The 137,410-nt window shown below is 46.1% G+C and overlaps 15 protein-coding genes and 1 long non-coding RNA gene across 29 annotated transcripts; 9 read left to right on the forward strand and 7 right to left on the reverse strand.

The window, feature by feature from the left end:
- Positions 1-9,489: 9,489 nt before the first annotated feature.
- On the reverse strand, positions 9,490-12,644 carry LOC120667569 (protein FAM71B-like). The gene is made up of 2 exons (XM_039947619.1): positions 12,234-12,644; positions 9,490-9,522 (listed from the first exon to the last, which is right to left on the reverse strand). The coding sequence occupies exons 1-2, from the start codon at positions 12,642-12,644 to the stop codon at positions 9,490-9,492; spliced, it is 444 nt and encodes a 147-aa protein (XP_039803553.1).
- A 1,123-nt stretch (positions 12,645-13,767) lies between these two features.
- Positions 13,768-15,369, forward strand: LOC120664421 (transcriptional-regulating factor 1-like). Its single transcript, XM_039943653.1, has 2 exons — positions 13,768-13,996; positions 14,855-15,369. The coding sequence occupies exons 1-2, from the start codon at positions 13,867-13,869 to the stop codon at positions 15,136-15,138; spliced, it is 414 nt and encodes a 137-aa protein (XP_039799587.1). The 5' UTR covers positions 13,768-13,866; the 3' UTR covers positions 15,139-15,369.
- A 193-nt stretch (positions 15,370-15,562) lies between these two features.
- Positions 15,563-19,184, forward strand: LOC120664419. Of its 3 annotated transcripts, none has more exons than XM_039943650.1 (10): positions 15,563-15,743; positions 15,880-15,918; positions 16,010-16,064; positions 16,262-16,335; positions 16,410-16,540; positions 16,656-16,722; positions 17,210-17,481; positions 17,677-18,168; positions 18,259-18,339; positions 18,425-19,184. In XM_039943650.1, the coding sequence occupies exons 1-10, from the start codon at positions 15,719-15,721 to the stop codon at positions 18,482-18,484; spliced, it is 1,296 nt and encodes a 431-aa protein (XP_039799584.1). In that variant the 5' UTR covers positions 15,563-15,718; the 3' UTR covers positions 18,485-19,184. The 3 variants fall into 3 exon arrangements, with proteins under 3 accessions (XP_039799584.1, XP_039799583.1, XP_039799585.1); XM_039943649.1 differs by having other exon boundaries at positions 15,569-15,743; positions 17,210-17,511; positions 18,425-18,940; XM_039943651.1 differs by lacking the exons at positions 15,563-15,743; positions 16,262-16,335 and having other exon boundaries at positions 15,874-15,918; positions 17,210-17,511.
- Positions 19,185-19,883: 699 nt separating this feature from the next.
- LOC120664420 (protein ANTAGONIST OF LIKE HETEROCHROMATIN PROTEIN 1-like) lies at positions 19,884-22,908 on the forward strand. Its single transcript, XM_039943652.1, has one exon. The coding sequence runs from the start codon at positions 20,320-20,322 to the stop codon at positions 21,658-21,660; it is 1,341 nt and encodes a 446-aa protein (XP_039799586.1). The 5' UTR covers positions 19,884-20,319; the 3' UTR covers positions 21,661-22,908.
- Positions 22,909-25,587: 2,679 nt separating this feature from the next.
- Positions 25,588-34,379, forward strand: LOC120664423 (protein phosphatase 2C 53-like). Of its 2 annotated transcripts, none has more exons than XM_039943656.1 (4): positions 25,588-26,521; positions 26,652-26,978; positions 27,104-27,209; positions 32,716-33,109. In XM_039943656.1, exons 1-4 carry the CDS (start codon positions 25,961-25,963, stop codon positions 32,772-32,774), a joined length of 1,053 nt encoding a protein of 350 aa, XP_039799590.1. In that variant the 5' UTR covers positions 25,588-25,960; the 3' UTR covers positions 32,775-33,109. The 2 variants fall into 2 exon arrangements, with proteins under 2 accessions (XP_039799590.1, XP_039799589.1); XM_039943655.1 differs by lacking the exon at positions 32,716-33,109 and adding an exon at positions 33,596-34,379 and having other exon boundaries at positions 25,592-26,521.
- Positions 34,380-35,720: 1,341 nt separating this feature from the next.
- On the forward strand, positions 35,721-42,014 carry LOC120664422 (eukaryotic translation initiation factor 5B-like). The gene is made up of 11 exons (XM_039943654.1): positions 35,721-38,366; positions 38,467-38,574; positions 38,669-38,769; positions 38,873-38,963; positions 39,092-39,202; positions 39,287-39,352; positions 40,085-40,144; positions 40,211-40,768; positions 41,174-41,293; positions 41,375-41,494; positions 41,590-42,014. The coding sequence occupies exons 1-11, from the start codon at positions 35,904-35,906 to the stop codon at positions 41,653-41,655; spliced, it is 3,864 nt and encodes a 1,287-aa protein (XP_039799588.1). The 5' UTR covers positions 35,721-35,903; the 3' UTR covers positions 41,656-42,014.
- An 894-nt stretch (positions 42,015-42,908) lies between these two features.
- Positions 42,909-44,140, reverse strand: LOC120664424. The gene is made up of 2 exons (XR_005670874.1): positions 43,904-44,140; positions 42,909-43,559 (listed from the first exon to the last, which is right to left on the reverse strand). It is a non-coding gene; the product is annotated as an uncharacterized LOC120664424 (long non-coding RNA).
- An 8,144-nt stretch (positions 44,141-52,284) lies between these two features.
- LOC120664425 (serine/threonine-protein phosphatase 6 regulatory subunit 3-like) lies at positions 52,285-59,741 on the reverse strand. 3 transcript variants are annotated; one of them, XM_039943657.1, is made up of 19 exons: positions 59,413-59,741; positions 58,227-58,330; positions 57,407-57,493; positions 57,237-57,312; positions 57,058-57,132; positions 56,901-56,954; positions 56,334-56,393; positions 56,135-56,251; positions 55,889-55,983; positions 55,563-55,765; positions 55,273-55,370; positions 54,936-55,039; positions 54,688-54,853; positions 54,470-54,592; positions 54,293-54,375; positions 54,027-54,168; positions 53,742-53,771; positions 53,537-53,607; positions 52,285-53,465 (listed from the first exon to the last, which is right to left on the reverse strand). In XM_039943657.1, the coding sequence occupies exons 1-19, from the start codon at positions 59,449-59,451 to the stop codon at positions 52,895-52,897; spliced, it is 2,298 nt and encodes a 765-aa protein (XP_039799591.1). In that variant the 5' UTR covers positions 59,452-59,741; the 3' UTR covers positions 52,285-52,894. The 3 variants fall into 3 exon arrangements, with proteins under 3 accessions (XP_039799591.1, XP_039799593.1, XP_039799592.1); XM_039943659.1 differs by having other exon boundaries at positions 52,298-53,465; positions 57,407-58,096; positions 59,413-59,712; XM_039943658.1 differs by having other exon boundaries at positions 52,298-53,462; positions 59,413-59,684.
- Positions 59,742-61,474: 1,733 nt separating this feature from the next.
- LOC120664426 (DNA damage-binding protein 1-like) lies at positions 61,475-69,505 on the reverse strand. Its single transcript, XM_039943660.1, has 19 exons — positions 69,280-69,505; positions 68,654-68,702; positions 68,498-68,557; positions 68,317-68,408; positions 68,094-68,145; positions 67,843-67,905; positions 67,675-67,724; positions 67,010-67,085; positions 66,670-66,882; positions 66,453-66,559; positions 66,265-66,373; positions 65,962-66,162; positions 65,665-65,880; positions 65,316-65,426; positions 64,056-64,331; positions 63,697-63,971; positions 62,818-63,169; positions 62,381-62,665; positions 61,475-62,290 (listed from the first exon to the last, which is right to left on the reverse strand). Exons 1-19 carry the CDS (start codon positions 69,381-69,383, stop codon positions 61,709-61,711), a joined length of 3,273 nt encoding a protein of 1,090 aa, XP_039799594.1. The 5' UTR covers positions 69,384-69,505; the 3' UTR covers positions 61,475-61,708.
- A 1,537-nt stretch (positions 69,506-71,042) lies between these two features.
- Positions 71,043-74,068, reverse strand: LOC120664427 (plant cysteine oxidase 2-like). The gene is made up of 5 exons (XM_039943661.1): positions 73,543-74,068; positions 72,395-72,513; positions 72,106-72,268; positions 71,774-71,974; positions 71,043-71,657 (listed from the first exon to the last, which is right to left on the reverse strand). The coding sequence occupies exons 1-5, from the start codon at positions 73,790-73,792 to the stop codon at positions 71,563-71,565; spliced, it is 828 nt and encodes a 275-aa protein (XP_039799595.1). The 5' UTR covers positions 73,793-74,068; the 3' UTR covers positions 71,043-71,562.
- A 7,485-nt stretch (positions 74,069-81,553) lies between these two features.
- On the forward strand, positions 81,554-87,429 carry LOC120664428. The gene is made up of 7 exons (XM_039943662.1): positions 81,554-81,783; positions 82,425-84,356; positions 84,435-84,492; positions 84,865-85,013; positions 85,343-85,429; positions 86,348-86,476; positions 87,039-87,429. Exons 1-7 carry the CDS (start codon positions 81,706-81,708, stop codon positions 87,120-87,122), a joined length of 2,517 nt encoding a protein of 838 aa, XP_039799596.1. The 5' UTR covers positions 81,554-81,705; the 3' UTR covers positions 87,123-87,429.
- Positions 87,430-90,691: 3,262 nt separating this feature from the next.
- On the forward strand, positions 90,692-94,635 carry LOC120664429 (ATP-dependent Clp protease proteolytic subunit-related protein 1, chloroplastic-like). The gene is made up of 9 exons (XM_039943663.1): positions 90,692-91,023; positions 91,983-92,098; positions 92,197-92,415; positions 92,498-92,602; positions 92,712-92,774; positions 93,631-93,742; positions 93,836-93,897; positions 94,002-94,184; positions 94,259-94,635. The coding sequence occupies exons 1-9, from the start codon at positions 90,819-90,821 to the stop codon at positions 94,358-94,360; spliced, it is 1,167 nt and encodes a 388-aa protein (XP_039799597.1). The 5' UTR covers positions 90,692-90,818; the 3' UTR covers positions 94,361-94,635.
- Positions 94,636-94,811: 176 nt separating this feature from the next.
- On the reverse strand, positions 94,812-96,286 carry LOC120664431 (inactive protein RESTRICTED TEV MOVEMENT 2-like). Its single transcript, XM_039943664.1, has 2 exons — positions 95,969-96,286; positions 94,812-95,851 (listed from the first exon to the last, which is right to left on the reverse strand). Exons 1-2 carry the CDS (start codon positions 96,087-96,089, stop codon positions 95,007-95,009), a joined length of 966 nt encoding a protein of 321 aa, XP_039799598.1. The 5' UTR covers positions 96,090-96,286; the 3' UTR covers positions 94,812-95,006.
- Positions 96,287-102,266: 5,980 nt separating this feature from the next.
- On the forward strand, positions 102,267-104,994 carry LOC120667570 (translation initiation factor IF-2-like). The gene is made up of 3 exons (XM_039947620.1): positions 102,267-102,677; positions 103,774-103,938; positions 104,933-104,994. Exons 1-3 carry the CDS (start codon positions 102,296-102,298, stop codon positions 104,992-104,994), a joined length of 609 nt encoding a protein of 202 aa, XP_039803554.1. The 5' UTR covers positions 102,267-102,295.
- Positions 104,995-107,552: 2,558 nt separating this feature from the next.
- On the forward strand, positions 107,553-112,218 carry LOC120664433 (hypersensitive-induced response protein-like protein 1). 9 transcript variants are annotated; one of them, XM_039943673.1, is made up of 6 exons: positions 107,606-107,708; positions 109,844-109,934; positions 110,245-110,458; positions 110,953-111,073; positions 111,234-111,422; positions 111,565-112,218. In XM_039943673.1, the coding sequence occupies exons 3-6, from the start codon at positions 110,270-110,272 to the stop codon at positions 111,927-111,929; spliced, it is 864 nt and encodes a 287-aa protein (XP_039799607.1). In that variant the 5' UTR covers positions 107,606-107,708; positions 109,844-109,934; positions 110,245-110,269; the 3' UTR covers positions 111,930-112,218. The 9 variants fall into 9 exon arrangements, with proteins under 9 accessions (XP_039799601.1, XP_039799603.1, XP_039799607.1 ...); XM_039943670.1 differs by having other exon boundaries at positions 107,611-107,708; positions 109,797-109,972; XM_039943672.1 differs by lacking the exon at positions 107,606-107,708 and adding an exon at positions 108,706-108,836.
- A 380-nt stretch (positions 112,219-112,598) lies between these two features.
- On the reverse strand, positions 112,599-117,657 carry LOC120664432 (probable serine/threonine-protein kinase PIX7). The gene is made up of 6 exons (XM_039943665.1): positions 117,165-117,657; positions 115,575-115,912; positions 115,353-115,488; positions 114,352-114,488; positions 114,149-114,272; positions 112,599-113,493 (listed from the first exon to the last, which is right to left on the reverse strand). The coding sequence occupies exons 1-6, from the start codon at positions 117,337-117,339 to the stop codon at positions 112,958-112,960; spliced, it is 1,446 nt and encodes a 481-aa protein (XP_039799599.1). The 5' UTR covers positions 117,340-117,657; the 3' UTR covers positions 112,599-112,957.
- Positions 117,658-137,410: the final 19,753 nt, after the last annotated feature.

The following is a 137,410-nucleotide window of genomic DNA, read 5'->3' on the forward strand; positions in this document are numbered from 1 at the left end:
AGATCACATCATATTCCGGATGGACTGATGGAGAGAAAGTTGAATGAATTCTTGGCTCTAGATCAGGGAACCCGCACTGTTCTTCAATATGCACAGACCTTCAATCATCTGTGCCAATATGCGGGCCATCATGCTGATACTGATGCCAAGAAACGTGATCGTTTCCGTCGTGGCCTCAATACTAAGCTCAAGGAACGTTTAAACTTGGTTCAGCCCCATACCTATAATGAGCTGGTGAATATGGCCATTACACAGGAAGATTGTATTGCTGCACATCGTGCTGAGAAAAAGCGGAAGGCACCAACGGGACCCTCGAGTGCTCAGCCACCGAGGTATCGCCTGGTGCAAAATACTCCACCTAGGCCTCCACAAAGAAATGCCCCAGTGGGTAGGTTTGTCTTTAGGCCGCCTCAGCAACAGGGAGGATTCAGACCTCCAGTGCCTCAGCAACAGCAACAACAGCAGTTTAGCCCAAGGCCGAATGCCCCACAGTTCAATAGTGGGAATAGTAATAATCGATGTTTCAACTGTGGCAGTGCTTCTCATTTTGCCAAGAATTGTCCACAACCCAGAAGAAACAATCCAGGGCAAAACTCTAATCAGAACAACAACAACAACAACAACAACAACAAGGGCAAGGGCAAGAGGCAAATAGTGCAAGTCCGGCAAGGGCGAGTTAATTTCACTACTCTTGCAGACCTTCCAGTAGGAGCACCAGTAATGACGGGTACTTTCTCTATCCACAATAAACCCGCAGTCATATTATTTGATTCTGGTGCAACGCATAGTTTTATAAGTGCCAAATTTGGAGCAAGATTAGGATTGGATTTTTGTCATACTAAGGGATCGTTTATGATAACAACCCCTGGTGGGAAGATAGCTTCCAATCAAATCACTAGATGTGTGCCAATTAAGCTGGGTAGCAAATTGATAAAGACAGACTTGATTTTGCTAAATTTAGAAGGCATGGATGTTATTCTAGGCGTGAATTGGATGACTACACATAAAGTGCTATTAGATATCTCTTCCCGGGCTGTCGAGATAGATTCACCACATCAAGGAGCCACCATACTCTATCTACCCCAACGAGAGTATATTAACTCTTGTGCTTATGCCGCAAAAGGAATTAAACTTGAAGATATCCCTATTGTGTGGGAGTATGCGGATGTATTTCCAGATGATTTACCTGGAATGCCTCCTGATAGAGACATCGAGTTTGTTATCGAACTTCAACCCGGTACCGCCCCTATTTCTAAGAGGTCGTACCGAATGCCTCCAAATGAATTAGCAGAATTGAAAGTCCAACTCCAAGACCTTCTTGACAAAGGTTTTATACGTCCCAGTTCTTCACCCTGGGGATGTCCAGCCCTGTTTGTGAAGAAGAAAGACAATAGTTTGAGGCTATGTGTTGATTATCGACCACTCAATGCGGTCACTATTAAAAACAAGTATCCTCTTCCCCGCATTGATATTCTGTTTGATCAGTTAGCTGGAGCTAAGGTTTTCTCTAAGATTGATCTTCGTTCTGGCTACCATCAAATAAAGATCAAGCCTTGTGATATTCCAAAGACTGCTTTCTCTACCAGATATGGACTATATGAATATTTGGTTATGTCTTTTGGTCTTACCAACGCCCCAGCATATTTTATGTACTTGATGAATTCAGTCTTCATGCCGGAGCTGGATAAATTCGTCGTGGTTTTCATTGACGATATCTTGATCTACTCCAAGAATGAAGAAGATCATGCTGAACATTTGCGTATCGTTCTCCAACGATTACGAGATCATCATCTTTATGCCAAATTCTCCAAGTGTGAATTTTGGTTGGACAGTGTGAAATTTTTAGGTCACACTATCTCCAGTGATGGTATATCTGTTGATCCAACTAAAGTACAAGAAGTGATGGATTGGGAATCTCCTATTTCAGTTCATCAAATTCGCAGTTTTCTTGGTTTAGCTGGATATTATCGTTGGTTTATTACTGATTTCTCCAGAATAGCCAAGCCTATGACGGAGTTATTAAAGAAGGGAGTGAAGTTCGTTTGGAATGATAAGTGTGAAGAAGCTTTCCAAACTCTTAAAGCAAGATTGACTACCGCTCCAGTATTGTCTACACCGGACAGTACTAAACCTTTTGATGTCTATTGTGATGCGTCGGGTACGGGACTTGGTTGTGTGCTTATGCAGGACAACCGGGTTATTTCTTATGCATCAAGAGCTCTCCGGGATCATGAGAAGAATTATCCGACCCATGATCTGGAATTAGCAGCGGTTATTCACGCTCTTAAGATGTGGAGACATCATCTTATGGGAACTCACTGTAATATTTACACTGACCATAAGAGTCTCAAATATATCTTCACTCAAGCGGATCTCAACATGAGACAGAGACGCTGGCTGGAGTTGATAAAGGATTATGATCTAGAAGTGCATTATCATCCAGGAAAGGCTAATGTGGTTGCGGATGCACTCAGCCGCAAGTCACAATGCCATTGTCTATCTGTAGAACCATTCAATGAAACTCTATGCCAGGAAATGATGAAGTTAAACCTAGAAATGGTACCTCAAGGAAGTTTGAACCATATATCCCTTGAGCCTACACTTCATGATAGCATCATCATGGGACAATTACATGATGAGGGTATCAAGGTTATCAAGGAAAAGTTATCACAGGGAGAAGCAAAGTATAAATGTTTCAGAGTGGATCATAGGGGAGTTCTATGGTTCGAATCCCGACTGGTGGTACCTAAGGATCATCAGCTTAGAAAGCAAATCCTTGATGAAGCACATCTATCGAAGTTTTCGATTCATCCCGGTGGTACCAAGATGTACCATGATCTCAAACAAAATTTCTGGTGGACTCGAATGAAAAGAGAGATCGCCAGATATGTTTCTGAGTGTGATGTCTGTCAAAGAGTTAAAGCTAGTCATTTGAAAGTAGCTGGTACTCTCCAACCTTTATCTATTCCATCCTGGAAATGGGAGGACATCAGTATGGATTTTATCGTCGGTTTACCCATTACTCCTCATAGGCATGATTCTGTTTGGGTAATCGTTGATAGACTCACCAAGACCGCTCATTTTATTCCAGTACACACCACTTATTCTGCCAAGAAGTACGCAGAGATTTATCTCGATCAGATTGTTCGTTTACATGGCATTCCAAAGACGATTATTTCTGATCGTGGGCCTCAGTTTATAGCACGTTTCTGGGAGCAAATGCAGGAATCCCTTGGAACAAAATTGATTCGTAGTTCGGCTTATCATCCACAAACAGATGGGCAAACTGAACGAATCAATCAAATCCTTGAAGACATGTTGAGGGCATGTGTTATTCAATATGGCAAGAATTGGGTTAAGTGCTTAGCACTGGCAGAGTTTTCATACAATAACAGTTATCAATCTAGCTTGCAAATGGCCCCATTTGAAGCATTATACGGTCGAAGGTGTCGAACTCCTTTGAATTGGTCACAAGCTGGGGAACGCAAAATTTTTGGGCCAGATTTAGTTTCGGAGGCAGAGGAGCAAGTCAGAATTATCCAGGTTAATCTTAAAGCAGCTCAATCAAGACAGAAAAGTTATGCAGACAAAAGGAGAGATCCTTTACAATTCGAGGTAGGAGACTTTGTATATTTGCGAGTATCTCCTACTAAAGGTGTTCAACGCTTTGGCTTAAAAGGAAAATTAGCACCCCGATACATTGGACCATTTGAAATTATCGAAACTTGTGGACCCGTTGCCTACCGACTTCGTCTTTCATCTCAGTTGGCCGCCGTTCATGATGTCTTCCATGTCTCACAACTTCGGAAGTGCACCAAGGTACCTACTGAAATCCTTGAACCACAAGATATCGAAATTGAATCCGATCTATCTTATACGGAGTATCCGATCAAGATTCTTGACACCAAAGAAAGAAGTACTAGAAGGGAGAAAGTTAAAATGTACAAGATCCAGTGGAATCAGCATACTGTAGAAGAAGCTACTTGGGAGACTGAAAATTTTCTTCAAAGAAACTTTCCCGACTTTCTTAGAACCAATCCAGGTACCAATTCTTTGCACCCTTTTCTTCCTGTAATCTCGGGACGAGATTCCTTTTTAGGGGGGAAGGCTGTAACACCCCGGGTGTTTACACAGTAATTAATTAAGTGTCTGCACAGTAATTGGGTAGGTTTGCTATGCATCATGTGCTAGAATTACTTAAAAAGGATCTTTTTGTAATTATGAAAGGGTATATGTGTAATTATGATTTTATGCAAGGTCCTTTATATAGTTATTTCTGAATATAGCTTTTGTGGAGGGTGTTTGTGCAAAATTTCAGTGCATTTATTGCATGGCATCAATTTTTGCTTGAAGGTCTACATTTGAAATGAAATTGCTTTAAAAAAGACAAATTTCCTGGAATTCAAAATCCCTTCAACAGTTTTAATTTTAGCTCTTGAAGCTTTGGCCAAATAAATTTTTGCACAACATCAAAGTTGTAGATCTTGAAATTTTGAACAACTTTCATGTTGGGCACTTTTCCATTTGAGCTTTGATTTAAAAGTTATTGCTTGTTTACAGAAAGGTCCCTGGAACTTTTGGAAATTGCAAAATCGCCCTTATGACCATCTCCCCCTCTCTGCTCTGCTTCTCGCCGCCGGCCACCGACAGCGCCGCCCGCCGACGATTTCCCGGCCTTCCCGGCCATCAATTCGCCGTGCGCTGGCGCCCACGCGTCGCGGACGAGCTCCTCCCCCGCCTGTTGCCTCGCGCTGGCGCCTCCACCCCTCGCCACGCCGCCCCGCCGCGCCCAGAACCTCCCCGGCGGCCGCCACCGCGACGCCGCCGTGGAGAGCCCAAACCCGAGGCCCAGCTCTCGATCTTTCGCGCGCCTGAGCACTACAAGAAGCCCCGCGCTCTATTCCCCTCCTCTTTTCGCCAGTTCCCTAACCCCACGCCCCAGAACGCCGCCGCCGCTCACCCCGAACGCCGGCGAGCTTCACCCCGCCGCGGAGCCGCCACCCCAGACCCGCTCCACCCCTACAGCCCCCACCTTTAGCACCGCCTCGACCTCGCGCAGCTCCCAGGCCACTTCCCCTCGCCTGAACCTCACCGGAGCACCCTCGCCGTCGCTTGCCTCCGCCGCCGACCCGCCCTGCTCCGCCGAGCCGCCGATTCCGAGCCCCTCCGCGCAACCCTAGGCCACCCAGAGGTGCGCCTTGCACCCGTGAAGCTCACGCACCCCTCCCCTCTCGCCGCCGGTGAGCCCCTCGCCGGGAAACGGCCGGTCAACCGCCGCCTCCCCTCTCTGACCCGGCCCAGGGACCTCGGGTTGAAAGGAAAGAAAACCCAGGGGGTTATTTGCATAGGCCTAGACTCAGATGAATAGTGCCAGTAGGGGCTGCTTTGTAATATTTTCAGTGAACTTTGAAATTCTAGATCAATTCGTAGAAAATTCGTAAATTAGAAAATCTTGGTGTTTTGGAATCCTCTTGAAGAGCTCTATGCAGTAGAACCATAATATGTTAGGCTTTAGTTGCAAGTTTTTGCCGTATAAATGGTTTTGTGTCACTAGGTAAATAAATACTAGATGTTTAGTCTTTTTCTTATCTAATGCTTGAAAGCTGGTCTTGCTCTGAAATTTTTTGTGGTAGTTTACTCATGTTACACTAGCTTTGCTATAAAAATTTCATGATCAGTTCTCTTGTGTAGCTATTTATTTGATTTAATCCTTGCTTAGTATACTTTATTTATGATAAATAGTTTCTGTTCTTGTTAAATCCTGAAAATATTCATGAGTGTTCTTCTGGAGTATATTAGCTTGTCCAGGAAGTTTGAGTCTTAGTTCATGGCTAGATTAGGGGCTAAAAATAAATCTTGCTAATCTGTTGTTTGTTTTAGTTATTTTCTCAGAGTTAATTCTGTGTAGATAAAATCATGAAAAATTCACTGTAGCTAGATCTTACCTTTGTAAATCTCCTGTTAAATTTTGAGCTTCTACTTTGCAATATTTTAGTCTGTATAATTCAAGCTTGTACTAGGTGTTGCCTGCATAAATGTTTTATTGTGATTAAATGATTACATGTCTTGATATGATTTTTGAAGGGTAGATTACTTTGTTCATGTTCTGTTTAGTGTAATTTTGGTATATTTTATTACTTTTTGTACTCTGATTTGATGATTTATTTACAAACCATGACTTAGTGGTATGATAAATCACCACCACTCATTTTATGAAGTTAGTTAACTTCTTTTGTGCTGTTAATCATGATGCCTTGTGTAGTTAAATTTGTCATTTAACTACTCTATAAACGATTGCCCATGTTTGTTTATAATGTTGTTCTTGCATTACATATAGATACGACTACTTTGTCAGACGGGACGTACGAGTTGATTCCGGAGTCTGACGGAGGTGATCTCGAAGCTCAAGTGAACACTGCGGAACTAACTGAAGCCCCGAACCAAAGTTCGGAAGAGCCTAGCGCTGAAATAGTTAGCAATTACCGAGAAGGCAAGCCCCGGACATAACCTATACTTCAAAATTAATTTCATTTACTGTATTATTTTACTTGTGCATTTACAGTTCATAGGAGTTGAATTGAAACTCTAGATGCATGATCCTAGGAACCTATGTACTGAACACTAGACTTGAGTTCGAATAATTGCTAAGCTTATAGGACCGGTAAAAGTCGAGTGATTGCCTGTCACTCGCGAGCTTTATAGGAATTGCTTGTTTACTTTCTGTTATCAATATAAGGACGACGGACGGGGTTGTGTTCGATATTATGTCCTATGTGAGACCCCGTCTGTGTTGATGAACTTGCTAAGGTCGCGGTGTGTGGTAGTGCTGGTTAAGTTTTTGAAAGTACTAGTCACATGCCGTAAATATGGTACGCGGCAAGCCTAGTAGCCGATTGGACCGGGGAGTGGATATACCTCCCACTCTCTCAGTAGGGATAGGTTTTATTTTATGTTGCGCAACACTACGACTTCTAGGGACAAGGTTCGGCCTTGGAGCCCTGTAGTCGGGGAGAGTGGCACTATCCACAAGCCGGAAAGAAAGGTTAACGGTTGTTTGGGAATGACCCGACGGTATTCCAGACGTGTGTGCTAGGTTACCCTTGCAAGGTTGAATTTCGATTCAGAATCGTCCGCCTCTCACGATGAAATGAGACTGCTTGATCTCTTTGCCACACAGAGTAATAAGAGCAACAATATTCTTATTAATCTGGATGTTTGCTTAGAAGTTTCACCATGAATGGTTAGTAGATGCTTACATAGAATGGTTAATCAACTAGAATCTTGAAGCTAAAACTTGAAAGTAAGGACCTACTCTTTATTGCTTTTCAGCAAAGGAAAACCAGAGCCTTACAAATGCCTTGCATAGTCTAGCTAAGGTGGGCTACTTATACCCGTTGTCGGTTAAGTCTTGCTGAGTATTAGAATACTCAGCCTTGCTGTTGAAATCCTTTTTCAGGTATGAGTTTTGAGGATCAGATCGCTAGCTTGACCTATCCTTGCGCTTTGCCTCCTGGCTGGTCCGTAGAATGGGATACGTCTTCGGCCGGCAATGACTATGACGAGTGATACCCGGCTTGGGCTAGCTTGGTATACTTTTGGCGATGTGTTGTAGAAATCGTGTTTCATCTTCCGCTGTTTAGACTCTGAACTTATAATTATGTTTTGTAGAACTGTTTTACTTAAGTTGGTTTTGTAATAATGGTTTGAACTATTTTGTAATCACTACTGAACTTGCCTGTGTTGTAAAATTTGTGGTTGTAATATCTCTGGACTCGCCTTCGTGCGAGGTATGCTTGTTCGATCCGAGAATCGGTGGTTGTATCGGGACGTTACCCGACAGACCAAAAATTGTTCCGTTTGAAGTGCGTTTAAGCTAATGTTGCCTTTATGGTGATGGTTTACACACTTGAGCCGGGATAATTTAGGCGGTTCTGCCACAACGGCGTAGCCGGAAGTGGAGCGACGAGTGTCCGGGCAGCCAGCCCAGTCAGCGTCAGTGTAGACCACCAGCTCAGCAGAGGACGAGCGGTGAAGCACCAGGCCGAGGTCCACAGTGCCACGGACGTACCGGAGGAGACGCTTCAGCGCAGTAAGGTGTGACTCCCGGGGATCATGCATATGGAGATAGACCTGCTGAACAGCGTAGGTGAGATCCGGCCTAGTGAAGGTGAGGTACTGCAAAGCGCCGGCCAGACTCCGGTAGGCAGTAGGATCAGCCACCGGATCACCCAGATCAGCAGACAGCTTTGCCTGAGTGTCAACAGGAGTGTAGCAGGGCTTGCAATCAGTCATCCCAGCCCGCTCCAGGATATCGAGGGCGTACTGCCGCTGGTGAAGGAGAAGACCAGACGGGCGAGGCTCAACAGTGACGCCCAAGAAGTGGTGGAGCTGACCAAGATACTTTATAGCAAATTCCTGCTGTAGAGAGGAGATGGCACTCAGAAGTAACTGCTGACTGGAGGCTGTGAGCACAATGTCGTCGACGTATAGCAGCAGATAGACAGTCTCATCCCCACGGCGGTAGACGGAGAGAGACGTGTCAGACTTGGCCTCGGTGAACCCCAATGTCAGCAAGAACGTGGCGAACCGAGAATACCAAGCCCGAGAAGCCTGCTTCAGTCCATAGAGTGACTTGTTGAGCCAGCTGAGAGCAGTAGACAGTCTCTGACAAGGTTCCGTGAAGAAACACATTCTTCACGTCCAGCTGGTGCACAGGCCAAGAGCGCGAGAGCGCAAGCGAGAGGACCGTGCGCACCGTAGCGGGCTTCACGACCGGGCTGAAGGTCTCATCATAGTCCACACCAGGCCGCTGAGTGAACCCCCAGAGAACCCAGCGAGCCTTGTAGCGCTCCAGTGTGCCATCAGCCCGACGCTTATACGTTCAGATCCACTTGCCAGTCACCACATTGCAACCAGACGGACGTAGCACGAGGTCCCATGTCTGGTTGGCAAGAAGAGCCGCGTACTCCTCTTCCATCGCGCGACGCCAGTGAGGATCCGCCAAGGCATCGCGGACAGAGGAGGGTACCAGAGAGACCCGCAGCTCTCCCTCGGTGGTGGAGAGAGTGGCGGCCTGAGACGCCATCCGCCGAGTCACCGTGGGATGGATATGTCGAGGATCCCGATGGATGACAGGCGGGTGGTACACCTCCGGCTCGGCTCGAGAGGGAGCCGGAGGAGGCGGCGGTGGCGACGACTCCTGCGTCGGCGTCGCTGGAGCCTCCGGAGCAGGAGGCGGCGCCAGTGTCGGCGCCGAACGACGCCGGTACACCTGCACCGGCTCAGCGTATCGCTGCGGTGTCGGGGTCGGCGCCAAGCGACGCCGGTACACCTGCACCGGCTGAGCATACCGCGCAGGTGCAGGTGAAGGAACCAGGGCCGCGCGTGGCGCAGCGGGAGACACCGGGTCCGCGCGCGGCACGACCGGAGTTCCGGGGACCGCGTGTGGCGCGACCGCGGGCACCGGGGCCGCGCTCGACGCAGCAGGGATCACCGGAAATGGTGACGGCGTGCCGGGACAACCTGCAGGAAAAGGACAGACAGGTAACGGTGGCTGAACCACTGGGGAAGTCAGAAACAGAGACTCCAGCTCGGGGTCAGGAGAAGGTGTGGAGGAGGTGGAGTAGGGGAAATCCGACTCGTCAAAGACGACGTGTTGGGAGATCAGGACGCGGCGAGAAGTGAGGTCAAAGCATCGGTACCCCTTGTGGTCAAGGGAGTAACCAAGGAACACACACCGAGTCGAGCGGGGCGCCAGCTTGTGAGGAGCAGTGGCGGAGGTGTTAGGGTAACACGCACACCCGAAGACCCGAAGGTGGTCGTAGCGAGGAGGGGTACCGAAAAGAGCGTGGTGTGGAGTGGGAGCAGGAGAAGCAGTGGATGGAAGACGGTTGAGCAAGTAGGTGGCGGTGTGGAGGCTCTCCGCCCAGAAGCGCGGGGGAAGAGAGACCTGGATCAGAAGGGTGCGCACGACGTCGTTCGTCGTGCGAATCATCCGCTCAGCCTTGCCGTTCTGGGGAGAGGTATACAGACAAGACATACGCAGCTGAACACCCCAAGAGAGGAAGAAGAACCGAGAGGTGGAGTTATCGAACTCCCGCCCGTTGTCACACTGGACGGCCTTAACTGTGAGGCCGAACTGAGTAGACACCCAGGCAAAGAAGTGGAGGAGGGTGGGGAAGGTCTCAGACTTGGCGCGCAAAAGGAAAAGTCCAAGAGTAATGAGAAAAATCATCAACAATGACCAGATAATATTTATAACCAGACATACTGAGTACAGGAGATGTCCACAGGTCACAGTGAATCAGATCAAAAGCATGCGCAGCATGCGAAGAAGAAGAAGAAAATGGAAGTCTAACATGACGACCTAACTAGCACGCATGACAGAGGTGCTCAGCAGGAGCCGTAGTACATGGAGCAACGGTACTACGGCTGAGCTGAGCCAAAACGTCGCGGCCTGGGTGACCAAGCCGGCGGTGCCAGGTGGTGGAAGAATGCGTCACAGCAAAAGTAGCAGACGAAGAGGCCGAAGGCGAGACAGCGGAAGCAGGAAGCCGAAGAGTGTAAAGGGGCCCGGGCTGTCACATCGGAGGAGCGGACGCCGGGAAGCCGAATCCTTCACAGTAAGACCAGAGGAGTCAAATTCGATAGAATATGAGTTGTCAGCAGTAAACTGGCGAATAGAAAGAAGGTTGTGAACCATTTGAGGAGCAACAAGAATATTAGGAAGACACGGAGCAGAACCCACGGCGGTGACAGGAAGGCAAGACCCATCACCAACCATGATAGAAGAAGGACAAGAGGGGTGTGGGGGTCGGACAGAAGAGAGGATACCAGCATCTGGAGTGGTGTGGAACGAGGCACCCGAGTCGGCGATCCACTCGGTGCTGGCCGGCGGCGTCAGGCCCATGGTGCTGAAGGACTGCGCCATTGCGGCCTGGTCCCACCCCCCAGGCCAGGTCGGCTGCTGGCTGTGCTGAGCGGGCGGAGTCCAGGACGGCGCGAAGAGAGGAGCAGCGCCAGTGAACATGGCCGCCGGCTGGAGCTGAGGACGCGGCCTCCCTCCCGGACCCTGGAAGGGCCACATCGAGATGCGCCCTGACCATGGGTTGCTGAAGGATGGCCAGGGCGTACCTCCAGGGGCAGGGGCAGGAGCAGCGGGAGCCGGAGCTGGCGTCGGCGCGCCCGACGGCCCCCACCGGTACCGGTACCCCCAGAAGCAGGGCCACCAGTGCCACCACGTCCCCCCCCCCCCCCCCCCGCCGTCGACGTCCACGCCCCCCCCTCCTCCGGTCTGCCCGGCGGGAGCAGCACCGACCAGGGAGGTGGCAGGAGCAGCAGAGGAGGTCGGTAGAGTAGCAATGAGTGCGGCAGGGGTGGGCGAGGACGATCCGGGCGCGAGACCCCGGGTGATCTCCTTGAGGGCGAGGTCGTCCCGGACCTGCAGGAAGGTGGGGAAGGGCCTCTGACGGGCGATCCAGCCCTTCAGGTGGTCGTAGGTGCTGCTCAGGCCCCGCAGGACATTGACCACCAAGACCCGATCGGACACCGGATCCCTGAGGTCGTGAAGAGCATTTGCCATGCTCTTCATCTGCCGGCAGTACTCACCGACGGAGAGGTCCCCCTGCACGAAGGTGCGGAAGGTGGCGTCGAGCTGGAGGGCGCGGTACTCGGCGTTGCCGAGGAACTGCCCCTCGAGCGCCACCCAGGCCTGCCGCGCGGTGCCGCCGTGGGTCCGGACGAGGTCCTGAAGATCTAGGGAGATGGTCCCGAAGATCCAGGACAGGGCGACGCTGTCGAGGCGCAGCCACGCCACATCCCGCGCCTCGATCGGTGAGTCGACGAGGACGTGGTAGTCGAGGGCGTAGCGGCGAAGGGTGAGGAGGACCTGGTCCCGCTAGCGGCCGTAGGAGGAGGACGCGGGGTCGAGGAGGACGGAGACCAGGGCCCTGATGTTCTGGACGCCGGCGGCCTGGAGGTGAAGCTGGGCGACCATTTGGTCGGCGGGATCCAGCTGGCGGGGCCTGGTGGGAGGAAGAGGCGCCGTGCTCGGGGTCGACGGGCAGCTGGCTGGAGACACGGAGGAAGTGCTCCGTCTCGGCGACCCGGAGAGCGAGGGCGTCGGCCGTGGTGCGCTCGCGCTCCCAAGCGATGGCAGCCACGCGGACCCGCTCTTGGGCCGTAGAAGCCTCCGACTTGGCGGCGAGGAGGGCCGCGGCGAGAGCGGCGTCGGCCTGCTGCCCACGGAAGGCGACTGCGGAGAGCGGCACATCCATGGGAGGCATCCCAAGCTCGGGCCACGTGGGATCGGCGGCGGCGGGCTGCTTCCCGGCGGCGCGGTGGGCGTCCTGCGCGGCGACCGGAGGCCCTGCAGCCCCCGTACCCGCGCCAGCAGAGGCGGCGTCGGGCAGGGGGCCCTGCTGGGCCGCGGCCTGCTGGGCGGCGGCGGCCCCTGCTGCGGCGTCAGCAGCAGCGGGCACAAGGGCCGCCAGGGCAGCAGCAGCCGTGGCAGAGGTTCCGGCCGCGGCGGATCCGCGCCCCACGGCCGGAGCAGAGGCCCCGGCGGCGGCGGATCCGGGCCCCACGACCGGAGCAGGGGTCCCGGCGGCGGCGGATCGAGGCCAGGCGGCGGATCCGGGCCGCATGGCCAGAACAGAGGGCCAGGCGGCGGGCCAGGCGGCTGCGGGCCACACGGCCGGTGCAGGGGAGGAGGAGGGGAGGGGAGGGAAGGAAGGAAGAGAGAGGAGGGGAGGGGAGAGGAGGGGCCGGCGGCGGCGGGCTGGCTAGGAGAGGGAATAGGAAAAGAGGAGACCTAACCCTAGGCTATTTATACCATAATGAAGAGAATAATTTCTGTATTCCTCCAACCCTAGAAGGTTGGGTATATATAATACCTACACATGGGTTTCTAGATGGGCCTCTATACACATGGGCTCAATATACTCCAACAAATATAATTCTTGTGTTTTCTTCATACACCATCCGGAATAGATATGGTCCGATGCGCAAAGCGCAAGAATTATTAGCAGCATCTAGATACATTATTTATTTTATATTAGAATAATATATATTTAAATGCATAGCAAATACTATATGCTTATAAAAACCAAATGACCTATAATTCGAAACGGATGAATTTACTATCAGCCAAGTCATAGCCACGAAGTCTATTACGCAGTCCCGGAGGGGATATCTAAAAGTTTTGTCCCGTCACATCGGGAGGGGATATCTAATTACAAAACTAATTGCATATATGAATTCTAATTTGCAAGATGAATCCATCAAATCTAATTAGATCATGATTTAGGGTGTGTTTAGTTGGTGAAAAAGTTTGGATTTTGGCACTGTAGCATATTTCGTTATTACTTAACAAATAATGTCCAATTATGGACTAATTAGACTTAAAAAATTCATTTCATGCTAATCAGTTAGACTGTGTAATTAGTTATTTTTCAACTGTATTTAATACTTAATGCATGTGTCCGAAGATTCCATGTGACGGGTACTGTGCAAACTTTTTTGGAAACTAAACAGGGCCTTAGCAATTTGTGCTACAATAAATATATGTTAATTATAAATTAACTATGTTTAATAAATTTGTATCAACATTTATCCGTGACTTATATCGTTAGTATGGCAATTAGTTCTTATCTAATCGGTGTTAAAAGAGAGTTCACGGCGTTTGCAATAGTATTTAATAATATTTTGTAAGAGACAATAAGCTGCAATAATAAGTCAAATTAAACCGTAAAACATACAAGCCGAATAGAGAGGGCCAAGGAGAGAGGACCCTGGACACGCCCATCCTCACTTCATTCATCGTCATCGACTCATCGGTCGCCTGCAAATCCACCCAGGAGAATCTCGATGGCCGCCCACGGCAAGCCCAAGCCCGCCGGTCCGCCGCCGCCGCCTCTTCCACCGCCGCCCGAGGCGAGAAAGAGCTTCATGCGCCGCATGTTCCCCTTCCTCCTGGCCGCCAACCTCTTTGTCGGAGGTCAGGTCTCCTCGACTTCCCCATCCTCCCTCCCTCCCTCGCTCAGTGCGCTTGGGAGACAGCAGATTCGTGCTAGAGCTTGCGTCCTACGATTTAGTTGATTATCAATGTTGGAGGTAGCAATCAGATGCCGTGTTGGGAACAATGGGAGCATGGGGCACTGTTCTGTCATCCAGACTCCGCTGGGTTTAACTGGTGCTTCCGCTGCCTGTTGTACTCAGAGAAGACTTCACCGTCTAGAAACTAAACGCTCCGCTTGGAAGATCTTATTGGTTCCGATTTAAGTGACAAAAGCGGCATGGCATGGAAATGATCCTTATGCTGATTCAGATTCCTGTATGATGTGCTGCTATTTTAGTACTTGCCAGTTCTAGTGTCTGATTCTACGTTTTGAGCCAGCAACTCCTGTTAGCGAATTTGATTGTTGCACGGGGTGACTACTCTGCATATTTACTCTCATACAGCAATCACTTTTCTAGTTAGTTGACTTCAGAATCAGGGAACATACTTAGGATCTGAGTTTTGATGTATGGTTTAGGCTGTGTATTCTTGCTGCCTATAGTATAGATAACAATAAGGAAGCTGCAAAATTGGGTCTTTACTCTTTTTCAAAAAATTGTGTCATAACCAAAATTTTAGGTACCATCTTTAGTGTAGCAATGTAGATAAATAGATGCATTTGTTCATGATTGTCTCAGCATGTTTCTTGTAAGAGATAAATGTGCACGGGATTTCAAGTGCTGAGCTGCTGATGTTTCCTGAAGGCTGTTGTAACTCCAGCACATCTATATACCTTTTCTGCTTGCTCAAGATATCTTTAAAAGGGTTAGTTTAATTAATTCTTCCTATAACATGCAGTTTATGTACTTGTGCGAACCTACCAAAAAGACTCCGCAAAGGACTCTGCAACAGATCCTTCTACCGCATCAACCTCATCTCCTGGGAAACCTGCCGAACCAGTCGTTGTGCCCAGAAAGGAGCTCCCACCAATCCCTGAAGATGAGCAGCGCCAGCTCTACAAATGGATGCTGGAAGAGAAGCGGAAGATCAAGCCACGCAACGTTGCAGAGAAGAAGAAACTTGATGAGGAGAAGGCCCTTCTCAAGGAGTTCATCCGAGCAGGATCCCTCCCGAGCTTATGAGCTCATCAGTTGTCATTTTGGATATCTTGTGTCTGTTGTGTCACCAAGAATATGGTTGGGCCTGATTGGATTGTGTACAAGCACAGTACTGTACTATCTTGTAAGCTGATGTCTCAACAATTTGACCTCCTTAAGTCAAAAGGATGTGTGCATGCAAACTTGCTTTGGCTACATTTAAAACTTTTGTGTGGGAACTTATGCCCATCTGCTATTTGCTCTGTTGACAAATTATGTTATGTGGTGTTCCTGTGATGGGTGAGCTCGTTGATTGCTATGTGACCATATTGTTGAGACTGCAACTGGGCCCCAGCCATATTCAGGATATTCTTAACCACTTAGTGCAGGCCTTCTGGTGATATCTTCAGAATTTGTGGGTGTAGATCTTTGATAGCAACAGAATAAGCCAAACTTCAACCCTTTCTGTGGTCCCATGAGACCAGTGCGTACAGATAGCCAGCCACAAGTCCAGCTCGCCCAAACAACATCCACTGGCTGTACCTGGTGTATCATCTTCAGCTCTTGCTCAAGAAGATTAGAATAGGAGGGCTTCTATGCAGCACCAAGCAGAGACTCAAGAAAAATGCCTGGCAACATCCACATCTCAGGAAATTTTCTGTCTTTATGATTCATAACTATGTCCTAATTGAATATCTGAAGAAAAATGCCTGTATTATTCTGTTGGACGCAAGAACTGATTGTGCTTGTTTTCTTTTCCTTTTTTTTCCCCTTTTCACGATGCAGCCACTCAACCACCAGCCATCACCCCACTGTTCTTGGAAGGTTTGGATCCCCTCATACTACTGACTTACCTCTTTTCTGTTTTCCATTTGCTAATTTTCTGTATTATATGTAAATCTCATTTTGGATGCAGTTGGTATGGGCACAAGAGAATACAGTGGAAACATAGAACAAGATGGTTTATCTATGTAAGCTCATTTCATATTGCCTTAATTGATATTCAGCTAGTACAGTTTTCGTCATATGTGGGTCCAAGGTCCAACCCTGGGTATAAAAACACTTGTTTACTGTTACTCTTTTCACTTCAGCATAGTTGTGTTTAAATTGACTAATTGCATGCAAAGGAAAAATACTAAGTTATCTCACACCAAATATATGCTTGCAGCCCTGTTACATCGCTTAGGGAGAGTATGGTAATAATGCTGTACAATGCAGACAGAGAATTGATATCAAAATCAGGTTTTTAGCTGGTTCACTGTTTTTTTTATACTTATCAGCATCTATTAAGTGATATGTGTTGGAAATCTCCACAGAGCTGAAGACAAAAGCGATCGTGGAGTCAGGAACTATGGATGTAGTGTTTACTCTTGATAGTGGACGAAAAATAATTCTTCAGGTGCAGTTTGTACTCAACGATGATGACCGCAAGAGGATCCAAGAAATGGTAAGATGGCTCCTTTAGGATGCCTTTGTTAAAACTCCAGGGGCAAATTTCTCAATAGTTTCAATAATACTATTAGAGTATGCATATAAATTGTGTACTATTTCTTTCTATTTAGAGAAACTCTGCAATGAAAAGGAAACAGCAGGAACTACTTGGAAGTGGCTGTGAACTCAATTTTCCAGGTGCACTAGTTACATACTATACTTGTTCAGGTTTTATCTCATGTATTTTCTTAATTGCAAGCAAGCAGTTGATCTGATGCACAAATCATATGCTTTGTTGTGATACTGGCTAATCATACTACTTCTAGTGTCATGATGTTCCTCTGCCTCCAAATAGGCTAATAATATGATATACATGTGTTAGTATTCCTTTAAATTCCCTTTGATGTCATACAGAGCTTCAAGCAGTAGCCGTCTGCATATCAGTGGTGTCCGTGTGGATTCAATTAGAAACTTACCGGTTTAGGTATTTAGTTGTTTGCATATGATCCATCATATCTTAGCACACGTCTTTTTTTTTCTGGAACACTCAGGAACTTAGCACATGGCTTAGCCTTCACATTACTGGAATGTAAAACGTAATTGCTAATGAAGTCTGTAGTTGATATGAAGAGTATTTAGGAATTGTGTTTCCTAATTCATATAGATTACTTTGAATTTTTATCAGACAGCCCATTGTCTAAACGGCTCATAGAGAAGATCTCCAACATGCAAAGTAAAGGAGATGGACAACCTAAGCTTCGGAAGAGTGTTTCGCTGGATGATTTGCAAGAGAGGGCCGCGTTCTCTGGAATAAATGTGTATCCGAGGATGAAGGCCTCAAGAAACTTGTTGCTGCAAAGGGGTGTTAGAAATGCTTCAAGGTTTGAAGATCCCTGTGGCTCCAAGATAGGAAACGGCAAACCAGAGAGCAAATCAAGCAGTTCAGTGAAGAAGATGGTAAGTGCCTTCGAAGGCACCTCTCCACAGGTACCCCCCCCCCCCCCCCCCACCCCCAACCCCCAATCCAAATATTGCAAAAGAAATAACTTCCATTTATCAGGAGCATGTCATCAGTTGTTTGGATTAGTGTTGGCCAAACAGATTGGTTAATGTGAAATACCTGCATGGTAACTGTCTTCCCTGTGCCTGCAGAGTTTGGTTTCAGATATTGATGCATCACTGACCGATTCAGGAATTAGTAGTACGCAGACAGGCAAAGCAATAGTCCCTTTTGGTGATAACAAAGGTTCAAAATACAGGTCAGGAAAGACAGTTTTGTTCCACCATAAAAAATCCAGTGCACCTGGACAAACTGGGATGCCAAATCCAACTGAAAGGAGGAGCCGTAGGTCCAGTAGCGGTGACAGAGCAAGCAAGCAGAAGCTGAGCGAAAATGAGCTGAACAGAACTAAGAGGAGATCCCAGGCAAAGTATCGGCGCTCCATTGGCCCGTCCTATTCGCTAGAGCTGATGCATTCAAGAGACTATGTTGAGCACTCGTTGAACTATTTGGGTGCGACATCAAGCACCAGGATACACCCACATATTTGTGTGACTACTGCGAGCAAACAGCTGAAAGACCTCCTTGAGCTTGAATACTGGAAGTCACATGCGCACATGAAACACACTGATAAAACCCAAGAGGTAGTGTAAGTAATGGTTTTGCTTATATGTGCTGGTGCTTAAACTGCTTGGAGCTTTGCCGCTAATTTTTGTGCCAAATTTGTGAAGCAGATTACAGGTGATGATGAATCTTCCTCTGCTCAAACTCGAAGTGGCGGTTTCCCTAAGCTGAATGGGTGGTTGATAAATCAGGCAAGTCTTGCTGGGAAGTCTGTCAGAGTTCGCTGTTTAGTTTGACAATGTTATAGAACTCATTTCTACTATCTGGTGTGCGCAGGGAGTGCGTGCTGCCATTGTGGTAATAGCTTGTGGGGCTATGTTCCTCAACAGCAGATGAAATATTGCGTGAAGCTTCAATACTGGCATGGTCCTATCCTTTCTCTGTATGTTGCAAGTACTCCCTCCGTATTGGTAAAGAAGTTGTTTTGGACAAAGTTTGGATCAAACATTGGGAATATAAATCATCAATAACTTTTAAGTTGTTGAGTTTACAAATATAAAAAATTATATGAATAGATTTGTCTTGAAAAATATTTTCATAAAAGTTTATGTATATCACTTTTTTATAAATATTTTTTAAAAAATAAGAGGTCAAAGTTGTGTTTTTGAGACCGTGTCGCTGTCCTAAACGACTTTCTTTACCAATACCAATACGAAAGGAGTATCTATACTCGGAAGTCAGGAGGACCGAGGGCAAAGATTTGCGTTCAGGGCTCAGCTTTGGTTGGACGACGCTCTTCCTGGCTGAATAAGGTGGCCGTGGACTCTCTGGAGTAAAATGCATGGCACATCATTAAACTTGGGGGTTTTTTAGTTCCTTGGCTCTAAAAAAAGTGGAGGTTAGTTCCTTGGCCCTCAAAAAGGACTTGCGAATACCCCCGACGGTACCCTGAGCGCGAGCGAGCTCCTGGCGGAACTAAGCTCAACTTTTTTTAAGGCCAAGGAACCAATTTACTTTTATACTTGCTGCACATTATTTAACTGGATCACTCAACTTGAAAACAGTACAAATTGCTTCTTTTCCAAAAACAAAAAAACAGTACACATTGCATCATTAAACTTGTAACAAGGTTCAGCGGAGGTCGTTTTTTCAACATGTGATGAGTTGTTATTCCACGTAAGTAGCTCAATCCATCGTGGCAAACTGGCAATGACCATTGATTTGATTTCTATGAGGGTGACGCTTGATCTGGGTTATGGATTGACCATTTTGTGACCCGATTTATGAGCGAATGACTGTATCACCGTAGTGATCGCGGTTTACAATTTTCTAGTTGCGATGATCAAATCGAACACACACTAACAAAAGTAGTAGAGTAGCATTTTGGAGAGTGACCGCTAGCTACCGGCCCTTGGAATGACAGCTACCAAGGATCAAATTCCGCCTTGCCGCGTGGAGCCTTTGCTTGTCTTGTTCCATACTCATATAGTAGTATAGGCAAGATGTTTTCCGATACCCGGCGCGCGAAATTGTGGCAAATTATGCCCAAAGATTGCATATTTTGATTGCAAGGGCAAAGGCGATGGGCATTGATGAAAGCAAATAAATTAATTGGTTGGTGCAAGACGTGCGCGCTGAATTTAATCCGGTCATAAACCGTGGAGACTGGCTGCAATTGGCTCGGGAGATTCGGCGACGGAATTCGGCGAGCATTTGATGTTGGTTTTGATTGCACGATTCCATTCCGAGAGCAGCTAGCTAGCCAGTAGTGTCGCGGCAGCCGACTCCATGCCATTGCCATCCGCCAGCCGTCGTGTCTCGGCGCCGCCGCGGCGGGCGGGCGGGCGGGCGTTTACTCCCACACCCCGACTCTCTCGACCGCCGCCGTTGTCGCCGTCGCACGCTCCAAAACCAGAAACCATCCTCTTCCTCCTGCTCCCTTCCACACTAGTCTCGTTCCGACCGACAGCGATGTCCCCGTGCTCCTGCTGCTCCTCTTCCCCCTCCTGCTCCTGCTCCTGCTCCTGCTCCTGCTGGGGCGCGCTCACACCCACCTAACCCAACCCGCTCCGGCGCTCCGACCCCAGGCAGGGTCCGGTCCTCTTCTCTCCAACTCCCCGCCTGCTACTGACCACACCATACCTGACTACCTGTTACCTGCCGAGCCCGACGACCGCTTCCGCTTCCGCTTCCTAACCCGATCCACCAATCCAATCCAGCGGCGGGAGGCGATGCCCAAGACGGCGAATCGTCGCCGGAAGCGCGGGGCCGACGAGGAGGACGCCGCCGATGGCAGCGCCAGCAAGAGGCCCGCCACCAGCGTCCTCACCTCGCTGGACGTCAACGACGCCCCGCGCCCCGAGCTCCCCCTCTTCCAGTTCCAGCTCAACGGGCGCCACTCCGACCGGCACGGGCAGGGGGACGAGGAGGAGGAGGAAGAGGAGGTCACCGGAGGAGGAGGAGGGTCGTCCGCGCCTGCCGCGGCGGCCAGCGGCCAGAGCCCGCACCAGCAGCGCCGGCTGTGGGTCAAGGACCGGTCGCGCGCCTGGTGGGAGCAGTGCAGCAGCGCCGACTACCCGGAGGCCGACTTCCGCGCCGCCTTCCGCATGGGCCGCGCCACCTTCGCCATGCTCTGCGACGCGCTGGGCGCCGCCGTCGCCAAGGAGGACACCGCGCTCCGCGCCGCCATCCCCGTCCGCCAGCGGGTCGCCGTCTGCGTCTGGCGCCTCGCCACGGGGGAGCCGCTCCGCCTCGTCTCCAAGCGCTTCGGCCTCGGCATCTCCACCTGCCACAAGCTCGTCCTCGAGGTCTGCGCCGCCATCCGCAACCTCCTCATGCCGCGCTTCCTCCGCTGGCCCGACGCCGCCGCCGCCGACGGCTTCAAGGCCCGCTTCCAGGCCGACTCGGGGATCCCCGGCGTCGTCGGCGCCATCTACACCACCCACATCCCCATCATCGCGCCCAAGGTCTCGGTCGCCGCCTACTTCAACCGCCGCCACACGGAGCGCAACCACAAGACCTCCTACTCCATCACCCTGCAGGGGGTCGTCGGCCCCGACGGCGCCTTCACCGACGTCTGCATCGGCTGGCCGGGCTCCATGCCCGACGACCAGGTCCTGGACCGGTCCGCGCTGCAGCAGCGCGCCGCCGCCGGCGTGATGGCGGGGTCCTGGGTCGTCGGCGGCGCCAGCTACCCGCTCACGGACTGGGTGCTCGCCCCCTACGCGCAGCCGAACCTGACGTGGGCGCAGCACGCCTTCAACGAGAAGGTCGCGGAGCTCCGGCGCGTGGCCGTCGACGCCTTCGCGCGGCTCAAGGGGCGGTGGGCGTGCCTGCAGAAGCGCACCGAGGTGAAGCTGCAGGACCTCCCCGTGGTGCTGGGCGCCTGCTGCGTGCTGCACAACATCTGCGAGTCCCGCGGGGAGGACATGGACCCGGCCCTCCGCTGCGAGCTCGCCGACGACGAGACGGTGCCGGAGAACCCCGTGCGCTCGGACAGCGCCAGCAAGGCCAGGGACGACATCGCGCACAACCTCCTGCACAGTGGCCTCGCCGGCACCAAATTCTTCTGAATCCGGCCGGATTCATCGATTGATCGATGCGGCGTCACTGCAAGCATTCGTCCCTGCATCGTCGGTCGCCGACGGTTCGATCGATCCTCACTTGGGCTCCTTATCTATTGTTGTTCATGGACATTTTCATTGGAATCATCGATGGAATTGATTCTTTTTAATTTAGGGAGATCATCCTCATAGAGCACACACAGAGATTAAACCATGGTTGGTTTTTTGACAGGATTAGTTTAGTACGTAGTACATATCTATCCAAGAACAAGAAGAAGAAACACATGTGTTTTTCTTTTGCTTATGATATCGCAATATGTGGAAAGACCGAGCTCCTCAGCTCAAAGGGAAAAAGGAAATTGAAAATGTCACTGCGTCACGTCATGTGAAAGATTCAGCTTTTGAAGAAAAAAAAAATCTGTGTCAGTATTAGTAATAGGATACACATGATGGGCTTTGGCTGAAGAATGGGCGTGCTTTGTTCGGTTGTTTGACTTGAAATCTCACGCGTCTTCGAGCGCAGGAGAGGCCAGGCTTGAATTTCTTAGCTGCGTGCGGATGTAAAAGGGTTTCATGGCATGACTTGGGGTCCAGGGAGTTGGAGCATTGCATCCCATTTTCCGCGCACGACTGGGTGTGAATTGTTTGACATTCCCTAAATCTGATCTGTACTATACTGATTTTTTTTTCTCGAGCCGATGGTGTTGAAAAATCCTTGGCTGCTTTCGGTTTGTTTATCCAGGGAGGCTAGCTAGTGTTCAGGTTTTGTGTCGTTCAAGTTGAGCCCATGAGAAATTTGATAGATAATTTCAGCGCAAATTCTGCAAGGATGTTGTCCACGAAAGCATTTGTTTTAAAAAAAAGAGGCATGATATAATCGTGGAACTAAGAAGCGCCTTCAGCGCAAGGTAACATCAAGCCCTTCCTTTTCTTTTCTTTTAGGGTCGGTGACTCGGTGTCATTTTCTGGCTGGGGAAAAGATGCATGGAAATCACGGGACAAGAAAAGAAGCGATCCTCAAATCTTGGCAGCCACCGACTTTAATCTAATGATGTGCGTCATCCCAAGTTGAAGGCCAAAATTTAGCATCTAGTATTACCATTTATTGTTGTGGCTGGTGCCTGGTGCCTGGTGCCAAAATTTAGAATCTGACGGCTCTGTTCGGTTGAATATGTTTAGTGGCTGGTGCTAATTTGTTGTGAGAGAAAATTATTGATGGTTGGTTGATAAATAATGCTGATTTGATGAGAGAGAAAAGCACTGGTAACTTGTTGGCTGACAAACCTCGTTAAAATTTAAAATTTTAGCTAAAGTTTAATCCACCTCACTAGCTGCTACTCCCGTTTAGATGGTTCAATACTAAATTTTAGTATATTTGGATATGAGCACTTGAATCAAAATACTGAAATGCAGACGCCCCCTGAATCGCTTGTACAATTGGAGACGTTGGATGTCGCGGATGTCGCGGTGAGACTGCAGCAAGAAACTGCAGATGGTGACCTGCCCAGCCCAGTAGTAACATCTAAGATCTCTGGGGCCCGGACAGGAGAGGCGAAAATCTAGCCGGTCGGGTCGATGACTCACGATGATTGGATGCGAAAACGCACGCGGCGCGATGGAGAGGGAATGGAACCGAATTTTCTATCCATGGCGTTTTTTGGGCGGCGATCCGTCCGTCAAGGGGCACAACATGTGACGGAGAGATACGGGTGTCAATTAGTGATTTTTAGATGCATTTTTAATTTTTTTTAGTTTAAAATTTTATACTACTTCTTTAAAATTATATCTTATTTTAAAAAATAGTACAAAATTTTGAACTAAAAAAATTGAAGGTGCACCTAAGAGTAACAAATTTGCACCCCTGCGAAAAGACGACAGGATAGCGAGGGAATTTTTTTTTTAGGAATGGGACTTTCAATAAGAGGAGAATAAGTAGACAACAAAACGGACATGAACCATGGTTTATGATGACTATGCGAGTGTTACTAGTAGACGATTAAGTCAGTTTCGGTGTATATTTTTATGGTACAGTAATTTAGATTGAGAACTATGTGATTGTACCAGATGAGTTTTATGATGATGAAATACTCTTCACATCTCATAAAATTTTATCTTTCTCTCTTTTTAGAGCAAGATTAATAATTTAGCCTGTTGCTGACTGTAAAAATTCTTGTAGCGTACCTCTTAGATTATTCGTACAGTGGTTTAGTCCTTCATCATTAATACATGGCCTATCTATCTCTCTCATAAAGTTTTTTTGGTTCTTGTGTCGAAGTCGCCTGTAAGCTTAGAGCATCTCCAGCAGTCTCTCAATTCCCAATCCAACTACCGTATTAGGAGAGTAGATAAGAAACTAGTACTCTATCAGTCTCCTAAAATCTTCCCCTTTTCCCAATAGTTATTGGGACATTTCAATAATTCACCTCATCTCTCCCTAAATAAAGAGGAAGTTGTGACTCTCCCAATAAGATAGTTGGATTGGGAGAAGGTTATTGGGAGACTGCAAAAGGAACTTCCCCAATAATTCTAAAATTGCTATTCACCGTGTTCGGCAGGCTGGAGCTGGAGGCTGGAGCTGGAGTGATGTGAGAGAAAAATACTGTTACCTGGCTAGTGGCTGGAGGCTGGAGCTGGAGTGATGTGAGAGAGAAACACTGTAGGGGCTGGAGGCTGGAGACCAGCCGAACGGAGTGATTGAGACATCTCCCACTTGCCCCCTCTCTCCTCCACCTCATCATTCAGTCTGCTTACAGCTGCTATAATACTTGCTCTTACCATGTCAGCAAAAATAGTGATATTTAATGTCATAAAATCCTCTATAAAATTTCTATTGAAACTGTCCTTACAAAGTACGATTTATAGGGTGAGCTGGTAGCAGCATCTTAAAAACCACCTGTAGTGAAGAATAGCTTCCTAAAAAACTACGTTTACAATATCATCGACGGAGCCAGCGATTGACCGAGGGAACTGTTGCACGCAGCATGCTCTCCTTTCTTTCCTTCCCTATTTCCTCCTCCGGGGGAGCATCTGCGCGCATCTGGGTCGCCTTCCTCTTCTCTCCTCCATCTGACACCTTGGATTGGGTCGAGAACTTGAGGCTGTGTTTAATTCGCGAAAAAGATTGAATTTTAGTACTATAACATATTTTGTTGTTATTTGACAATTAATATTCGATTATAGACTAATTAAATTTAAAAAATTCATCTCGTATAAAGCAGTTAAACTATATAATTAAATATATTTTCAACCGTATTTAATATTTGATGTATGTGTCCGAAAATTCGATGGAACAGGTACCGTAGAAAATATTTTGGAAACTAAACATGGTCTGAGATGCATCTATGATTGTCAATTCTAACTTCGAAAAGAAAGAAAAAATCACGGACTGGGAATTCCAAATGCCGAAACATGAAATTCCCCTCGAAGAACAAGCCATGCGTAGTCCAGATGCGCGAAATTGGAACGGTCAGAGCGCATTGAAACTACTGACAGTAGAAAGTGCTTGTGCGAATCTGGCAGCCATCATCCCAGGTGGAGCAACAGTCAGGGTGGGGCGTGCCGCGTGCAGCCGAGCCACGTCGTGCTGTCCACGGGCTCTCCCAGTCCCCTCCCCTATCATTGGGCCATCCATCATGCATCGTCGGGGGGCCCAGATGCCGGCTCAACGGCCCAGACGTCACCACGTGATGACATCGATCAACAGCCGCCACAGCAACCAACCTTTTCGCCTCCCCTTCCTTTCTTTTCCTTTCCTTTCGCTTCTTTTCTTTTCCCGCAGGCCGCAGCAAGCACAGCTCCCCACGCGCCCGGAATCTCCCCGCTGCCAGGTGGGCCCTCGCCGTGCCGTCCCCGCACCCCAACCTGCCAACCCGATCCCTCCCCAAACAGATGGACACCTGTGATGTGAGCCTGCCTGCTGCCGCGCCCCGCCATCCCCCCCCCCCTCCTCCCTCCACCACCTCCTCTCCCCGTGCGCGCGGGCGGGCGGCGGGCGGCCTCGCACCACTCGAGCTCACTCGCGCCGGCAGCCGCCAAAGGCTTGCTCAAGATCCAGCAGCCCCTGCCCGCCTGCCGGCCTGCTGCCCCCAGGGCCAGGGCACCGCCCGTGACCCGCGATCTTGCCTCACCTACTCCTGGATTCGATCCCATCCGGCCCCGTCCCTCTCCCCTCCCTTTCCAGATCTCACCCCCGACCCATGACCACTAGGGCCCGACGCCCACGCGAGGGGAGCACCACCACCACCACCACCTCCTCCGCTGCCGCCCATGGCCCCGCCCCGCTGCGCTGAACGGCTTGCCCCGCGCGTCCATGGAGGATCTGGCCGCCGTTAGCTCCGCCGCCGCAGGGCTCACGCTCTTCGCCGCCGTCGCCGACGTCATGGAGGAGGCCGCCGCTTCCGCCGCCGCGTTCGGGATCGGCGCCGCGCTGCCGCCGCCCCCTCCCCCGGTGCAAGCGGACCGCGGGGGCGACGACGCCTCCGCCTGCGGGAGCCCGTGCTCCGTCACCAGCGACTGCAGCAGCGTCGCCACCGCCGACTTCGAGGGCTTTGCCGAGGTCGGCTCCGCACTCGTGCTCGACGACCTCGTCGCCGCCGCAGCTGCCGCGGTGCCTGAGGCCGCCTCCGGCCCCAGGATCGCGGGGGCCGGCGCCAGGAGCGTCTTCGCGGTTGACTACGTGCCGCGCTGGGGGCTCGAGTCCATATGCGGTCGCCGCCCCGAGATGGAGGACGCCGCCGTCGTGCTGCCGCGATTCTTCGACGTGCCGCTCTGGATGGTCGCGGGCGACGCGCCGGTGGACGGCCTCGACCGGGCGTCCTTCCGCCTTCCCGCGCATTTCTTCGGCGTCTACGACGGCCACGGTGGCGTTCAGGTAATTGCGAAGTTGTGGTGCCTCGTTTCGTGTCTAACTAACTCTCAACGCAACAACGAATTCAGCACCGCCCAAACGCGTGCCACCCGATTCCAACTCCCTGTGTCTTCTCTTTGCTGCCCCATCGCAGGTTGCCAATTACTGCCGAGAGAGAATCCACTCCGTACTGATAGAGGAGCTCAGTAAGGCAGAGGAATTAGTGTGTGGCGCTGACTTAAGTGGCCTGGAGTCTAAGAAGCAGTGGGAGAAGGCCTTTGTGGACTGTTTCAATCGGGTTGATGCAGAGGTGGGAGGAAATGCGGCAACTGCCGCCAAGCCTGTGGCTCCAGACACCGTGGGGTCAACAGCGGTAGTCGCAGTCGTATGCTCATCACACATAATTGTTGCGAATTGCGGCGACTCACGAGCAGTGCTCTGCCGGGGCAAGCAGCCCTTGGCGCTGTCGGTGGACCATAAAGTAAGCCATCAGCTCTTGCTGGGTCAATTATTGTACCTGATTCACCAAATTAGATATATATTTAGCATTCTGAGTTACTGGTTCAATTGATTGCAATTGCTAATCTACCGTTCTTGTTGTTTCAGCCAAATAGGGAAGATGAGTATGCGAGGATTGAGGCGCAGGGTGGCAAGGTCATCCAGTGGAATGGCTATCGGGTTCTCGGTGTTCTCGCCATGTCCCGATCCATTGGTACATATCCCTCCCTCTTGACGTCATGAGTGCAACATTGGTTTGCGATGCAATGCACATCTGTGTATTTCTTCAGCTTATGGAAAAACTCCAAACTAGTTTATCAATTGTTTACTAATATAAGGGTACAAAACGTAACTGTTGGAGTATATTGAGCCCATGAATAGAGGCCCATCTAGATGCCCATGTATAGGATCTATATATCCCACTATTCTAGGGTTTGGAGGAATACAAGCCATTATTCTCTCATACATGGTATCATTAGCCTAGCCCTCTCTCTCCCTCTCCCCGGCTGCCGCTGCCACCGCCGCCTCCTCCATGGCCAGCCGCCTTACCTCCCCTCTCCTCCTTCCCTCCACTCTTCCCTGCTCCTGGATCGGGTGCAGGCCCCTCGGATCAGGGCTCCCCCTACCGCCGCGGATCCCCTGCATCCCCTGCGGGCGCAGGATGCGGATGGCGCCGCTGCTGTCGCCGCCCAGGGTGCCTGGCGCGCGCCTGCCCCGGCGGCCGCCCCTGCCTTGCCCTGGCGCGCCTCTAGCGCTGCCGGGCCGGCCCCTGGCGCCACTGCCTCTGGATCTGCTGGGCCGTGGGTGCCGCCGGATCTGCGGGCCCCTGGCGCGCCCCAGCCGCTGCCGGCCCGTGGCGCGCCTTGGAGGCCGCGCTGCACGCCGGGGCCGCGGGTCTGGCCGCCGCCACCCAGGCTAGCCCCGCGGGATCCTCCCCCACCGCCCCTGCCGCGGGCTCCCCCGCCGGGGGCACGCCACTGCCGCCAGGGCCGTCTCCCCCTGGGCCGGCCGCGTACGCCCCTGATGCTCGACGGCCGGCCATGGACGCGGACGACACCGCTGCAGCCGCCACCTAGGGTGCCTGGCGTGCGCCTGCCTTGGCGGCCGCCGCCTCCCTGCCCTGGCGCGCCTCTGGACCTGCCGAGCTGGCCTCTGGCGCGCTTTCCAGCCGTCCTAGGCGGACCCACCCTCGCCGCCGCGGCGTGCCCCTGCCGCGCCGACCTCTAGCAGCAGGGCGCGCTGCCCGGAGCCCCTACAGCCGCGGGTCCTTCCCCCGCCGTTGCTCCTGCGGGCGTACTGGGCGTGTGGCCCCACCCCCCCCGGCCGCCCCCGTGGACCTGTTTGCTCCAGCCGCGGGCGTGTGGTCTTTCCCGGCCCGATCTGCCGCCGCTCCTCTGTCCCAAGCCGCCGCCTAGGCGCCTCCTCCGCTCCAGGGCGCGGGCCGCTCCGCCGCCGCTGCCGCCTCCCTCGCCGCCGCACACGCCGCGCAAGCCGTCGCGCCCAGGGACCCCTCGCGGGCTGCTGCCTCTGTCGCCGCTGCGCAGGCTATCGCGCCTGCCGCGCACGCCACGCAGGCCCAGGCCGTCGCGCCCGCCGCGCAGGGGGGGGGGCCTCGTCCTCAGCCCCGGCCGGCGGCCATGCTCGCCGCTGCTGCTCCCCTGTTCGCGCCGTTCTGGTCCCCGCCCGCTCCACCCAGCCAGCAGCCGACCTGGCCTGGGGGGTGGGACCAGGCCACACTGGCGCAGTCCTTCAGCGCCATGGGGCGGACGCTGCCGGTCAGCACCGAGTGGATCGCCGACTCGGGTGCCTCCTTCCACCCCACCCCACATGCCGGTATCCTTTCTTCTGTCCGACCCCCACACCCCTCTTGTCATTCTTCCATCATGGTTGGTGACGGGTCTTGCCTTCCTGTCACCGCCTTGGGTTCTGCTTCTGGCTCTTTTCGTCTTGCCAATGTCCTTGTTGCTCCTTAGATGGTTCATAACCTTCTTTTCATTCGTCAGTTTACAGCTGACAATTCTTATTCTATCGAGTTTGATTCTTCTGGCCTCACTGTAAAGGATTCGGCCTCCCGGCGTCCTCTACTCCGGTGTGACAGCACGGGCCCCCTTTACACCCTTTGCCTTCCTTCTTCCGCTGCACCACTCTCGCCTTCTTCTTCGCCCTGGCCGTCTTTGTCTGCCGCTTTTGCCGCGACAACGTCTTCCACCACCTGGCATCGCCGTCTTGGTCACTCTGGCCGCGACGTTCTGACTCAGCTCAGTCGTAGTACCGATATTCCTGGTACTAGGGCTCCTGCTGAGCCCCTCTGCCATGCGTGCCAGCTCGGTCGTCATGTTCGGCTCCCTTTTTCTTCTTCTTCTTCGTATGCGGCGCATGCATTTGACCTTGTTCACTTTGACCTGTGGACCTCTCCTGTACTTAGTCTTTCTGGTTACAAGTACTATCTGGTGGTGGTCGATGACTTCTCGCACTACTCTTGGACGTTTCCTTTGCGCGCCAAGTCTGAGACCTTCCCCACCCTCCACTTCTTTGCCTGGGTGTCCACTCAGTTCGGCCTCACAGTTAAGGCCGTCCAGTGTGACAACGGGCGTGAGTTCGATAACTCCACCTCCCGTTCCTTCTTCCTCTCTTGGGGTGTTCAGCTGCGTATGTCTTGTCCGTATACCTCTCCCCAGAACGGCAAGGCTGAGCGGGTGATTCGCACGACGAACGACGTCGTGCGCACCCTTCTGATCCAGGCCTCTCTGCCCCCGCGCTTCTGGGCGGAGAGCCTCCACACCGCCACCTATTTGCTCAACCGTCTTCCGTCCACTGCTTCTCCTGCTCCCACTCTGCACCACGCTCTTTTCGGTACCCCTCCTCGCTACGAGCACCTTCGGGTCTTCGGGTGTGCGTGTTACCATAACACCTCCGCCGCTGCTCCTCACAAGCTGGCGCCCCGCTCGACTCGGTGTGTGTTCCTTGGTTACTCCCCTGACCACAAGGGGTATCGATGCTTTGACCTCACTTCTCGCCGCGTCCTGATCTCCCGACACATCGTCTTTGACGAGTCGGATTTCCCCTACTCCACCTCCTCCACACCTTCTCCTGACCCCGAGCTGGAGTCTCTGTTTCTGACTGACTCGGTGGTTCAGCCACCGTTACCTGTCTTTCCTTTTTCTGCAGATTTTCCCGGCACACCGGCACCGCTTCCGGTGATCCCTGCTGCGCCGAGCGCGGCCCCGGTGCCCGCGGTCGCGCCACGCGCGGCCCCCGGACCTCCGGTCGTGCCGCGCGCGGACCCGGTGTCTCCCGCTGCGCCATGCGCGGCCCCGATGCCTTCCCCTGCACCTGCGCGGTACGCTCAGCCGGTGCAGGTGTACCGGCGTCGCTCGGCGCCGACCCCGGCGCCGCAGCGGTACGTTGAGCCGCTGCAGGTGTACCGGCGTCGTTCGGCGTCGACACCGGCGCCGCCTCCTGCTCCGGAGGCTCCTGCGACGCCGACACCGGAGCCGTCGCCGCCGCCGCCTCCTCCGGCTCCCTCTCGAGCCGTGCCGGAGGTGTACCACCCGCCAGTCATCCATCGGGATCCACGGCATATCTATCCCATGGTGACTCGGTGGATGGCGTCTCAGGTCGCGACTCTCTCCGCCACCGAGCGAGATCCGCGGGTCTCTCCGGTACCCTCCTCTGTCCGCGACGTCTTGGCGGATCCTCACTGGCGTCGCACGATGGAAGAGGAGTACGCGGCTCTTCTTGCCAACCAGACGTGGGATCTCGTGTCGCGTCCGTCTGGTTGCAATGTGGTGACTGGCAAGTGGATCTGGACGCACAAGCGTCGGGCTGATGGCACGCTGGAGCGCTACAAGGCTCGCTGGGTTCTCCGGGGGTTCATTCAGCGGCCTGGTGTGGACTATGATGAGACCTTCAGCCCAGTCGTGAAGCCCGCTACGATGCGCACGGTCCTCTCGCGCTCTTGGCATGTGCACCAGCTGGACGTGAAGAATGTGTTTCTTCACGGCACTTTGTCAGAGACTGTCTACCCCTGTTTTAAAAAACGTTTTAAAACTACGTTTAATCTTGATTAAACTCTAAACTTTGGCCTAGCGTTGCGTTTAATCACAGTGTCGTTTAATCACAAAAGACGTTTAATCTACGTTTAATCACAAAAAACTCTAAACCATAGGCTAGCGTTCACCTAGCGTCTAGCGTTTTTTAAAACCTTGCTGTCTACTACTCTCAGCCAGCGGGATTTGTGGACTCGAGTCGTCCGAATATGGTCTGCCGGCTCAACAAGTCTCTCTATGGACTGAAAGGCTCCTCGGGCTTGGTACTCTCGGTTTGCCACGTTCTTGCTGACATTGGGGTTCACCGAGGCCAAGTCTGACACGTCTCTCTTCGTCTATCGCCGTGGGGATGAGACTGCCTATCTGCTGCTCTACGTCGATGACATCGTACTCACAGCCTCCAATCAGCGGTTGCTTCAGAGTATCATCTCCTCTCTGCAGCAGGAGTTTGCTATGAAGGATCTCGGTCAGCTCCACCATTTCTTGGGCGTCACTGTTGAGCCTCGCCCGTCTGGTCTTCTCCTTCACTAGCGGCAGTACGCACTCGATATTCTGGAGCGGGCTGGGATGAATGATTGCAAGCCCTGCTCCACTCCTGTCGACACTCAGGCGAAGCTGTCTGCTGATCTGGGTGATCCGGTGGTTGATCCTACTGCCTACCGGAGTCTGGCAGGCGCTTTGCAGTACCTCACCTTCACCAGGCCGGACCTCACCTACGCTGTTCAGCAGGTCTGTCTCCATATGCATGATCCCCGGGAGTCACACCTTGCTGCGCTGAAGCGTCTCCTCCGGTACGTCCGTGGCACTGTGGACCTCGACCTGGTGCTTCACCGCTCGTCCTCTGCTAAGCTGGTGGTCTACACCGACACTGACTGGGCTGGCTGCCCGGACACTCGTCGCTCCACTTCTGGCTACGCCGTCTTCCTGGGCGGCAACCTGGTCTCCTGGTCGTCCAAGCGGCAGCCGGTTGTCTCCCGCTCCAGTGCCGAGGCGAAGTACCGAGCTGTCGCTAACGGCGTGGCGGAGGCATCCTGGCTACGACAGCTCTTGGCGGAGCTCCACAGCCCGCTCGCCAAGAGCACGCTCGTCTACTGCGACAACGTCAGCGCCGTGTATCTCTCAACCAACCCCGTCCAGCATCAGCAGACGAAGCACGTGGAGATCGACCTACATTTCGTGCGCGACAGAGTCGCAATCGGCGATGTTCGGGTACTCCATGTCCCGACTACCTCCCAGTTTGCTGACATCTTCACCAAGGGGCTGCCCTCCTCGACCTTCTCGGAGTTTCGATCCATCCTCAACGTAGCCGGTGGCTAGTTGTGGCTGCGGGGGTATTTGTCATTTGTACTCTCTTCTTGTCCAGTCTTGAATACCGCTGCGTCGGTTGTTCAGACTGCGGGGGGGTGTTAGCTTTCTTGTTGTCCAGTCTTAAACACCGCTGCGCCTGTAGTTCAGACTGCGGGGGGGGGGTTGGAGTATATTGAGCCCATGAATAGAGGCCCATCTAGAGGCCCATGTATAGGATTATATATCCCACCCTTCTAGGGTTTGGAGGAGTACAAGCCATTATTCTTTCCTACAGTAACTATCACCGCTTGGAAATTTGTTGACTGGTCTGTTCTGTCCCTGGACAAATTAATGGTAACTTGATCTGTTGTAATTTTGTTTCAGGGTTATATGCTTTCATTTTGCTAGAGTTAAGAGTTTACTTGTCCGTTATGCAAACCTAGTAAGTTCTAACATGATTGTGCCACCAGATGTAATAGTACATATGTCCGTTCTACTTGATAGCAAACAGTTGTGTGGTTTGAATTGTTTGACTATACAGTGCAGACTGTAAAAATTTGTGTGCATATATGGTTACTCTGGAACTATTCTAGTGCTTTCAGGCTTGTGAGGTAGTTAGGTGTTCCACATGTGTTGTGCTTTCAGCATTTTCTTTCACCCATGGGAGTGCACAAATTCAGTCAACGATATTCATTACTTGGACCTTGGACAAATTGGCTTATGTTCTAGTCATTGACTTCTTACAGTCACAGGAGAGGGTCAGGGCCAATGTTTTTTTTAAAAAACTTTTAGAACCTCATTTGGTGCCTTTGTTTCAGTTTTCCACTCTTCCTCAAACTTGACCACCGCCAGACAGATGTGTTTATGAAAAAATGGTCATTAACCAACCTGACTGTTTATTGCTCTAAACACTAGATAGACGAATGAAACTGGTGCTGGTACATTATGATGTACTCCCTCCTTCCTCGTTTATAAGGCACGGTGGAACATGACACGGTCTTCCAAATGATATTTTGACCATTTATTTGTCATATATTATATCACTTATGATTATAAATTTATAATCATTGTAAACTATATTTGATGACGAATCCAATCATATAAAATTTATATTATAAAAATTAAAAATTAATAGTTAAATTATTAGTCAAAGATATAAATGTTTGAATCTTGATATGCGTGTGTGCCTTATAAACGGGGAAGGAGGGAGTATCGTTGATTGATTGCCAAAACACAGGAATGATGTACTTTTGGTCTATTGCAGGGGACCGGTACCTGAAACCATATATAATCCCAGTCCCTGAGGTCACAATTGTTGCCCGTGCAAAAGACGATGAGTGCCTTATTCTTGCAAGTGATGGCCTCTGGGATGTAATGTCCAATGAAGAGGTATGCGATGCTGCTCGCAGACGGATACTGTTATGGCACAAGAAGAATGCAGAGGCGTCATCATCGGCCCAGATAAGTGGTGATTCTCCGGATCAAGCAGCTCAAGCAGCTGCCGAATACTTGTCTAAGCTGGCTCTCCAGAAGGGGAGCAAGGACAACATAACCGTCGTTGTAGTTGACCTCAAGTCGCATAGGAAGTTCAAGAGCAAAACATAACCATGGATTCAGGAAGACATGGACAATAACAATACTAGTTACTAGGATGCTACAAATGTGGGGGGAATGACCCTGTTTAGTCTGCTGCACATGTAAATCGGTTAGCCCAGCACTGTCTTTTTCAGGTTTTCCACAACCATATAGGCTGCCACGTTCGTTCAGGGTACAGATTACTACACAAGTCTAATCTGGTTGGGGATTGGGCTGACCAGATAAGGTGATTGATCTTATAGGGTCCAAATTTGAAACATGACATACATATGTAGAGGTAGGCATTACAGATTGGGTCTGGACTCTGGAGCATTGTTTTTGCTGACAGGTAAAAAGTACAATAGAAATTGCTAGCACTAAACTATCTGATCGGAAACTGTACTTGTGCTTTGATATCCAGTAGCAGATCAGCAGTGCAAGAATACTACTGTGGCGCCGTGGTAGTTTCTGCAGCAACTGTGATGTGTAATGTGTCTGCATAATATGCGACGTCGTTTGCCAATCGTCTCTGTGCTTGGCTCCCGAGGTTATATAAAGGGCCTGTTTGGTTCGGCGTCGGCGATGCTTTTGAGCAGAAGAAGCAGAACAATCCCGCCGAACAGGTTGCGTCTAACGCGCTTCTGCCCGCCGCCGCCGCAGCAAAACGCGGAACATTGAATTACGCGCGGCAAAATCGCAGAAGCGTGCTCTGGCTCGCTTATGGCTTATAAGCCTCGCGATTTTGTGGGTCACGGTCCCAAACAGGCCCTAAGTCGGTTCTCAGGCCTCAGCAGAGTTGTCTTTCTGATGAGGATGCCGTCCCATTCTGTCATGCGTTTCTCAAATCCAAGCTCTAATGCTGTATGATGAGAATGACCACCGACCACAGGTCACGTTTCAGGCATCTGTTTCGTAGTTGGTGAATGTGCCAATTAAGGAAACATTGTGCTCGTGGGCTCGTGGCATGCTATCTCCAATTTGGGTTGGGACAAGTTTCCTCATGGAACAGCAACAGGTCCCCGCTTGGAAGTCGCAGCGTTTATTTGGCATAGCCAGACTGAGTTCCCAGCTTCTAAGTTCCAACCATGGAATGGAGCACACGAGGAACTGAACAAAGAAAGACACTCGTTGCGATTATGGTTCAACAGTCTTTCATCCAGACAAGGTTCATTTACTGGAGTAGCTACTCCCTCTGCTCTTAATTATAGTTTTGTTTTGTTTTATCCGGAGTCAAACTTATCAAATTTTAACCAAGTCTAGAAAATAGTGTAATCTCATCTAACATACCAAATAAATTGTACTGTGAGACATGTTTCATTATGAATTAAATAAAACTAATTTGATGTTTGTGGGTGTTAATGTTTTTTCCTATAAGCATGATCAGAGTTAAAGAAGTTTGACTTAGAACAACACTAGAGTGATCTGTAATTTTGATAGAAGAAGTAGTAAAGTTGAAAATAAGGAGGACATATAAAAAACAAACAAACTGACACCTGAACATACATTTTCATATAGCTAAGTTACGTTACAGCAAGGGTATATACGTTTTCCCCTTCCTTCAAAATACACGAGTTCATAAGATAGCAGCATATTGTTTTACGCCCTGCTCCGCTGCTTGTATTTTTCTTTTTAAGAAAATACCCAGGTAGAGAGAGACGGCATTTTGCAGGGGAGCAAAAGGCACAGAAAACTACTAAATAAAACAAAATAAAACTGATAAGTAACAAAGAGTAGAGTGCACGGCTGACGGCTGGAAACCCTTTCACGCTGTTTTTTTCCTTTTCTTTTTTGGCAACGCAAAACCAAATCGATCCATCTCAATTCTCAATCCCCCACCCAATTCCGTTCCAGCTCGCATCGCATCGCATCGCATCGCCCCCGCAAGTAGGGTTTTCCTTTCCTCCTCCCTTCCACCTCCCCTCCGTCGAGTCGATCTCCGTCCGTCCGCCGCATTCTCTCCCGCCCCCTCGCCACCCGCCAACCCAAACCCTAGTCCCATGGGGCGCAAGAAGAACGTCGACATCGACGACGACGAGTACTCCTTCCCGCAGGACGACGCCGGCGCCGACCCCGCTCCGCCGCCGCCCGCCGCGGAGAAGGAGAAGCCCAAGAAGGGCGGCAAGAAGGGCAAGAAGGGGGGCAAGGCCGCCGCGCCCGACGACGACGACTACGAGCCCCCTCCGCCCCCGCCCGCCGCGGAAGAGGATGACGACGAGCCCGTTAACCTCGTCTTCACCGGCAAGAAGAAGAAGAAGAAGGGCGCCGCTGCCCCCGCCGCCTCCTTTAGCGCCTTCAACGCGCTCGAGGAGGCGGACGAGGACCAGGAAGAAGAGGAGCCTGCCCCGGCCGCCGCTGCCGAGCCTGAGGCCACTGCCGATGACGACGACCTCGATTTCGACTTCAGCAAGGCCAAGAAGAAGAAAAAGAAGGACAAGGTAGCTCGCTTTGCTCCTGCCAAAGACGAGGACGACGAGCCTGCTCCTCTGGCACCATCAATGGCTGACGACGGAGATGAGGATCCCTTGGTCGCTGCCGCAGCAGCTTCAAAGAAGCCACAGAAAAAGCAGAAAAAGAAGGGTACGTTTGCCACGGACGATGAGGATATCGTTAAGATCCTGGCTGAGATGGAGGATCATTCACAGCCTGCGGATGAGCCTGAGCCGGAGGAGGTGAAAGCTCAGGATTCTGTGCTCGCCCCTGATGCAGATGATACCGCCGGGAAGAAATCAAAGAAGAAGAAAAAGAAGGGAGGGTTTATGATGGATGGTGAGGATGTAGATCAGATCCTCGCGCAGATGGAGGACCACCCGCCTCCTGTCGAAGAGCCTCAGCCCAATGACATGAAGGATGAGGCCCCTATTGCTGCTCCTGCCCCTGTGGATGATGCTGAAGGGAAGAAATCAAAGAAGAAGAAGAAGAAGAGTGGAAGGACAGCACAGGAAGAAGATGAGTTGGACAAACTTCTTGCTGAACTTGACAGCCCTCCTGCGGAGAAGGAGGACAAGCCAGTGCAGGCACCACATTCTGCCTCAGTGGCCAAGGAGGACGTGGGAGCTGCAGAGGATGGTAATGTGGATGACAAGGCTGGGGAAGGAGGAGAGGTGGAATCTGCTGCTGCCAAGAAGAAGAAGAAGAAGAAGGAAAAGGAGAAGGAGAAAAAGGCGGCAGCAAAGGGAGCGGAGGCTAAGAAAGAGGAGGAGAAGGAGCAAGAGGCACCTAAAGGGAAGGTTGACATGAAGAAGCTCCCTAAACATGTTCGGGAGATGCAGGAGGCCCTCGCCAGGAGGAAGGAAGCTGAGGAGAGACAGAAGAGAGAGGAGGAAGAGCGACTGAGGAAGGAGGAGGAAGAGCGGCTGCGGCGCGAGGAGGAAGAGAGGAAAGCGGAGGAAGCGAAGAGGAGGAAGAAGGAGAGGGAAAAGGAGAAGTTGCTCAAGAAGAAGCAGGAGGGTAAGCTCTTGACCGGCAAGCAGAAAGAGGAAGCAAAGAGGTTGGAAGCCATGAGGAGACAGTTCCTTGAGCAGAGTGAACTCCAAAAGGCTGAGGGCACCGCCCCTGAGACAAAGAAGAGGCCAATATACGATTTTAAGAAAAAGAAAGCTCAACCAAAGGCCACAGAGACTGCAAAGGTAGTTGAAGAACAACAGGAAGAGGTTAATGAAGCTATCAATGATGAAGAAGAATATGTGCTTGTGGATCAGGAGTCTCAGTCTCAGGTAGAGGAGTCCGAGGAGAAAACTGAACCTGATCAGGAGGCTGAAGAGCCAAAACCAGAAGAGCAAGAAGAGGAAGATGAGGATGAGTGGGATGCAAAGAGCTGGGATGATATTGATGTAAACTTGCCTAAGACAAGTGCTTTTGATGAGGAAGAGGCGAAGCCTGTTGTCAAGAAGTCCGAGCCCGTTCAGAAGCAGGAAAATTCTAAAGCACAGCCTGCAATACCTTCTGTCAAAATGGTCATCCCTCCTGCTGCAAACTCTAAAAAGAGTGAAACTGATGATGGGGGTGCCAGTAATGGAAATTTAAAGCGAAGCAAAAAGAAAGGACCTGTCAAAGAGGATAGCTCTAAGAATGGTAGTGACCTCAGATCACCAATTTGCTGCATCCTTGGTCATGTTGATACTGGTAAGACAAAGCTGCTAGATTGTATTAGACGCACCAATGTGCAAGAAGGCGAAGCTGGGGGTATTACCCAACAGATTGGGGCGACATACTTCCCTACTGAAAACATTAGAGAGAGGACCAGAGAGTTGAAAGCTGATGCTACACTTAAGGTTCCAGGCCTGCTTGTTATTGATACCCCTGGGCATGAGTCCTTCAGTAATCTGCGTTCTAGAGGTTCGAGTTTGTGTGATATTGCCATTTTGGTTGTTGACATCATGCATGGGCTTGAACCTCAGACAATTGAATCCCTGAATCTTTTGAAGAGTCGGGATGCAGTGTTTATTGTTGCTTTGAATAAGGTATATTGTTCTGGAGTAGTTCTGTACATCAACTTTTGACTTTCCTTACAGTTCTCTTAATAATTCATTATTTTAATTTTTTTATTTTCATTCTATAAAGGTTGATCGTCTTTATGGTTGGAAGAAATGTCCAAATGCTCCTATTGTTAAGGCTTTAAAGCAACAGAATGAAGATGTTAAGAGGGAGTTCAATATGAGACTTACAGATGTGAGTGAGCATCACATTATTGTTTCCTTTTTTTTAAGAAGAAAAACTATTATGCATTGCCATGGTTAAAACATGTGGCTACGTTGCCCACCAGATTGTGACACAATTCAAGATGCAAGGAGTGAATACTGCTTTGTACTACAAGAACAAGGAGATGGAAGATACCTTTAACATAGTGCCTACAAGTGCTGTAAGGTTTGATCATTAACTTGCTGCTGCAGTCATTTTAAGATTTGTTACAGCAGCTGTCATATCGTTGGCATCTTTAGCTTAACATGTTACACACTGATCTTATCAGTGGTGAAGGCATTCCTGATTTGCTCCTTCTGTTGGTTCAATGGGCACAAAAGACGATGGAAGAAAAGCTTACTTTTGTTAATGAAGTCCAGGTAATGTACTTTGATCTCTGTGCCATTACTGAAAAAAATGCATTCTTATCAATGATCAAGGTAATGTACTTTGATCTCTATACCGTTACAGAAAATGCATTCTTATCAATTACCTTCTTTCGTTTCAGTGTACTGTACTGGAAGTCAAGGTCGTGGAAGGTCATGGTACTACTGTTGATGTTGTTTTGGTCAATGGTATACTGCACGAAGGAGATCAAATAGTTGTTTGTGGCATGCAGGTACGAGTCAATTTACTTTATATTTCAAGTGCTAAAATAGGTGCTGAAATTTTAAGATGCTTAATGTTCTTATTGTGTATATAGGGACCCATTGTGACAACTGTCAGAGCTTTGTTAACACCACACCCAATGAGAGAGCTTCGAGTTAAGGTAAGTGTCTGACAATGTTGCAGCTTCGTTTGTTTGGAGATTCATACCCAGCAAGATATTCTTGGATTGTTGAGTATGGATTATTCATTCTCTCATGGTGAATTTTACTTTATATAAAATTGATATTTCTTACACTTTGGTTGATAGATGTAGGTTCGGCCATTCAGATGTATAGCTCTTTTCTATGTAAAACTACCATTGTAGTCCTTGCTGATATTGAACCCAAGGAAAAAAAAACTGTGGGTACAGCTAATCCCTGAACAGCTAGCCATCACGCAGGATAGGTTTGACGTATGGTCACTTGGCCTACTGAGATTATCTAAGTCATCTAGTTGTTCTAAATAAGCCTCGACAAAGAGAACTTAATACTACATTTTTGTTGGGGTGGGTTGGGGTGGAAGGTCTTTCATCAGCATGAAATTACCTCAGTATATTAAGAATACCTACCGCTTTAGTGTTTTAATCTCATTTCACATTGCCGTGCTTAGTCCTAGGAATCCTCTTTTCGACTCTGACTCCCCCACTCCAGTTGTTGCTTTTCTTTCTGTTACTTCGAAAGTTACCAAGAAGCATAGACTATTGCCACCTGTCTTTCAATTTGTCAATCCTTTTTAGATGGGTATGGTTTAATTTTATGCCACTTAAATGCTATTCATTTCTTTCACTATCATCAATTTGTTTCTGGTTTAAGACTTCAAGTTGAAGTAATACACTGAAAAACTCTATTTGCAGGGCAACTACCTACATCATAAGGAGATCAGAGCTGCACAAGGAGTTAAAATATCTGCTCAGGTGGGTACAGTTTCAATTTGGCATATCAGAATTGTATGGCAGTGTATTAACAATTGCTTTCTTCAGGGTCTCGAACATGCAATTGCAGGGACAGCTCTTTACGTGTTAGGACCTGATGATGATCTAGACAAACTGAAGGATGCTGTTATGGAAGAGATGACACGGGTTAGGAGTCGGATTGATAAAAGTGGTGAGGGTGTCTATGTACAGGCATCTACCCTTGGGTCTTTGGAAGCTCTCACTGAGTTCTTGAAGAGCCCTGCTGTCAATATTCCCTTCTGTGATTTCAGTATAGGGCCAGTCCACAAGAAGGATGTTATGAAGGCTAGTGTTATGCTTGAGAGAAAGAAAGAATATGCAACTATATTGGCCTTTGATGTCAAAGTGATGCCTGATGCTCGCGATCTTGCAGAAGAGACCGGTGTGAAGATCTTTGTGGCAGATATAATATACCACCTCTTTGACCAATTTACAGCATACATTAATAATCTGAAGGAAGAAAAGAAGAAGGAAAGTGCTGAAGAAGCTGTGTTCCCTTGTGTTCTTAAGATTATGCCAAACTGTGTCTTCAACAAGAAGGATCCAATCGTTTTGGGTGTTGATGTCCTTGAAGGAATAGCTAAGGTATTTTGGTATTATTGGCATGTTACTCTTTACTCTTCTTTTTCCATGTTGCTTCATGCATTGGTTAGACCTAACTAGCGAGACAAACCAATCCATTAGGTTTGCATCTAACTAGCAAGACCCAGACAAGTCCAATAGGTTGACTTCTAAAACTATCATATAAATATTCAGAGGCTAGAATGTTTTGTTCACTGGTTTCGGGCAAAAGATCAGCCACCTAAACCTCATGAATGGAGTGGCGAAGACTGCCTAATCACTGATGAGGTGCCAGGTTCCAGTTGCCTTCCTAGAGCTTAGTGCCTGTTGAAGCTAGTTATGTTAGGGCTTTCTAGACCAAGTTATGACTTCTGACCATATTTTCAGATACAAATGTTACCTGATTTCTTGCTTTCCTTTGTCATCTAGGTTGGAACTCCTCTCTGCATACCCACTAAAGAATTTATTGATATTGGGAAGATTGCCTCAATTGAAATTAATCACAAGCAAGTTGATATGGCCGCGAAAGGGCAAAAGGTGGCTATAAAGGTTTGTAGAGTTGTCAGCAGTGCTATCCATTAAGCTTGTTACCACCCTGGGTTCCGTTTTTCACTGTAGAGTTGGCAACAGATTATTGCGAACAATTCTGATGAGCAGCAGAGGAGTTTCGGCAGACATTTTGATATGGAAGATGAGCTTGTAAGCCGGATCTCAAGGCGATCTATTGATATTTTGAAACAAAATTACAGGGCAAGTCCAATTTTTCTCCCTTGTTTTTCGTCTGTGCCGGATATATGGCTCATCTCCCTAGTTGCTGATTTTATGTATTTTTATTTATAATGCAGGAGGACCTCTCTAAGGACGACTGGAAACTTGTTGTAAAGTTGAAAACAATATTGAAGATACAATGAGCTCTCAAGTGTTCCTGTTTAGTCGGCAACTGAGCCCCCAGAAGCCTGGATTGACAACTGCTTGGAAACAAGTCTCTACTGGGTAGTGTGAATATCTGTGCCTTAAAAATGGGAGTTTGCAAGGCTGAGGGTCTGTCGTGCCAGAGACACTGGAGGTCCCCAGGGAGGGTTTCCAAATTTTGACACGGTTTGATTTTTGTAATTTGCTCGGGATGCGCCCTGTTTTACAGATACATTCTGCAATAACACCAGATTTTGAGCTGTTACCTTGCGTTTTTGTTTTTCATCTCTTGAGCTGTACTGTACTTATTATGGACGGTCAAGCACCTTACTTGCTTAAAACAGACATTTTGTTTTTATTTATTGCGTTCGTCTACGTTGCAACGATAAACAGGCTGTATATTGGTTACATGCTCTCGGTTAATATGATTTATACTCCTAAAATTCTATCGTAAACAAACCACACCGACATAACATGGGCCTATCTATCGCGATATGTCATGGGCAACAAATTCACGGACTTGACATGGTCAAATACGACGTGTTGGGGGCCCACATTTCGGCTTGATGTAGATCCTGGGCTGTATATGGGTTTCCTAGGGTGACCCTACACTGCATGCTAACAGTAGACTGCCACTTCTTACCACAGTTTTGCTTTTGCTTCTAAGGCTTTCTCCAACCATTCCCCCCATCCAATTCCCCCCAAACGTACTATTTACTATATTTTACTACCTCCCTCCAAAAGATTCCTCCCTCTATAACTCCTTCTCTCCAACCATTCCCCCCATATCTATTCCCCCTATATACTATCACTCATTAACTAACTATTTATTTAACGTTTTTGAATTTTAAAAAAATCATACAGTATTTGTACTACTATAATACACATTATCATCGTGTTACGGGACTCAAACGGGATTAATATCGCGAAGAAACGGTGTGATTAGAGATATAGGGGGAGTTGAAACTCCCCCCATACGTGGGGGAAGATTCATCTCTCCCCCTGCATAGGGGGAGCTGTGGGGGGAGCCGTTGGAGCGCTCCCTCCCCCAAAGCCCCCCTACGTAGGGTGGGGGGCGTTTTACAGGGGACCGTTGGAGGTCGCCTAAGCACCCCTGCGCCAGGTGATTATTCAATTGAACAGAGGATTTTGTATATTATTAAAAATCATTCCATTACGAAAGCTTTGCTTTCTAAAAACGCCGGCCTTCCAAACTTTCATAAGGTCATCCAGCAGTTTTCTCTACAGCATATTGAGGCCATTATTTCTTTCCTTACAGCCCTATACAGTCCAACGTTCCATCCTACTTTCCAAAAAAAAAAAGATTAAATGTTCTACAAATATACATGCCTTCAGTGTTAGCTATATTTCAACTTTCGCTTTTGCTATAGACTCTAGATGCGAGAGCAATCAAAAGCTTGCCTTAAATTTTTCTTTAGAAACAGGCTCAGCTCAGCTTTTATTTTATAACATTGAACATATTGCATAGGAAAACAATGCAATCATCGAAACACTAGCTAATCCCCTTATGTTTTTTCCCTAGAATGATGCTGATGCGGCAATGCCTGGTCAACTTGTTCTTAGCTAAACACTAGCTATAATCATCATAAGCCAAATTCCGACTGGGCTCCTCATTATCTGAGCTGTTCAAGCAACAAGCCTGAGAGGAAAGGCGCAAGACTGGGGTGCAGCTCCTGATTAAAAGGGCTTGGTGCAGAAACCCTGGGACTGCCCAGCGCATAGACGAGGGATGCCAATCCCCTCCTTACATTGACAGTACCAGCAGAAGCAGGAATGAGCTGTGCACAGACTACACCTCATGGACCAAGATTACTTGACAAGTCCATGGAAAGGACCACCCGAGAGATAATAGGTCACAGCTTTCAGATTACATCAAACGCTCCTGCAAGAAACCCAATAAAAAACATAATCACTATAAACGGAAGTTGTAGGCTGTAACAAAGTCACTTTTCAGGCAACAGATCCAACATGCGTACGAGTACTAGTAAAAACCATCAAGCTTAGCAAACACAGACAGGGGCGGACCCAGCATAGGACATGAATGTACATTTACACCTGCCCCTCGCAGGTCGAGTGTACATTTACACCCGATAATTTTTGCAAACGAAATTGAAGTTAGTAGTAATATATTGTAACTGGATTAAAAGATCCGAATACAAATAGTTTTGTTAGGGTTTGGGGTGCTCCGTCTCGCACAGCAGAAGGAAATAGAAGGGGCGGGCACACCTGGTGGATGCTCGTCGCCGGCAAAGGGCTGAGCGAAGACGTGACAAATGGCGCCGCCGCTCGGCCAGTGGTCGCCGCAAGAGCAAGGGAGGAGAGAGCCCGAGAGAAGGGAAAGGGTTTAAGAAACAGATGGAGGAGATGAACCTGAGGCCATGAGCGGGAGGGCAGTCAATGAGCCGAGCGCGCTGCCACCTCAAGCTGGACCATCCCGATTCCCGACCCGAGGTCGATCTGAGGCTGAAATGTTTAAGGATGTTTAACGTTTGAAGATCACGACAAAGCGACTTTATAGTAACAGCATTGATAATATAATAGATAAGAAAATGTATATATAAAAGATGGATTTAATTTGATGAATAAAAGGAGAAGCTAAAAAGAGAAGCATATTTAGGGGTTGTTTGAGCTGCAGCTTTTGAACTTTTTTTTAAAAAAAATGCTAGCTTTTCTTTTTCTAAAAATCCAACACGTACAAATTTTTGGAATTGTGTTTAGCTTTTCTAAGCTAAAAACGCTACGGAAAATTTACTGTTAGATATCTAGGCAATTTTCGGTATATTTTAATTACAAAATTAAATGTATAAACTAATAATATTTCTATGACTTTAAGGAGTAAAATAAAACATGTGAACATGTTTATACTTATCACACATATAAGCATAAACAATATAAATAACCAAAGTTTCAGGGAGTACCCTGAAGCGGGGCCGTTGCCGAAGGCATTGGCTGCGCTGTTACCAACTGGAGTAGACATCTACTCGGTTGGCCTCAGTCGAAGTAGTCGAACTAAATCGGTGCAGGAAGAAGTTCGCAGTGCAGTCCCGCGAACGGTCACCAAGATGTAGTCGACGTAGTCGTTCGGCCAAGATGTAGTCGACGTAGTCGTTCGGCCACCAGAATGTAGTCGACGTAGTCGTTCGGCTCGTCCACCAGGAAGTAGTCGTACAATCGGGCAAAGCCTTAGTATTTTTGAGCAGTCACGCTAAAGCGTTACCCAAAAACCTGATTGCCCGCCTATCCCGTGCAGGATCTCAAGGCGAGCAAGGTTTCGGAGGCCTGCTCACGCTAATTCTGTGCGCGCAGAAATTAGCGTTGGGGAACTCAGTTGTTGCAACTGGAGAGGGAGAAGAGAGGAGCCGAGTTGCCTCAGTGCTCTGGTGCAGAATGGATGAGGGGAATGGCACTCCTTATATAGTGACTCAGGTGCTCAGGATCGTTGAACCTGGACACCATCAGAGTCATTTAGGAGATGCGGTTATGGCCATTAATTACATATTTAATTGCACGTTTAAACGCACGATTAATTGCTGTCAACGGCAAAATAGCCATCACATCGCACCGCACGGCGCCGCACCGCACCGCACTGCACCTGCACGTCACGTCCGGCCGTGCACGTGCACGCGCACCGCACCGCCCGCCCGGCCGGCCGCGCCGCGCCTCGTCTCGGCCTCGGCCTCGGCCTCGGCCACGGCCACGGCCACGGCCCGGCCCGGCCCGGCCTGGCAAATAGCCATCACATCGCACCGCACGGCGCCGCACCGCACTGCACCGCACCGCACCGCACTGCACCTGCACGTCACGTCCGGCCGTGCACGTGCACACGCACCGCACCGCCCGCCCGGCCGGCCGCGCCGCGCCTCGGCCTCGGCCTCGGCCACGGCCACGGCCCGGCCCGGCCCGGCCCGGCCCGGCTCGGCGAGGCGAGCGAGCGCGCGCGCGTGTGGTTCACCGTCCTCCTCTTACCGGCTTCACAAGTGGTGTACACGAAGTCCACCTTTTAAGTCGGTTGAGATCCTCCTCAATTCCCGGTACGGAATTAAGCATTGATTCCCTAGCATTAATAGTGGGCTTTAAATTCTTTTAATGTTTTAGAATGAATGGGCCAAGCCCATTACTCCAACAATCCCCACCAAGAAATTCAAGCCACACTAGAAATACCCTCATTCCCTCATTGATATACCAGTATTTGACAGAGACTGTTAAATTGAACTTCCATCTAGGACAAAGGCTACACTTATTCACAACTGTGCAATGGACTATGCCTTGAATTGCCAGTTTTGTGCAAACAAGTTTGACCAGAGCCCTACACTGGTACTAGGCTGCATAAGCATCCCCGCAGTTTGAAGCTTATAAGTCATACTCCAGGCCCTTCATGAGTTTCTAGAGAATACCCAATTCTCATAGACCATGACTAGTGGTCAAACTCATATAGGTGTGTTCCTTTCAGATGTTCTGTAGGACAACATCTTTGTTTCAAGAAAACAACTCATTTGTTTAAAAGAAACCACCTGGCACACATTAAGGTATAGACCAACCTGCCATACAGATTAGAAGAGAAATGCACCTTATACACGGAATGAGCCCTTTTCACAAAGGTTCTCTTCTCACAGTCAGACTTTAGTTTGTTTCACCATCCTAATTCCCGGGATCTCCGATCACATAGGACAGGTTTCCACTATAGAATGACTCACGTGGGTCTCAAGCCCAATTCCATAGATGCATTGTCTATCACATTTCGTGAAAGACCCTTTGTAAACTGATCTGCCAGATTTTTAGCCGTCTGAACATAGTCCAGAGCTATAACTCCGGAGTTTCTCAATTTTCTGACAGATTTCAACCGCCTTTTCACATGTCTAGATGACTTCATGTTATCCTTAGAACTATTCACCTTGACAATTACCGTTTGATTGTCACAGTTCATTAGGATTGCCGGTAACGGTTTTTCAACTATCGGCAAGTCCATAAGGAGCTCACGAAGCCACTCAGCCTCAACAGTGGCGGTATCTAATGCTGTGAGTTCTGCTTCCATAGTTGACCTCGTTAAGATGGTCTGCTTGCAAGACTTCCAGGAAACAGCTCCACCACCAAGTGTAAACACATATCCACTTGTGGCCTTTATCTCATCAGCATCAGAAATCCAATTTGAATCACTATACCCTTCTAGTACCCTTGGGTACCCGGTGTAGTGAATTTCATAGTTCATTGTCCCCTTCAGATAGCGCATTACTCTTTCAAGAGCCTTCCAATGATCATCTCCCGGGTTTGAAACAAACCGGCTCAGTTTGCTTACAGCAAACGAGATGTCGGGTCTTGTAGCGCTCGCTAAATACATTAATGAACCAATGATCTGAGAATATCTCAGCTGATCTCGCATTATCCTTTTGTTCTTTCTAAGAATTAAACTGGCATCATATGGTGTTGAGACAGGTTTATAGTCGCTATAACCAAAGCGACTTAACACCTTCTCCACATAGTGAGACTGTGTAAGAATCACCCCACCATTGATCTCTTTTACCAGTTTTATATTAAGGATAACATCAGCTTCTCCCAGATCCTTCATCTCAAAATTTTGAGATAAAAACTCTTTGACTTCCTTAATCACATTAAGGCTAGTGCCAAAGATCAGTATGTCATCCACATACAAGCACAAAATCACTCCTTCAGCCCCACCATAGCGATAGTACACACATCTGTCAGCTTCGTTCACAACAAAGCCGGCAGAGGTCAAAGTTCTATCAAACTTTTCATGCCACTGCTTAGGCGCTTGCTTGAGACCATATAAAGATTTTAACAACTTACAAACCATTCCTTCTTGACCCTTTGATACAAACCCATCCAGCTGATCCATATAGATCTCCTCTTCTAACTCTCCATTGAGGAAAGCCGTCTTAACGTCCATCTGATGAACGAGAAGACCATAAGAGGCTGCCAGGGAAAGTAACACCCGAATTGTGGTCAATCGGGCAACTGGTGAATAAGTGTCAAAGAAATCTTCTCCTTCTTTTTAGGTATAACCCTTGGCCACAAGCCTAGCCTTGTACTTTTCAATAGTACCATCTGGCCTAAGCTTTTTCTTGAACACCCACTTGCATCCAACCGGTTTACATCCATAAGGACGTTCAACGACCTCCCAGGTTCCATTAGACATAATAGAATCCATCTCACTCCTTACTGCTTCCTTCCAATAGTCAGCATCAGGAGATGAATATGCCTCTTCAATGGTTCTGGGTGTATCATCTATGAGGTATACAATGAAATCATCACCAAAAGACTTTACAGTCCTTTGTCTCTTGCTCTTTCCCGGAGCATCATTGTTATTCTCCTCAGGATTTTCTACAAGTGTATGTTCATTGTGTTCTATCGGCCTAGCAGAGCCATCATCCTCGATGAACTCTTGTCTAGATGAACTTGTTTCATCTCTCATGGGAAAAATGTTTTCAAAAAATGTAGCATCTCTGGACTCCATTATAGTACCAACATGCATGTCAGGTACTCCAGATTTCACTATTAAAAATCTATATCCAACGCTATGAATAGTATAACCTAGAAAGATACAATCCACAGTTTTAGGTCCAAGCTTACGTTTCTTGGTTATTAGCACACTCACTTTTGCCAAACAACCCCATGTACGTAAGTATGACAGTGTTGGCCTTTTCTTCTCCCATTCCTCGAATGGAGTTATCTCTTTATTCTTTGTAGAAACACGATTTAGGACATGACATGCAGTCAATATAGCCTCACCCCACCATTCCTTGGAAAGACCCGCTGTATCTAACATGGCGTTAACCAAATCCGTTAGAGTGCGGTTCTTTCTTTCGGCAACCCCATTTGACTGAGGTGAATAGGGAGGCGTCCTCTCATGAATAATACCATGTTCCTCGCAGAATAAAGTAAATAAATTTGAGAAATACTCGCCACCACGATCTGACCTAACTCTTTTGATCTTTCTCTCAAGTTGGTTTTCTACTTCAGCTTTATAGATTTTAAAGTAGTATAAAGCTTCATCTTTTGACTTCAACAAATAGATGTAACAAAATCTAGTACTATTATCAATCAAAGTCATGAAATATTTTTTACCGCCTTTTGTCAACACTCCATTCATTTCGCACAAATCGGAATGAATTAATTCTAAGGGTGCCAAGCTCCTTGCCTCCGCGGTCTTATGAGGCTTACGAGTTTGTTTTGATTCAACACATACATGACACTTAGAATTTTTGACAAAAGTGAACTTTGGAATTAAGCTCAAATTAGCTAAGCGCATCATACAACCAAAATTAACGTGACAAAGCCTCGAATGCCAAACATTTGTTTCATCAACGTTAATAACATTGTATGCAATTTTATTACAAACATCTGACAAAGAAAGACGGAACAAGCCTCCGCTTTCATAACCTTTTCCAACAAAAGTACCAAACTTAGACAAGATACATTTATTGGACTCAAAGACTAATTTGAAACCATCTCTACACAGTAGAGAGCCGCTGACTAAATTCTTCTTGATGGTGGGGACATGCTGTACGTTCTTCAGCTGCACGATCTTCCCCGAAGTAAACTTCAGATTTACCGTACCAACACCAAGAACACGCGCATGTGATCCGTTCCCCATCAGCAAGGAGGAAGTCCCGCCGGTCTGGTAAGAAGAGAACAAAGAAGCATCAGCACAAACATGAATATTAGCACCAGTGTCAACCCACCACTCGGGTGAACCAAAGACTGAAAGAACAGTAGGTAATAAATTACCGTACCCCGAAGTTCCTCCAGGCTCGCTAATAACCATGTTGGCGGAGTTGTTGCCTTTGCGGTTCGGACACTTTGCAGCAAAGTGATCCGTACTAGCGCACACATAGCAAGCTCCCGTCTTCTCCTTCTTCTTAAAAGTGGTTGTCTTCTTAGTCTTTGGTTGGTTCTGCGGTGGCTTTTTCTTGTTCTTATGGGAGTTGTTCTTCTGAACAAGATTGGCACTTGAAGCACCAACAACTCCTTTCCCACGTATGTCCTTTGCTCTCACCTTCTCCTCAACATCAAGAGTCCCTATGAGTCCATCTATTGTGAACTCCTGTCTCTTGTGTTTTAGAGAAGTAGCAAAGTCCCTCCAAGAAGGTGGCAGCTTAGAGATTATACCTCCAGCCACAAACTTATTGGGTAACACACATGGGGACTCTTTGCTGCAATTTTTGAGATCTTTTGCCAGAGTATGTATTTCATGAGCCTGTTCCACTACAGAACGGTCTTCGACCATCATGTACTCAAGGAACTGCTCCATGATATACAACTCACTCCCGGCGTTAGATACTCCATATTGAGCCTCAAGAGCATCCCACAATGCTTTGCCAGTTGGCAGCCGGATATAAGAATCCACCAGGTTATCACCGAGAATACTAATGATCAAGCCTCGAAAGAGGATATCAGCCTCATCGAACGCACTCCCTTCCTCTGGAGAGAATTGTTCAGGCTTACCCTCTTTCACATGGATCACTCTCGATAGTGTTAACCACAGTATAAGCCGCTCTTGCCAACGTTTGTAATTTGAACCATCAAAAGGTGATGGTTTGATTGATGCAGCAAAGCTAGATACCGAAAGCCTATTAACACAATCAGGTTTTTGGATTGTTAGATATCTAGGCAATTTTCGGTATATTTTAATTCCAAAATTAAATGTATAAACTAACAATATTTCTATGACTTTAAGGAGTAAAATAAAACATGTGAACATGTTTATACTTATCACACATATAAGCATAAACAATATAAATAACCAAAGTTTCAGGGAGTACCCTGAAGCGGGGCCGTTGCCGGAGGCATTGGCTGCGCTGTTACCAACTGGAGTAGACATCTACTCGGTTGGCCTCAGTCGAAGTAGTCGAACTAAATCGGTGCAGGAAGAAGTTCACAGTGCAGTCCCGCGAACGGTCACCAAGATGTAGTCGATGTAGTCGTTCGGCCAAGATGTAGTCGACGTAGTCGTTCGGCCACCAGAATGTAGTCGACGTAGTCGTTCGGCTCGTCCACCAGGAAGTAGTCGTACAATCGGGTAAAGCCTTAGTATTTTTGAGCAGTCACGCTAAAGCGTTACCCAAAAACCTGATTGCCCGCCTATCCCGTGCAGGATCTCAAGGCGAGCAAGGTTTCGGAGGCCTGCTCACGCTATGTGCGCGCAGAAATTAGCGTTGGGGAACTCAGTTGTTGCAACTGGAGAGGGAGAAGAGAGGAGCCGAGTTGCCTCAGTGCTCTGGTGCAGAATGGATGAGGGGAATGGCACTCCTTATATAGTGACTCAGGTGCTCAGGATCGTTGAACCTGGACACCATCAGAGTCATTTAGGAGATGCGGTTATTGCCATTAATTACAGATTTAATTGCACGTTTAATCGCACGATTAATTGCTGTCAACGGCAAAATAGCCATCGCGCCGCACCGCCCCGCCCCGCCCCGCCCGGCGAGGCGAGCGAGCGCGCGCGCGTGTGGTTCACCGTCCTCCTCTTACCGGCTTCACAAGTGGTGTACACGAAGTCCACCTTTTAAGTCGGTTGAGATCCTCCTCAATTCCCGGTACGGAATTAAGCATTGATTCCCTAGCATTAATAGTGGGCTTTAAATTCTTTTAATGTTTTAGAATGAATGGGCCAAGCCCATTACTCCAACATTTACAAGACTGAGATTTTCAACTTTTCATATAAACTCAGCTTTTTTAGGGCTTCCAGCTTTCTAGAAGCTGTACGATAAACTCGCTATTTGTTTGAGCTTCTAGCTTTTCATGTTGAAAAGCAACTAGGAAGCTCCAACAAACACGCTCTTAGACATTTAACTTTATTAACTTTATATTTTTTAACTTGCGATATTGGAGCTCGCTAGTTAAGAAAAAGCTATAGCCTCCAGCAATGTTATTTTATATTTAGATGGTTGGAAATTTAATAAAGGTAGAAGAGGTTCATACACATACCGAGCACTCTCAACCTTCATACCGAGCTTGGTTTAAACATCAAAATAACCTGTTTCTAGTTCGAGAATAGCTTGGAGTGGCGAACTTTTACAATGTTTTACTTAAGCCTTGTACTTGTGCCTTCGTCAATCGTGCACACCGCACTGCATCCTACTTACTCCCTCAGTTGCAAAATAATTATTTTAGCATTCAAATTTTATCCCTCAAAGAGTATTGTTTTAGCTTGTAATGTGATCCATCAAATTATAGCTATACTAACTACCAATAAAATATTGTATAGAAAAATATATAGAGTTAATCAAATTATCAGTTTTTCTAGTTCCAATCGTTAAGAATCCAGAAAACCAAATAAAATAACACGATTTTCAATCACAATTGCTAAAAGTAATTAGGTGTAACAAAATTATTTCTTAGATTGAATAATATATCTTGATTTTTCTAAAACAATATTTATTTTAGAATGGAGAGACTAATTCCTAAGACAAATGCACATCGCCTTGATATCAGCGAGACGCAAGTCATGGTCGTTTTACTCGTAAACCTCTCTTGAAATCAGACTTAACGTTTTTGGTTTCTTAGTCACTCTGGCGTTTCTTTCCATTCTCTCATGCGCTGAAACAATTAGATGAACAAAAATACCAAGAGGTTCTATGGCACTTTCTGGGTTGCAAAGCAGTCTGGACCATAATGGTATATCATGAAAGATTTGCCCCCAATTTTTGCTGAGAACATCGAGTTTAGAACCCAAAAGGGAAAGGTAGATGTTTCAATTGAACTGATAACAATTACAGAACGCTAATACCAAAGGAACAAAAAAAAAGGTAAACACGGGAAAAACTCACTGCAGATATTACAGTTCGAGTACCCTAGCCAAGGAAATAACCACCGTACCCAAAATCAAGAACCACCAAATGAATTAATCCCCTCCTCGCATGCATCAACCACCAAATGACATAGGCAAGAATTAATTTTCCCACCATTGCTGGGTAAGAAGTCCATGTGAACTGAGGAAATTGCTTCTGGGGATGGGGATGAGGTGAGACAGCCCGATCATAACAGGGCGTGCCCAGCTGCACGAATATGCTCATTCATGCAGTACCAAAAACTGCACATAGCAAAGCGGCGCCTTCAATTGTACAGATTACTTGCCTTCTGAAGGCTTGTCCGTGGTTCCTGAGCATGTGATGCAAAACAAGGTGACATTGCTCACCTGGCAAAAAAAATCTGGCTGGCAATACTGCTCAGGTTTTGTGGTATGATTCCAGCCCATATACTTCATTCATTTGATGTGGCAACCTCAACTATTTTACTATCATGAGGTAACCCTGATTCATGGGCTATCTCATTAGAACCTGATGTGTTGGCAGACTGATGATCAGTGTCACAAGATTCAGATGAGGCTCCAGTCAAGGCATGTCCAGGCTCAGGAGAGCCGCAAGGTTCATCAGCTGCTCCCTCTGTACTTGAGGCTTCAGCAGCATCACCACCTTGTGTGTCAGTCTGGCCATCTTGAACATCCATAGGCTGCTCAGAGGCTTCAGCTTCCTGGGAAACATTCACCTCTTCTGTGCTCAACAGTTTCTCATCATCTGCACTAGCATCATTTTGCTCAGCGACTCCTGCTAGTTCCTTGGTCTTCTCAACAGGACCATTTTCAGGAGACACGCTTTCCAGATGTGACTCAGTGCCAGTGACTTTACCAATAAGCATTTCATCGGTTTCCTCCATGTTCAGGGAAGTGTCTTCAGAATTGGGGGATGGTGAAGGAACGGAGGCAGCTAAGCGGTCATTGATTCCTCTATCACCATCAAAGGTAAACCAGTTCGAATTTGTGAAGAGGGAGCTGCTGCAGAATGGATACTCTATAAGCCATCTCACTTGAACAGGGACAGTTTAGGTCAAAAAAACATTGTTTACCTGTCCTGATCATCCCCCAAACGCAACGAAGATATTACCACCTCAGCTGATTCATCATCAAAGTAGACATCCTGAAACAGATGCACAGGATTCAGCTTGCAGAAAATCCATCTGAATCAAAAGTATTGAGTATTGACCATGTGCCGACCTTACATTAACTGTATTGAAGTAAAATAATAAATATATTGACACAAATAGAGCATACCTCATCATCTCGTTCATGGGATCCTTGTGCCTGCAATCATCAAACATGAAATACATTATACAGACAGGAGCAGAATCATAGCAATGAAATATGTCACAATTATCTGGGACAATCTCTAGGTTTTACTTTTACATAAAATTCCATGGTTAAAATGTTAAATTGTATAATATTACCAGTGAAGATATTATAGCAGGTTCAGGAATTTAACTTCAATTACTCTAAATAACAGTTTACAAATTATAGCATGCTACCAAAGAACACGATGCTGAGAACTCAGAAAATCACCTCTTCAATGTCATCGTTGCTGTATATCCCATATCGAAATGCCTGGCTAAGATTATTAGCAAGTGCTGCCACATCATAGTCTCTGTCTCGGTAGTCGTCATCATCACTATCCCTCCCACGATCATGTAAAGAAGTTGGACGGCTGCAGCATAAAAGATACATAGCCAACAATCAGGAACGAAATATACAATTCACCACAATAAGAAATCACATATGTTTCCACAATGTACACAATAACCAAAAAGCTCAGTGGGAAATGAACCTACCCACATGCCCAATGGTAAACATTCTCCACCTCATTGCGTCTAACTAGGACACCAGTTTGCCATTCAGACCACTCACTGTTCTCCTGTAGAGATAAATTTCATAAATGCAAATGAGTACATGACACAAACAACAATTTCAAAATGTTGGACCAATGATAAAACAGAAACTTGAATTACCTGCAAGTGATTCTGGATCATGCTGCTACTATTTGTCAATTGAATGAGTTTATTCGCTATTCGAGTTATGTGGCCCATATTCCCAATTCTCGGGGGTTCTTTCCCTTCTGATGGTAACGTTGGCTGCAAATTTAAGATAAAATCAAGACACGGGGTCCTATGGCAATGTTGCCCAGCTAAGGAGAAATCGAGATGCATAGAATCCAGGAATAGATTACCCCATTAGAGTCCACTGACAGAGATGATTTTTTTTCCGCGGCAAGCACTTTACCAACAAGGCCACAGTCATTAAGGACATGGTCAATCAGCTGATTTCTTTTAACCTCGAGGCAAGAAACAATAATGTTCTCAACATGATGATGCAAAAAGTTATTATAAGGGTACCTGCAGCACCAGAAAATATGCAAGGATTTTCTTTCAACAAATGCCAACTGATGAGCAAAATAATAAGCAGTAGCACACTTACTGAAAAAACAAATCGATGCAATGCTTTATTGCTGATTGGCTTATTAGCTCCTTCTCAGCTATTTCGCTACCAATTGTTAGCAAAACAGAGATGAACTCCACAATCTGAAATTGAGGCCATTCAAGACTCAGATTTCATACATATCTCACTAAGAAATTACCCATTCGGATGGATACATGCAAGATTCGTAATAATAAAGTCTAGATAGCACTAAGCAGTATTAATGTTTCCATAAAAACTAGGAAATTAAGAAAAAAAATATTCAGAGAGCAGAAAAATATGGCTTAAGATGTATGCTCTAACTAAAGGTAAAGAGATTCATAGCATTAAAGCGCACCTTCAAACGGTGTTTTCCAAGAGGCGGGCGCAGACATCCATATGTTGTAGGCAAAACATTTTCAGAAGAAGTAATGTCCAATAACTTTAGCAAAGCACCTAACATGATTACAGGTATACTGGTAAGTTCCCTCAAAAGGCAATAAAGCATTATACTAAACATGTCCGTAGACAGGTGTATCACTGTGCACATGATAAAGAGAATGCATTTCGTAGAAAACATCAGGGTAACAAGTGCAAAACAGACAAACAACATGAGTAAATTGATAGAATCAATCAAAGAGCACTCACCTAAACTCTCCAGCATACCATCAACTGTCTCTGGACTAGCTGTGACCAGTGTGCCATGGCTCAAGTTACTTTTAAACGCTTGATATGAGGCTGATGCTAGTCTTTTTGGGTCCAACAAAGATATACACACTGACAGTGAGTGAACCAGAACCGATTTTGATCTTGATTCTTCGAGAGCGTGGCGAAACAACCTACCAACAAAACTGATCCAGGAACAAGTAAAGAGACATAAGCATAATGATAGTTGAGACAGGAAGGCCGAAGGCGTATGATGCTCAAAAGTTGTATTTTTTTATCGCACAACAAGTTAAACAGAAAGGACAAACCTTGGGCTGCATATTTTTGCAGCAAGAGCAGGAGGGGCGCATCGAGTTACTGCAGAAAGGATCTCTGCAGCATTCGCATGTACTTCAGGGGAGTCCTGTTTGGTCAAGGTAGGACAGATTTATGAACTTTTTACTAGCAAATACATAGAAAAAATATCAAGCAGATCAATTCTACCAAGATAACAAACCAATAACATGTATGTTGTATAGTACTATGATACTGAGTGAAGAAGCATCAGTACTTACAGATGAGCTAAATTTATCCACAATCATTTCCAGAACATCTGTACTCTCTAACCATTGCAATGTATCAGCAAAATTTGAGTATATGGTTTCATCAGCACCAATCAATCTCATCAACACCTGTTTTACAGTCAATTTGATGAACTGCATCAATCAAATGCACTCACCAAACTATATGGAGAATGGTTCAGTAACTGCTTACCTCCATTATCGAGGTGATACCAATGAGGTCAACAAGTTGGACAACAATATCTGGATGCTCCTTCAAAAGGTGAAAAGAGGGGAAGGGAAAGGCAAACATAAATTGGAATGTGCACAAATGTACATCATGTATAGGACTTTACATGACTGTTAAAGAAAGGTGACAATTGAATGTATCAAAGACACAATGTAGCTAATGAGCAGAACTGAGATTTCCATCACAGAGAAAAACAGGAATCCAGTATTAATTGATCATGAATCATCATTTTCTATCATGCACCCATACAGACTAGAACAGTAGATATCATGGATTTACAGTCACACAGCAAGGCAAGAACATGCACAAGGATACAGAAGCATGTAAGCACAACTAGACTTACAGGAAAACTGTACAGACATGACATGACAAATTTTTTTATCAGCAACTATAGCATTAGACTTCTCATTTAGGTTTCTTTGGTTGATAAAACAGAATATGAACAGTTTAACCTCGAGGTTACCTAGTAATTGCAAATAATAAAGACATGGTAGCAACAATCTACATTTCTGCAGAACAAATCAGTAATACCTGAACATAATTCATGAGAGGCGCGGTCTTCCGAAGCATCAAACATATCACCACCTAAAACAAGTAGCCAGACAGAGCTCCATTTAAAACACTGCAGAGGTCTTGAAGATGAGTTTATCCATGATTAAGAGATCAGGGGTGTGGATGTGAGGTTTACCTTACTGAAGTAACCAGCTAGCAAAGTGCTATGCGGATGGTCAGGTTTTACAAATGAGAAAAGTAAATCCATTAACTGTGTCATGGAGCAGAAGGAATGGAGATTGTTAGGGTTCATATTTCACAAATCTGTGCAGTAAAATGTTCCAGAGAAATATGTTAACAGGTGAATATATTTACCTCAACATCTTCTACCAAGGTCCTCAAGATAATGTCAATTTCACAAGTAAAAATCTCACAAGCAATAAATGGAAACCTGGAAGAGGTAGACAAGGGAAGGTCGACAAGGCTCATCAGAGAACTAATTTAACATATGGCATGGTAAAGAATGACAAATATCCATATCATACTTGAAAGATCGTTTCTTCTCTGAATCCTCTGGAACATTTTCCACGATGTAACGAAGTAACTGCTCCACTTGGGATTTATCTCGCAAGCTAGATACAACATTCATAGATTTTAGGAAGGAAAACAAAACTGCAACCAGATGAAGCCTAATTGAAAGCTAAACAGTATGTTAGCACTTTAAACTAATCGCTAAACATATAGAGGTACTTCCTTTTTTGAAGACCAACCACTATAACAAAAAAAAAACTCAGCTTATATAAACACATAATTTCATTACACACGCAGCCTCATTTATCAGCAGTTAAAACTAACGATATAGATTAAAAAATATACAAGAAAATTCAAATACATTATCATTAAACTGAACCTACTCTGCAAAATCTTCAAAAATTGAGAAAAGGAGAATGAGTTTAGCTGTTCTCTTTGAAACTAAAGCGAGTAATCCAGCATGAATTATGCTAAGTTAATTACATACCGTATGCCAGAAGTACAATGAATAGGAATCTTGAAAGGAAATGGGAAAGGTTGTATGTACAGATGAATTGCAATTAGAGATGCTTCTCAGTTTTGTATGATAGATCATAGAACCCCATAGGCAGTTCTGATGCATAAAATAATGGCTGAAAAGGATGGATGCATATGATGAGCATGGCTTTTGTTATCTTATTTGTTCATAAAAAAGGTTCCTTTGCCTGTAAACCACATTGCAAGAAACCTATAAGCAATATGTGCTAGATTCATAAAGTGATAAAATTCAGCAATAAATTGGATATGCTGAAAACTGTAATAGCTTCATAGCAGCCTAGCAGGTCACGGCCTTACAAATTTATGAGTCGAGTATTCAGCGCTTTGCACTCCTGAATAATCTCATCCTCGTCAAGAAGCTCTTCCAATGTAAAGTTTTCCTTGTCTAGAATTGTGTCCACCTAATCAATAAAAACAAAAGTTAGGTAAGTGAGGTGGAGATTTCCTAGTGTGTGCTTTTCACGAAGGCCTTGCAACAGTAAAAAGCAAGCCAAATGAATAAGATAAAACAGCAAACATGCTCAATCCATGAGACGTTTAGCTACTAAATGAGTATTGATGAACAAAAAGAACACATCTAGTGAATACAATAATACAACAAAAAAACGGAAGAGACACCCACAGAGGCCACCAATATTACAGATATTTTCCACAAAGACAGTAATGCTAATGCAATTGAAACTTTCTTTACAGTAATATAATAGTAATGCAACTTAAACTTTCTTTACAGTAGTAGTAATGCAACTTAAACTTTCTTTGAACAGAATAAATCTACGATGACTCTTTCTTTGAAATGAAATCAATTTTAGACATAGCTATAGTAAGCTCCATAAATCCTAATGCAACTGAAACAGAATGTGTTCCACCAAGACAGTGATAGTCTGCAGAGAAAGCCTATGATGCACCAGAAATGGATGCCAAACAAACAAATCCTTTTATTAGATGATGAAATTGCTCTAACTCGCTCCTGCTAGATTTATTCAAATCCTTATAGCATCAACAGAGGGTGTGCATCCAGCAACATAATTTGTTGACCAAAGAACAAAGCCCTAAACAGGGAAACGTTCCACATGGACCCCCAAGGATTCGGTTGGCCACATAAGAAGTCAGAGGGAAACGATAGGAACCACTGCTGCTGCTGTTGCTGCTCTTTTGTTGCTCCAAATTTTATCGAAAGTTGTAATTTCAGGAACACAAGTTGGTAATGCCATAACATTCACAAATACGTGGCTCTGTCTTGGCACAACAAAGAGACGCCGTTCCCGTTACAGCGCGCAGAGTTGTGGAGCATGGCGCGCGCGCGCAAAGGGGGGTAAAATCCCGAGGCAGTAGCAACGAGCCCCAAAGGAACCGGGAGGGCAGCAGGCGTGGCTAGACCCCCACCGGCGATCCGGCTGGCGACACCCTCCCGTCAGATTCAAGCGAAGCACCAGAGCAGACGCAGGGGGACGAGATGATAGGCGCAGGAGATAAGTGTACTCACGGGCGAGGCCGCGGAGAGGCCGGTCATGCGCCAGAACATGGCGGCGAGGTGGCGGGAGGCGCCGGATCCGCACCAGATCTAGGGTTTAGGCGCTTGGCGGAGCGCGAATCGGCGGCGGAGTCCGGCCCCCGCGATCGGCGGGGAGGAGCGCGGGCGGATCGAATGGGTTGTGTCGGAGGGGGGGAGCGTGGTGGCGAGGCGTGGGCGTCCGTGCGGGAGGGAGGAGAGCGAGAGATAGAGGAGCCAAGCAGGCCAAAGGCCAAGCGCGAGGTGGTGGTGCGTGAAGAGGAGGAGAAGCTTGTGTGGTGTGGTTTCGGGTCGGCGGCTTCATCTGGTCGCGGCGCAACGCTGCCGCGCTGCCCCAAACGGGAGGGGGGCGTCCGTGCTGCAGTTTCAAATCAAAGGGAATGGATCAAGGTTGGAATCGGAATGACCCCGTCGCAAACGCGCAACTATTCTGACTGGACTGGGCCTGGACCACCACCATTATCTCGCTAACGCGGGCTCTCAACTGGCTTCCTACCTCACTCTCATCCGCTTACTATGATTGCTGCAATCATCTGATCATTTTACCATAGCAAAATAGGCATTGAAGTCCCTCAACTTTACTCTAAAGGTTAACTTGGTCCCTCAATTTTCAGATTAGGTAATATAGTCTCTCAACTTTTATTTTCCCATCAAACTTATCCTTATATTGATGTGGCTCCTTTCTACTAACATGAGACTGAAATGAAAAGTCATTTTTACCTTGTCTCCTTCTTCTCATACTCAATTTCCACTATTGTACTGCTGTAATTAATCAATGATACGATATAATAGGCCTGGTCCACTGTTGTTTTTCCTGGCTTGTTGTCTCTCGTATTTATTGAAATGCTCTTTCATATTTAATTTAATATAGACTATATAAGAACAACATGCACATGTTTGATCAATTTTTACAGCACTGCTCAACATGCAAATTGTGAAGGAGAGAACTAATGGTAAAGAGGACTTTTTGCGTTAGCCTCATGGTATTATGTAGCATCACATTAATATAAGGATTAATTTGATCTAAAAACAAAAGTTGAGGGACTAATTGGTCTTTTTGAAAGTTGAAAGATGACATTGACCCTTTGAAGTACCAAACCGCCTATTTTGCCTTTTAACATCTAAATTGTGTCAACTCCTGACTCACGCCTACTAAACTGCAACAATTAAACTTCCTCGATGCATGTATCCGAGAAAGAATGCAACTCTTGCCTCCCGAGCAGTTAAACAACTTCAAGTTTGATCAACTTTATAAAAAAGAATTACTAAATTTATATCTCCAATAGATTTAGTATAAAAATACGTAACATGATTAATATAATAATCGAGTGTTGCATTCTTTTTGGGACGGAAGAAGTAGTATAGTGTACAGGCCACTGTGCAAAGATGCTGGAACAATCACTTTGCATTGTTGCTAGATTCAAGGCCGATGTCTTGCCACATGTTGCTCCCAACACTAAAACGTAATATATTTAGAGGTGGTAAATGATCTTAATTTTTAGTCTAGATAATCTAAAAGACAGACCCTAAAAGAGACGGGCTCTAATTTTATACAATTTTGAGTTAAAAATATTAAGGGTAAGTTAAATTGAGAAGAAAGCATTGGGACCATAGCCCATACCACCTCTAAATATATTACAAAAAAGAACACACTAAAACGTAAAAGTTAAGACTTCTATAGTTTTACTAAGCCTACAGAAGAAACATAGTACTCTTTAAACTATCGAATAAAACCATACACAATTAATACATATTTTATGGTAAATACAAACTAATTTGACGTTGTGGTTTGATTTTTAGCTTAATTAAATAAAGTTAGAAAAGATTAACTTTGCAAGTATCACCACTTTACTAATGCAAGGCCACTAACCTAGTAACAATGTAACACGATGTGAAACTATACCATGCAAAAAAAAGTTCTAGAAAACATGCCAGATTCACTATAAAAGGGTCATAAAACGTTGTGCGCACCATGCCTAGTTAGAACAGCAAATAAAAAGCCTATCTTCTGATGGTTTGTCCCACCGTAGCCAAATGAACACAAGATTCACTACTATTTTTTGATTCAGGATTTAAGAAAAACAATCTCACCAAACTGTCAGCTGAAAAGTAGCTATCCAACAAAGCAAACGAAACTACAACCACGGGTGAACACTTGTGCAACCGGCGGTAACAGCATCACGGAGACAGTTGGACACCTCCTCCATCTTACTACAAAATACAAGTTACAAAGGATTTACATGTTACAGCAAGCTGCAAACTTATTCATCTAGTGCAGCCTTGTCAACTCTTCCACTCTCTTAGACAGCTCCTCCACAGGAACACCCATAGCCTTGGACACCTCCTCCATCTTACTCCTGCTAAGGTCAAGAAATGCCTCGATCAGGTCGCCATCAAGGAAGTTCCGAGCCTCAGCCGTCTTCTTGTCATTATGGAACGAACGCCATTGCTCATGGCTCAGGTTTCCGACACCCTTTATGAACTTCACAAGAGTGGACTGGAGCTTCTCTAGAAACACATACTGGTCATGTGGGAGGGAGGCGATGATGCCAATTACCCCATTTATTGTGCCAAAGATGACTGTGGGAATCTGCCCTATCTCTGAGTCCGGAAGGCGCATTACGAGTGAACCATGGCGGAACCTATTCACAAACTCTCCGAGATGGTACTCCCCAACAACCTCCAGCCTGGCCCTTTCGTCATCTGTGGCTGCATCACTGTTCTTGCGTACAGTGAATAGGTTATAGCCATTTTCTGCCCCGATATAGGCTTCATCATCAAGCATCTCGACTGCAGTCATCCAGTTTGCATTGTAATCCCTAGCACGCTCTTCAATCGCACTTTCCTCATGCTGCTCAAAAGATAAAATAACATTAGTATTGGCTATACTAATACAAAATTCACAAATATTGCAATGCATCAAGCGCACAGTTAACGGCACCTTGTAGACCAGCAAGGATATCGATTTCATCATATCTCCAACCACAATGAAGTCACCGCGGGTTTGAGTATACAAGGCCAGTATGTGCCCATGGTGCCCACACTCAGATTGCAGCTCGTGTGAACCATCATCACGTAACATCCACTTATATAACTGAATCTTCTGGTTGATAGCAGCCAACAATTTCCCATTGAATGCATTCAGCGAATAAACTGCTCCTTTAGTTTCCTTCTCTACGATTAATTGCAACCTTCCATCTTCAACAGCAAATACAAGGATCCGGCCCTACAACAAGATGCACCAATATATAAGCATTTTGTTCAAGAGAACCTACTAACAAGATTCACATGAAATCAGCTACAAGCAGCAGCAAACTGAACAGGTATTAAAAGGGAGCACAGAGCACTAATGAAACATCTGGCTCTCAGACATATTACCTTTGTTGGTTCACTTTCCTCAGGTATAACATATGCAGTTCCGACACAGTAATAAACACTATTATCATCCGCAAATGAGCAGCTAATGATGGAGCAGCCACATTCATATTGATCTAGAGGATATGTAGACAGGAACTCAAAAGTCTGATGATCTAACAGACGGATATAATGAGTCTCACTTTCCTCCATACTAGTCTGGTTGTACTTGAAACTGCAAAATGCTAGTGTCCTTGATTGCTCCTGATGGCAAATGCGCCGTGCTTGTTCATTAAGGGGGATTGTACGGATGTGAAGTTTTTGGATATCATCAATTGTTCCAATTGAGAGTTCACCTTCTTTAGCAATTGCAAGGCTGTGGCATTGAAAAAAGAAGGTGAACTGAGCAAACTTAATGCAGTGATACCTTTTCCAAATAATTACTCTAAGAAGAAACTACAGGAATAGTGATATAAATGAAGTGTGAGCTTGCAGCATCAAGTAGAATGGAACTAGCAACAATCAAGACACAACCATTAAAAGGAGGTTGCTTAATAAAGTCTAAAGAATGTGTATATGAAAACTGGGAAAGGAATTATCAACACCATTATCTTGAGACTAAAAGGCTGTCTTATTGTTATTGTATTGTTTTAAGTGCAGTAAGTATCTTCAGATTGTAAACAAAGCTTACTTAAAAGACTCCTACTGGTAATATAAATTTTAAAAATCAGCTTTATAAGAACATGTTCCGCACAATCCAGGAACTGCAGAGATCTGATGGTTATGGAAAATGGCCTGTAGGAAAGTATTTTGGACCAGATACATATTCACAAGTAATAAAGGAGGTAGAGAACTCAAGAATTAAAGTAATTTCATCGCACAAAATCTAGAGTGAGAAAGAACCTGTCTGGAAAAGCGGCTGTATTGAAAGGGCACATATGATTAACTTCTTTCAAATTGACATTGCTATAGAGAAGTTTCTTATTGCTGCTATAGATGACAGTTGGCCTATCTGATGAAGCAAACACGTGAGTGGTACCCTTTGATGAGAATGTACGAAGGCTGATTGGTTGGGTCCCAAGGGAAACCTTCTTTCTATCAGTGAGTTCACCTGTACTCGCATTCAGCAGAAAACTGAACAGGTTACCATCTCCAAGAGCACAAAGCAAATACGAAACCTGAAAACAGAAGCATGTATCTGTTATTTGAAGTTGCTATTATTGTTTTCAATAGACCTTAGAAAAGTGAGGTCAAGAGTGTACCCCCTCCAAGGTGCACAGCAGAACAGACCGAGGAACAATTTCTCCACCCAAATTTTCCTTCCTTATTAATTCAAGATCTGGAAGTGAAAATATTCTAACACTTATATCTGTCCACATTCCAACAGCAGCTAGGGAACTATACTGTGGATTCTCCCCAATTGGGTTCAAATCGAGACAAGAAATCTCATGTTCTAGCTGTGCATGCTTCACTTCAACAAGCTTAGCATCCCTAATTTCTAGGTAAACAAGATGGCCACCACCTGTTGCCAGCAGAACCTGCAAGACATTAGTGCAATTAAAAAATGTTATGCAAAAATAAATTAAATCAGCATCCAATCATTCAAATCCATTTGTACTTAGGACATTCAAGTAAATATTTCTGGACTGATGGCCGCAGATGATAAATGTCTGCACAGATCACAGCAATAGGTAAAATAAAGTGACACTGCATAATTCTGGATGAACTACATTTGCCTTACAGTTTTTCAATTCCAATTTCTTTTCCAGCTTTAGACGTAGCAATTTCTTTGAAAATCATTTCTGGAACCATATCAACAAAGTCCTATTGAACTCAGTAAAGATTCCCTTGGGTTGAACCATAACAAGTTAGCAACTGCATACTGACCCTCAGACTCAAGAAAAAATTAACAGCTAAGGTAGGAACACCAGTCTATAATCTATATAGGTTCGAAACGAAGGAAAAATATATCACAATTACATATTCAAAATAGACAGTACCCTTAGTTTGTGATTGCATGTGCATAACAAACATTTCGATAAGCTCCCCTTCATTTGTTGTTTGTTATGATTTCCCCTATACTTCTTCTATACTGATATTTTTGATAATTTTAGGGTTGGTGCACATCAGCATGTGCATTGACAATAAGGATATATGGCACTAAAGAAGCAAAGCACCCCCAGAGTCTGTATTACTATACATCAAATGATTGGATAATATTTGGCAAAATATCATCACCTGCTAGAAAAAAAAAATAAAACTTCCCATGAACAAAAGAACAAGGGGAATATCGCTTAAATGACACAGGAAAGTGTGATCTGAGCCTAGCTCAGTTGGTCGCGGATGTACACCTAAACCACCCAAGTTCAGGTCCTCATCAAGGCAAAATTCAGTGCCTATTTTTTTTGCCACATAGTTCCTCCTAGGTTTGTCTAGTTTTTGTAATTGGTAGTGTCAATGAACTATGTGATACACCCTACTCAAATTTACAGAAAAGACAGCAATCGGAAAAGGAAAAGCACCTGACTAGCATTAGCTGAAGCAACATTGACTGAAAATCCTGCAGGTGCAGTCCATTGATCCACTAGCTCCCGAGAGGTGCAACTGACTAACCGAACAGAATTAGCAGTAACCTGTCATTCAAAGCAACAGATAAAATGTTGAAAGTTGATTAAGCATACTTGTACCACATAACTGCTAATATGATGAATAATGATATTCAGGAAACTAATTTGGCGAACATACAAAAGAAAAGAGCTTGCTTTTTCTTTCAAACGCACACTATTCATCTTTTTAATCACATGATATTTTGCTAGTCTGCTAATGTGCCGAATGCAAGAAAAAGCTGATAAATGGTCGTTAGAAGAGCACCTGTATGAGAAGATCATTGATCGCATTTTGACAAAAGAGGGTCTGTGTTTGCGCATCAAACCCCTCTATCTCAGTTTCTTCTAGTTCATCTTCCATGTTCATTGCCAAGAACCGTGTCTCACTTATAAAGCTCACGACTAGGTACATGTCGTAAGGATCATTGAAAGAAGATTTCAATGACCATAATCCCTTGATACCTTGGAGTTCTACTGAAGCCTAATTAATCAAGAGAAGATAAACAGCTCAACTTCTCTACATTACAAGTTTCGCAATAACAAACTACTCTTAATTGAATACCTGCTCATTAATCCCTATACCGTTCCGAACCACGCGAAGGGAACCATCTTTAAATGCCCCAGAACAAGTGACCACCTGACCCTGACCCTGTCTATCAAGGTCAACCACACAGAAGTCCACAATAGGTCCAAGATTCACATACCGTTCCAGAACTTCAACAAATGAACCACTTGCATCAGCTTGGAGGTTCAGCTTTACCAGCTGTTGGAAAAATATAATGTTTATGACTTATATTCCAAGGCAGTATAAAGGAGATCATGTCAACATAGAGGAACAAAAAGGATTAGAAAGTATTTGACCTACCTGTGAATCGCCAAATCGTGAACCAACATAAACAACACCATTATCGAGATATGAAATTGATGATGCGATTGAAGTCTCCCCCAAGTATTCTACTTTCAAACCAGTAACCCTAAAATGAAGATGAAAGGTGAACAGAATACTTTTAAGCTAAGAGCCTTTTAGTTGCAAAAAAATGCACGATATGTTACCTTTCTCGTTCATGGGTAAGCACAAGTAAATGCAGAGTTCCTGTATTATCACCGAGTAAATATCGAGAACCATCTGGGTCAACCCGTCCATAAGCTCTTATGATGGACTAGCAAGCAAAGGAACCAGGGATAAAGAATTAGACAGTGTAGACGTGATACCTACCAGTATGAAGTTGGCAACAAAAAGAAAAATAATCACATGTAGTGAAGAAATTACTTGTTTTATTGGTATAGCTTTAAATGTAGCATTGGCATTGCAGTAAACTATTGTCTCCTCGCCAATAATTATCACGCCACCAAGTGGAGCTGGTACAGGTATTAACAAACCAGCACCATTGTCTAAATTATTTTGGGACCAAGGACCCTCAACAAAATCTTTGTCCTTCAGTGCAACTTCATATGTCTTAGCATGCCTCGCGTCTTTATTATCCTGGAATAGCACAGAACACGCAAATCATAAAAGCTACTATCATGAGTCATAACAAATGCAGTTCAACTGTTCAAAACTCTATACTTGCAAAGGAGAAGTCAAAAGTCACAAAGAAGTTCAAACAAACCTGGTAGAGGACAACAATAGTAGGTTTAACACAACCATGCAGAAACTTGATGTCCAGTACTTGAAGTTCTTCAAGTCTATCATAACAAAATGCTACGATAAGAGAGTCCGAATAACATGACGCTAATTATTACAAAATAAAAATATCAGAGTCCATCATCTTATACATTTAGATATTGTTGATCGCCATTAATGAAAATTTAAGATTTGTGCTGAGCTTCCCAAGTTAGTCAATGTTGCTAACATATACTGTGGTTGATAGCAACAGATAAATGCTAAAACAATAGTATCCTCTTGAGATACCATGAGAAATTATGGGCTTCGATTTGATTGACAAAAAAGCAAAGACAGAGTAACAAATTAAACACAATATTTTATGCTAATGAATAGAAGAATAGAGAAATTAAAACAAGGTTCAGCCATGTGCAAATTATGGTTCTCTAACAAGATTCTACCAAGGTTGCAATGCATTCATAAAAATATCAATTAAAAAATAACCACTGTTTAACTTAATTAGATAGTAGAAGATAAGTAAGCGGGTTCGGGCAGTGAGTACGCACACATGCTTCAATATTTCTAGTTATAGACTACACTACCACATCCATTTCCTGATCACATGAATATTATTATTAGCAACTAAAAAAAGTTAGAAATTTCCACTCATACCTGATATTGAAAGCTTCCTTCAGCTGTCCTTTGTTGTCAAATGGTATAACCTGCCAAGGAAGGATAGCAAAAGAAATAAGGGGTGCATATTGGAGATGTATAAGTACAACTTGGTAATAAGGACAAATCTGAAATTCATAAACCTAATGAGGCAGAGAGTATAGTTACCTTAAATAAGCCATCATAGAGGTGAAGACCAATAAGTCTGCAGTCAGGGTCGATAATTCCAATCTACATAATGAACAAAAGGCTACCCGTTAGCAACTTAGTATTTCTGTGTCCGGGGTAAACCGTTGCTCTATCTATACACGCGAAACTCTGTAAAACGATGGGTAATGGAAAGTTCAAATCAAAGGAAAATTCTCATACTATTCCAACAAGCCAAAAATAGGGGTTCGAACTGAAAAAGATGGATGCACCTGTCCATTATCAGTAGGACGGCCAATGCGATCAGAAACATCACCCATGGCTCTACAGAGACAGAATAAACATTATTTTTCCAAACAAAAATAGGCAATGACAGTGTTCAACATATATTATTGAGGGGCGATACGGTTTTGCCCTCGGACAAAATTAAGTGGGACTTGCAATGTCAATCATTGTTTTATAAAGTAAGAAGCCAGGAAAGTAAGTGCTCCAAACCTGGTGAGGAGCTCTGATTTTTCTGCATCCCATTGCAGAACACAGAATTTGTACCTCTCCGTAGCAATGAAAAGAAAATCTTGAGTCTCATTCTGAGAAGAATAAAGAAATAGAAAATTAATCTAAATACTTCATGACACAAAATAAGTATCACCAGTGTAGGAACTGCAAGGTAGCTTACATGAGGACGGAAGAGCTCAATCGTCGCGATCCTTCCGTATATAGGGACATCAAGCATAGGCTGCTAGGAAAACAAAATTGATAAGGTCTCCTGGTAGCAGATTTTAATGCAATAGGCAAAACTCTTAACCAAATGCCAATGCTATGAACCACTAACCTGAAGGCCCTGAGGAGTAAGCAAATGGATCTCAATGCGGGTACATTTCCTGAAAGGTTGGTGCATGCATGCTTCAGTAAAGGACTTAACAGGCATTTAACTTGCAGCAGACAAAACAGTTTCATTGCAACATTATTGCATGTATCACTATTCACTAAGCAGAAAATTCAACGCAGACAGCCATATAACACTTGATGTTTCGTCCATTGCAGTTCGATTTCATCACGCTATTTTGTATTACTTCAACCGTTCGACATCCTAGAGAATACCAAATTGTAAGGTAGGGTTTTAATGTGCTAATGTCAGATCTCACGTAACTGGAGGCAAACCCAAGTAGTCCTCCAAAAAAATATGGAAGGAATCAGATGCGTTCGCTTTCCCTGTCTCATCCGCCCAGAAATAAATCCGGAACAGTCCAAAAGAATTCGAAGAAATCACGCATTTCCACAGTGTTCCAGCTCAGAGCAAACCCTAGTCCGCGCCCCACCACCAACCCAAAACCCTAAGAGACTTCACCCAGGGCCTAATCCCAAGGGATTGCCACTCGGGAGGAGTGCGCAGTGTTAAGCCATGGCCGAGATGGAGAAGACGGGGGAAGGGGACTGGGGATTGATTAGCGCGCTTACGCGATGATGAGGTTGAGCTGGTTGGGGCTGGTGAAGTTGCCGACGCAGGAGTGGCTGACGCTGGTCGGCTTGTGTGCCGTGACTACGTAGTTCCACACGCTCATCTCCGCCGCCGCCGCCGACGGTGCCGCCGCCGCCGGGGGCAGTGGGGTCTGGAAGGTCGCGGAAGGAGGTGGTCCGAGCCACAGAGAGGGACGACGAGAGAGATGTCGCTCGCTCTCGCGCTCGCGCAGCTTCTTTTCTAACGCGGTGGAGCTGTTATTGGACGTCGCTGGCCCATCATCTTAACAGGCCCAGTTATCTTAAAGTTGGGCCTTTTTATTTTTATTATTACCCCGTAACTTTTGGCCTAGTTATCTAATCGTTGGGCCGGCCCTTTTTATTATCAGCACGATCATTCTTCTTTTCTTGGCTCTGGAATCAATTTCACATAGCTTCATGTTGAAAGAAATTTGCCTCTACTGGGTTTGGTAATGGGTCATGACTTTAATATTCTCTTCACAATCCAACTTAGCTCTTAATATTTTTATCTTAAAATTATATAAGATTAGAGCCCAATTCTTTTAAAATTCAGCCCTTACATTATCTAGACAAAAAAAAATAAAGACTCTTTACCCCTCCCCCCTAGACCCTCGACATATGTATACCAATGTTGGCACTCCACGCATTATGTGGCATGATTCTATCTCAATTCTCTGAAAGCAAATAACTACTTTGCAGTGTCCAAGCGAGCCGAGGAACATATGTTCTTTTTCGGAGTAGATGAACATGTTTCTTTGTTACAGTTACATACACAAAAACGAGGGAGAATGGCAGGCATTCATCACACGGTGACATTGGTGAATGTTAATTGCAAAGCGGAGGTCACTCGATTGAGAACACAGCATGTGATATTTTCCTCCCACGCAGCTCCCTATTCGGTTCTTTCCCTGCGCAGATAGCAGAGTCATGCCTGTTCGGATGATCGGGACTGCATATGAGTTTGAATTTAGATGGATTCACTACAAGTAATCGAATTCTCTGCTTCAGAATGGATTCGTTCGCAGTATGTTTCCATCTCTTTTTCTTTCTTTTCTCTAAATTTACATGCTTTGATATGGTCGTTTGGCATAGCAGAGCATTTCCTTTTAGCCAAAAGGCTGGCATTAGATAATGGCAGTGATGACCGACGTCATTAGATGATGGATGTCCTGCACATTAGAGTCATGTTATGTTTTACTCCCTCTATTCCAAATTATAGTAAAAACGATTTATCTAAAAAAACTAAAATAACCTATAATTTTTTTAAATGAAATAACCTATAATTTGGGACGGAGGGAGTAGTATCTAGTGTCTCCCACGAAGATTGATGTCATGATTACTTTTTTTTATGAAATTTATATTGCCCGTTACAGGGGCTTGTACGGTGTGCCTATGTTTATAGTTGTGAATTGCTACACCTTATCAAAAATTTGTTGTGACGCAGTCTCGTCAAAAGGGCGATTGAAGCCGGAATCATATTTTCAATGATAAAAAAATGTGCTAGTTCGATTCCGACTGGATGCTGCCCTGAAGGGAAAAAATGAAGTAGTGTGGAAAACGTGGCCCCATCCTGCCATAGTGCCATGCCATCCATGCATGCCACAAATGTTGCCAGCATCCGGCACATGACAAGTACGGTACAAATACTGTTGCTAGCTAGTCTTTCATCAGATTGGACCATATCCTGACCCTTTGGTGCACCAAGACACCGGAACGCATTGACGTAAAGCAGACAAGCAGGCTCAACTGCAACTCGCAGTTTGCGTACTAATAGATAGATAAAGAGCAAATGGCAAAGATGCGAGGACATACATGAGAGACATTTCTTTGTTCAACAAGGAAACAGAAGATGTGCCCCTGAAACATGAAAGCAGGCAAAGCTAACCTTTCCCTGCTCAACAAACCAAGCAAACGACCCACTGAATTTGGTCCATGATCACTTCAAAAAAGAGCACCTGCGTACATCTCTGTCTACAGGGAACCAAAAAAGTGATCATGCCCCCAAAAAGCCCAAATTCAAATTGCACTATTGGATACTCCAGTAACACAAGAGAAGCAGAGTCATCCCAAACCACAAGAGATTGTTTGTTTCAACCCAGACGAAATAAGAGAAACAAATGTCAAGTTTCCTAGCCTGTGCAACTTGCCTGGCCCGGCCTTTCCCTTGTACCCATTGTCGTCTGTCTTAGCAGCTAAGATATGTACATCAAGCTAGCGTCATTTGCTTCATCCTCTTCTGGTGTCGCGACAATGTCATGCCAGTCATGCCGAGACGCTAAACTTCCGCGGCATCTGTATACCTTTCATCTCAAATGTGGTAGTAACCTCTTTAAGCCAAGAATACTGTTCATCTCCACCTGAAATCACAACATTTCCCTCAGCTACCAGATTAAGAGCAGTAGCAATACTCTTTGATTTGAATAGATTCTACATCTGCAGGAGATTGCTTGAAAAAAGAAAGAAAGAAACTCACCAATTAAGTAAGGTGATTCGTCATAGTACGCACAATCCCTTCCATCAGCACGGTTGTAAGGGGGGCCCATCACATCCAGCACGGCACAAGGGGTCAACGCAGTGAAACAGTGCAAATTCCCTCCATTTTCAGGGTACAGAACTACTGTCTCAGATGAAGCATCGAAAACAGCATCAGTATTTACCTTGGCCAAACGAGCTCCTGTGGTTGGGACAAGAAACAAATCAAAGAGTGTTATTGACATCATTAATTTCCTGAAAGTGGCTAATGAAATAGGCATAAGCATTTCCCTGAAATTGGATTGTCCAAAGAAATAAAAGAAAAGAACTAACCATCTGAGTTCTCAAGTGCAGTATCATGACTCTCTGGCAGACTCTTAGCCCAGTCATATGACTTCAGGTGCATGGAACCAAATAGTATCTTGCTAAATACTGTCATCCCAGGATGGTTGTGAAGGGGAATAATTGCTGATTTCGGTAAACAGAAGATACCAAACTGCACAAAACATTCAAAGCTTCAGCAAGAGGCATTTACTAGCATGTTATTCAAGACAGTTTTACACACATTTTTGTTTTAGGTACACCAAAAAATCAATACACAAAGATTGAGAAGTTAAATTACCGAAAACTTTGGGCAATCATAGAAATGCAAATAAGTAACTCGAGGGGGGACTTTAGAATCGGCATGCTTGAAGTATGGCATACTAGAGTCTACCCCAACATCATGTGGTTTTAAATCATCTGCATCCAAAGGATCAATGATTAGACAAATGCATCTCATGATTAAGATATCAAGTAATAGAGGGTAGTGCCGTGTATACAGTTGCATGTGCAAGAGTACCAAGAAAAAACTAAAAAAGCAAAAGAATTACCATTAGGTTTTAAAGAACAGCAGTGAATGTAGCAACATAGCAATAGCAGTGATGCTTCAAATTTCACAAGCAATCCAGTGTATAATGGTAGCATTTTATGTTAAACATTATGGATACAAAGACTGTGATCCGAACATGCTAGAAGGACATGCTTTACATACGGTTGCAACTTGCAAGAGAAAGACTACCAAGGAAAGACTCAAAAATCTTTTACATTGCCAAGACACAAGCACTACAGTCCGTACAATGGTAAAAAAAGATCAAATGATGGGAGATTTATAATTTAAACCCATGAGGAGTAGCATTGTAGGAGTTGTTTCATGTTTGCACATGCCTAATCTACCATCACTGAGCAAGGAAGCTTAAGGACATGGGTGGGAGTGGTCCGCGGTGGAGCTAGCCCCCACATCGACAACAACTATCTTTCTAATTAAACAGGTGTACTGCAAATTGCAAGCTTTAGGTTCCCAGCAAACTTAGCAACTTAAATATCACTTTCCCGAGGGCACTATTGCAATGCCATGGGACGGCAAACCTGCCGGCTGTCGCTGCATGCAAAGCAAAAGCACGGGTCACAAGGTGGCGGACTTGGCAAGGTATGGCACCCAGACCCAGGACCTTACCATGCCAAAAATGGATGCCTCACGAGATGAAACGAAAGGAACGAGAACGATGCCGACAACAGTAAAAAGTTCATCCCTCTGATCAACCAATCGATTCTGTTATCGCTGTCTCTACATCCTAAGCACGAGGAACATGTACGAGTCTTGTGCAGGACTACAGGACGCGCACATGTTACTGAGGCAGTAGAGTTTTTCTTCCTGAAAAAGTATCAAATCGCACGGCACAAAGACGGCAGCTTTACTCTACTGAAGGCGAAGCGAGGAGCGATACGTACTGAGGATGCCCGAGAGGCGCGCCACGGCGTCCGGCGGCGGCACAAAGCCCGGCGAGGAGGCCGAGAAGACCTCCCTGCTGGTGTCAAACAACCTCTGCATCGGCGACAGGGAAGGCGCCGCTGGGGCCTTCTGGCGGCGGCGGCGGATCTTCTTGGACGAGGCGCGGCCCTTGTCGGCGACGGCGGTGGGGGAGAGATCCACCCTGGCCCTGGGCTCCGCCACCTTGCTCCCTCCGACCTGAACCGGCATGACAGGGCGAGACCGCGGTCAGGAACCGCCACCGACGCCGCAGCAGGATCTTGCCTGAAGGCGCGGCGGCAGGACCGGCCGGAAGAGGCGAAACAGGGCCCGGCGGCGCGGTGGCGAAGTGGCGAGGGGATCGGCGGGGGTGGGTATATAAATCCTAAATCGGGAGGAGAGAGTGGATTGCTGATATTTCCGTCCATCGGGGGCGGGGTCTGCAGTAGAAGTAGGAGGAGGCAAAGGCAGCCAAACCACGGTGCGGGAAGCGGGGGGAGGGACGAAGCCAAAACCGGGGGCGACGACGGGAGGAAGGAGGAGACCAGACCGCCCTTCCTGTGGGCTCTCAATACCCCATACTGCCAACGGTTCCGGTTTCTCTCTCTCTCTCCTCTCTTAAATAGTGTCCCTCCCTCCAATCCAAATCCAAATCCGCTTTCTCTCTCCAAATCCGCTCCCGCTTTCTCTCTCTAGGTGTGTACAGTACTCTGCTTCGGAGGTTTAGTGGCTTGTTTGCCAGGTCACGCAGTCACGCTCAAACGAGGACCTGCATGCTACCGTGGAGGCTCCTGTTCATAGCCACCACGTCAATCATCCCAGGTTTTGTCCATTTTTTTTAAAAAAAAGCATGGTAAATACTAGTAGTAAAAATTTAGGACGTGTTTTGACGAGCACTTCACTGCCAACAATAGGTGCGACGATACGCACGCGGCTAAGAGCGCGTTTAGTTCAAAAACAAAAAAATTTGGATATCAAATCGAGATTTTGACCAGATGTTGGGAGGTTTTTTCGGACACTAATTAAAAAACTAATTTCAGAACTCACTTGGAAACCGCGAGACGAATCTTTTGAGGCCTTTGACCGCATCATTAGCACATGCGGGTTATTGTAGCACTTATGGCTAATCATGCACTAATTATGCTCGAAAGATTCGTCTCGTCGTGTACATCCTAACTGTGTAATTAGTTTTATTATTTAATTACATTTAGTGCTTCATACATGTGTTCAAAGGGGAGTTGAAAATTTTTGAGTGAAAATTTTTGGCAACTAAACGGGCCCTAATTCCTGCGCTCGCAGTTTGCCAACACTCGAGCAGAAAAATGAACTGGCGCACGGTGATGCACACATCAGCTCTGAATCAAGCAGCAGTCGTGCTGGATGTATTTGGAATTGGCACGCGGCACTTTGATTCTAATCTGAACAACACATCCTTAGCATACTCACATTCATCATTATACCACTGATGGTGAACACACTTTCCCACCTATAATCAGTTTTAAAATTATATTTTACATGTGGGTTGGATTCGGATACAATAACAGTTATGTGGTTTAAAACTATGGCGTAAGTAGGATTTGTATATTTTTTTAAGAAGTCAATAATACACATGCCCGCATATCTAGACGGATATCATATCCACCACATCCTTCATCTCAAGTTTTATCTAACTTTTTTTTCTCAAAAAATAGTAGACATGTAGAAAATATAGGATATATTTGATTTGGACCCAGCTCTGCATCAACGGCAATAGGCACAACATTGCGCAGGGGGAGTTTCCTTGAGCATCTCCAAGAGTTTGTTATTTCTAACTTGCCAAATTTTGTAATTTGCCAACTCCTAAAAAATTTGCCAAGCTAAAAAAAGAATGCATCTCCAAGAATTTGCTATTTTTAACTTGCCAAATATTTATTTCTCTCTTATATATTTGCATCAGGAACCCCTCTCTGTTTTTTATTTTTTTTCATCCTCCCACCTGGTTTCTCCTCGTGAGAAACGCCGATGCCAAATCGGAGCCGCGCGCGTATATTTGCGCGCTCGAGGCAGGTTTTTTCCAAGTTGCCAAAAAATGCCAAGTTCTTTGCCAAACTATTGGAGAGGTATTTTTTGTTGTTTTTGCCAAAACTCAAATATGCCAATCTAATTTGGCAAACTGTTGGAGATGCTCGACTTAAGTGAAAATATTTCTGGCACATACTAGTGAAGACGCGGGTGTCAAAACAAGTGGCCAATTTGGATTGGATGCATCCGGAATTCGCACGCCACAATTTGGCTTTTAATTTGAATGTGCTTTTAGCACACTCACATTTATTATTATATTATCAACCGTCACCTATAAATATTTTTAAAATCATGTTATACATGTGGATCGGATACGATAGCGTTGATACCCAAAATTAACAAATATCGATGTATGCTGGATAATCTAGGCAAACCGGTCAGACCGGTCATGGAAACTGGTTAGACAGGTCTAGGTTGTCAAAGTGCAAATTGGACTGCACCATTGCATAGATCTCGTCGAGACGATCGAAATACATATATAGAACGTCTAATTTGGAGTCCGGATGAGAAAGTTAGGCCTCTAGGAAGGCCTGCAGGCACCTCGGTCTGACCAGTCAGACTGGTCCATGACGGTCAGACCGGTCCCGACCGGTCAGATCGATCGAAACAGTCAAATTCGAGATAGGGGTTGTGTTTTGACACAGGATATGCATGAGTTTTGAAACCTATCGGGTACAGACTACGGACCTCCCCACCCTATATATATGAAGAGCCATGATTGATTGAGGGTATCCCCAATTGAATTAACAGATTTATCCTTACTTTTTATCTCTTAACTCTAGTTTTTTCAACCCCACATTATTCTTCCTTCGTCTCTATGGTGTTTGAATGTGTCCTAAGTGTCCTGCCGATCTCAGGGCAATCCTAACTCCATTAGTTCCGATGGAGTCCCTCCCGAACAGGTGGATCTAGGTTTTCGCGGCGATCTCTGAATGACCGGTCAGACCGGTCGTGCCAGGTAGTCAGACCGGTTGGCACAGAGGTACTCGCTGGTGAGGATAGTTTGCGATTTGCACATGCTACCGCTTTCATGTGTTGACCAGATTTGCAGTCAACACTATGTGAGGTGATTTTAAAAATATCTTGTAAGTAGGATTTCAAAATAATAATACTCACTATATAATAGTCTGACTTCCAACCTTTTTCATATAAAATATGGTAGACCTCAAAAAATTTAGGGTGCGTTTGATTTAGATCCAGCGTTGCAGCTACAATAGTTTGTATGACGATGCACAGGCCGCCTATTTTTGCGCCCATAGTTCGCTAATACTCCGTCACACGCTGGCGTAGGCACCAAATCAAACGGCAGCCAAACCGCGTGGACGCTCTCAGGATTAGCATATCACACTTTCGCTCACCTTAGTATACTCATAGCTATCATCATATCCCACCTATAATAAATTATTTTATACATGTGAATTGGATATAGTAGGAGCTATGGATGGCGATTTAAAACCATCCAGATAGGATTTTGTATTATTTTAGAGAGATTAGTAATACTCTTCAAATATTGCCTAGCCTGCATATCTAGGTGGGATATTATTTAATCAGAATAAAACTGAACTATGGTAAGCCTCGGCACCATCCAAAAGCTATCAGATGGCAGTGCAGTGTACCATTGAATAGCTATCAGATGGCAGTAGCATAAATATTTGTTCAACGTAATATATTCCTTCCATTCCAAAGCATATGGTTCGTTTTGACTCGGACAATTTTCACAACAATACCTCAATTATATCTTAAGAGGCTGATTGTTGATTGAAGTCTACGAGATTTAAATTCTTAGAGGAGTATGCGTGCGCTTATAAAAAGAAACAAATTAAAGGGAATACTATACCAGTAGCAAGAGAGAGGGAGGAGGACCCGAATTACCCCTTTTAAAATAGAATAATTTATATGTGCTGAATTTACGTTGAACAAATAAACTTTTTGGAGAGCCATAAGAAAACATAGGAATTATAGAAATGAAGATTTCGGCAAAGAAAAAACAAAGAACCCTGAAGCATGGGACTCCAGGCAGATACGGGCAGCCACGGTCAACATTGATTCTCAGTTTCGGAAACCTTTTGACCGCCCGGAGGACCTTTATTAAATTACCTGAAGCAAAAATCACAGCGTGTACAGATGTGATTACATTTCGAGCTCATGAAATTCTTAAGAGTTGGATGCCATGAAACTAAATCGACCAAGGCAGCCGTTTGCGGATAACCATGTGTAAAAGGAAATCTCTTGCGCATGTAGTTTAATTTTTAAGCGGCTTGGGACGTACCCATGATGCATCGACCACTAGGATGCAAATTGGTGACTCTTAGGCGCACCGCCAACCCTCTTTAGTTCAAAATTTTATATTATTTTCTTTTAAATTTTAAATTAAAGAAGATTGGGCGTGCACCTAAGAATCACTAAATGACACCTCTATCGACAACACGAATAAGTAAGCGCCAATAATTATTCGGTCGATTTCATGTGTTGAGGTCTTTATGTTTAAGGGCTGTGCCGTGTGGGGCGTCGCCGATCCACATGCTGTATTCGGAAAGGAAGAGGTTGTGGAGCCGCCGGTCAGGCATGGCGCGGAGTTGCCGGTGTGGAATCGGGGGAAAAAAATCCATCGCCCTCCGACGTTCGTGGAATGGCGTCGGGTCAGCGCGCGCGTAGTTCATGGTCATGACGAGCGGGCCACATCGTATGAGTTGTCCCGCGGGACGGCGGGAGCAACGGACTCGCATGCATGGACGCCATCGACGGCGGCGGCACGGCGCCCCATAGCTGGAGCAAACGGCGAAGTCACCCAGGCTGGACTGGTGGAGGTATACGGTAGAATACCAGCAGCGAGCCAGCGACGGGTGATGGGGTGGGTAGAAAAGTCGGTAGTTTCGGGAGTGAGCCGAGCCGAGTAATCTCTTTTCCTGTGGGTGGGTCTGTGGGTGGTGGGTGGGTGCGGGGCAATGGCATGCATGCACACGTCGTGTATACCGTCCGGGCGCAGGCGAAACGACGAACGGGACCCGGCGACGGCGAGAAGCAGACGTACTGACGTCATCTCGCCGCTTAGCCGGCTCTGGGTGCCATTTGTTAGGTCATGAATTCCAAAATTTTATATAAAAACATCACATTAAATATTTGGACACATACATAAAATACTAAATAAAATCTATTTATAAAACTTTTTTACACGGATGGATTGTAAATCACGAGATGAATCTAATGAACCTACTTAATTCATGATTTGCAACAGTAATGCTACAATAATTATTTATTAATTATGAATTAATCATAGATTAATTAGTCTTATTAGATTCGCCTCGCGATTTATAATTTATCTGTGAAAAATTTTGTAAATAAACTTTATTTAATGCTCCGAAATAGTAAAATTTTCTTTCAAAAAATTACGCCAAAAAATCTATGTGCCTGCACACGACGACGACGCCGCCGCCGTAGCCTACGCCTCGCCTACCCATTTTTTCCCGTCAAAAGTATCGCCAGCACGGCTAGCTTCTCGATCGGCGCTCCTTTTTTTTGTTGTGTACACGCACCACGCGTACGTGGCAACGGGTTGGTTAGAGTGTGTTTTTCAGGTCGTGCACGGGTATGGCACCGGCGGACCTTGGTTGCTTGCTCCAGATGCATGCATGCATCATGCATGTTTGGACCAGGGTTCAGCATGGGGCCCAACATATTTCTTCTTTCCCGCGACCATCGATCGAGAACGATTAGTACTTTCTAGTCGTAGGTTTTGACATGTCGCGCATATATACTTTCTGAAAGGGGAAACTAAACTGAAGACTCTACTTGCTCGAATTTTCTTCTTCTCTATCTACACCTCCTGAGTATAGCTCCGGCGAGATTAGAGTTTCGGGTTAGGATTCGGAGTTGCGCAGGAGAAGGGCCAGGGGGGTTGCTCACCGCTAGCCTTAGAAGGATAGCCAGCGGCAACAGGGCAGCCCAGCGGTGGTGGTCGGCGATGGTGGCGCCGCGAGCTTAGGCGGTGGAGGATGGCTATCGTGCCGGTGCCGAGACGGGGGCGACGACGGCAGCGGGAGGGCCGGCGCAGGAAAGAAGAGGGTGGGGGAGGGGAGGAGGAGGAAGAAGAAGAATTTGAAGAGATAAGATGGGGAGAGAATGGGTGAATCTGAGCCATCCTCTTTAGATCTAATGGCTCAGAAATTTGAGTTGGAGTTACCTCAAATCACTCAAGTGAAAAATAGACACTCTTATGTAAATGTGCTATCAAGACATGTAGGGCCTGTTTGGTAGGACTCCGGCTCCTCAAAAAACAGCCCCAGCTCTGGCTCCTCTAGTGGAGCGACTTTTCTAGTGAAGCTGAAGCTGTTTTGAAAAATATTTGGCAAAATAGCTTCTAGTAGTGGTGTACTCACGGAGCTGCTTGGAGCCACGTTCCGTGGCTCCACCTCTCCAGTGGAAGCGGGAAGGGGCTTCAAGTGCGGCTCCTTGTCTGGAGCTGCTCCAAAATAAACGGTTTGGCAGGGCTCCAGCTGGAGCTGGTTTTGGAGCCGATTTTGGAGCCCTGCCAGCCCTGCCAAACAGGTCTGTAATTATGATGGTTTTTACTAAACTAATTCGATGCTCATAGTTTATGGTTGGCTTCATGCATTTTTCCATAAATCTTTGTCAAAATTAGAGAAAATTCTCTTAATTTTGAAAAAAGTAACAACACGGATAAGCGCCAATCATGAGTATGTACTCTCTCAGTTTTTATTTACATATTATATTATTTTTGTCTTAAATCAAATTGTCTAATTTTGACTAAATCTATAGAAAAATATAGCAACAACTATGCTACAACATATGTACTATTAACATATACTTCATGGTGGATTCAACTAAACAAAATTGATATTGTAAATGCTATTTTTTCTATAAATGTGAACAAAATTTAATGTAAAACAAACCTAATACATATGTAGATAAAAATAGAGAGAGAGAGAGAGAGTAGACAAGGTGTCTGACACATCCAATGCGTGTTGTTATTACGGCATGAAATGATGACGCCTATTTCCTTTTTTATAAGTATTTTCTTTCTTTTCTGATGCTGTGCTGTGTACAAAACTACAAAAGCATGCAACGCCAACTAAGGGCAAGTACAACCGTGCAGACATCTGCTGTCTCTTTAGCATAAATAGACAGTTTAAACAGATAGCTTATACAACATGTTGTCTGTTTAGCTGTCTGCAAGGTGTTTAATTCATTCTTTGACATAGAAATTATGGTGATCTAATGCATACTCGATCTTTATTGACATTTTATTGCATATATGAGCGAATGCCAATACATTAAAATAATTCGCATGACTCTTGCCGATTGAAAAACTCGCTCCTCCATGGCTGGCGGATAGAAAGAGGATTGTCGATGATTCAAATTGTTGATGATTTAGAGTATGATAGGCTTGAAATTTGGGGGAAAAGAACGAGAATGATGAGAGAGTACCGTTTTATTTCTTACCTGCGCCATAGTGGCTGGAATCCCGCTAGGGAGAAGATGTCGGTGGTCTGAGAGTAGATTGTGACGGTGCAGGATGTGACGTGCATGGAGAGGGCGCAGGTTCAGGTCGAACCAACTGCGCAGCGGATCCTGTGCCTCCGTTGTCTTCCGGCAGCGTGTCGTACAACACCAGATTTCATCGTCTACTTGTCTCGGAGCACGTGAAACCTCGTAGACGAACGAGTCGACAGCCAGGAGTAACTGCAGCTCGTGAGGGGGTTGTCTGCAAACAATCCTTGCATGTCGACGGATGACTACGGCGTGTTGTACGTGCCCTTAGCAGACCAGATCTGCTGCAGCCAACAGCCCAGGCCCAGCAGAGAAGAAAGCAGCGGGGCAGCCCAAGCGGCCTAGGCTCCAGGCCCAACCCAAGCGAGCGCCAAGCAGCCGACCGAGCAACCCGATGGGATCCCTCCCGACTCTCTCCCCTCTCGTCTCGCCACTCTCGTCGGTTGCCCCCCGACTCCTCCCCCCTTTTCCTTTGTCGCCTTTCTCAACTAAACCCTAAACCACCCGCGTCCCCAACTCCGGCCCCTTTCCCCTTCTTGGTCACCCTCCCTCGAAGCGGCGGCGGCGGCGCCGACATGGGCGCCCTCTCGGCGTCGACCTCGTCGGTGAACTGGCTAGTCGAGGACGACATCCTCCTCAAGAACGCTGTCGAGGTAATCCCCCGCCCAGGCACCTTGCATCCCCAATCCCAATTTCTTGACTCCGTACTGTTGGTCCCGATGTACCAAATGTCAATTGAAGCGTCTGATGTTGTTCCTGGGCTATTTATGATGGAGCGCGACGGATTCAAAGGGATTCGTGTTTACCGGGTAGTTAGAACTTTAATCCTCCCACTTCGTCAAATTGCTTATCTATAATCAGATTGGAATGAGTTCGCCTGGTGGTTTTAGCAATTTTGCTTTTCCTCTCCTGTGATCGTGAATTTCGTTGTGCATTTCTCAGTTAAGAGAAATTTTGATTGTGGTAATTCTAGTCGTACTCTGGGATTTAAAATCTTGAAAATGGCGAAAGTTTTGTTTCCTTAGAAATTCCCTTATTTGCATTGCAGCTATACTTTATTCTAAGCAAAAATTCCCTCAAAATATATCCTGAGCAATTCTTATTATTTATCTTTAGTCAGCATACTGACATTGTAATCCTAATTCCTAATAACTGGGCTTGTGATTTTGTGAAGCTGATTCTGGATACCAAACCTCAAAGTTTAGAAAGCTTCATCAAAACTTGGACCCACATGACTTTGCTACTAATGCTCTATTTTGTGGCAAGTCCTAACTGGTCCTTGTGATACTTGTAGACCGGTGCCTCGTTGGAGTCCTTAGCAAAAGGAGCTGTATGTTTTTCCCGTAAATTCACTCTTCAAGAAATACAGGATCGATGGAATGCATTGCTATATGACCCAGAGGTTTCAACACAAGCTTCTTCCCGGATGGCCGAGTATGAAAATGAACTCTCCATGTCCGACCCGGCCAAGGCACATAAACTTTTCAATTCGAAAGCAAAGGATTTTTCATTTCAGAAACGGAAAATTGACAGTGTGAAGAACCTATATTATGCAATGAGAAAGAGAGTATGCACCGATCCATGTAACACTGCAGACCTTGGATTTCTTGTTGCCCCCTGTTCATGTATAGCAAATGGTAATGAGTGTGTCTGTGGAGGCGTTCCTAATAATATTGAGCCTGAGCTCAGTTCAGTGAGCCGCTATGGGCAAGTGGGTGCAAGCTACAATGGTGGACATACATATCCTGGAACGAGTGGACATCCTTTTCACACAAAACATGCTGAGGGCATGGTAAGAGATGGGGATGACACCAATAACATTTCATACGGCTACTCAGATGTAGGTCAAATGTACGAACATCATGCCTACACTGCAAATAATCATGGGAATGGTGAAGGGAACAATGTTTCTCTAAAGAGTATCACAGATTTTCAGGATTCTATGCAGTTCCAGCAATTGGAGAGCACTCAATGTGGTAATGGAGTGGTAGACTCAAAGGCGTTGGTGATCCCTAACCATTTCAGTGGAAGTGTACAGGAACCTATCCCGCTCCAAGTGATTGGTCAACCTGAGGGTTCTGAAGCATCTGCTGGTGCAGTTTGGAGTGGGGTTCAGCGAAGAGGCACGCTCAATCTTCGTGATGATAAGAATGTAAAGTCAGAAAACAGGGACCCTCTCACCTTTGAAGCAAATTTAGATGGTGGGATTTGCACTTCTGGTTTAGATCATGCGTCAGATTTCATGGACTTTCCATTTTTCAGCAATAGTGAAGAATTTGATATCCTGAATGGTGAAAACTTTTTGAATTCTCCAAGCGAGGGAAACCAGGAGGATTTAGATGATCCTGCCTTCAAGGTTGTCCCTGGGGTTAGATCAACCATGCAAAATCTGGCGCATCATGATGAAGCCAATATGTCCTGTGATCAAATAGATCCTGACCATGTGGAAAGTAATGTAGATGTTTCTGGTATAATGTTGGTTCCTACTTCATTAGAAGTGCCATGTCCTGGTCTGTATGTTGAGTGCAAATTGAACACAGAAGATCCTGAAATCCCTTGCAACGATGATGTTGTTACACCTCGTGAGTATCCTCTTGAGTGCTGTACGTCTACCTTGGGCCAGAAATCCGAGAACATTATCTATTCAGTCTCCCCTGCAACCAGCCCTCCATCAAATGCTGAGCATTCCAAAGCAAATGACATGGCCCTAATAAAGGTGGAGGATATGGTAAACATCCATCCTTCACTACAAACAGTGAAGATTAAGTCATCCACTTCAGAACAAAAAGAAGCTTCAGTGGCACATGATAAAGGTGGTGTCCTGGGAGCTAAGCCGTCAGAAGGTCCTTCAACAAGTGGAGGCCTGTTGACTACTAATATTGACACAAATGATGCAAACACATGCATGCTAGCTTTGCCCTCTTTCAGCGCTGCTGGATTTGGTAAACGATCACCTTCCAGTTTAGGACAACATGAGAATTTTAATAACTCTCATGGTCTGACTTCACAAAATTCAGTTCAAGCTCCTGATCAGATGCAACACAACTCACTGGATGGTCAACCAGAATTAGGTGTCGAGGCTGCTCTACATAACTCTATGCCATCAAAGGCACTGTCAGATTTGGGGATTCACGACCCTATTGCAACAGTGGCAACACCAACTCAAGCAGAAGAATGCCTTGACAATGAAAACGATATTCCAAATTACTATGATCTAGAAGCTTTGGTAAGTATCTTTTGGCTCAGCTACTAGGATCTCTTTACCATGACGTTCCTGATTAGTCATGTACCATGTTCATTGCAGATTCTTGACCATGATCTCATCCCGTGGGATCAAGACTCTGATTTGATGCATCCTGAAGGTAAATGTGTATGCATTACTTAATTTTCTTGCTGTTCAAGATATGTATGGCAAATTAATAAAACTAATGTATAGAAATGCACCCTTTTTTCTTTTTTTTTTTAAAATAAAAATAGTTGCTGTATAGAGTTTGCTGAAGTATTGTGCTGTTGAATCTAAAATCGTTAATTTACATGCAAATGGTTGGCTGAGGGTTTAGAAATGATATAATTCATAGGTTTTAAAAATATGAAGAATTAATAATCTAGGTGAATCACTGCAACCTGTACTGCAAATGGTCTTCTTATGATAATGTAGCTTGTGTGTCGTAAAAGCTATGTACAATGGAACAGAATGTGTTCTTATTTTCTTCTTCTTTTTTTGACCTTTTCAGTTACCAGATTTCATCACCCAGAAAGCAGGAAGGCATTGATAAGATTGGAGCAGGGTGCTCGATCTTATATGAACAGAGCTATAATGTCACATGGTGCCTTCGCAGTTATCTATGGATTGCACTTAAAATACTACATAAAGGATCCTGAGGTCAGCAATCTTTTTTTAGCTAAATCGGTTATTGGATGTAAGTTCGAGGGAGGATAACTAAGTGCACAATTTCATATCTATATCTTGTGGTGGAAAATTGCAGTGAGTGATAGCGCTTTTGGTTTCTAGAACTTGAGATCTAGTATCTGTCATAACACCAGGCACACCTTTTTATTCCCATTTCGGAATTTCATGTTCTGATCTGAGAATGATCATGGTTAGGAGGCGTGAGATTCAACCATCTTGCTTTTGTACATTACGAACTAACAGTGGATATTGTGTATATCTTGCTACCATCTTCTGAGTTTTTTTTTTCTTTGCTCATGCAGGTTACTCTAGGAAGAGAGACGGAAGATGTTAAAGTTGACATTGATTTGGGAAAAGAAGGGAGGGCAAATAAAATATCTCGCCGACAGGTAATTCCTTGAACATTCCATTGTGCGTAAAGAAATATCACTTACATTTCCTTATGAATGGCTGATGCTCAATTATAGTGGACATGACTGCATTAGTGTTTTTTTTAAAGATGAGAAACATACATGCCCTGTACAATGAGAGATTAAATTGTATGATCTCTTATTTTCAATTGCACACATCATTTGCATGGTCCTACTCTGCGGTGTGTTTAAGGCAAAACATTATCTTAGCACCTCAGGTGGGTCTGTCTGATTGGCAGACACAGTTTGCCTATACCACCTTCATGGCTTTGATAGACGTTGGTACTGCTACACGTGTCTTGTTGCTCTTACGCTTTCCAAACACATTTTAGCATGCAGGCTGTGAGGTTTGCTTGAATTAGAAAAGTAGCCACTAGCCAACTTTATCTGTAGGCAATACTTGCTGCTAATGTATGCAGTCAATGAATTGTGTTTCATCTAGGTTCCTTTTTGTTTAATATCATAAATTTGTATTTCAGTTGGGGATTTTAAAGCCTTAACACAGTTGTTTAACGTTTTGACTGTGTACAAGTGTAAAAAATATTTTCAGCTGTATAAAAATTGACCACAAGGTTGTTTTGGAAATTGGAATTACTGAAAGGGTGGCACTGGATGCTCATAATGCCACTTGCAGACTTGCAGTAACTTTTGCATCACTTCTGTTGATCATGTTATTCTGAACCATTTTCAAAAGCAATTAATGACAGTTCTCCGTGTTCACATTGTGGTGGCCAGTTGGTTTCATCAATTCATCTTGCTGACTGCATCATATACTATTCCCCTTAGTTTGCACACCGCCCCAAAAGATGATAATTCATTGTTTTTGCTAATTCACTTTCTTCGTTTCACATGTATTTGCACCATTATATTTAATCTATGCATTGTTCTGACAATCAGGCTGTTATCAAGATGGATGAAGCTGGATCTTTTCATATTAAGAATATTGGAAAATGTCCAATATTTGTTAATAGCAAGGAAATACCAAGCTGCAAACGCATCAACTTAAGCTCTGACTCATTAATTGAGGTACCGATACTCTCTTTGATTTCTAATTAAAACGTGCATACATTCCTTTTCCTATCCGGCCGGTGTCGTTGCTATTTATTGTATACATTTCCTACTATAATATGAAAATCAGAGCACCTGCCCCTCCCTCCCCCCAAACTCCAATTTTGAATACATCCCTGACTTGGTGGTCTACCTATCTTTTTTTTTGTTACTATTCCAATCCTGTCATATACTCTAATGATACAACTATTGGTTGTAACCGTTATTCAAAATCTGTTTCTATCGATCACTATATAGTCTATAATTTTACTGATAGGATGTAACTATTTGAACTTTACTTGCCATTCTGTTATTCTGGACTTTATTTAGCATTTAAAAAATAATATGAATCAATAGGATGGTCATTTATAAGCAGATATGTCAAAATTACTTTTCCTTCACTTAAGTGTTGTGCTAGTTGCTGTCCTTGGTTTTGAAAGAAAAAATAAGTAGTCCTTTTCCCCGTGTTATTTCACTGAGACAATGTATTTCATTACATATGCCCGTGTTGTGCTTATTTAGCTTTTGATTTTTCTTGCAGATAAAGGATATGAGGTTTATTTTTCATATAAATCACGATGCTGTGAGACAGTACATTGGTTGTGACCTGAAGCCAGAACACTAATTTCGTTTCTTTTGGCACGCTGTGAATGATCCCCTCATTAACAACGATAGCAGCAGTAAATGTTGAGTAAGGACTGTTCATTTAGGATGTTCCTTCATGTTGCCATGTTAGTTAGTCACACCTGTGTCCAACCTGGGTCAGCTGTCTGTAAATGGTTGTAGTGTCATGTGTTTTCTGTTGTTCTGTGCTGTTTGACGAGCATACAAGTCCTTCACGCCCTTGCACCGTTTCTTTCTGTTTGTGCTTAACATTACAAGGCAGTAAAATTTCATTCGAAAACTGGCACCCGAGGGAGCCAAAGAGCCAACCACTGCAAGCGTGAAAATAATCCAAAGAGAGGGAAGACAGGAGGATGCACGTGTGCAAGGAGCAATTGGATTCATGCAACATTTGCAACCATTCTTCATTTATTTACACCTGTGATGATATTTAAGCACGGAGTCTGAATCAGCTCTTGACGGTGGTGGTGTTTTTACCGAAATAGGAACCTGACTGCCTTTGGTTCTGACACTTTTTCCACGGCATACGCGTATATGCCCATCCCGATGTAATTACTGCTCGGACGTACACAACGGATGTTCGTGACCAATGCAGGAGGTACATGTCTGACTGGCAGTTAAAGTATTGCATAAGGTGGAATAATTTTTTTTGTTGCAAAAAAATTATTTTTGTTGCGGAACAATTTTTTATTGCTGGAATAAATTGAAAAATTATTTCGAATAAAAAACACTATATCAGCAATAAATTTGAACGAATTATATATGTGGATCGGTTTGTTTGTTGAGCTGATTTTAGATCCAAAATATAAAATTCTAAAGGAATGGGCTGCTGTGATAGATCCCCTCATGCGCGGGACCCGAGCAGCACCCATGTTCGTCGCTGATAAAATGGTGGTCGAAACTAAAGAGTTGATGGATGGATAGGCCCACAAGCTGAAAGTCCAAGAGCATGCGTTTTTTCTATTTTTATATTTTTTAAAAATATTTTTTATAGAGATATATTTTTGGTTTCATAATTTACAGTTCTATACCCCTACCGCCCGGCAGGGGGGCGGCAAGGGGCCTACCGCCCGTGCCGCTCCGCAGACGGGCGGTAGGGACCTATATATAGTTCTATCGCATGGAGGCCCCTACCGCCCGGTGGAGGAGCGGCAGGTAGGCCGACTGCCCGGCAGGGGGCGGAGGGCTCCCTCCAATATAAAAGCTGAGGCCCCCCCTCACACCTGCATTTGCAGCAAACAACATCCATAGAGGGAAAAAAGAGAGACGTGGTGTGAGGGAGGGAGTTGCAACAACGAAGTCCTGCCGGATTCCGCACTTGTGATCTGCAGGTAAGTTACGTATGAATCCATTAATATTGTAAAACAATTTAATTTAATTAATGATATAGTTGCAAGGAGACCTTATAGCAATTTAATTTAATTAATGGACTACCTTCTTGGAGCTGGCTTATAGCTGCAAGGAGATCTACATGCCTATCACTTATAAGGCAAACATTAGGCCTTCCAGCAACAACGTGATTCTTCAGACGTTCAAGAAACCAGTACCAGCTTTTTGTGTTCTCATTCTCAACAAAGGCAAAGGCGATGTGAACTATCTGCTTGTTGCAATCAATTCCGATCGCCGTCAATATTGTTCCCTTATATTTCCCTGTCAGTAAAGTGGCGTCAATACACAGAACAGGAAGGGAGTAAATGAAGGCCCTCACACATGCACCAATGTAGAAGAAAGCTCGCAGCAAGATGCTTGGCCCACCTGACAAGCTCGGTACACTGTATGTATCAAAAGCACTTTCAGGATTTCTGTGCACAATTGCTTCAAGCATACGAGGTAAGTTGTCATATGAAGCCTCATAAGTGCCAAACCGCATCTCAAACACTTTTTGTTTAGCCCGCCAAGCCTTTGCATAGCTGATCACATACTGGAAATTATGTTCAATGTCCCTAATTATCAATGCAGGCTCGTAATCTATTTTATCAAGAATCACCACATACATCTTCTTGGCCACGAAAGTAGATGTGATATTACGGTGATGTCCCACAACACCTGTCAATCTACAAGTATGTAATGTAACAATTGAACATTCTCAGTGTGTTTTGAACTTCCCCTTTTACTCATGTACTCGCCATGTACAGTCTCTATCTACACACCTCACCTCGTATTATTTGCTGCTAGACTTCAACACTCTGAATTCCTTCTTCAGAGATATAGCCTAGACTTTCACAGCATCCTTCACATCTTCAATGGTACGATACTTTGCCCCTTGTATGACCTCATTCACTCTGTATTCAAACTCTGGACATCTAATATCTTCTACCACTGGATTTACAAAACCCTCTTCACGCCATTCACCTAGCACTGGGAAGCGCTCATCGTCCTCATCGTCCGATGAGTCCCCACATTGCTCCATTATTTGTGCATCCTGGTCTTCTTTCTCCATGTCCTCCACAATTCTAGGTATCCGCTCGTCTTCATCTGCTAAACCTTGTGGTTCTGGTTCTGGTTCTGGAGCTTGTACGTTCTCTTCTTATTTATCCTCTTCCAACTCTTCATTTCAGTCATATGTTGTGTGTGTTAGATCCTTCACCTAAATCACCGACCTTCTGGTGAATCTGAATTATCATTGCAAGAGGCCACCCTCTTTGAAGAGCTGCGTGCATGTAATATTTCCATTCTTGCGTAATATTTATAAGCGTCAACTCACAGAAATCCTCATTTGTTTCCCAGGAAGTCACGGTACGAACCGTAAGCAAATTGGTCTTTGTATTCACATTGAACTTCCCGTGAAGCCATTTGCGTATGGAACCAAAACTCCTCTCTAGGGGTTTATCTAGACTGCATTGTCTTCGTTCCAATGCTGATAGATTTACTTCATAGGAATCACGAGTAATTCTATAGAAATCACCGTAATGAACTTGAAACGCCACCTTGTTCGACATATCTAACCATTCAAAGATTTAATTTTAATTAAACCAGTTTCTAAAACCATGGTATGACTTCAATTATAACCACTAATTCGAACCCTAAACGGTTACAATTATAAAAAACATTAATCACAGAATTAAAAATACAAAAAATTTAGAATGACAAAGTTGAGAAATATTGGTTACCTGCGGTTCGGATCTAAAATCCGGCAGGGCTTCGCTGTTGCAACTCCCTCCCTCACCTCACGTCTCTCCTTTTTCCCTCTATAGATGTTGTTTGCTGCAAATGCAGGTGGGGGGACCTCAGCTTTTATATTGGGGGGAGCATGCCGCCCCCCTCCACCGGGCGGTAGGGAGCCTCCATGCGATAAAACTTAAATTTTAATTACATATAGGTCCCTACCGCCCGGCAGGGGGTCCCTACCGCCAGGGGTATAAAACTGTAAATTGTCAAACCAAAAATATATTTCTGTAAAAAATGTTTTTAAAAAATATAAAAATAGATAAAACGCCCAAGAGCATTTCCTCAGCTGGGCCTGCCTCCAGCCTTGTGGGCTAGATCAATAGGCCCACTTTGAGCATACGATCCTGGGCTGGCGATTTTCGCAAAAAGGAGTAAGAGGAGAGAGGGGAAAAGTTTAAATTTCCCAATTTACCCCTCTCCAGTTATCCATCCGGCACCTGCAATCCCCCCCGCAGGCCGCAGCAGGGCAAGACGGAGGGAAGCCCAGCCGTCCCCCTCCCCACTCCGCCACCACACGCTCCGCTCCCCCATGGCGCTCGCGCTGCGCTGCCCCGCCGCCACCTCCTCTAGGAGTCCCTTCCTGCCCTCCTCCTCCCCGGTACCGCCGGCGAGGTTCGCGAGGAGGCCGCCAGCCACCTGCAGGTGCCACTACTACCACGGCGACGGCGTCGGATTCCGCAAGAACTACGACCACATCCCCAAGCAGTTCCGCGAGGAGAACCTCAAGGATGGGCGTAAGTGCTATCTCGCTTGCAACTACCGCCTGTGATGTCTATTGGTACTTTGGTAGTATCCTGCTAGGTCATGCCATTTAAGCTAGCTCGCGTCCTCATAACGATTAAGGAAGTATATGCGGTCACTGATAACCGATAAGCAATATGCGGCGGATTTGCGCTGTTTTTAGGGGAATATAGACATTAGATTGAGGCAGCTACAACATGTGCTAGATCACTGTACTGAGACAACCCAATTGTGCTAACCACTGCTTGTGTTAAAGAAAAGATAAATAAAAATGGCATCTAAGAATACTAATATAGTAATGTACTGTCTCAACCAATGGTTTACCATGGCATGTTGGTTCGATGATTTTTAAGAACAAATGCGTGGAAAAGTAAGATAGCAACAAACCTGACTGAGCCTGCATACCAGTATTTGACAGATGCTATGCTTTTCTTTGTCGCTTTAAATTGCGGACTTCTTGTTCAACAAAATAGTGGTATCTATATGAAAATAGTGGAATCTTTGTTCATTTGCCTACTGCAAAGTTTTAGGTTTCAGATGTTACATTGACTTGAATTTGGAGACGAGGCCAATTTCATGAGCTTGCGATGGTCCATAATGAATATCAGTAAAGGTTACCTGATGTGCAACTGCAATATGCTACCCCCATTTTAGCTTTTGGCAAATATGTAGCGCAAGTTGAATATACCATATGGTAGTTTAGTTCTTGGCAAAGGGGCCAAATTTACTAGCTGGTTCAGGATCTCTGCACCAGAGGCCCTATTGTTTTCCTAAACACCCATCAAATGCTTGGAATAAAGTTTATCAAATTATTCATGCATGATTATTGTAGCGTCTTTTACCTTTTAGGGTGTGGTGGTGAGCGGTATTCAAACTTCTTGGTCTTATCAATCAACTCTTTAGTACCAACTATTTGTTTTGCACGATTTAAAAGTATTATGTCTTTTGGCAGTGATGGATAACTACAAGAATGTTCCTCAGTTCCTTTATGGATTAAGTCCTGCTCAGATGGAAATGTTTATGAACGATGATAATCCTTATAATCGGCAATCCCAAAAAGTTACCGAGGTTAGTGATGTTATATGTAGCTATTCTTATTTCTATTGTTAAGTTCATTCTATGACGTTAATGCAACATTCAGACGTTTTTTTGCTTATGAACTGTAGGAAAGTGTTTCTGCTGCTAGGAGTTACGATGAATTTGGTATGTACACCTTGTCAGGCATGCATGAGGGCCCTGCAAGTTACAGCTTGGGCATGGGCATGGGGGGCAGCATGAGCATGGGCATGGGCAGAGGTGGGAGAGGATATAGAAGAATGAGAAGCTCTGCTCCAGATCTGCCATCGTTGCTACTGGACTCTCGAATTATATTTCTTGGAATGCCTGTGAGAGATCAATTTTCCACCTTATTTCACTATTGGTATTGTATTAGGTTTGGGTCAACCTATTTTGTTGTTATATTGGCAGATTGTTCCGGCAGTAACTGAGCTTATTGCTGCGCAATTTCTGTGGCTAGATTATGATGACCGCACAAAACCCATTTATCTGTATATAAACTCCACTGGAACTATGGTAAGTAGTTTTTTGAATATTGAAAATAGGAAACCATGTCATCTTTCATCTGTTTCCGACATATCATATTGGCATTATTTCTATGACTACACCTTCTGTTCTGTAACAGGATGAAAATAATGATCTTGTTGCATCTGAAACTGATGCTTATGCAATTGCTGATTTTATCAATGTAAGGATGCATCTTTTCTCATTAGCTGAAAATCAAGCAGACTTTTGTGCCATTATTAATGATGTTATTACCATTGTCTTAGACTCAATCTATTTTTTAATGTAGTCTTAAAGAATTTCTTTGCATACTTGAGTGCATGCACCCATTGGGATCGTGACTCCAGAATCCAGAGCAGTTAGATATGTTCATTTAATGGTCTTCCTTTTTTGCCCAAAAACCAGGAAGCAAGATAAACTGTTGCTACTAGAGATGATGGCTGTTATTCATAACATTTAAGTTGTTATTCAAAATGTTTAGGTTCTAATCTATTGCACATTTTCATCCTGTGGGCACTTGAGTTGACCTGAGTAATGAACCATTAAAACTGAAGCAACAAAAGGATAAGGATATGATTGTTTTATCTTTTAAACTGAATGACTGCTTATGACAATGTTCTTTTCATTAATAATCATTTGGGTTGAAGTTAAAGCCAAAATCAATAAGTATGTGGGAAAAGGTGGCCTTAATTCAAATCAAGATCAATTTGGGTTATTTCCTTCCTATACAATTTATGTGATGTGGAGTGACAATTGAGAAGCACAGGTTGTCACATTACTCACATATTCTTAGTGGATTTGTTATCAGGCAATATATTATGTGTAAACCCATGCTGTTGGGAGAATGTTTGCAAGGGAACAAATGATGGATACTATACTTAAGTAACACACAACTCCTGTTTTGGGGACTATGCTGAATAATCTTGGCGCATGACACATTTTATTAAGATTTTATTTGCTTTGAAACAAAGTAAAACATAAGTATATATTCTCTAAAACTGCTTACTCTGACTTTAAATATTATTTTATTGGTTTTGCAGCGAAGCAAATCCAAGGTTTACACAATCAATCTTAGCATGGCATATGGTCAGGCTGCAATGCTTCTGTCCCTTGGTTTCAAGGGCAAAAGAGGAGTGCTTCCAAATTCAATCAGTATGTTACGTTTTCTAAGCTTCCTTACTCCTTTTGCAATCGCATGTGTGCATGCATATATAATGGTCCTAAATATTCACCATGAAAATGCAGCTAAATTGCACCTGCCTAAGGTCCACAAATCTGGTGGAGCCGCCATTGATATGTGGATTAAGGTCAGACTCAACTTTAAAAATATCTCCAATATCTCAACATCCCACTCTCAGTTATGCCTGTACCATCGATAACTGTTGTACTGAATATTTTATTTTGCATTCAGGCAAAAGAGTTGGATACAAACACAGATTATTACCTTGATCTATTGTCAAAAGGAGTTGGTAAACCAAAGGAAGAGCTCGCTGAATTCCTTAAGGGCCCAAGGTACTTCCGTGCGCAAGAGGCCATCGATTATGGACTTGCTGATACGATCTTGCACTCATTGGATGGTTCTTTCAAGCCAAAGGTATCTTGCTATCCCTCTTTCACCTTTAGTTTCCATAAGTAGCTCTCCACTGATTATTTCTTCTTGTGGATTAGGATCTGACTGCACAGCTGGCCAAAGCACAGGAGATGCGGCAATCGGGTAAGCGTGCAGCAGCTGGAGCTGGGAGATGGTCGACTCCAACTGCACCCAGGTAGATTAGAAAGTTTTATCAGGATGGTATGCTCCATCCTGATGATCATGCGGTTCTGCAATACAAAGAAGCCAGCGTCTTGTAAAATGTGCAATGCAAAAAATCATCTCTATGGAGCTTGGAACTGATGCTGGATAGTGAAATGTTTTGAACTGTAGTGTAAGTTGTGATGTGTATCATCATGTATGTGTAATTTTGGTTACAATCAGCCCGCAGCTATTGTATCCATATATATTTCATTCACCAGTGGAAATGATAGCTTATCTGAATTTTAGCCAAGCATCCAGTTCAGCAAATGGTCCGGACTATTGCTGATCGGTGGGTATCTTTTCATGTGCGCTCTTCTTTTGGTGATAACTAACTGGCAAAAGCGATAACCTGGAATACTGATGGACCACGATCACTTCGGCTTGTTTCACTGATGAACTGATGCACCGGTTCCTTCTCTGTAAGGATATTCAAGGAAATTCACCATAATATTTCCGAACTTAGAGCTTGATGTAAATACATGAATGAATGCTTTACAATCAGGTTTTCTGAAGCTTTGTCAATTCATCACTGCAGAAGTTTACAGTTCAGTTTTGTATTTGTATGTATCCACGGGAAATATACATATTTGAGATGCCAGATACATGGATCTGCATGAGGAGTTAGTTCCTGCAGAAGAGTCTGCTGGCGACAAGGCCGAGGGAGAAGGCGGCGACGGCCGTGGCAATCACCTCCTTGTTCTTCTTGACCGTCTCCACCAAGCTCTCGGCCCACTCCGAACCGGCGAGCCCCTCCAACTCCTCCTGGACGCGCTCCCTGAGGGCGCGGCGGGTCCTCTGGCGCTCCGCTTCCTCGGCCGCGGCCGCGGAATTGGCCCTCTCATCCTCGGCGCGCCGCTTCGCCGTCACCGCCGCCAGGCTCTCCGGATCAACCGCCTTGCTCTCGGCGTCGGCCTGCGGTAGCTTGGGCGCGGCCTCCTTCTTGTCGGCTGCTGGTGGCGCGGCGGCCTCGGCCGCAGGCTTGGCTTCCTTCTCCATCACGGTTGCTGGTGGCGCGGTCGCCTTGGGCTGCTCTTGCTCTGGCTTGCCTCTCTTGGCGTCCACCTGCTGCTCAGCAGCAGGAGGTTTCTTCTTGGTGGTGGCGTCCTCCTTGGGCTTGGCATCATCCTTCGGCTTCTTGGCGGTCGTCACCTCCGCTGCTTCCTTGTGCTCTGCCTGTGGCTTCTTGGCCTCGTCCTCCTTGGGCTTGCCTTGGCCATGCGGCGCCGCCGCCGCCGCCTCCTTGTTGGTGTCCTCTTTGGGCTTGGCGTCGTCGACGACCTTCTTTGGCACGGTGAGGGTGAGGACGCCCGCGTCGAAGCGGCCGGTGATGGAGTCGAGGTTGGAGGCGGCGGGCAGCTGGAAGGTCTTACTGAAGCGGGAGTGCTTGCCGCCGTCGGCGCGCTGGCCGCGGACGGTGAGGCGCCCGACGCCGTCGACTTGTACCCTGAAATCTTCTTTCCTGAAGCCTTCTTACAATCATGCAGAAGAAACGCAGGCAGTCATGCTCGTGCATGCTCACAGAAATGGAGGAAGAATAGCTTGACGATGGAGCTGAAGACGAAGGTGATTTGAATGTACGGTACCTGAGAGGTGGAGGCGGAGGACGAAGCTGGCGGCGTTCTCCTGCCACTCGTACTTGGGGTCCAAGTCCTGCTCAGCTGCCTGCTGCTGCGGCTTGGTTGCCTGCCTGCCGCCGCTCGCCATGGATTCAAGTCGATTCGATGACCAGTTCCAGAGAGCCAAGAAAGGATCTGACCTGGCCGGTGCTGTGGTCGTAGGTCAATATCAGCAAGGGTGGATGATCTGAGGAGGCTCGCGCTTTGCTAGCTGAGTGCCTCAATGCTTGCGATCAATCAGCCGCAGCATGGATATACTCCCTCCTTCCCTGTTTATAAGGCATACACGTATATCAAGATTCAAACCTTGTCATCTTTGACCAATAATTTGACTGTTAAATTTTTATTTTTATAATGCAAATTTCATATGATTGGATTCATAATCAAATATATTTTACAATGATTATAAGTTTATAATCAAAAGTGATATAATATATGATAAATAAATGGTCAAAGTGTTGTTTAGAAGACCGTGTCATGTTCCACCATGCCTTATAAACGGGGAAGGAGGGAGTATATATAAGGCGATGGCGCATGCATTCCAAACTTTGCTTGTGGGACAGCACGAACAAGAGCGTGGGCGACAAGCAAGTTTCTTAACCGGGAGGGAGGAGAAAGGGAGATCGATGGATGGTGTGTTGCCGGCGCGGCCCGTGCGAGACGATGCCATGGAAGGGATCCATGGGAAACCCAGCGTCTGGGGGGAAGGGGATGCCTCTTCAATTCCTCTCCTGGCTGGCTCACCCTGCGTCCTCGTCGCAAGTCATCTCCACCGGCCAGGCCACCGATTTCCCATTTCACACGCGCGCGCGCGCGGCAATGGCAATCGGCATGGCTCACTCGTGGGCCGGGCCGATGCCCGTGGATTTCCAGTTTGCTGAACAGCCCAGCTCGATTTGGCCTGCGCGCGCATACGAGTCACTCAGCTGCTGCCGGCTCACTAGTCTCTACTCTTGGGCCGCACCTTTATCATTACTTTGGGCCGTCGGATGGGGCTACAACTAAGAATTATCCCTACCCTAAAAAAAAAGAAAAAAAAAATCCAATTTTCACTCTCGAACTATCGCAAAAGTCTGATTTTCAACCTTCAACTACGAAATCGGACAATATAGGCCATCCAACTGTCAAAATCGAGCAAATTTGGTGTAACATCCCAAAAAAATTTTACCGAATTAAATCACGCGTCAAAATATTTCTTTCAAAAATTTTCTTATCGTTGAGCTCAAACCATCATAAACCCCGAGCCCTTTTTCGTCCCATCAGATTTCCGAATCAATCGCTGTCTCGTTCCTCTTTTTTTCCTGTTCCGCGCGTCGCGTACCACCGATCGCCGCGCCACGCCCGACCAGCGCGCGTGCGCATGCAGCCGCGGTCGACGCCGCGATCGCCGCCGAGCGAATCTCTCACTCTCTCTCTTTCTCTCTCTCTTTTTCTTTTTCTCTTTTTCTCCTCCCTTTTTCCATTTTTCCTTTTCTTTTCTTTTTCTTTCTCCTCTCTCCTTCCTTCTCCCTCTCCCCCCTTCTGCTCTGTCCCGCACGCGCGCGCCCGCAAGCACCGGCTGCCTCCCTCCTCCACGCGCGCACACCCCGGCTCCGACCTCGCCCTTCCGCGCGCTGCAGAACAGCCGACCGCCGCACCGCCGCTCGACCCGCACGCGACGCGCGCCGCCCGCTCCCCGCCCTGTGCACGCGCGCGCCCCGGCACGCCCACGAGCGCGCACACGCACTTCATGCGGCCGTGCCGCGACGCGCCCGCACGTGCACCGCGTGGCCACGCCGCCCGCCGCTGGCGCCCCGCCCTCGCCGCTCGCGCCGTCGCTCCTGTGCCCGAACAGCGCCCGGCCCTCCCACGTGCACCGTCGCGAAGCCCGCTGCCGAGAAGCAGCGCCGCGTCCTCCGCCGTCGGCACAAAGCCGCCTGCCTCGCTCACGCCTGCCCCGTGCCATCACCTCACCCCGTGCTCGCCGCCATCACTGCCGCGCCGCTCGCCACTCCGCGAGCAGAACCACGCGCGCCGCCCGCCGCTGGCACCCTGCCCTGCTACTGCTCCCACGTGCGGCGCCCCCCACCACCGCTGCCACTTCCCCGTGCTCGCACAACACCGCCTGTGTCGCTCGCCGCCTGCCCGAGATGTCACGTCGCCTGTGCTCGCCTCGCCGCGCTCCACGACACCCGCGAGCTGCCGGAGCACCATTAATGGCGCCCCGCGGTGCCCACCGGCCGCCACCACCGCCCCGCTCCCATCTCCACCGCCTCGGCCGCCTATAAAAGGGACCGAGGAGCACCCCGCTGCCTCCACATCCGCGCTCGCCTCCCCAAGCTTCCCTTCCTAGCTCTGCAGCGCCGCCACACCGAGCTCCAGAGGCCGCCGCTGCTCGCTCCCGTCGTCCCGCCTCCTCATGCCGCCCCGGCCCTAGGTGAGGCCGGGAATCAAGCCACCTCCTCCTCCTCTTCCTTTCCCCTCTCCTCCCGGCCGCCGCCATCGCCCCGGGCCGCTGGAATCGGCCGCCGCCGCCGCCTCTGACCCCTCCCCTATTTTTGTTGCGAGAGGGGGGAGGAAGGAGGGCAAATGTGCCCAGAACCCCCTGCCCTTTGCAATATTTCTTAAAGAGTCCCCCACTCTCTAGACTATTTGCAAAATAAACCTTCCTCTCTATTCTATTCAATTAAGAATCCTTCCACCCTTTGGCCTTTTGCAAATAAAGCCCTATCCTTTATTATATTTACAACCAAATCCTCCACTATATAAACTTATTTATAAATAAAACCCTATCCTTTTCCAGAATAACCCAAACCTTCCCCGAAATTCTAATCAAATCCTTTCACTAATTACAAATGAGTCCCTGGACTCTTGTTTAAACCCAAAACACCCCGTTAACCTATCATTTCATGTGCCAAAAAATTTCCGATCGACCCGAAACTTTACCACGCCTCTCATAACATAGTTTTGTTCATGCCATTAGGAAACCACCCAAAAATACTACCTCTATCTCTTTATCTTAAATGTTTCCGAATTCGAGCTCAACGATAAAACTTTAATTTCTTTTTCTTGATTGTGTGCTTGTTTGTATACGACGTAGATCACGGTGTGAACAAAGGAGAGCCCGCCCACGAACAGCTTTGCGAGCAAGCGAACGAGGACCAGTTCCGCGACCCCGAACCCGAAGGACAGTACCTCGAGCAGGACTTCCCGGAAGGCTTCGAAGACGGCAAGTTCAATCCCATCCTTTGATGCATATTTTGTCCTAGTTTTTATAAACACAACATATTGGCCTGTTTTACAAAATTGCATATGTTTTGCCTGCTGAAAACATGGTTGGATAGCCACTCCTTGATTTGTTATAACCATTCCTTGACCACCTGGGTTAATGTCTGAATGCGTTTGGACGTTAATCGTTATTAGAACACTTAGGACCTTAAACTCAATACAATTTATTTTATAAAGGAAAAATATGTGAGTGTGTGGGAAGGGAAAAAAGTGAAATTTCGAAAGATGAGTTTAGACGGGATGGATGGCATTTCTGTGTGATTTGCAATTTGGTGTGCTCGTGCCTGTGTGGCAGAGAAAGGAAGGGAGATATCCATCTTGTCACCACTAAGGACCGAGTTGGTGTGTCATCTCACCTAACTCCACTATCGTGCAAACCACTCGACCGTTGAATGGGCAACGGCTTAGCATAAACCCCACTAGTTAATCTGATAGCCATCAGGAGAGCTGAGAGCAACGGGTGATCAAGGAGAAGGGATTAGCTCTGTGTGACTTATGCCCCGGTTAAAACCTCTGTGATAGGTCAATGACCCCTTGGTGCATCCCGTGATGGCTAGTCAGGTCTAGCTAAGGTGGGTAATGGCTTTGTTGGGACCTGCACCGACGCTACGGTGTTCGAGTTGCGGTACCCTGCTTGTGGGTAAAGTTGCACACCTCTACAGAGTTAAAACCTATTCGAATAGCCGTGCCCACGGTACTGGGCGAGTTACGGTGTGGTCACATAACTAGTGTTTATCTTGGGATGAGCTGGCGTGAGTTGTTTTGGGAATGTGTCCGGCAGTTGTGCCGTGTGCTACGGCGGATGAGGAGTCCGGTAGCAGCTTAAAATTTGGATCCTGTGTGGGCAAACACTATGTGTTAGTCGGTACAAAGAAAAGCTCGCTTTGAAAATCCTTTCTTTCAAATGAACCCCTGCATAAGATATTGTTTTTCCGCAAATTAAACCCTAGCCTTATTCTTGTTTTACCCTGTGCATTATATACTGTTTATACCCCATCCGTGGGTGTGGTTGGACTTGCTGAGTACGTTTGTACTCACCCCATCCTTTATTTTTACAGAAGAAGATCCAGACTTTGTACCTGACGACGCTGAGTAGGGGTACCGTCCTGCACCCAGCCTTGCCTGTGGATTAGGGTCACCCGCATGAGATACCGCATGGCGCAAGACTCTGATGACCCTCTTTTTATAATTAATATCGTTGTGTGGGTGTGGGTTGCAATACTCGCGATAGTGGCGCTTCTCTGCCCATTACCACGTAGAGTTGTACGGCGATGAACCATCTGATGTAATAAATGTGTCATCAGCCTCCTGGGACTGATGTTTGTATCACATTTAAGTCTTCTCTTATGAGGGGACGCTTCATTTGGCCTTTAGGGTGGTTTCGAAGGTGGTTTTGTATTTTTTAAAAAATTAATAAATCTAATTAGATTTAAAAAATCAAACTAATTAACTTTAAATCAGAAAAATATGAAACTAGTACCAAATTTTTTCTAAAAATGTAACCTATCTATTGTTGCTCCATTTGAATCTTAGTTATTAAAAATAATAGCCATAACTGCAAGTAGCCAAATATTATGAATATAAAAAAATTAGATCTGAATAGCTCACAAGTCATGTGACAACAGATAGGTTACATTTTTAGAAAACTTTTGATACTCATTTCATAATTTAAAGACTTAAAGTGAATTACTTATAAATTTTTTTAGTATAAAATTGAATATTTTTAATTCTCACCAAATGAAAAACCACCTTCAAAACCACTCCAGGGGCCAAATTTATCCGGTTTTGATAGTTGGATGGCTTATGTTGTCCGGTTTCGTAGTTAAAAGTTGAAAATCGGACTTTTGCGATAGTTGGAGGATGTAAACTGAATTTTTCCAAAAAAAAAGAATTCTCCCCTCTCCTCTTTATCTTGATGATGAAAATGAAAAGAAAGAAAGAACAAAGAAAGCAAAGAGGGAGCAGTCAGTTAAAAGCGTTGGTTGGCGGCACATGCTATGTTGCCCTATACACTAGGGCGCGTCCCGTCTCTGTTGCTTTACCGGTAAGGTTTGCCAAGGGAACAAGCCAAGACGTATAACACTAGTATAAAATACGGATAGCGCATGTAACGATTCGGTCCGGGATAACGGCTAAGATCTACTCTACACGCTGAGTAAAACACACCAGCTAAATAACTCTCTTGCGATTTTATCCTCGCTTTGCACAAAAGGTTCGAACCGGAGTTACTAGCTTCCCAGAGACCGGCTATTTAAGCTGGTTCAACTCCCTCTCTGCTTCCAGTTTGGGCCTAAGGAGCTGAGCCGCGACGCTACAGTATCCCGCGCGGTCCAGTCGGCCCGTGGGCCGTGACAATCTCCCCCCGTTAGGATTCGACGTCCCCGTCGAACCAGCTTACCCATACGGGACAAAGGAGCAGGATCTCCTCTCTTGGCCACGTCCCATACGTCTAGTGCTAACGATTCCATGTGCCACGTCCATGGGTTCACTGCCAGCAGCCCATGTGTGTCCGTCCACGTGCTGGTGGCATCTGTGTCCCCACGCGCGCACGTGCCACGCGCGCACGTGCTTATGTACGCGCACTTCTACCCGTATGTGGCGTGAAACCGCAAGAGTTTGGCTCTGATACCCCTGTAACGACCCGGTCTGGGATGACGGCTAAGATCTACTCTGCACGTTGAGTAAAACAAAGTGCTAAATAACTCTCTTGCGCTTTCGTTCTCACTTCGCGCAAAAAGTTCGAACCAGAGTTAATAACTTTCCAGACACCGGCTATTTAAGCTGATTCAATTCCCTTTCTGTTTCTAGTTTCGGACTAAGGAGCTGAGGTGCGACGTTACAGTAGCTCGCGCTACAGTAACATGCGCGGCCCAGTCGGTGTAACACCCCTCAATTAGCCCTCAATTAGACGAAATTTGAAGATTCAAATTGGGTAAAAAAATATCAAGCCCACGTGTAGCTCTCTCTGCTCTCTCATCCTTGTGCGTGGTCACCGTGGCCAAGTTGGCCACGGCGCCGTCCGTGCGCATGCCGAGCGTCGTGCGTCCCTCGCCATACCGCGCTGCTACTCGCCGCTGCCCTCTCTCCCCCTCCATCGCCTCTCTCTCGCGTGCAGATGCCGCCAAGGCCGCGCCGGCTGAGCCTGCCTACGCCGCCTGCCTGCGAGCGCTCGCCGCCGCTCCCCATGGCCGCCAGTCGCACCTCCACGCCGAGCCGTCGATCGAGCTCGCCCCGCCCTCCACCAACCCCCGAATCTGCTTGCTCTCGTCCCAACGAAGCTCCCGGGCCCGGCCATCACCTCCACGCCTCGCCGGAACGCCGCCGCAGCGGTACAGCACCGCCGCCGGCCGCCGCCCGCCGTGGAGCCGCCGCCACAGACCACCTCCTCGCGCTCCAAGGCCACCTACAGGTCCGCGCCGATCTCCTCTCGCTCCTCCACCCCTCCCTCGCCGCCAGCAAGCCCTCTCATGGCCGGAATCGCCGTTTTCCTTTCTCCCCTACTTCAAAATCGCGACCAGGGATCCCACGCAACAATAGACACAAGTGCAGGGGCCTTTTTGCGAAGACTGTGACTCATATGAATAGTGCCACGAAGGACCTTTTTGAAAAACTGGCTGAAACTTCAAGAATTCATAATAAATAGTAGAAAAATCGTAAAATAGCAATTTAAGATGTTTTGGAATCCTTGTGAGTAGATCTATGCAGTGGAATCATAATATGATGGGTGTTAGTTGAAAATATTTGCTGTAAAAAATGATTTATCCTTGTTGATTGTCTTTTTCATAACTGCAACTATACTGCTCTAAATGATATGAATTTTTTATGGTAGGCTATTCTTGTGATGTGTGCGCTGTGGTAAAAATTTCAAGTTCTTTGAGGGCAGTATGACCGAGTTTTTTATTTAACTTTTTGAATGCTAAGTAAATAGTTTATAAATAATAGAAATGTGTAAAAATGGAAAATGTGATTCCACTGCCCTTGTATGATATTATTTTGGTCTAAAAAATATAATATGGCCATGTGTTTACAGAAAATATGAAGTTTTACATTTAACTTGCTCTCACACGATTAAGTGCAATAAAGATTTGTCTGTTTTATAATCAATAAAATATAAAACCTGAGCATGTGAAATTTGTGCAGTAGACTATTAGGAGTATTGGTGATCTACTGTGATTTTGGTAGAATTTATTGTGCACTTTACATGTATGATCATATATATATATGTCTTATTATCTAAATAAATTAAGAAAGACTTTAGATAAATTAATTTGGGGTTGGATGCTATGTTTTCTGGTGATCATAAGTCATGTATGACATGCTAGATGTTGCTCATGCAACTCTTGTTTAAGCTTGATATTATTTGCATGTTTGCTAAAGCTAGCTCATGACCTTCATGCTTATGGATGCTCAGTCGTAACCTTGTGTCTGTCTTGCTTGCTCTTTTTGATGCATTGTCTATTGTACCTCTGTGCATTCATACATATGCATTATTGCACCTCATTTAGGTAAGATAGATGAACCACGTGAAGGACGTGATATTAGAACGGAACACGAAGACGATGTTTGGTGGACATATCCAGAAGAGGCAAAGAACCAGGAGTACATGCTTGGACCAGAATACTCGCCAAGCGAGTGTCATCTAACAAACACTGACCTAGTGTTAATCCCAGGCAAGCCCCGGTGCACATCCTATTATTTGAAATTATGACACCTATATATGTATTTATTACTTGTGCATTACGTTTCAGGAGTTGATTGGAACTCTAGTTGCATGATCCCTAGGTTTCCCTGAATTATACTAGCATATATAGGACGATAAAAATGCTATGCTTAATAAGATCTCGGTAGAAGTCGAGTGATTTCTGGTCACTCGCGAGATATAGGATATCTCGTTATTTTGAGTATATCGAATATTGGAATAGGTTGGAGAAGGTAAAGAAAATGGAGATCGGGCGGGGAAAGGCTAGCCCCGTCTGTGTCGGTTAAGGACCGTTCGTTGTCTGGCCCTGTGATCGAGTTTGAATTGTACTAGCCACATGCCGGGAGTAGGAGGTAGTCGAAACCGGTAAACCGAGTACTGCCTTGTTTCGAAAGTACAGAACTTCATCACCACCCCTTAGGGCGAGTCAGGTAGTCACGGAGAATTGGGATGCATATGTTTACTTTTGGTGGTCTCTCGTTGAGCCCGGCTGACTATATGTAGGTGGGGCGGTTCTGTAGTTCGAGGCGGGGAGGGGAAGGGTTGGTCCGTATGGTCCGACGGGGCTAATACGTGCCGTGTTGGTTAGGTCCACCTTGCAAGGTTAAATCGGATCGATTCGCCGTCAGTCGCTCTCGGATATGAACACCTTGATCGTAGCACCGCATCGTAGTAATGAGATGGAATATTAATGTATATGTTGAAGGAAATGTTGAGATTACTAATTGATCTTCTATTATGTTTGTTTTAGAAAGGGTTCTGCAAATTCCTAGAGGATATTAATTTATATAGAATGTGAGCTAAAATATGGAAAGTAAGAATCCACCCTTAGATGCTTTTCTGCAAATAAATCCACCAGCCAGAAAGCTTTGCATGTCTAGATATGTGGGCTAAGTATATCCAAAAGTCGGGTAAGTCTTGCTGAGTATTAGTATACTCAGGGTTTGTTGTCTACCCTATTTCAGGTATAGAAGCTAACCAGGATTCGCATCAGTGGGCTCGATGTGACGTCCTCATGTGTTCATAGTTATTATTTTGTTTTATTGGTTCACAATCAAATTTCCTTCTCTCAGGTCATATTCTCTTCCGCTGCTGTCATTTATTTTATGTAAATTCTAAATTTAAAGCTGTTTTGTAAATATTTATGTTATTATATATTTTTGTGAAATTATATTATGCTGGTACCATCTGTGCTCGCCGTCGCGCGAGACTTCTGGTGTGTTTCGATCGGCCTGTGGGTTGGAAACAGACTGTCAGGTTACACTTAATTAAACTAATGCGTCTGATGCGTTCAAATGATGGACATTACGTTTAATTAAGCCGTTTAACTTGGCGGTTCTGTCACAGTCGGCCCCTGGACCGTGACAGCGCATGGGTAGACGGTTAGGTTGAAGCGGTGAAGAGATGACACACCACTTGGAGAGTCAGCTGAGCTAACTGGTAGGATGGAACAGCGGAACATGCAATGCAATTACAAATGCTATTGGTATGGTTGGAGTATCCCTATTTCCCTAGCCACTTAGCCAGGCCTAGAAGCCACAGTGGTTCGTTGGCGTTGGCGTTGGCGAAAGCAAGAAGCCGAGAAAAAGAAACCGTGTTTGGCTGGCTGGCCGGCCGGAGAAAGAGAAACCAAACCGTGGGCAATCGGAAACTGCAATCCAACCATCCAAATCCGGTGGGTAGGCCGTTTCTCCCGGTACGGTATAGTTCTGCTTGGTTGGAAATATCTTTTCTAAAACTCTCCCCCAACCCAAACCGCATCGCTCCCTTGCTCTGCTGTGCTGTGCTTTTTTTTCTTTTTGAGATTTCTGCTGCGCTGTGTTGGTAAAGAGACAAGACGCGAGAACAGAAGAGAAGAGGGATTTGCCTGGGAGTGGTGGGCCCAAAAGCAATATCTCCGCGCCCGGCGGTCCCACCCCAGTCAACGAATCAACAAGGGAAAATTTGCCACAGGACACTGTTAAAAGGTGGTCTTTGCTATCAACCACTGAAAATTATGGTCTTTGCTCATGGACATCAAAAAACCATGTATATTTGCTAGAGGACACTATACCTACTATTTTATTCTGTTTAATTGGAGAGCAACTCTAAATGACGAAATTACCACTCTTCAGAACGCGCGATCCGGACGCCGGCGGCTTGGCCAGCGCTGCTTGTGTGGCACGCGAGCGAGTGGCGGACCGCCCGGACGCCGGCGGCTCGGCCGGCGCTCCCTGCCCGACGGACAGCCCGGACGTCGGAGGCTTGGCCGGTGCTCCCTGCCCGGTGCGTGAGGGAAGGGCTGACGGACCGGCCGCCGCCGGTGTGGCCGGCGCTCCCAGCACAGCGCGCTAGTGAGGGGCGGATCTCCGCAGCTAGGCTTGACTTGGAGGTGGCCGGCGTGGGCGTCGCCGTCGCGCGCTCGTATATCGTCGTCGATCAAGTCCAAGCACAGGAAGGAGGGGTTCGGCCGCGAGACGCACGCGGACGCGAGAGACGAGGAGGATGGCTCGGCCTACCTCCTGCTGCTGCCTCCACCGCCGCCGCGCGTAGATGTTGCTCCAATCAAGAGCCAAGCCCCGGAAGTGGTCAGGGGAGGGGGCGCCTCGTCGACGAGCCCGATGGAGAGCTTGGCCCCAGCAAGCGCCTCAGCACCGTGCTGCCCGTCGCCGAGCTCGACCTGGAGCCTGGAGGGGCGTCCACCGGGGTTGCGCGTAGGGAGGAGACGCAGCTGGGGATGGGGGCGGGGAGGGGCTACAAGCGGAGGAGAGCTGCCGGCTCCCGTTGAAGCCGCCGGCAAGGAGTCGCGTCGCCTCCTGGTTCGCGAGCCACGAGCAGTTCTGCGTGAGGGAGAGGATAAGACAGCAGGGATAAACTTGTCATTTCGTGTTGCTCTTCAATTAAATTCAATAGTATAATGGGTGCAATGTCTACCAGCAAACAACCATGATTTTATAGGGTCCCTCAGCAAAGACAGATATTTTTAATGGTCTATGGCAAAATCCCAACTTTAACAGTGTGCTATAGCAAATTTTGCCAATCAACAAAGGAGAAAGCCCTGCAGCTGCCTGTTGCTGTGCCAAGTGCCAACCCTATCCACGATGCCCACACGGGGCCCGCCTTGGCAGCAGGTGTTTTTAGTTCGCCATTTTTTGGATTTTGATATTGTAGCATTTTCATTATTATTTGATAATTAATGTTTAATTATGAATTAATTAGGTTTAAAAGATTCGTCTCGTCATTTATAGTTAAATTGTACAACTGCATTTAATACTTCATATACATATCCGAAAATTCGATGTGATAAATACTGTTTAATTTTTTGAAACCAAACATGATCTTATCTCTGGTTCACAAACCCCAGCCCAAAAAGGGGCAGGGAGGAAGCTGCAGTAGTGCAGTGCACCTGCAACCGGCTGCAAAGGCAAAACCCTCCCCCTCCCCCTCCCTAATCCGTTTCAGTGTTTTGTTCACCGGCGCTAATCCTGATGGGCGCTAAACTAAGCGGCGGCATTACCGATTCATCATCCACGTCATATGCTAAGTATGAAAGTATCCCACTGAGATGGTGATATTATATGAGAATCATGTGATGTCCAAACGGGACACTGGACTACTGCACGGACCTATATATAATATATGCAGGGGAGGGACAGGCCAGCCGCCATCAGAACAGTTCAAGGCAAGGCCCTCTGCCTGCTCACAAGCCTCTGCTCCTCCGTCGTCTTCCTCGCCTCTTCTCCAACCGTTCGACCCCGCAAGGTGCCTTTTCTGCCTCGTGGAATCTTGGGGTTGGGAATTGGGGTTTACTGCTACGCCCGCACTTCAGTTCAATTGAACCAAACCCACACTGCAATTCTTTCTGGATCTTGTCTTTGTTACTTCGCTTCTCTCGTTACTTGTTAGCGACCACACCTCGTTTAGGGTATATGTATGATACTATGATCTGTGCTGTGTGCCTCTCATCTCTCTCATGCCGGCCCGCCTTCCTCTGCTCCGCGTCATCTTCTTTGGAGTTTGGTCTCTCACCCTCTCTTCTCTGCCTAAAAGCCCTAAAAACATGTGAAAATATCTTTTTTTTTTGTCTTCTCCATTGATGTTGATTGATTCCATCTTCTTGTACTAGTATGGTTATTGCCTTTATTATTCTTTTCTCTTGTTAATTTTAGCCTAGAAGACCCTAACTACTCTGCTGCTTCACCATCTTTCTCCATAGATTGTCCCTTATTCTTGTTTGCTGCGACGACTCCAAAGTCTACTGCGCACATCCTTATCCGCTGCAATTTCCTCATAATTATGGAGTGCTACTTTTTGTTCTAGATAAGGAATTATAAAGTACAACTAGACACACAATCGGCAACAAGGTCGTAGTTTCTGCCTTTCTGATTCCGACACCAACCAATCATGTGCTGTTTCTTTTTTCTTTTATTAGCTGAAAGATGTGCAGGCCCCAGTAATTTGCCCCCAGATATCTTTCACCGAGCTGGAGGTAGCACCGGATCTTTCCTCTAACTTGATAGTTACACACCGAAACTTCCAAGGCTTTTGTGTGGTACAATAGCTTGCCGCAAGTCTTCGGATATTTGTCTACATCTAAAGCTGACCGTTCATGCCAATTACCGAAGCGACATTTTAGGCTTGCATGGTTGCTCAAGTCGTTACATTGGGGATTAATCAACCTCCTAGATGATGTGGACCCGCCCAACTGGTTCCTTTCTTATGTCTTAAAATCCATCGTGGAGACAGATAATTGAGCAGGCATGCTACTATTTAAGTCCAGAAATACAGGGTACAGATACCTTCCCTGCCTCACAAACAACTCCACCCTGTCATTTAGCCCTGTTCTAGTACCAGCTGAGTCTTCTCTCCTGCTCTGCCGTTTCAACTAGGGCAAGTTCTGTTCTTGCATTCGTCCATTGTCTGTTCTGCTTCAACCATGTTTTGAAGGATCAATTCAACATCTATCTCTCTTTGTTTCTATATATGCTATGGCTTAGTGAATCTTTTAAGTGGCCTTAGTTTCCTTGGGCTGGCTACAAATATTTTTTTTTGGAAATTTCCTTATCTATTCATCTCTAGTTTTATGAATCATTTGAATTCTCTTGTTTTTGCAACAAGATTTGGGTTCCTGAAAACGAAAATACTGCCTAATGGAGATGGGACCATTAAGTGCTAAATTGCACACATCACTTTGTGCTGAGCACTGTCAGAACCAGAATACAACATCAACGAGCATGTATTATACGGTAAAATTTGAGTTTATGGAGATGATTAGGTGTCTATTGAGGTACAATTATTTTATGCTTCTCCGTAATCGTGGTCATGATGCAATTTCTTTTTAAGGAAAAAGTCATGATACAACTTTGGAAGCACAAGTTTAGATGTGCTTTCTGCTTTACCTTGAGGAAAGGGATGCTTGTAAATTGTTCCAAATGATGTGCCAAAGGAGAAAGCTTGAATTGAAGCATTTTATCTTGCCTAGCTGCTATTGACGACTAGTAATATTCTCAGTACCAAGTTGGATTTATAATGTATGAAACATCCATGCAGTAACTCTCTTTGTCCACAGAGTTTTTCTTGTTTATCCATTAAGCGTATAGCCTCTGAGGCTCTGTTGCTGCACTCCTTAATTGTTTATTTTGCTTTAATGGTGTTTTGAAGGATTAGTTCAGGATTTGCTTCTCTTTATTCTATATATGCTGTAGCTAATGATGTAAGTTATCTTAGCTATGTCTAACTATCCTATTTTGCTGAGTTTTTAGATATAGAAACACCAATACCTGTTACGCCTTGTTTGTAAATTAAGGATATAGTCTCTGAAGTTCTTTAATGTTTACAAGTGATTTACAGTCTCTAGCTTTGCAACAAGATTTTGGTTCCTGAAAATAAAATTACAGCTTCCTGGTGATGAATCGTTAGACACTATGCTGTGGCCATCACTCAGTGCAGAAAAAACAAGGTTCACAATCAACGTGCTTGAATTCTAGAGTGAGTGGATTTATGGAGAATCTTGGGTGTTTATTTAGGTATAAGTATTTATGTTTCCTAGTAATCATGATCATGATGCCACTTTTGTTTTTTTAGGAAATCCATGATAGAACTTTGGAAGCACAAGTATAGATAGTTCTTTCTGCTTTACCTTAAGGAAAGAGATGCTTCTTCACTGAATGATGGGTTTATGGAGAAAATTTGAATTGAAGTGTTTTTCCCTGCATAGTTGCTAATCTCATTGCTGTTCTTATTCACATCATTCTCAGTTATTAACTTATTTTGGCTTTATGATGCATGAAACATTCAGGTGCCAGAAGTGATCGACTGAAGCTATGGGAAACTTATGCTGCTGTGTTCAAGTTGATCAGTCGACTGTGGCCATCAGGGAGCAGTTTGGCAAGTTTGACAGCGTGCTTGAGCCAGGATGCCACTGCATGCCTTGGTTCATCGGCAAGCGTGTAGCTGGTCATCTTACACTCAGGCTGCAGCAACTGGACGTGCGCTGTGAGACCAAGACTAAGGTGCGTCCTAAACACGGTCGAGATAAATGGATGCATAGCTGCTTTCTTTTCACTTTACTTGAATATGGAGGGATGGCTATCATTTTATTCCAGCATAAGTTCCAAAACATGACATTGATTATTGTCATGTTCCTTCTGTTTTATAAAGCTTGGAAAAAAAGATATCAAAGCAGGGCAGGTAGTGAAACAAACTATATGCTGCTGAAAGCTTGTATTCTGTTGATATGATAAGGTCCTTCATTTTCTAGATCAGATGCACGTTAACCTGCCTGGAGAATACACCTCTGAAACTACTACTGCTGTACTACATTTGCAGAAGCTTTTTATTATTTGGTAAAAAAAATATAGAAGGTTTTGTGTGAACTTTGTTTTGAATCCTTATTACATCTAGTTTAGTGTTTGAACAGTGATATTGTGTTCATGTTTAATATTTTTGTTTCAATTAGCCAATTATGGCGAATACCTCTAAGGCTCTAACACCTGAAGATTTGCAGGACAATGTCTTTGTGAACGTCGTGGCATCTATTCAGTACCGTGCTCTGGCTGGCAAAGCAAGCGATGCGTTCTACAAACTGAGCAACACAAGGTCCCAGATCCAAGCATACGTCTTTGATGGTATGAATTCAAAACAACTGAAGATTTATCATATCGGACACCACCTTGTCTCTACGAATGTGCTGTTTTTTTCTTTTCTTGTTGTTCATTTCTGTATATTTGGAATTGCTCTGGCTATTCTATTACTCACGTAATGTCTGTCTGTGGTTGCTGTCGACAGTTATCCGAGCAAGCGTTCCCAAGCTCATTTTAGATGACGCTTTTGAGCAGAAAGATGAGATCGCAAAGGCTGTGGAGGAGGAGCTCGAGAAGGCCATGTCAGCTTACGGTTTTGAGATCGTGCAGACTCTGATTGTGGACATTGAGCCAGATGAGCACGTGAAGCGCTCAATGAATGAGATCAACGCAGGTCTGTTGCTAGATATATGATAAGAAGCTTTTGATTTTTTTTTTCTGAAAATGAAAAAAATGTCCACGATCAGCTTTACTATCTGCCACCATCGACACATAATGACTGACATGCTTTGTGGCTGGCTCCTTTAATCTGGCAGCGGCGAGGCTGAGGGTTGCTGCGAACGAGAAGGGTGAGGCGGAGAAGATCGTGCAGATCAAGCGTGCGGAGGGTGAGGCGGAGGCCAAGTTCCTGTCTGGGCTGGGCATTGCCCGGCAGCGGCAGGCGATCGTGGATGGGCTGAGGGACAGCGTGCTGGGCTTCTCCGTGAACGTGCCGGGCACCACCGCCAAGGACGTGATGGACATGGTGCTCATCACCCAGTACTTCGACACCATGAAGGAGATCGGCGCGTCGTCCAAGGCCTCGTCGGTGTTCATCCCGCATGGCCCCGGCGCGGTGCGCGACATCGCCACTCAGATCCGCGAAGGCCTCCTGCAGGGCTCTTCCGTCTCCCACCACTAGTCTGCTGGTTCTGGAGCAGCGTGGATGCGGATTCATTCAGTCACAGGGAAGGAGATTGCTTAGCTATATATGCTTGCCACTGTCGGTCAGACCAGTATGATGCCTGTCTATATTGCTCGTGTGTTTCTGCGGAGTATGGAGTGATCTCAGTGTGGAACCATAAATTATAACGCTCTACCTGCTACTCCTAGGATGCTTGGGGATCGGAGAACCTTATCTAACCTTTTAGAGAAGGGGTAATATGAACATAATGCAGCATGAGTTTGCAGTATATCTACTCTTCCTGTCATGCGTGTCTCCTGAATTCAGTTTCGGCGTGCTGCTTGCTTGGAGCTCCCCTTCGATCAATAGCAGGAAAATGTTGCTGCGTGCTGCCTGTAAACACGTTGGTGCAGACTGCAGATGCATGAATGAGAAATGTGCCCAGTGTTGCCAGAACGAAGGAGCTGCCATGAATGAGTTAGTGGCGCATCACATGCGTCGTAATGGAGGAGGCATCATAGCATTGTTTTGACCTATCCTGAAAATGAATGATGGTGCTCATGATTGAGGTCTGGCCTCTTGCTGCTTTACCACCCTCTTTAATCTTTGCCTAATTCCATTTCCAATGATATACACAGAAACCGACGCTGCGGAGCGATTTGAGTCTCTCTAAAAAATATAGAAAAATAAAGGAAAATGAAAGCCTTTTATCCAGGGGAGCAAAATTCTTGCGCAGCTCAACTTCCCCATCTCCCTTCAGTTTTCACCAGATCATGTACAACTTCCTTTGTAAGTTAAGTGCTACTAGTACGTAGGAGCAACACCTACAGTCCTACACCTCCCCCACAAGAAACTCGATTGTCTAGTATAACTGAATCTAACCTCTCTGCAGATGCAGGAGAAGTCTCATGCCCGGTTGGCTAATCGTCACAACACAGAAGCAAATTACAACATCACATGCCTAAATTTCCTACTCGCAAATTTCTAATCTTCAATGGTTTGGTGATGATGACAAGTCACTGACGGAGGATCACACTGCACCGGAGCTACTTGGCACTGCTCCTTGGCAACTGCGGGTACGGAGAAGCATGACCTTGAGGCCGGTATGGGGAAGCATGGCATCGGGGGGCATGGGAGAGGCTTCTCATCGGCTGCTGCCCATTCCGTGCAAAGCTGCTCAGCGGGCTCATGGTGCGGCTGCCACTCGGGTAGCCAAGCCTTGCAGCTTGCTCTGCTTGCAAGGAGTAGTACAAGCCGGACGAAGAGGCCATGTGCTTCAGGTCCGGGAGAGGCTCGAGTATCTCCACAACCTGGCTCATCAGAGGCCTGGCCTTTGGGTCCCGGGTGAGACAGGCACGGGCCAGCTGGGTCACCTTGTAAGCGCCTTTCATGGGGATGTTCCCACCCAGTTTTGGATCCATCAGGGCTTGGAATCCTTGTCTTTGTTTCAGATGGGGCCGAGCCCATTCCACAAGGTTGTGCTCCCCTGTTGGCCGGTTCTTGTCCATCGATCGCCTGCCTGTCATGAGCTCCAGCAGCACCACCCCGAAGCTATACACGTCGCTCTTGGACGTCAAGTGACCTGCAAATGGGAACTAGTTTAGCAATGCATAAAATAGGATTGAAACGGAGGAGCTTATATTTATCCATGCAAATTACAGTTACATCTGTATGGTAGTTTGAATGGGTGTTTATTGTATCCCTGTTTGTGATATGTGTATCCATTCAGTGCGGTAGTTTGAATGGTGCCCAACCAAAGATTTGAACTTCAATGCAGACAATTAAATTCAACCCAGTGCTGCCTCACGGCCTCAGTATACCATAATCGTTTCTCTGACCATTTAATATAGCAACAAACATGACAGCTAGTGCACAACCTAGACTGCACATAGGCACCATAAATATCTGTAATCACATAATACAAAGATGGTGTGGTATGGTACATGAGATGAATGTGGCGCACAGATATGACACCTTTGCATACAGAATGCATCTTTCTTGTCAAATCACTATATTTTTTTATTTAAGGACCACCTCTATGTTTCCAGAATAAATAATCAACATAGATGAGGTAGAAAACAGAATATAAAGCAGGGCCATTGCAAATCCGTAAAACTTTTCAAAACACAAGTTCAGATATAAGTTCAATAGGATGACAAAAATAGTTTGGGAGTCCAAAACTTCTCAGCAAACACAATTCAATGATTTTTCTCAACAAAGAAGAACGATCACCTCACCTGTCATAACATATTCAGGAGCAGCATATCCGTAGGTTCCCATGACTCGCGTGGACACGTGGGTCTTATCACCTATGGGGCCATCTCGAGCAAGCCCAAAATCAGAAAGTTTCGCATTGTAGTCCTGGATGGATGAATGTGTCAAACAAAGGACAAGCACAAGGGTCTAACCTAACTGGTAAATGTGTTAAAAAGATACATACTGCGTCAAGCAAAACATTTGAAGTTTTGAAATCCCGATAGATAACAGGCCTTTCAGCTTCTTCATGGAGAAAGGCAAGGCCCCTAGCTGCGCCAAGTGCAATTTTCATTCGGGTGCACCATGGAAGTGGCACCGACTCTATTTAATCAGAGTCATTGCACAAAATAATAAGTTAGTTAACATCCATAAAAATGTAAAACCAAAATGGATTTGGTGGATCAACATAACACAGTACCAGTACTTGGAGAAATAACAAAAAAAAGGAACAAAGGGTAACTGACACGTAGCATTTCATAACCAACAAACTTCACAGGTCAATGCATTCTAAGATATTTCAAAACGTGAAGGGGCGTAACTTGGACGTTCAAGGCCTAACACACTATATGGAAATAATATCTTCAAATGTTTGCAGGCTATGAGTATAAGCTATGACAGGTGGGGGGAAAGCATAAAAGCCCATACAATAAAAAAGGAAATTATTATCTTTGGCCTCTGGGTCAAATATACAATGATACAGGTTACTCTGTATCAACGCCACTTCTTGAAATTTAGGTTTTTTTACAACAAATCGACAACTAATGTTCTGAAATGACCAATCTGGATAAGTTTATATGGAATAGAATACCCAGTTGAAGGGTAATGATCATATGTCTGTAATGAATGTATGTCCCAGAATAGGTTCCATTCTTCTACCCTTTCCGGGTAGTCGATGGCTATTCACAGCTACTACCTTATAATGAACGAAGACTCTTTTCTGTAAATACTGTGTGTTTGATTCCATTATTGTATGATAATACTATATTTTGATTTCTATTTGTTACTATGCCAGAGCATAATGATTTAATAAACAATGGTGATGTCTATGTGTAAACGTAAGCTGTGCACATCTCCCATGTCTAACAGTAGTAATGCATAGACGAAAAATATGGCCAGTGATGCTACTCCTAAGCAAGCAGCAACATATGTTTAGAATAAAAGATGGAAGAGATGTCAGATGCTCACTCCGGAATAGATGGTGCTCTAAACTTCCACGGGGCATAAATTCATATACTAACTGCCTCTGGTTGTCCTCAATACAATAACCGATCAGTTTCACCAAATTTGGATGTTGGAGATTTCCTAGAAAGTTGACTTCTGCCTGAGAAAATAAGGTTCATAGAAGATTTAAATACAAAGATTGGTAGTTCATACCGCTATATATTAAAGACAAGTCAAAAAACGTACCACCCACTCTTTGTGACCCTGCTGTCCCTCACGATTGAGGGTCTTAACAGCAACAATTAGCCCTGTGCCCGGTCTTACAGGGGCAGTTCCGTTCTCTCCGATCCACCCTTTGTAGACACGGCCAAACCCTCCCTCACCAAGAAGACTCTCTGGACGGAAGTTTCTAGTGGCAAACCTCAATTCATTGAAAGTAAATTTCCGCAATTGGAATGCTACTGTCAGACCATCTGCAACTATAGATGGAGGTGAAATATTTGCAGCATTGCTAGGTGATGTTGAAGCTGGCACTATCTGTCGGACAGGTTGGTTCTGGATAGCATCATTTTTTCCTCTAGTTTCTGCATGAATAAACATAAATATCAAATCATGGTAATTGATAGACATTTGACAAATGAATCAAAAGACATAACTTGGATTGAGTCAATGAAACTTGCTGCAAAATAAAGCATGGAATTCTCGAAGCATGAGGAAACAAGCTAACAGATGCTTTGTGAAGCTAAATTCAAGGTAATATGCCTTCATTAATATCATATTAACTTGAAGCAAAATTATGGCACCCAGAACCTCGCAGACATATGTTTCAATTGATTCAGGAAAAATGCAGGAATCCACCATGAGCTTGTGGACACAAGCCAGTGGTCCGTTTATTTTGTACAGTCCTATATTCACTTCACCTTTAGCATAAAACGCATGATAAAGCCCCCTTGCTGTATATTCTAAGAGGGTGCCACACATTGACATTTTAGCGATACAAGGTAAGTCGCCCAAACCAACCAATCAAAGAATAGTTTCCCTACTTGCTATTGTGTCCGTACAGCTATGGAGCATGGTCTCTCAATCAATCATAAGCTCATACACCTCCAAAGAAAAAAACACTCCAAAACCATGTATATGTCTCTAAGCAAACGAAACTAGAATTATCCTGCACATGAAGCAGTTCAAAAACTACAGCATTGCAAAAAGTAGACTAAAATAGACAAGTCCTTCAAGTTGAGGCATCAGAGCATTAATTTACAGGAGCAGACCAGCGTACTAGGAATGGCATAACTACATTTTACAAGGCCTACACCCTAATCCATCTGTTGCAAATACCCAGACAAAACATAGGGATCATACAGCAACAGAGTAAGCTACCCCTTCCATCATCCTGCACAATTAACAGTGGAAGAACTACAGCATTGCAAAAAGGCCACCCCTTCAACCTGTACCATCCAAGCAACAATCTACGGCAGCACACTGCTTGGCACAGATTGCATAGGCCCACAGAGCACCCAAGGCTCCAGAACCACAGATGATACCTATCGATCATACACATTATTATATTCCTCCGCCCACAGAGACACACAGACAATAACATGTACGGGTCATACACATTATTATATATTTACATTCCTAATTCCCCCGACGCAGAGACACACTATGGATCATACACAGCAGTTACACAGAGCAGCCAAAGCTCGCGCAGTTCCCGCACACCCAGAGCACACACGGAATCCACAAACGGACACAAGCACACACCCCCCGAAAAAGCCGCCACACACGAGTACACGAGCAATCAGAGAGGAGAGAGAGCGAGGAACAGGGCGTTACCGGAGGAGGCACGGGCGCCGCAGAGGGCGGCGTCAACCTTAGCGCGGGAGGAGGAGGAGGGAGAGACGCAGAGGCGGATCCAGCAGCCCACCCCGGCGGAACCCTTGCGCCCTCCGGTCCCCTTCTCGCCCAGCGGACTCGCATTCCGACGCTCCGCCGAGTTCCCGACGCCCATCGCCTCTCCTTCGAACCGGCAGGCTCACCGCAACAACCAGCACACGGGACAGGAAATCGAGAGGCGGCGGCTAGGGATCGGAACCGGCGGGCGGCGAGAGGAGGAAGCGGGGACGGCCGAGGACGCGGTGGGAATTGCGAGGAGAGCGGCAGTGGCAGTGGAGAGAGGAGCGATGGGAGGGAACTTGAGCACCAGCAAGGAAGGGAGGGGGGAGCTCAAGCAAAGGCGGGTGGGCCCAATCCGTTGTGGGCCAGAGCACGCAGACAGGCAGTCAGGGCCCAGCGGCAGCGGTTCGCTGTTACCGAGAGGTGACTGGTTGTGCGGCCGGCGTGGCTAATGCGGGCCTCTCCCCCATCAGCAGCAGCTGATCTCTCGGTTCCGTTTGCATCCACCCAGCTAATAGCTGATTCGCTGAAATTATCTAGGTTGAACCATTGGATAATTGCTATTTGGTTTATTAGAAGAGGTTTAGCTGCATATTAGCTGGTGGATTTCTAGCCCTATCCCTATTTAACACGGTGTAGTAGGGATGGTGGTGCTAACTGCTAACAGTCTAACTAACACCTCCTTGTCTTCTTTTAACATCTGACTGGTTTCGATAGTATTGGACTCTATGTAACACTTGTGTTCCACTGAAATCTTAACCTCTTGCCCATCTCATCAAATTCGGAATCACTGATTTTGATGATCCTTGAACTGTAGAAACCAGTTGTGCCGTCAAAGATGGCGCTACATGTCAAACAAATTGGTCCGTCAAGAAGTAAAATATATAACATTTTATTGAAATTAACTGAAATTTGTTAGAGATGTTTCAGTATGACTAGCAGCTATGTGCAAAGTAGTATGGTTAGACCTACACGTGGATCCCACGTCTGAAGTCAGATCCTAGAATTAAAAGCTCGCGTTCACACCTTAAAATTTTAGCGAACCTGAATGAAATTTGTTGGAGATGCCTCGTAATGATTGTCAGCTACTCTGTGTAGACTATTATATCTAAATTTATATATAATCCATCATATCAGAATCCATATATTAAAACTAGTTGGAAAGGATTTGACCTAGTAGTTTGAAACCGGTTTTAAGATTTGAGTTGAAACTATTGGTTTGGTTTGATTTGGGGGATTGGTTTGGATGGAATAGCAAACAGATGGAGTTGGTTCGGTTTCTAAAATGTGCTAACAATAAAATAATTTGGTTTGATTTTGGTTTGGTTTCCGAACCATTAGCAGAGCCAGTCCTGCGTGACATTACGCGTTCGTTTGGTTTTTCCTCACGTGGAAAAAAATAGTGCCTACAAGGAGTGCTTTAAAGCAAATGTATCCTAGCTGCGCAAAACATGAGCTCCACACCAACATGTAATGCACGCAACATGAAAACAAGGCAAAATCATGGGGCTCCCAAGACGTGGCCCACCGTCGCCCTGTGTAGCCTACAGTACACACGATTGCTTTGGTTGGTAGAGTTGTCAGTGGGATGGTGGGCCCAAAGTGTCAGCGAGAGATTCTGTCGCTACGAAAGCTTCGCATGACAGCGTCAGGCGGTGTGGTTTTTAATTTTTGACGTGGATGATCCTCCAAGTAATGTTCATCTTAGTGGAGGTTTTATAGAGAATTTTATAATATTAAATATTATTAATTTTGTTGATATGGTAAGGAGAGAGAATAATGAAATTTTATGAAATGTAAAGAAAATTTCTGTCATCATAAAATTCAACTGATACGGTTATTTTTCAATCTAGATAACTATATCATAAAAATATGCACAGAGACTAGCATAATGATTGCCGAAGCATTTCAGCATTTGCAACCCTGAACTAGCAGACAAAGGCAATTGACTTGCTGCATTCAATCTGGTCTCGTCTGCTCAATTTATTGGTGAAATAAATGTTTGCAACGTTTACATTTTGCACAAAGATTTGGACTCGATCTTTGTGCATCTTCATAGGCATAGCAGGGGATCTTTTTCATTTTTATATTTAAAAAAAATTAAAATTTCAAAAATATATGACCGTTTCGAAAATTTTCAAAACTATACCCCTGTCGCCCCCTGCCTGGACGACAGGGGGCCTGTCGCCCACTGGCTGGGCGACAGGACCTAAACGTAAAAAAAAATTACATTTAGGTCCTGGCGCCCAAGATGCATTAAACAGCAAACTTGTAAAATCGATATAAAATCGTAGAAAAATCGGAAAAATACAAACTCAACTGTTCCGGATTCTATGAAACAAGATCTACAACTTTTGTTATATAAAGTTTTTTATTTGATCAATGTATCTTGCTCTATTTTAAATATCAATTTAATACACTTTTATTTAAATCTCAAGATCCATCCTTTGGATGCATGTCATCTTTGGACATAGTGTTGCATATGGTGAGCATAGGCTTGTAAAAAATTGGTAGGCCCAGAAAACATTTCTAGAATAAGCTTTTAAATTAAATCTTGCAATATGTCTAGTTTAAATAGGTTATTTATCCATACTGCTATACTGAGTTTTAGAAGCCATAACTTTTACAGTACTATTATTTTATTTCCTAAGAGCTATAAAAAAAGTTTGGTAAATTTTAAATAAGCACAACTAGACCAAATGAATTATTTCAAATTTTTCTAGGTACAAGAACTATTTTTCTTGATTTAATGCATTTACCTTAGTCATAATTCATTTGGTCTAGCTGTGCTTATTTAAAATTTACCAAACTTTTTTTATAGCTCTTAGGAAATAAAATAATAGTACTGTAAAAGTTATGGCTTTTAAAACTCAGTATAACAGCATGGATAAATAACCTATTTAAACTAGACATATTGCAAGATTTAATTTAAAAGCTTATTCTAGAAATGTTTTCTGGGCCTACCAATTTTTTACAAGCCTATGCTCACCATATGCAACACTATGGCCAAAGATGACATTCATCCAAAGGATGGATCTTGAGATTTAAATAAAAGTGCATTAAATTGATATTTAAAATAGAGCAAGATACATTCATCAAATAAAAAACTTTATATAACAAAAGTTGTAGATCTTGTTTCATAGAATCCAGAACAGTTGAGTTTGTATTTTTCCGATTTTTCTACGATTTTATATCGATTTTACAAGTTTGCTGTTTAATGCGTCCTGGGTGCCAGGACCTAAATGTAATTTTTTTTTTACGTTTAGGTCCTGTCGCCCAGCCAGTGGGCGACAGGCCCCCTGTCGCCCAGTCAGGGGGCGACAGGGGTATAGTTTTGAAAATTTTCGAAACGGGCATATATTTTTGAAATTTTAATTTTTTTTAAATATAAAAATGAAAAAAATTCCATAGCAGGGTCGTCAATTTTTTGGGCCAGATCCGATGAGACTGGCTGAAGGCCCAACAGATAATGGGCGGCCATTTTCCTGGTTTCAGAAAAATGGTTTGGACATTTCTTGGTCCGTACAGATTGATTGGTGGGCTACCTTGTTTTGCAGAGAAAATAGTGGCCACTTCTAGTAGGTGGAAAACTTTCCGCTTCGATTTTGTTTTTACTAAAAAGTAAGTGGGATATTTTTCTTGATCGGAGAAACTGTGCAAGCTATTTTTGACTTTTTACCTTCGTTACAATAACCCAACTGCTTGGCAAATGTTGGAATTATGGGCTTGGCTCATTTATTCTAATCAATACAATAAAAGAATTTTAAACCCACTATTAAATGCTAGGGAATCAATTGCTTAATTCTGTACCGGGATTTGAGGAGGATCTCAACCGACTTAAAGGGTGGACTTCATGTACACCACTTGTGAAGCCGGTAAGAGAAGGTCGGTGAACCAAATGCGCGCGCGCTCGCCTCGCCGAAGCCGTGGGCGTGGGCGAGGCGAGGCGAGGCGCGACCGGACGGGCGGTGCGACGTGAGTAACTGCCGCTCATCAAAGCTCTTTACGACGTTCAGGTTCGTTGAACCTGAGGCACCTCCACGCCTATATAAACCACTCCTTCCTCCTCTCATCAACATACACTTCAGCACTTGATCCAGGTACTCCTGCTTAGGAGACCTCTCCCTTCTCCCTCTACTGCTTTCTGCCGTTCCCATCGCTAGTGCTGCGCGCACAGCTCTAGCGAGAGCAGGCCTCCGGAACCTCTGCTCGCTGAAGGTCCTGCACGGGACGCGGGCAATCAGGTTTTTGGGGAGCATCTTGACGTGACTGCTCGCTCCCTGATCGACTACTTCCCGGCGTGGCCGGACGGGCGGTGCTGTGCGGTGTGCGGCCGGACGTGACGTGCAGGTGCGGTGCGACGTGATGTGCTGAGATGAGAAGAACGTTTTGCTATTAAGAGCATTAAAACAGAGAATAAACGTTGACAGTAATGACTGGAGAATCACACCAATAACTGCCGCTCATCAAAACTCTTTACAACGTCCAGGTTCGTTGAACCTGAGACACCTCCACGCTTATATAAACCACCCCTTCCTCCTCTCATCAACACACACTTCAGTACTTGATCTAGGTACTCCTGTCTAGGAGACCTCTCCCTTCTCCCTCTGCTGCTTTCTGCCGTTCCCATCGCTAGTGCTGCGCGCACAGCTCTAGCGAGAGCAGGCCTCCAGAACCTCTGCTCGCTGCGAGGCGAGGCGCGGCGTGGCCGGCCTGCCGGACGGACGGTGCGCGTGCGTGGCCGGACGTGACGTGCAGGTGCGGTGCGACGTGATGTGCTGAGATGAGAAGAACATTTTGCTGTTAAGAGCATTAAAACAGAGAATAAACGTTGACATTAATGACTGGAGAATCACACCAGTAACTGCCGCTCATCAAAGCTCTTTACGACGTCCAGGTTCGTTGAATCTGAGTGTAACACCCTTGTGTTAATCGTGCTCGCTAATCACGTGTTTAATCGCTAATCATGGCTTAAGCACGTCATTAGCGTTAACCGAGTTCGCGCGTTAAACATTGTTTTAGCGATGTTCGATCTCGTTTTTCTCCTTGATCCGAGCTCCAAATCAACTTTCGCCCAAAACGAAAGTTGTAGATCTTCTTTTCCTCTACAACTTTTATTTTGGTCAAATTTCAAGTTGCTATATGAAAATTTGAGTTTTGGCATGTCAAACTCGAGTAAAAATCTTTCAAAGGTGTCACTGTGCCGCTCCAGTGTTTCTCCTGTGTGCGCCCATGCCGGCATCTGGCCGTCGGCGAGCGACGCCACGCGTCGCGACCGGCGGCGATCCTCGTCGTCCGCGCGCCGTGCTTATCCTCACGGACACCCTGGAAGCTTCTCGTTCTCGTCCGTTCATTTCCTTTCCTCGAGCTCGCGCGACCCGAGTCGAGCAGAGCGCCGCCGTCCTCCCTCCCGACCACCCCTCGCCACCCCGCCTCGATTCGCCGCGCCCAATGCCGCGCGGCCTTGCTGTCCCCTCCTCCGCTCCATCCCGTGGCCGTTCAAGCCGCTCCCCGGCCAAATCGGCGTCCAGACCGCCGCCGCCATCGTCGTCCGTCGTCGAGCTCCACCCCTCTACGCCGAACTCCCACCTCCGGCCGTCCTCCGATCGATTTGAGCTCGTGGTGAGCATCCCCGCAAGCTACTCCTACTCCCCGGCCTCTTTTCCCCTTGGTTCCGCGGTCTCCGGCGACGGAACGCCGCCGCGCCGCCGTGGCCGCCGCGTGCCACCGCCGGCGCTCGCCGCGGGGCTCCCCTGCGTGCGCTCGTGGGGCGCCGCCGCGAGCCCTAGGGCCGCCTGGGGACACTGGCCGTCGCCCGCACCGCCGCGCCGCCAGTTCGACCAGCCGCCGGCGGGGAACACCAACCCCGCCCCACCCCTGCCTCGGCGCCGCTGTAAGCATCTAGGCCCTCAAGGTATGTTTTGGTGATTAATGACAACCATTATTGTGACTAATGAGTTTGTGCAGCTTAATAGATCATTATCGCTCATTTGGTCATATGTCAAAAGAGGCCCCTCAATTTCATTATTCAAAAATTCGATCTCGGTATTCAACTCATATATATGTCAAGACTAAGGATCTTTCTAGTCCTAAGTGTCGTAAGGATGAGAAGGACACTTAGGTTAGTATAGGTTTTATAGTTTTGTAGTGATCGCACTATTAAGAGGGGTTAAGGCCAAGTAACTTGAGCATGGACATGGTCAATCAAAAATGGATGCACACTATGGTCACTCAGGTTCCTAGAAGCTCAAATAAGTGGTTTTCAACTCATATCTCAAGAACATTTGGATTTCATTCAAGACTCAAATCAGAAAAGGCAAAATCAGAAAAAGTCTTTAACACCGGTTTAACTGACGCTTACATTTTTCTATACGTCGGTTAAACGAAGTCAGCAGAGTCTGGACAAGTTAATACACCGGTTAAACCGACGTGTTTGAATTTAACATCGGTGCATTAGTCCAGAGTTGGTTTTTCCAGGGTGTTTCAAGGTTCTATACACCGGTTAAACCGAGGATGTTTCACATGTGGTTGTAGCTCCGGGGGATCGAAAGAGTACCTCCGGGGGTTGCCACTTGCTTGGGCGTTCTCTAGTTTCTTGGTCGAGTAAGAAGCAAAATTCCGTGGCTTTGTCCACCGCGGAAGCGGAATATATAGCGGCCGGTGCATGTTGTGCCCAAATCCTATATATGAAGCAAACCCTTTTGGACTTTGGTGTGAAACTAGATAGGATCCCACTCCTTTGTGACAATGAAAGTTCCGTAAAAATTGCCAAGAATCCGGTTCAACACTCTCGCACAAAGCACATTGATATTCGCCATCACTTCTTACGTGATCACGAAGCCAAAGTAGATCTTAAATTCTTGTTATGCATTCCTTGTCATATAGATGTGCACTTCATGTTTATTCTTTCTTTCACATGTGGTTGTAGCTTGCACCATCACTGCATGCGTAAGGGTCACAAAGGAGATCACTTGATGAAAATGAGACTTGTTTCATATACAAGATCTTAATTCATGAAGAGTGAAAAGAGCAAAGTGTTAGGTGCGTTATTGCCTAGTGAGCAATGTCATGATGAGTTTGAAGCTTTCTATCTTCAATATTCCTATGACATGACTCATACATTTTATTTGGCGCTTTGTCTCGCTTTGCGGCTTTTTCTTGTATTCAAAAAGAAAACTATTTAAGCTAGTGTGCTATCCTAAGTATTTTGAGGGGTAAAGTCGCCTATGCAAGTCCATTAACTTGAGTTTAGTTGGATCTTATAAGTTTATTGGACTTAGCATAGAAGTGTGAGCTGAGTAAGGGTTTTTGGGTTCACCGGTTAAACCGACGCTTAAAAGGATTCAACTCATCGGTTTAACCGGCGTTAGTAAGTTTCTGGCTCAGCTCAGCAAAACCAGGTGTTCAACCAGCGTATACAAAAATGACAGCATCGGATCAACCGGTGAACGTAATACAGAACTGACCTATCAATCAACCGGTGTTAGCTGCGTTCAACCGGCGAGTTAAATTTGCACACCATCGGATCGACCGGCGTTCAGATGGATTTTGTGCTGAGTCTCGGGTAAACTGCACCGATGCAATCGACCGGTGTTCTAAACCTAGTCATCGGTTTAACCGGCGTTAAGGAAAAACGCGGGCCCATTTGTCACATATGCATCATGCTCGTACCGCCGCCCTAACTTTTCCTCTGTTTCACCCGCGTCCCTCCATCTCGAACCGCCGCCGCACCCTAACTCGATCCCGCGCCGCCGCTCGCCTGCAAGACCGCCGTCGCCTCTCCGCCTCAGCCCACGCGCCGTCGTGCGCCATCCACGCCGCCAACGCCAAGCCGCCGCCGCCACGTCTTGCCACCACCACAAGCCGATCGCCGCCCGTGCGCCCACGCCGCAGCGCAGCCTACGCCACCCACCTGCACTCGCCCGCGTAGCCCTCACACCCAGTGCTCACAGGGTGTTCGAGTTTTTTCCTGAGCCGCTCTTCGCACTGCTTTCGTGCCGCGTTTGTGTTCCCACACACCCGCACCACTGCCAGTCGAGATGGGTCGCGAGAAGAGGAAGGGGAAGGAGGTCGTGGTTGAGAAGCCCGTCCGCAAGAGGACCCCAGCAGAGAGAGAAGCCGAGAGGGCCGAGATTGTGGCCAAGGCCGCCGAGGAGGAGGCGTCAGGCCGTGCTCACCCGTTCGCGATCAGAGATCCGCCAGCCAGGGGCAGGGGCAGAGGCCGAGGTATGGGCAGAGTCAGAGGTGCCAGGGCCGCCAGGGCCACGACCGAGGCAGCAGCAGACACAGATCACTCAGATTCAGCTGCAGAGTCAGATGCAGATTCAGAGGCAGAGCAGTCTGAGCAGTCACAGGGGCAGGGCACACAGGAGTCTCCGACTCTACGACATTCTGGCAGCACTCGGCAGACGTCCCCAGCAGGAGCAGGAGATTCTTCACCAGCGACCGAGCGTCGCACTGGACCGAGGACGCGAGGAGGTCACCAGCCACAGGAGCCTCGCAGGTCCGCAGCAGCAGCAGCAGCTCGTAGAGCCGAAGCCCTAGAGGCCGAGCGCGCAATGTTCTGTATGGACACTGTTGTGCGTCTGGAGCCAGGTGTGCTGCTCCAGAACTTGACCAAGGCCAATGCGGCGAAGGTCAAGAGGCTCAGGTGGAGTGTTGGGGAGGAGGACTGGTTCCCCGTGACCCATGACAGCAGGGTCGACCGTAGGTTCTGGACGCTTCTTCAGGCCAGTTTCTACGAGACCTACCAGAGGCGGGGCCACAGGATCTTCCCGCACAGAGTGCTTGACTGGGTGTCACTGAGGACAGCCGCAGGGGGAGCAGACGTCAGAGAGCACTTCGCTCACTTCAGGGGCCTGCCCAGGTTACTCCAGATAGAGCAGAACAGATATATCGAGGACTGGGTCAGAGTTTTCTATGCCACGGCCTGGATAGCTCCCGAGCGTAGAGTCGTACACTTTGTCTTTGGAGGCCAGGTCTTTGGGCTGTCGAGAGCGACGATAGCAGGGATACTTGGAGTTGACTTGGTTGACGTCTCCCTGCACGAGATGGTATACAGGGACTCAGATCCACCCCGCAGGGCGATGATTGGCGGGATTGCACCTTCTCACGAGGCGATCTCTCAGTGCTTCCGCCAGCCGTTCCCTGCTTCCTACGCCAGAGTTCCCAGCCTGCTGACCCCAGAGGCATACGCAGTACACATGGCACTCCGGAGGACTTTGCTAACGAGGAGTGGCTACCCAGAGGGGTTTACTGGTCTGCAGCAGCTACTGCTTCTACACATCCTCACTCATGAGCCGTTTGACATAGTAGACTTTATTCTGGCCGAGATAGAGGATGTGATCACAGACAGGATGGGTGTGGTGCGACAGTTTCCCTATGCACACTGGATCAGCTATATATGTTCTATGATTGTGCCAGCAGAGTCACCCATCAGCTCTCCCTACCGTCACGACGAGGCTCCCCGGTTCCCAGTTTACCGTCCGACAGCACCACAGGACCGGAGGAGAGGCAGACAGGTAGAGAGAGCTGTCATGGCACAGCTGTCACCAGAGGCACAGGCCCATGTGGCACAGGAGGATGAGGCACTGCTAGCTGCCGAGGCACAGCTTCCCGGAGGAGACGATGAGATACACTGGTCTGAGCTTGAGTCAGACTCCTCCGAGGACGTCGAGTACTTTCCTGCAGCATCCCCAGCTAGTCACGACCACGAGGCAGGGGGGTCTAGACAGCCAGCTCCAGAGTCACCAGCACCTGCCACTGTCACAGAGTCCCAGGTGACTCAACCGTCCGAGCTCACCTCTCTTCTTCAGCAGCCTATTACTCAGCAGAGAGAGGATCGGATCACTCAGGAGGAGGCCAGGAGAGCCCATGAGGCTCAGCTTGCATCGATACAGAGGGAGGCCGCCCGAGAGCGTGCTGCAGCGGAGGAGCGCTTTGTTGGGCTCATTGACAGAGTTTCACAGAGGACAGACGCTCAGTTCCAGCAGATGCAGCAGGGCATGATGGCGATGTTCGGGATGATTACTCAGCTATACACTCACACCGGACTCGCCCCGCAATAGCCAGGACAGCCAGGCCTTCAGGGTGTTGGAGCACCTCAGCTTGCAGTCACTCCAGCTCCAGCCCCTACTGCAGCTCCAGCTACCTCAGCGACGCCGGAGACCACGTTCTCGATGTCCGCACTACTTGGGTCTGCCTGTCGTCCACTCTTCTCACCACTGCCAGCGACTTCACTCTTCCAGGAGTCTCCTTCGGCAGTCCAGTCAGTCGCCCTCCCCGTCGTACCACAGACACTACCTTCAGGGGGAGGAGGAGAGGGTTCCTTACTTCAGCAGTCGACACAGCCGGCAGCTTCAGCACTTACTACCTCAGATGTTGACACATCTTCTGCTGAGCCGGTTACCACTTCTACGGACCCTCTTCCAGGCAGTGCGAGCACGAGAGCCTCGACGACAGCTACACCCCCAGTCAGTTCAGATCCAGCAGGCAGTTCTGGCCAGCTGCTCCCGTCTGTTACCGAGGGTACACCGTCCGACGACGACGACAATGATGACCCGGACCGCTTCCTCGCCGTGCCGAGACAGCCGGATCAGTAGCTCGCCTTTTTGGTGCTTTGACGCCAAAGGGGGAGAGAGTCAGGGGGAGTTGGAGTCAGGGGGAGGGTAGAGTTAGAGAGAGCTCGTAGTTATCAAGACTTTGATGCTTTCTATCACATTTGGTGTTAGTTCATGGATATGTACATTTGACGCTTGAGTATGCTGTGGTTTGAGACATATCTATGGATTTCGTTTGAGCCGTTGAGCTCTTTGGTCCTTTTTCGAGTTCGCTTGTGTTTATCCTGTTTTATCTTTCTCGCTCTCTCGTTATTTATGTTTGTGTTGTCATCAATCACCAAAAAGGGGGAGATTGTAAGCATCTAGGCCCTCAAGGTATGTTTCGGTGATTAATGACAACCATTATTGTGACTAATGAGTTTGTGCAGCTTAATAGATTATTATCGCTCATTTGGTCATATGTCAAAAGAGGCCCCTCAATTTCATTATTCAAAAAGGCGATCTCGGTATTCAACTCATATATATGTCAAGACTAAGGATCTTTCTAGTCCTAAGTGCCGTAAGGTTGAGAAGGACACTTAGGTTAGTATAGGTTTTATAGTTTTGTAGTGATCGCACTATTAAGAGGGGTTAAGGCCAAGTAACTTGAGCATGGACATGGTCAATCAAAAATGGATGCACACTATGGTCACTCAGGTTCCTAGAAGCTCAAATAAGTGGTTTTCAACTCATATCTCAAGAACATTTGGATTTCATTCAAGACTCAAATCAGAAAAGGCAAAATCAGAAAAAATCTTTAACACCGGTTTAACCGACGCTTACATTTTTCTATACGTCGGTTAAACGAAGTCAGCAGAGTCTGGACAAGTCAATACACCAGTTAAACCGACGTGTTTGAATTTAACATCGGTGCATTAGTCCTGAGTTGGTTTTTCCAGGGTGTTTCAAGGTTCTATACACCGGTTAAACCGACGATATTTGAATTGAGACGTCGGTGCAGTTGTCCATAGACTTGGTTTTTTAGTTGATCAGTGGACAACTACACTCACCGGTTAAACCGATGATACGTCGGTTAATCTGCCCAAGTTGTAATGGCTAGTTTTCAGAAGGGGCAGTTTACATTCATCGGTTAAACCGACGCTGGCTATTGGAGGATCATCGGATTAACCGGCGTTGCGCAGTTTTCTGGCAGTTTTTCTCCAACGGCTCTATTCGTGTGAGCTGCCTATATATACCCCTCCAATGAGTCATTTTGCCACTCTTGACACCAGGCAACATCCATACACTTATACAATAGTCAAGAGCCACCTTGAGCTTCATCTTCCATCAAAGTGATCATTCAATCATTCGAGAAGCAAGGCTAAGGACTTGAGTAGAGAGAAGCTTGTGTGCATCCGTTCTTGGTGATCGGTTCTTGCTCAAGTGAAGGCCCGAGCTTGTTACTCTTGGTGATTGGCATCACCTAGGCGATCTTGGTGATCGAGGTGTTTCTCGCGGAGCTGGCCAAGGATTGTGGGAGCCCAGAGAAGAAGATTGTACGTGGCTTGATCTCTATCACGCCGGGATGGTGAACAGAGATTCTTAGTGAGCGCCCTCGTCTCGGTGACTTGGGAGGTGACAAGACTCTTAGTGAGTGTCACAACATGGATTAGGGGTGTGTGCCAACTCATCGACACCACGGGAAAAAATCCGGTCGTCTCTTGTCCACTCTCTTTATTCAAGCATTTTCTTTCATGCAATTTATTCATGTGCTTGACTTAGAGATCATAACTTAGCTCTACCTTGCTAGGCTTTACTTCTCTTTATATCTCTCTTAGCTTGTGTAGGTAGCTTAGTTATCCGGTTGGTGAATTGGTGCCTTACTAGCTTTGCATAGGTTAAGGTTGCTTTATTTTGTTTTAGAAATTGAAAAAGGCCCAATTCACCCCCCCTCTTGGTCCATCGATCCTTTCAATTAGTATCAGAGCCTCGTTGCTCATTTGGATCATTAGGCTTCACCGCCTAGAGCTATGGCCAAGATGGGTGGTTCGCCTCCTCACTTCGAGGGCAAGAACTTTGCTTATTGGAAAGTTCGCATGGCCGCATACCTTGATGCGATTGCCCCCGAAGTGTGGTTGGCAACAAAGACCGGATTCACCGGAACTCCCACCTCGGAACAATTAAAATGGAATGCCAAGGCTAGAAATGCAATTTTCGAAGCCATTAATGAGGAAGTCTTTGCTAGAGTTAATGGCATGGACTTAGCAAGTGATATTTAGAAGGTGCTCATTGAAATTCATGAAGGCTCCACTAAAGTTCGTGAGCAAAAATATCACTTGTTTAGAGCTAAGTATGATTCCTTTAAAATGCTAGCTCATGAAAATTGCAATGATATGTATTCTCGCTTGAATGTCATTATCAAGGACATTAATGCACTTGAAATATCCAAAATTGACAGTGGCTCCATCAATCGCAAAATTCTCATGCTCCTCCCGAAGGCCAAGTACAACATCATCAATGCAATTCTTCAAAAGGAGAGTCTTGACACAATGGAAGTGAGAGAACTTGTGGGGGAAATTCGCGCTCATGAAATGGGTATCCTTGGTATGTCCGAAGAGCCAACTTCAAGCAAATCAATTGCTCTAAAGACCAAGGCAACCAAATCCCGCAAGCTCAAGATGATTAAGTAAGAATCAAACTCAAGCAATGAAGAAGATGATCATCATGAAAGCTCATCCGATGTTGAAGATGATGGAGAACTTGCTCTCATGATGAGAAAGTTCACACGCTTGAATGACAAGATCAATAAGAAGGGTTTCAACTTTGACTCTAAAAGAAGAATGTTCCGGCCAATGGATGTCAAGAACAAAATTTGCTACAGTTGTGGAGAAAAATGTTACATCCGTCCAAATTGCCCCAAGCCGGACAAAAGAGACAAGGATAACAAGAGCAAGCATCGCCATGATTCCAGCGATGATGAAGAAGAAGAAAGGAAGAACAAAAACAAGAAACTTGGGAAGAAAAAGAGTCATGACAAGAAGACCAAGCTCTTCCCAAAGAAAAGGGGCAACACCAAGAGAAGCTTCTTGGTAGAAAAACAAGAATGGGTGACCGATGTCTTATCAAGCGAAGAGTCAAGTGATGAGGAAGAAGATATCGTCACCATCTCCCTCACAAATGAAGAACCATCGCTACCTCCACCTCCAATGTGCCTCATGGCCAAAGGTAACTCTAAGGTATGTGAGAGTGAAGATGATAGTGATGATGAGCTTGACCCTAATGAGTTTGCTAACCTCATTAATGAGTATACATCCGTTATCAAGAGGGAAAAGGGCAAAGTCAAGGTTCTTGAGAGCACTCATGCCAAGTTAGAGCTTGCCCACTCCGATTTGCTTGGCAAGTACAATGACTTGCTCAAAAAGCACAATGAGTCACTTGTACTTGCTAAGCAAGTTGAAGAGAGCCACAAAAAGCTTAAACAAGAGCATAGGGGGTTGGCTCACAAATATCAAGAACTTGAATTTGCCTATGAAGCAATTGACCCAAGTCTTGAGAACTTTGCTCATGAAACTATTGAAAAAGTCAATGCTTCTACTTCATGTAGCAAGCCTCAAGAGTAGTGTGGAGAAGCTCTCAAGAGGAGAATACATCCATAAGGAAATTCTCTTCAACAATGCTCGTGACTATGGCAAGAGAGGTCTTGGTTCATTCCCGGAGCCAAATCAAGCACTACTCCTTCTCCGGAGATCAAGACTAGCTTCATCAAGGAAGTTGGTTCATATTGCCAACATTGCCAAGTCACCGGGCACCACACTAGGGAGTGCACTTTACCATCACGTCCTCTTCCTAATTTACCCAAAAATTACTCATCAATGTTTCAAAATAACCATTTTCTCTTGAGTAAAGTGAAGGGCAAGGTGAAGGCCAAATTCATTGGCAAACTCACTAAGGAGTCAAAGAAGAAGCTCCCCAAGCAACTTTGGGTTCCCAAAAGTCTTGTCACACATGTGCAAGGCCCAAAGCTTGCTTGGGTTCCTAAAACTCAAAAGTGAATTCTCATGTGTGTAGGTGAACTACAAAGCCGGTGGAAAACATTGGGTACTTGATAGCGGTTGCTCTCAACACATGACCGGCAATGATAGCATGTTCACCTCTCTTGAAGACCCCGACGATCATGAACATGTCACCTATGGTGATAACTCAAGGGGAAAAATTTTAGGTTTGGGTAGAATAGCAATCTCCAAAGATTTATCTATTTCAAATGTCTTGTTTGTAGAATCTCTTAGTTTTAATCTTATTTCTGTTGCTCAATTATGTGATCTTGGAATAACGTGTACCTTTGACAAGAATGGTGTTGTAGTAACTCATGAAGAAGACAAGTCATTGGTATTCACGGGGTTTAGGCATGGCAACATTTATTTGGTGGATTTCTCTTCAAAGCAAACAAGCTCCATGACATACCTCTTCACCAAGTCGTCTCTTGGGTGGCTTTGGCATAGAAGAATTGCTCATATCGGCATGAGCAACCTCAAGAAAGTCCACAAGAGAGGGATGATCACCGGCTTGACGGATGTCACTTTTGACAAGAACAAGTTATGCAAAGCATGCCAAGCCGGGAAGCAAGTTGCAACACATTATCCCATCAAGACGATGTTGTCTACCTCCAAGCCGCTCGAGCTACTACACATGGATCTCTTTGGTCCAACTACATACAAGAGCATTGGTGGTAATCTCTATTGCCTAGTAATCGTTGATGATTTTTCACGTTACACTTGGGTCATGTTTCTAGGCGATAAGGGTGAAACTCCGGAAATATTCAAGACATTTGCAAGAAGAGCTCAAAGGGAGTACAACTCCCCAATAGTGAAGATCCGGAGTGACAACGGCACCGAGTTCAAGAATATGAAGATTGAAGAATGGTGCGATGAAGAGGGCATCAAGCATGAGTTCTCCGCCACCTACACGCCTCAACAAAATGGAGTTGTGGAAAGAAAGAACAAGACACTCATCACCCTAGCAAGAGCAATGTTGGATGATTATGGCATGTCTGAGAAGTTTTGGGCGGAAGCAATCAACACGGCGTGTCATGCATCCAACCGAGTGTATCCTCACCGACACCTCAAGAAAACTCCATATGAGCTCATCACCGGGAAAAAACCAAATATATCCTACTTTCGAGTCTTTGGTTGCAAATGCTTCATTTATAAAAAGAAAAGGCTCGGTAAGTTTGAAAGTAGATGTGATGAAGGTTTCTTTCTTGGTTATGCATCAAACTCCAAAGCATATAGAGTATTCAATCAAACTTCCGGGTTAGTTGAAGAAACATGTGATGTGGAGTTTGATGAATCTAATGGCTCCCAAGAGGAGGTTGTTGGCTATGACAATGTAGGTGATGAGGAAATTGAAGAAGCTTTGAAGAAGATGTCCATTGGGGATATCAAGACGGAAGAGGTGCATGAAGGCAATGATCAAGGGAGAGGACCTTCCTCATCTACACCAAGCATCTCTACGGCACCCCAAGTGGATGAAGATCAAGACAAAGACGATCCACAACCTCAAGAAAATGTGCCAATGCCAACACCCCAAGTCCAAGAACAAGAAGAGCAAAGTGTTCCACCACAAGCACAAGTCACCCATGATCCACCCCAACAAGCATCCACGCAAGTACCGCTAGTGAAGCATGGTCGCATCTCCAAGGATCATCCAATTGGTCAAATCATTGGTAGTCCTTCCAAAGGAGTAAGAACTCGCTCCAAGCATGCTTCATTTTGCGAACATTACTCGTTTGTTTCTTGTATTGAACCCACTAGCATAGAGGAAGCACTTGAGGACTCGGATTGGGTGATGGCCATGCAAGAAGAGTTGAACAACTTCACCGGCAATGAAGTTTGGGTCCTCGAAGCTCCTCCGAAAGACAAGAACATCATCGGCACAAAGTGGGTCTTTCGAAACAAGCAAGATGAACATGGGGTGGTGATACGCAACAAAGCAAGACTTGTGGCAAAAGGGTTTTCTCAAGTCGAAGGTTTGGATTTTGGTGAAACTTTTGCTCCGGTCGCAAGACTTGAAGCTATCCGCATCCTTCTTGCTTACTCTTCTCATCACAATATTAAGTTATATCAAATGGATGTGAAAAGTGCATTCTTAAATGGCATAATTAACGAACTTGTTTATGTTGAGCAACCTCCCGGGTTTGAAGATCCGAGGAATCCTAATCAAGTTTATAGGTTGCACAAGGCACTCTATGGGCTCAAACAAGCTCCAAGGGCTTGGTATGAGAGGCTTCGTGACTTCCTAATCATGCAAGGCTTCAAGATCGGGAGGGTGGACACCACTTTGTTCACAAAAGACGTCAACAGGGATCTTTTCATTTGTCAAATTTATGTTGACGATATTATCTTTGGCTCAACTAACGATTCACTAAGCCATGAGTTTGTTACCATGATGTCTAGGGAATTCGAGATGTCCATGATTGGCGAATTGACCTTCTTCCTTGGTTTTCAAGTCAAACAATTTAAGGAAGGGACATTCATCCATCAAGAAAAGTATACTAAAGATATCTTGAAGAAGTTCAAGATGGATGAGTGCAAGCCAATCAAGACACCCATGGTAACTAATGGACATCTCGACTTGGATGTGGACGGTAAACCGGTTGATCAATCCCTCTATCGTTCTATGATAGGGTCTTTGCTTTACCTTACCGCATCTAGGCCCAATATAATGTTTAGTGTGTGCTTGTGTGCCCGGTTTCAAGCTAACCCAAAGGAATCACACCTCTCGGCTGTGAATAGGATCCTTCGGTATCTCAAGCACACCCCAAGCATAGGCTTGTGGTACCCCAAAGGCGCTAGCTTAGATCTCTTGGGATACTCGGATTCGGATTTTGCCGGAAGTCGTGTGGATCGCAAGAGTACCTCCGGGGGTTGCCACTTGCTTGGGCGTTCTCTAGTTTCTTGGTCGAGTAAGAAGCAAAATTCCGTGGCTTTGTCCACCGCGGAAGCGGAATATATAGCGGCCGGTGCATGTTGTGCCCAAATCCTATATATGAAGCAAACCCTTTTGGACTTTGGTGTGAAACTAGATAGGATCCCACTCCTTTGTGACAATGAAAGTTCCGTAAAAATTGCCAAGAATCCGGTTCAACACTCTCGCACAAAGCACATTGATATTCGCCATCACTTCTTACGTGATCACGAAGCCAAAGTAGATCTTAAATTCTTGTTATGCATTCCTTGTCATATAGATGTGCACTTCATGTTTATTCTTTCTTTCACATGTGGTTGTAGCTTGCACCATCACTGCATGCGTAAGGGTCACAAAGGAGATCACTTGATGAAAATGAGACTTGTTTCATATACAAGATCTTAATTCATGAAGAGTGAAAAGAGCAAAGTGTTAGGTGCGTTATTGCCTAGTGAGCAATGTCATGATGAGTTTGAAGCTTTCTATCTTCAATATTCCTATGACATGACTCATACATTTTATTTGGCGCTTTGTCTCGCTTTGCGGCTTTTTCTTGTATTCAAAAAGAAAACTATTTAAGCTAGTGTGCTATCCTAAGTATTTTGAGGGGTAAAGTCGCCTATGCAAGTCCATTAACTTGAGTTTAGTTGGATCTTATAAGTTTATTGGACTTAGCATAGAAGTGTGAGCTGAGTAAGGGTTTTTGGGTTCACCGGTTAAACCGACGCTTAAAAGGATTCAACTCATCGGTTTAACCGGCGTTAGTAAGTTTCTGGCTCAGCTCAGCAAAACCAGGTGTTCAACCAGCGTATACAAAAATGACAGCATCGGATCAACCGGTGAACGTAATACAGAACTGACCTATCAATCAACCGGTGTTAGCTGCGTTCAACCGGCGAGTTAAATTTGCACACCATCGGATCGACCGGCGTTCAGATGGATTTTGTGCTGAGTCTCGGGTAAACTGCACCGATGCAATCGACCGGTGTTCTAAACCTAGTCATCGGTTTAACCGGCGTTAAGGAAAAACGCGGGCCCATTTGTCACATATGCATCATGCTCGTACCGCCGCCCTAACTTTTCCTCTGTTTCACCCGCGTCCCTCCATCTCGAACCGCCGCCGCACCCTAACTCGATCCCGCGCCGCCGCTCGCCTGCAAGACCGCCGTCGCCTCTCCGCCTCAGCCCACGCGCCGTCGTGCGCCATCCACGCCGCCAACGCCAAGCCGCCGCCGCCACGTCTTGCCACCACCACAAGCCGATCGCCGCCCGTGCGCCCACGCCGCAGCGCAGCCTACGCCACCCACCTGCACTCGCCCGCGTAGCCCTCACACCCAGTGCTCACAGGGTGTTCGAGTTTTTTCCTGAGCCGCTCTTCGCACTGCTTTCGTGCCGCGTTTGTGTTCCCACACACCCGCACCACTGCCAGTCGAGATGGGTCGCGAGAAGAGGAAGGGGAAGGAGGTCGTGGTTGAGAAGCCCGTCCGCAAGAGGACCCCAGCAGAGAGAGAAGCCGAGAGGGCCGAGATTGTGGCCAAGGCCGCCGAGGAGGAGGCGTCAGGCCGTGCTCACCCGTTCGCGATCAGAGATCCGCCAGCCAGGGGCAGGGGCAGAGGCCGAGGTATGGGCAGAGTCAGAGGTGCCAGGGCCGCCAGGGCCACGACCGAGGCAGCAGCAGACACAGATCACTCAGATTCAGCTGCAGAGTCAGATGCAGATTCAGAGGCAGAGCAGTCTGAGCAGTCACAGGGGCAGGGCACACAGGAGTCTCCGACTCTACGACATTCTGGCAGCACTCGGCAGACGTCCCCAGCAGGAGCAGGAGATTCTTCACCAGCGACCGAGCGTCGCACTGGACCGAGGACGCGAGGAGGTCACCAGCCACAGGAGCCTCGCAGGTCCGCAGCAGCAGCAGCAGCTCGTAGAGCCGAAGCCCTAGAGGCCGAGCGCGCAATGTTCTGTATGGACACTGTTGTGCGTCTGGAGCCAGGTGTGCTGCTCCAGAACTTGACCAAGGCCAATGCGGCGAAGGTCAAGAGGCTCAGGTGGAGTGTTGGGGAGGAGGACTGGTTCCCCGTGACCCATGACAGCAGGGTCGACCGTAGGTTCTGGACGCTTCTTCAGGCCAGTTTCTACGAGACCTACCAGAGGCGGGGCCACAGGATCTTCCCGCACAGAGTGCTTGACTGGGTGTCACTGAGGACAGCCGCAGGGGGAGCAGACGTCAGAGAGCACTTCGCTCACTTCAGGGGCCTGCCCAGGTTACTCCAGATAGAGCAGAACAGATATATCGAGGACTGGGTCAGAGTTTTCTATGCCACGGCCTGGATAGCTCCCGAGCGTAGAGTCGTACACTTTGTCTTTGGAGGCCAGGTCTTTGGGCTGTCGAGAGCGACGATAGCAGGGATACTTGGAGTTGACTTGGTTGACGTCTCCCTGCACGAGATGGTATACAGGGACTCAGATCCACCCCGCAGGGCGATGATTGGCGGGATTGCACCTTCTCACGAGGCGATCTCTCAGTGCTTCCGCCAGCCGTTCCCTGCTTCCTACGCCAGAGTTCCCAGCCTGCTGACCCCAGAGGCATACGCAGTACACATGGCACTCCGGAGGACTTTGCTAACGAGGAGTGGCTACCCAGAGGGGTTTACTGGTCTGCAGCAGCTACTGCTTCTACACATCCTC

This window comes from Panicum virgatum, chromosome 3N (genome assembly GCF_016808335.1).
Source record: "Panicum virgatum strain AP13 chromosome 3N, P.virgatum_v5, whole genome shotgun sequence".
In the NCBI taxonomy this organism is placed as follows: domain Eukaryota; kingdom Viridiplantae; phylum Streptophyta; class Magnoliopsida; order Poales; family Poaceae; genus Panicum; species Panicum virgatum.

Coding starts and splice junctions, on each gene's coding strand:
- LOC120667569 (XM_039947619.1), bottom strand. CDS start 12,644: ATGCGGCCCGGATCCGCCGCCTGGCCTCGATCCGCCGCCGCCGGGACC. Junction 9,523..12,233: donor TCGCCTTCCGTGGGCAGCAG/GCCGACGCCGCT, acceptor CTTTTCCTGCAG/GTTGTCCCGGCACGCCGTCA.
- LOC120664421 (XM_039943653.1), top strand. CDS start 13,867: ATGGCCGCCCACGGCAAGCCCAAGCCCGCCGGTCCGCCGCCGCCGCCT. Junction 13,997..14,854: donor CGCCAACCTCTTTGTCGGAG/GTCAGGTCTCCT, acceptor TATAACATGCAG/TTTATGTACTTGTGCGAACC.
- LOC120664419 (XM_039943649.1), top strand. CDS start 15,719: ATGCCTGGCAACATCCACATCTCAG. Junction 15,919..16,009: donor CACCCCACTGTTCTTGGAAG/GTTTGGATCCCC, acceptor TTTTGGATGCAG/TTGGTATGGGCACAAGAGAA. Junction 16,723..17,209: donor CTGTGAACTCAATTTTCCAG/GTGCACTAGTTA, acceptor AATTTTTATCAG/ACAGCCCATTGTCTAAACGG.
- LOC120664420 (XM_039943652.1), top strand. CDS start 20,320: ATGCCCAAGACGGCGAATCGTCGCCGGAAGCGCGGGGCCGACGAGGAG.
- LOC120664423 (XM_039943655.1), top strand. CDS start 25,961: ATGGAGGATCTGGCCGCCGTTAGCTCCGCCGCCGCAGGGCTCACGCTC. Junction 26,522..26,651: donor ACGGCCACGGTGGCGTTCAG/GTAATTGCGAAG, acceptor GCCCCATCGCAG/GTTGCCAATTACTGCCGAGA. Junction 27,210..33,595: donor CGCCATGTCCCGATCCATTG/GTACATATCCCT, acceptor GGTCTATTGCAG/GGGACCGGTACCTGAAACCA.
- LOC120664422 (XM_039943654.1), top strand. CDS start 35,904: ATGGGGCGCAAGAAGAACGTCGACATCGACGACGACGAGTACTCCTTC. Junction 40,769..41,173: donor TCCTTGAAGGAATAGCTAAG/GTATTTTGGTAT, acceptor TTTGTCATCTAG/GTTGGAACTCCTCTCTGCAT. Junction 41,294..41,374: donor GGCAAAAGGTGGCTATAAAG/GTTTGTAGAGTT, acceptor AGTTGGCAACAG/ATTATTGCGAACAATTCTGA.
- LOC120664425 (XM_039943657.1), bottom strand. CDS start 59,451: ATGTTCTGGCGCATGACCGGCCTCTCCGCGGCCTCGCCC. Junction 58,331..59,412: donor GCCTCTCCGCGGCCTCGCCC/GTGAGTACACTT, acceptor TTTATTGATTAG/GTGGACACAATTCTAGACAA. Junction 57,133..57,236: donor CCTTGGTAGAAGATGTTGAG/GTAAATATATTC, acceptor TCCATGACACAG/TTAATGGATTTACTTTTCTC.
- LOC120664426 (XM_039943660.1), bottom strand. CDS start 69,383: ATGAGCGTGTGGAACTACGTAGTCACGGCACACAAGCCGACCAGCGTC. Junction 68,409..68,497: donor TTGAGCTCTTCCGTCCTCAT/GTAAGCTACCTT, acceptor TATTCTTCTCAG/AATGAGACTCAAGATTTTCT. Junction 68,146..68,316: donor AAATCAGAGCTCCTCACCAG/GTTTGGAGCACT, acceptor CTGTCTCTGTAG/AGCCATGGGTGATGTTTCTG.
- LOC120664427 (XM_039943661.1), bottom strand. CDS start 73,792: ATGCCGGTTCAGGTCGGAGGGAGCAAGGTGGCGGAGCCCAGGGCCAGG. Junction 72,269..72,394: donor ATGATTGCCCAAAGTTTTCG/GTAATTTAACTT, acceptor TGTTTTGTGCAG/TTTGGTATCTTCTGTTTACC. Junction 71,658..71,773: donor CGAATCACCTTACTTAATTG/GTGAGTTTCTTT, acceptor TTGTGATTTCAG/GTGGAGATGAACAGTATTCT.
- LOC120664428 (XM_039943662.1), top strand. CDS start 81,706: ATGGGCGCCCTCTCGGCGTCGACCTCGTCGGTGAACTGGCTAGTCGAG. Junction 85,014..85,342: donor ACTACATAAAGGATCCTGAG/GTCAGCAATCTT, acceptor TTGCTCATGCAG/GTTACTCTAGGAAGAGAGAC. Junction 86,477..87,038: donor GCTCTGACTCATTAATTGAG/GTACCGATACTC, acceptor TTTTTCTTGCAG/ATAAAGGATATGAGGTTTAT.
- LOC120664429 (XM_039943663.1), top strand. CDS start 90,819: ATGGCGCTCGCGCTGCGCTGCCCCGCCGCCACCTCCTCTAGGAGTCCC. Junction 92,775..93,630: donor CAATTGCTGATTTTATCAAT/GTAAGGATGCAT, acceptor TTGGTTTTGCAG/CGAAGCAAATCCAAGGTTTA. Junction 93,743..93,835: donor AGTGCTTCCAAATTCAATCA/GTATGTTACGTT, acceptor ATGAAAATGCAG/CTAAATTGCACCTGCCTAAG.
- LOC120664431 (XM_039943664.1), bottom strand. CDS start 96,089: ATGGCGAGCGGCGGCAGGCAGGCAACCAAGCCGCAGCAGCAGGCAGCT. Junction 95,852..95,968: donor CCTCCGCCTCCACCTCTCAG/GTACCGTACATT, acceptor GATTGTAAGAAG/GCTTCAGGAAAGAAGATTTC.
- LOC120667570 (XM_039947620.1), top strand. CDS start 102,296: ATGCCGAGCGTCGTGCGTCCCTCGCCATACCGCGCTGCTACTCGCCGC. Junction 102,678..103,773: donor CGCTCCAAGGCCACCTACAG/GTCCGCGCCGAT, acceptor CACCTCATTTAG/GTAAGATAGATGAACCACGT. Junction 103,939..104,932: donor TGACCTAGTGTTAATCCCAG/GCAAGCCCCGGT, acceptor ACCCTATTTCAG/GTATAGAAGCTAACCAGGAT.
- LOC120664433 (XM_039943667.1), top strand. CDS start 110,270: ATGGGAAACTTATGCTGCTGTGTTCAAGTTGATCAGTCGACTGTGGCC. Junction 111,074..111,233: donor CCAAGCATACGTCTTTGATG/GTATGAATTCAA, acceptor TGCTGTCGACAG/TTATCCGAGCAAGCGTTCCC. Junction 111,423..111,564: donor AATGAATGAGATCAACGCAG/GTCTGTTGCTAG, acceptor TTAATCTGGCAG/CGGCGAGGCTGAGGGTTGCT.
- LOC120664432 (XM_039943665.1), bottom strand. CDS start 117,339: ATGGGCGTCGGGAACTCGGCGGAGCGTCGGAATGCGAGTCCGCTGGGC. Junction 114,273..114,351: donor CAAATGTTTTGCTTGACGCA/GTATGTATCTTT, acceptor TCATCCATCCAG/GACTACAATGCGAAACTTTC. Junction 113,494..114,148: donor TCCTGAATATGTTATGACAG/GTGAGGTGATCG, acceptor TCCCATTTGCAG/GTCACTTGACGTCCAAGAGC.